The sequence below is a fragment of the Amia ocellicauda genome, chromosome 3, assembly GCF_036373705.1.
Source record: "Amia ocellicauda isolate fAmiCal2 chromosome 3, fAmiCal2.hap1, whole genome shotgun sequence".
NCBI classification, from domain to species: domain Eukaryota; kingdom Metazoa; phylum Chordata; class Actinopteri; order Amiiformes; family Amiidae; genus Amia; species Amia ocellicauda.
This window is the reverse complement of record NC_089852.1, coordinates 46,320,450-46,442,345: the sequence shown is the minus strand read 5'-3', so window position 1 is coordinate 46,442,345 and position 121,896 is coordinate 46,320,450. Positions and strand designations below refer to the sequence as shown.

Below are 121,896 nucleotides of genomic sequence, written 5' to 3'. Positions count from 1 at the left end.
AACACTTTACTTCAAAGGCGATTTGGTGGGTCTTTTCATTTCAACCAGTCTCTCTCCAGCACTTTTGTGAATGTTATGTTGCAGAGACCTCTAATGAATACTCATCAGAGGATTTGGGGATAGAATCACTCTTGGCTGCTAGGGTAGAGTGCATGAAAATATTTAAATAGACCATTGGCAGTCTAGGCTAATTCTGAATTGCAATGCAAAATGGCATTGGCCCAAGTCAGAAAAAAAAGAAGAAAAGAAAAACAACAACAACAAGAAAAGATGCTTGGAGACTCTGAACAGCAGTGGTTTTGTTCAAGACACATTAGAACCTCTTTTCTTATTGACGACACAACCAGATCTTACTCATTTAAATTAGGTTAGCCTTACATGCTAAACACACACACACACACACACACACACACACACACACATAAGTATGGTAATTTTGTCAGACCCTTTCCTAGCACAATTTATTTCTGTGTGAGAATATGTGTATATACACTGATTTTAAAAGAAAAGCTTTGGGGAAATATGATTGGTTCTTCTGCAATCACCCAATCCCCAAGTGCATTGGGCTCAGAGACCAACCAAGGAGCAGTGAGCATACCCTGAACAGCAGTGCAATTAAATTAACACATTGCATGAGGGCTTCATATTTTCCCCTGGTTTGCTTAATTTACCCATAATGAGAAAGTCAATAGACTGATCTGGTGTATTGGTTTCAATGAGCCCCCTTCTAGTACAGGCTAGTTTAACTACCCAAGCTGTCTTTAACCAGGGCATTACTGACTACTGAATTGCTATGGAAATTACATCTGTGCCACCTAACTCTAGGGTGGATCCATACCGTTATATCGAAATATACATTATTATTATTATTATTATTATTATTATTATTATTATTATTATTATTATTATTATTGTAGTAGTAACTGTTGAATAAGAATAGCCTATAGTTCTGAAATATCTTTGGGAGATATTTATTTATTTTATTAGGTTTGGCTTATCTTATAAAAACAGCTCAATTGGAAAAAAAGGGGGGGGGGACCCAAGCACATAAAAACACCGAGAAAACAAATATTACAATATAAATCTTTATTTATTAAGACTCAAAATGAGGAAATGCTTAATTTTCCCGCACCCGACTTTTTGTTTTTAAGTTTTGGAAATGTATATATATATATAAAACCTACATTATAGAACACATGAAATTGTAAGTAGTATGCCAGTATCTGGGGGTGTGCCATTCAGTAACCGAATCCCTATGGATACAGCATTCATGGCTTAGCCCCCCTTTCGCATTTGCCTAAGAGAATGTCTCACAGCAAGTAGTTCAGTCACATTGGATTTCCTGGTTTCACAGGATGAGGTTATCACAAATACCCAGTGGTCCACTTTCCCTGGCCCCTTTCGGACACAAGAGTTCCCGAAGTGCAAAATAAACAGAACAACACAAAAGAAAACTTGAGTTTGGTGACTTGGTCAGCAGCTGGGAGACATGGGCACCTGCGGCTGCCCAAGAACACGGTGTCTCGCCCTGGTGTTGTATTGGATGGTAAGTAGTCTTAAGTGTTGCGAGGAGCAGTTTCTTTTGTGTATTTTTTTAAAGCAAACTCAATAACACCTTAACAGCAAGCTGTGAAATTATTTAAACTTAAAACACGTATGCAGAAGTTGCGCTTTTCTGACGCATCGCATAACACAGATCTAGTGCTAAATAAATTGATCAATTAAGCCTTACAGATTGCAAAAAATAGCAGCTTATTGATATGTCAATTCGGTATTGTGAAATGTGCAAATGTACAAAATGTGGTCAAAAAGTAGTGCATTGATTCTACAGCGACAGGGTGATATAGCCCTATGAACTGTACTTTTAGCGTGCATATTATTATTATTATTATTATTATTATTATTATTATTATTATTATTATTATTATTATTAGTAGTAGTAGTACTAGTAGTTGTAGTATTTATTTCTTAGCAGACTTACAAAATATAAGAGTTAATATGTTAACTTCGTTTCCAGCATATCTATGCACTATTTCTCCAGAATGGGGAATTTAACCTGGGGTACTAGGTGGTAGGTAGGTCCAGGGGGTCGGTGGAGGGTCCATATGGGACATTATTTGATTAAGGGTAACTCCTGAATAACATAATTTATAATCACATATCCAGGTTCTGATGACTGGGAGATTCTATGGAAGCATTCACATTTGTTCTGCTTTTAATTTACTTTACTGCTGATCACAGGTGATTAAAAGTTACTGGTCACCCAATCGCTGCACTGAATGTGATTTGATTTCTGGTGAGCCAGAAGAAGGAGAATGAAAATATCTAACTTTTTTTTACTCCAGTTTTTACAGGACCTGATATAAATGCGTCTGGGGGTGGGTGGACGTGGGTGGTGTTGGGGAGGCCATTTTCTTGAGGATTTGGGGGTCTGGTGGTGCAAGAAGGTTAGGAATCACTGCTCAAGAAGGATATACTGATTTGGGGTAAATAAAATCTTAGTAGATGAGGATGACTTTTATTAATTTCTGTTTAGAGGTGTCTGAAATAAATTAGATTTTTCCCTATTAATTTGGGCATCAAAGCACTCGTACGCTTAAAGCACAAAGAGTTACAGCATCATTGACTTCATACATTTAGTTTTTCTTTATTTGAATTAAAGTAAACATTAGGCCATCCCTCTGGATAAGTAAATATAACACTCTTGCAATTCTGTAGCTCTACTTTCATAAAATGTGTCTTATGCACCACTATAGTGGAAAGGGCCACAGGACATTAATGCCAATAATGAAACAATTGCTATAGTAATTTGGAAAATGTGGCCTTCATGGGGTCCTGACAGCTTACAGAATTCACAATCTTTAAACTAATTTGAGGAGTACTCCATCATTGCCACGTCGTGCTATTATTACAGTCAGTGCAATATCTTACACCACTTGGGCTGTAAACATCTGCAACATGGGATAAAACATATTTCCAGAGATAGTTGCTTTACCTAGGGTTTTATCTGAAATTGAAGCAAACCATTTTGTTCAAGGGCAGCATTAAAAGGATGTAAATTGACTTCAGGCTCAATTAAAGGATTATACACTGAGTGTAAGATCCATCTCAGAATTGAACAGTCTGAAGTTGCCTGATATTTAAACCGAGAAATAAAAAACATCCTTCCCAGCACAGACAGTGACACATCGCATTTGTGTCTACTGCCCGGAAAATATGGAAAGCTATTTAACTTCCATTCCTACAGCAAGTGAACAAAGATAAATTAATTAATCCAAAACACATTTTTTATGGTCAATGACAGAGTGCAGCACAAGATGTCCTCAAGCTGCAAAATCTGTTTTAAAGTGGAGAATTGCCTCGGAAAGACATGCCAGCATATTACAGGCTGAAGGACAAGTCTTCATTATAGAGGAGAACAATGGCAAGTGCCTGGGGATGTGAACAATGTGGCACATTCAAGTTTATGTGGGATGCAGCGATAGAACTGTAAGCAGATACCAGAGCTGCAAAAGAAAGAGTTTTCAATTCAAAGTATACTGTTGCCTTAACAACATACCTGTAACAAAAGTCCCCTGTCTCCCCCATTTTTTTTGGTGTGGGGATTGGTTACGTCTGAAGAATGCATGGTCCTGCTGCTTTCTGTTAATTGCTAAAAATGACAATGCTTCGTTTCTCTATTCCTAAAGCAGAGCTACAAGTTTCACCGACTGTTGCTTCATTGAAGATAGGAACAATATGTGATTAGCAGTTCAGATACAACGTGGCAAGGGAAGGAGTCTTTTTATCTTTATCCCAGGAGGGTTGCAGCTTACAGAAAAGGCTTATAGTTGGAGGATACCATCTATATTTCGGCATTTAAACCTTACCTACAAAGAAAAGAGCCAGCTGCCAGAATACTGAGACATGAAAGGATGGGGACTATGGGCGGCTTTCTATCTTGCTGCACACCTTTTGCACAGGTCGTCCAAAAAATAACAAACGTATAAATGTATTAAGAAAATAAAAAGGTTTAAAATTTCTACTTTAATACGTGTCCTTCATTCTTGTTCACAGGATTTCAATGCTGCAATTGTTCATAGCTCACCATTTCCAAATACCAGTGCCACTCACACTGAGAGCAGGTTCATGAAGTGGTCTTATTCTGCCGTGCTGAAAAGGGAACAACGGTCCTTATTCCCTTTCTCCCCAAAGACTTCAAGTGAAGTCCCCTCACCAGGCCCGGGTATTTCACAAATCCGGAGTAAGCTCTTTAAACAGCTGGCTTTCTCGAAGCCGGTGTATTCTTTTGAACTCGAGGAAGACACAGTTCCAGGTAGGACAGGGTAAAAATGCTATTTTGTTGTATGTTGTGGGCCTTTATATATTAGTTCAACAGATAATGATGAAAGAGTAACTTGATTAACGACGTTCATTAAGTGAGACTTTATTAAGGTTATACCCTCTCAAAATAGCTTTGAAATTCTTCTCACTCACGGTCCCTTTAGAGTTCAAGCTTTTCTAATCAGCTTGTGTGTGTCCTGAGAGATCAGGAAACATAATTGGAAGTTTCATTTGAAGGTTCTTTACATCCAGCATGACGGTTTCAAATTCAGTTACTCTGTATTCTGTGCTTTCACCTCTGTTTGTGTGGTAAAAGCAGCCAATGGCTAAAACGTCACTCCATTTCTTTACCAATATTGGACTCGGTGTTCTAACATTCCACAAACACCACCCTTCACTCAAGACACACAACCCGACTGATCCTGTGATTGTCTGAACTGCATTTTTGTTGTTTCATTGTATCAATTGCTAACCAAAAGCCTCTTAAAGTCTTGACATTGTGTGTGTTTTCAATGCTATACATAATTCTTTACAATCAGCTTATATATAAATATAAATACAAGTGTGTTTATAAAGCCCATGGAATCTGTCCCTTTTCATTCACCGTCACACCATTAACACACCATGCTTAGTTCTGTGAGGTAATATAAAAGATACGTATTGTATTAAACTTTAGGCTCTGGGGAGAATTGGTTTTATTAAACGATACAACATAACAGGCAAACAAACAAAAATAAAGCAATGCCATCAATATAGTAAAATTAAACTAAATCAAATCCTTCTATCCAATTAAAGGGGCATAATCAGTTTTCAGTACCTGGTTTTAAAAAAATGCTGAAAAAAGGTAAAGAAACGGGACACAAGACATTGAAGGTTATTAAACATTTTAAATTTATTTTACTTTGAATAGGAACAACACTGGGGTATGTGGAAGCATCCCACGCTTTGCAAGACAGGCAGATCTCTTACTCCCTGGTGGAGGACGATGGCGATGGCCTGTTCTTGCTGAACCCAGTCTCTGGAGAGGTCACTCTGTCACGAGCCTTGGATTATGAGTCAGAGCAGACTTACATCCTCACGTTGGGAGCTGGATATGGGGAGGCCCAGTTTGCTTGGGTCAGAGTTTATGTCAATGTTCTGGATGTCAATGACAATCCACCTGTCTTCAGCTTTGATGCCTACACTATTTCAGTGCTTGAAGATATCCCAGTGGGGACTTGTATCTTCGGCCTCAATGTCACAGATGCTGATGATGGTTTGTATAAATAATTGTATTTATCTATCTATCTATCTATCTCTCTCTGTGTGTCTCTCTCTCTCTATTTGTCTTTTTTACCCAAAGCATTGAACGTGTTCTCTCTCATGCCCCCATCAGGGTTAAATCTTTGTTTACGTTATTTCCAGCATTGCAGCCAAATAGAATCTATTTCTATTCTAAAATTGCTAGTATTTGGAACTGCTGTGAGAAGGCATTGTTTTTTCTTTCTTTCTCTCGGTCCAGTAGAGGATTATCCTAAATGATTGACAACCCTCTATTCCTCGGTCCTGAATGGCTGCCTAACATTCCTCCATCCCCACACAGCTGCCTAGCAGAGTGTGTCCTACTTACTTTGAGTGAAACCCAGGCCCTCTGTGGGCAACAAATGCTGTCAGGTCCTTGGGAACAAAATGGCTTTGAATACAGATAACCGCTGGAGGTTAATCGGCGTAAAAACGGTGGCAGGTACAAAACTATCAGGTCCAGATGCTTAACCTCTCTAACAAAAGGCGAGGGCAGGCGAGCTGTTTCAAGTACTGGCTTATTAAGTCTTACATCACACATTCCTTTCGGTCCTTCGGAAAAACTCGCAGTCATAGCACGACATAAACAAGGCAAGAATCAGCTGAATGGGAGGGCAATAAATCTTGAGGGCTTCTCTTGAATATTTCAGGAGATTCAGCTGCCAGCGCCCTTGGACGTATATTTTGGTTCTGTTGTTTGAATTTCACAATTTAAAAATAGGGGGATCTTTTAAAAGTAACTTCTGGCTTGTCTTTATCATTAGTCATCTCTTCTTGGCTTTTGCTGGGAGAAGTTAATGATGATTTGTAAGCTTTTGCGACATCTCTTTCCTGTTTTTAAGGTTTACTTCTGCCTTTTGCCTTAAATGTAACATGCCTGAGGTTACAGATGTCGCAGTTTTTAAAATTTGAAGAGCTTGTATAAAATATATTTAGATATATATTGTAAAAGATGGCATATTGCAATTCATTTCATTAAACCAGATGTCCTTTCTTATTTATTTTTTTACAGGTGTGAACGCAGAACTGAACTCGGCAATAATCTCGGGGGATAACGAGGGGAGGTTTGCAGTGGGCTCAAATGGTATAATCTGCCTTCAGAGAGCTTTAGACAGAGAAACAGAGTCTATATATAGTTTGACAATCCAGGTCAGTGACTGTGCTCTGCCTGAAGACACACGACTCACCAGCACCGCTCATATTACAGTATACATAGAAGATGTGAATGACAACGCCCCGTTCTTTACATCGGGTGAAAAGGTTCACGTTCCAGAGAACATGCCGGTCCATTCTGTAGTAACGGTGGTGCACGCTTTAGATGTGGATGCAGGGGCCAACAGTGCTGTTGAATATGTTCTCGAACACATGTCAGGGAACACTTTCAGGATTGATAGCTCAAGTGGTAGGGTCTACCTGCAGAAAGAGCTAGATAGAGAGCAAACCAGTATGTTGACGGTTCTACTCACAGTCCGAGACAAAGGGTCTCCCCAGCTTTCGTCTTCCATGAACCTTTCTGTGTTTATCGATGACGTCAATGATAATGCCCCGATTTTCACCAAGAGCTCTTACAAAGTCACAGTCATGGAAGACGTCCCCAGAGGCTTACCTCTATGTCAGGTTTTTGCTTCCGATGCCGATGGAGGCCCAAATGGACAGATTCGATATTCCATTTACCAGAGTCAGTTTGTCATTGATTCCCTGAGTGGAGACATATCTGTGATGGGCAGTTTGGACCGTGAAAAGCACCCATCTTACACTCTTACTGTCATTGCAATGGACCAAGGAGATGTTCCTAGGTCTGCAACAGCTACTGTCCATGTCCTCCTCACTGACGTCAATGACTTCGTGCCTACGTTCTCCCCGTCGCTGGTGACCGTGCACGTGCTTGAGAACTTGGAGCAGCTGCCTCTGGCAATTGAACAGGTGAAAATACACATGCTCTACAGAGGCTTTCTGGTAGTCTATGATTCTGAGCAAGACCATATATTCTTTTAAAATAAATCAGTTTCTGTAGAAATCGTTAATCATTGGCATCCAAAAGTGAATTAGGGTATTACTATAATATTTTTTAACCATTATGCAGCTCATAGTTAAAAAAACATGCACACATGAAAAACACAGTGTTGAGCTCTATTATAACTGAAAATATACATTTGTGATATAACTTTCTTCATTTTCAGGTATCAGCTATAGATGAAGATCTTGGTGTCAACAGTCAGCTTACATATACCATTACGAGAGGAAATGAAGATGAACTTTTCGCCCTCTCTCCCACTGGCACGCTGAGTGTGTGGCACAGCCTGGACAGAGAATTGAAGGCTCACTATACTTTGGAGGTCATCGCAGTAGATTCAGGTACGCTTTTAATTGAAGGTCAAACAAATACAGAGCGCACTTGTCTCTGCTCAAACTCCTACCTGCTCTGCCTGCATTGTTTTCCATACACCCACACTCAATTGTATCACAAGCTTCCCATCGTGTGACTGTTTAATCATGGAATTAGTAAGCAATTTAGCAAAGACCTTTCAGTTTAAATCTGTTGATTTTCTGAAATGGAGCATGAGGCCAATTACCATTTTATGTGCATATTTACATTAATGCTCTACATTAATGGGATCAGAAAGTCTGATGGAATCAAATAATGAAATAATATATTTAGTTTTTCTGTCATTTTTTAATTTACTTTCATTGATTAAATCAAATATCTGTCCACTGGGGAAAAACACATTACTTTTGAAATAAAAACAAATCTAGCAGAGCTACTGGTTAACCAGCAAAAATCAATACATTTTTAGGAGTGGGTGTTTTTATTTATAATTTTATTTATTTGTTTACTTTAGATCTTGGAAGTAAATGAACTTGGAACTAGGATACTGATAATGGGGAAAAAATATACCAATTCACATATAGTTTGTACTTGACGTATAATCACTAATCATTGATAAAATTGTGCTTCAAGATTATGAGTCTAATTTATATTCATGAACTATGAAATTCATGACAGGTAACACTAGAATGCTCCCCCCTATTCCTTAAGTATTATTTACTTTATATTATACTAATGTACTAATGTATATCCTGTTATTCTTTATTTATTTTCCAGGTCTTCCTTCCTTAACTGGCACTGGAACAGTACTGATAATAGTTGATGACCTGAATGACAACAGGCCATTGTTTCTTAAAAATATCTTCTCGGTTGCTGTGAATGAAGATGCTCGTGTAGGAACATCATGCACCACAATTAATGCCTCTGACCTTGATGAAGGTGTTAACGGGCAAATAAGGTACTGAATTAATCAGCATGGTTCTTATCCCTGCTTTAATTGATTTGTCCATAGAAACATATATAATGAAATGTTATTGTTGCATGTTTAACATGCAGGGGTTACACAAGACTCCCCTGACATCTTGTTTGCAGGCTTTAGGAACTTCATCTGAGTGTTTGCAACACCTTATTTAATTCATGGCAAAATGAGAACAGTCTCTAATAATATTATGATTGATTAATTCAGATCAAAAGAATACAAATGTACCAATAAATTGTACATATTTCAAGGACTATTGAGTTATATAATGAGATAAAAACATTCTATGCTTTGACCTCTACCTCACTACTTTTAAAAACTCTGTGGTAGCTTCGTTCATGCTCATTTTTGTGTTGGTTGGTTTCAGATACTCTTTGCAAGATACAAGTTCATCCTTCTCCATTGATCAGTCATCTGGTGTCATCTTTACTACTGCTGTGTTAGACAGGGAGGCAGTGGGCAAATACACCTTGAAAGTAATAGGGACTGACATGAACACAACCCATCCACTCTCCAGCTCTGCCATAGTCTCAGTAGAGGTACAGGATGTGAATGATCAATGGCCTCAGTTTTTGAATGGCCCATATGTTGCAAATGTTCCAGACACCATAACCTCTGGTGAGTACCTTTTCATGTCTGACGTGACAAGTAAATATACAGTGTGTGTTTGTATAGTTATTTTTAAGTATCTGTGAATTGCACCTCAGGGCAGAGTATCTTAAACCGAGCCCTCCTATAGTGGAGGCTTAATTTAAGCACAAGGGAAGACCAGGTTGTTTATTTACATAATTATTTGGCTAGCTACGAATTTTAAGATGAAACCAAAAATGTTAAGAACTGGTCAGCTTTGTAATTGTCTTATCTGATTTATTGTGTTTTATTGCTTCACAGGTTCAATTGTCTGTGCTGTGAGAGCAGTTGACTTGGATACTGGGATAAATGCACAGCTCACCTTTTCGTTGTTTGGATCTAATTCGGACCAGTTCTCTATTGACCCGATCAGAGGGGTTATTTTTGCTGCTCACACCACCACCGCGCCGAAAGACATGACACTCAGTGTCCGCGTGCGAGACGGTGGGAAGGAGCCGAAGACGGACACCACAACTGTGACTGTGAGATTCCAGAGTGCATCACAAATCCCACGGGTGGCAGCCGCTTCTCATGAGCACCTGCTTTCTGAGGACGTCGCCTTAAACACACAAGTTACCGTGGTGACTGCAGAAAGTGAAAGAAGGGGCCTGGTGGGACCCATCTCATACTACCTTGCAGCCGGCAACTTTGAGGAAGCATTTCAGGTGCATCAGCAGACAGGAATACTGACCGTAAATAACCCACTAGATTATGAGACCAACTCTGAATTCCAGATATGGGTTGAAGCCCGAGATGCTGGCTTGCCACCTTATTCTTCATACATTAAAATTCACATAAGCATCAGTGATGTGAACGATAACGCTCCAGTGTTCACCCGCAGCTCATACAGGTGTGAGGTGTTTGAGAACATGCCAGCCAGCCTGGTGTGTCAGGTGTTAGCTGTTGATTTGGATCGAGGATTTAATGGGGAGGTGCAGTACAGTATCTTAACTGGAGACACGGAGAACACCTTTACGGTAGATGCGGACACTGGGGTCATAAGGACGAGGAAAAGTATCGATCGTGAGAAAACGTGGGTTTACAACCTAACGGTTCAAGCCAGAGACAAAGGGAACAGATTCCACACGGGCACCACACTGGTGGTTGTGACTGTGCTCGACACAAATGACAATGCACCTCGTTTCTCCCAGATCTTTTTCACTGAGATCCCTGAAAACACTCCTGTTGGATTTACAGTCATCCAGATCACATCGACGGACGCAGACATTGGTGTAAATGCTGTTAGCACGTATATGATTGTTAACACGAGTGGTAGCGTTCCTTTCGCCATAGATAATTCCAATGGATATGTAACTGTCATTCGGCCTTTAGACAGAGAGATTAAAGACCACTATGTTGTCAGAGTCAATGCCAACGATTCTGCGTGGAGTGTGAACACAGAAGTCACTATATACATTACTGACATTAATGATAACAGACCTGTTTTTTCTCAGTTGTCATATTCTATCACCATCCCTGAGACCAAAGCTCGAGAAGTATTCATACTGCAAGTTAATGCCAGGGATTCTGACCTTGGGCAAAACGGACAAGTTTTCTACTATATTCAACCACCCAGTGACCTGTTTAAAATAAATGCATCAACCGGGGATGTGCTAACAAAACAGCCCATTTCTCTCCATGAAGTTGGAACTCAAAACCATAGCTTTTTGGTAGTTGCCTCCGACTGTGGTGTTATGCCGAATCTTAGTAACGTTACTGTGAGGGTGAACTTTGTGCAGTACAATTATTTCCCACCAATGTTTCTTCCCTTTCAACCTCTCATCTCCGTGCCATTCAACTTAGACGTTGGAACCAAAGTGATGCAGTTATCAGCCATAGATAAGGATTCAGGAGATTTCAATGGTACTGTAGAATATTTTGTCACAGGGGGAAATGCTTCTCGTTTCTTTAAAGTTGAACAAAATAGTGGATCAGTATTTGTAAATACATCATTAAAGCAAATCTTCAAAGAAATGGCAACACTCCTAGTTACAGCAAAAGACAAGGGTGTTCCACCTCTTTCAACTCACACCTCTGTCAGTTTCCTAATAACAGAAAATAATCACTTTGCTCCACATTTTTCAGCGACACAAGTTACATTTGTAGTGCGTGAAGACCTGCCGGTGGGGTCGGTTATTGGGAAAGTCAAGGCTGAAGACAAAGATCCAGGACCCAATGGAATTTTATACTACTCTATTATTGAAGCAGAAAATGAGGAGAAAATATTTTCAATTGGGCAGAGTACAGGTTTTGTAACATTAATTGCCAGTTTGGACTTCGATAAACAAAAAGTTCACAGTCTTCAGGTCACTGCCAAGGATGATGGATGGATATCTAAAACTGGAAACCTTAATGTCATTGTAGAAGTGCAGGATGTGAATGATAACCCCCCTATCTTTTCTGCCACAGAGTATCTTGTGTCATTGCCTGAGAATTTACCTATTGGCACTACAGTCCTCCAGGTAAAAGCCACTGATATGGATTCAGGGGTAAACTCACAGATAAGTTACTCGCTTCTGAAAGGGGATGTTGATGGGTTTGCTTTGGATTCTCAGAATGGTGTTCTTACCACTCAAGAAGTTTTTGATTTTGAATTGCAACAGAACTATGAAGTAACTGTCAAAGCTTCCAACACAGACAGTCAGGGTCACTTCAGCTTAGCACAAGTTCATATATTAATCACAGACGTTAACGAATACAGGCCTAGATTTAGTAGAAGCCAGTACCACTTCACCGTTTCCGAGAGGGCTCTGGTTGGAACCAAAGTTGGACACGTTTTTGCCAGTGACTCGGATTTGGGTGTGGATGGAGAGGTGTTTTATTTGCTGATTGGCCAAAGTAAGAAGGCGGGATTTGATATTGACAAACGTAGTGGTGACATATTTGTCACAGGTGATTTAAAACAGCATGCCCAGAATCAGGCTGTGTTAAGAATCCTTGCTAAGAACAAGGGTAGCATTACTGGAACTGATGTTGAGGAAACACTTGTTCTTGTCAGTGTAATGGATGCCAATGATCCTCCGACATTTTCTTCTTCAGTGTACCATGTGGACATCAGCGAAGGTACAGCAGTGGGAACATCAGTCGTTAAAGTGAAGGCCGAAGACCAAGATTTCCACTCCAATTGGAATAATTTCTCCTACAGCATCGAAAGTGGAAATCACAACGGCTCCTTCTCTGTTCATCCAGTTACCGGATTTATTTCCATTGTGACTCCGCTAGATAGAGAACAATGGGCCTTTTACAATCTGACAGTCACTGCAATTGATGGTGCACCGATTGCGGGCACAGGGAGCACAAAGGTACTGATTGTGGTGAGTGACATAAATGATAATGCCCCTATCTTAAGCTCTGTGGAAGGTCATGTGAGAGAAAACGAGCCCCATGGTACCATTGTTACCATCATGAATGCTACAGATGCTGATCTTCCTCCAAACCAGGGGCCTTTCACCTACCAGCTCGGCCAATCTGAGGCATCCAGCTATTTCACACTGACATCAGATGGAGTGCTTTCCACCATAAGACCACTAGATCGTGAGGAACACAGAGTCTTCCCCGTGATTGTGGTAATCCAGGATGCTGGGATTCCCCCTCAGTCGGCCACAGCAACAGTTCACATCACAGTGCTGGATGAAAATGACAACCCGCCGATGGTGAGAAACATGTACATTGAAGTCAAGTATTATGGTAGCTCTTTCTCAGGAGGTCTTATTGGGAATGTCAGACCAGAAGACCCCGATGTATCGGATGAGTTTAACTGCAGCCTCAGAATTGGTCCAAGAAACCTATTCAGCTTCCCATCCAACGGGTGTGATCTGTGGTCCTCTCCATATCAGGGAGAGGCTAAATTCAATCTAACCATAGCAGCCAGTGATAACCGCCACATACCTGTCAACAGTAGTGTCTATGTCAATTACAAAGGCTTCACCAATGCCACTATTGATAACTGCATCCTCTTTTATGTCACTTCACCGCAATTTGAGGTGTTCTTGTCTATAAACTATTTGAAGCTTATAAAAGCCTTGGATAGTCTCTTCAATTTACAGGCCTCTAAAATCCATGTGTTTGGAATGAAGCCTTTAGGAAATACAACTCTTCTACTGGCAGCCGTTAAGAATTACAATGGACAGTATATCAGTGGCACAGTGGCGAGTGGCATCTTTACAGATCAGAAAGAACATCTGGAGGCCCAAAGCAACATCAAAATCTCCCTCATCACCAGTGACCCTTGTTTCTCGAACCCTTGCCATCACCAAGGGACTTGCAATAAAAATGTTGATATAAGCCAAGATATTTCCATTCTGGAAAGCTCTACAGTAATATTTGTTTCCCCAAAGCATGTGGAGATATTTAACTGTTCCTGCCTGCCAGGCTACACAGGACTACTGTGCGAGCTGGACATCGATGAGTGTAATGGAGGTCCGTGTGATAATGGGGCTGCTTGTGTGAATTATCCTGGCGGGTTTTCCTGTAACTGCACATCTGGCTACTCGGGACCATTTTGTTCTTCCGATATCAATGAATGCAAAAACATTTCCTGTCACAATGGTGGGACCTGTTTAAATATACGAGGGGGCTTTTACTGTGACTGCAATCTCGGTTATGTGGGTAAATACCAATTTGTTTTTTATTAAATTATGTGATGCTGATTTAAATTGATAGTTTAGTAAGAAGGCAGTTATATCTACAGACAGTTAATGCAATGTAATGAAAACAAATGTAATGAAAGCTTCCTCTTTCTATTTCTGAAATCCACAGGGGAAAGGGTTTTCTAGGAACATAGGAGCATAGGGAATGTAATGAGTGAACTTGAGAAATTAGTTTGACATAAAGACCTTTTAAGCATAAACCTTCAGATATTTTAAGAAAGTTCCCCTTATTCTGAACATTTTATCGCTAAACATTAGGTATTTATTTAAAATGTCAGGATGTCATCACAGGTCGAGCGATATCTTCAAATTCTCGTTGTCAGATTAAACAGTCGTATTCAAGGTCTAACTCTCTTTCGTTGCTTTCAGGTCAATTATGTGAGCACTTAGTGGACCACTGTGCATCATCTTCTTGTCTGCAGGGAACCTGTGTAAATTCACCAACTGGATATACTTGTTCTTGCCCATTTGGTAAGAAACTTTGCCAGTGCACTGATAAAGGATTTGTTTGCTTGTTACTGCAAAGGAGTAATTTTATTTGCATTCTTTGCATATCCTGTTGCAATGTATCCACTTTGATTGTTATGCATCATGGGAGTTCATTTCTACATAGCAAAGAGATATTAATAGTTTAATAGGCAGTTTAGGGGGCACTAACATTTCTCCACACTCTACTGTGTAGTTTTCTGAAGCTGTTACAGCCTGATGATGATAAACTCCCCTGATTGTCATCTACCTTTGATTTTTGAATTTTTCTTTCTGGGATTATGTAGCACGATCTAATCTGATAACAACCAAAGCACAACCAAACAGCAGATAATCAAAAAAGAAAACAACAAAAACCCAATCTGTTCTTTTGAAAGCAATTGATGTGAAAGTCTTTAACATCTCTGTGTGTTTTCCAGGTGTGAGTGGCACTAACTGTGAAGAATACAGCTACGGCTTTGAAGAGCTATCCTATATGGAGTTCCCGCCTTTAGATTCCCAGAATAATGTTCTCTCTTTGGAGCTTGCCACAGTGCAAGAGAACGCCTTGCTTCTTTACAACTACGGTAGCAAAGGGGGTCCGACCAGTGAATTTCTGGCTCTGGAGATAGTGGATAGGAAAGCGAGACTCTCTTATAACCTGGGAAACGGCACTGTGAGGCTGAACACTGAGAAGATCATAGCAGATGGGCACTTTCACACCGTCTCTGCCAGCAGAACAGGGAAAGTGAGTCACTAGCTTGGGGAGTGAGTCTTACTCCTACTCGCACACCATAACTGTAGCCCCACTGAGGATCAACTGACAATGATTGACTTGACTGTGCCATCTAAGACACACATCATCAACTGAATGAGGCTGTTTATGCGTTTGGTAGGTTGCTGCTCTAGAAGTGGACAGCTGTTCCGAAGAGGAGAGCGATGGGTTCTGTTATTCACGGAGCGAAGGAATTGGCGTGGAGAGGTACCATCACAGTTTTAATGAGATGCCTTTATGAAAACAACCTCAGAATTTGTCCTACTGACAGACATAGGGTGGCAACACAAATGTGTAGCTGCATCTTTGAAACCGAGAATTTTGAGCAAACCTCAGCTTGAACATTTTGTGGTTATTAATGCACTGATGAGGACAGCTATATAGTCCAGACAAACCTTTTTCATTGCTGTCGATGCAGATAAGATAGACCCTTGAGTTGTACAACTGAAGTGCAGCGCACATGAAGTAATAAGAAAATCTATCAATGTGAATATATGGACATTCATTTTTAAATGTGCTAAAAAATATTTTGTTTTCCTGGAAACCATCTAAGTTGCCAATATTTTATGAGATATCATAATGCTAGAATTTCCAATAATGTTCAGCTATAGACCACATTCATCTTCTTGTGTTAGTTAAATACAATATTGGCAGTATTGTCTTTGCAAGAACTAATTCAATTTGTATTGGTTGATCGCTGAAAAATTGAAACAATATCTTTCTTTATTTCTTTAATTGGAACCTTTAAAAAAACAGCCTTTAGTGAATGTCACCAGGTCACCAGCTTTGTGTTCTGAAGTACTATTGACCTCTGCTGAAGTCTATTAGATTATTGACTCACAGCTTTGCTTTTTTCAATCATAGGACATTGGATGTGGGCTCCAATAACATGATGTTTGGCGGCATTAAGTCTATCGACCCCATTTTGCTACGGCCAGGTCAAGTCAGGACTGATGACTTTATTGGATGTGTGAAGGATGTCTGGCTAAATGGTGTTCCTTTAAACCCTTTCCGATCCTTGGCAGCTCGCAATGTGCTTGACAGGTACAAGTGTGCCATATCTACTATTCTGCTTAAGAATTCCCACCAGTGAATTAATGCCCTCCGATTAAAGTATTAAAGCACTTGATGTGGACATGAATGAAGCACATTTGATTATTTGTAATGTGTCGGGAGATAAACCGCAATAAGCAGGATGTTAGTTCATTACCTAGTGATTTTACCGTTTCTTGTCAATTACGAGTGCAGAGTACACAATCAATTGCAAGCTTAAAAGCTTTACTCTGCCATTGCTTGTTAGAAGCTGTCAAAGACATCTTGACACTCACTTCTGGGGTAGAAAGTAACACAGTGTGCAATGGCTTAATATTTGTGTACCTGGTGAACAATGGTTTATTGGAGACACTGATTTAATTCAATACAAATAATGAAGAACAAAGTAAAGTCATCTTACTATACTAAATGCAGGACTGCATTGTGGCACTGGTCTCAGTGTTTCCTTTTCAGGGTTTGGAACAGCACAGGGTAGATACAGGGTAGGTTCTCATTTTAATATGGCCTAGGTTGGCAGTATTTCTTCAGTTTCAATGATGTATTCAATATGTTTTAAATAAAGTGCCATGAGATTGAGAAATCGTTTCAGTCTAGGCTCTCCCTTTCCTGAGCTTCTCTTTAGTCAACAATACCCCAATGTTTGTTGCAGTTGTCCACGTAAAGGCCAGCCATGTGGCAGCTACGTGTGTCTCAATGGGGGGACGTGTCACGACCACTGGTCCTTTCATCTTTGTCAATGTCTGGATGGTTTTACTGGAGAAAACTGTGACGCAGGTAAGTGCTTTTCTTTTGAATATATTTAAAATATTGTTGTAGAATGACTCCCAGCTGCATTCATTTAGTAGACATCTTAATGTAGCTGTACTGTAATTCATTAAACACACTCAAGGGAATCTGTCTGGAACTAGAACAAACATTACTGATATGAATGCATTTAGATGATCCATAAAATATTTTCCCTTAAGGAGATGCCTGCTTGTATGAAATGAATGTCTCGTGTGTATGTTTCACTTTACCACCTTAAGGAGGGCAGTGTTACAATCCTTTATGAGTGGATCTCTTGCCAAGTGCTAAACTCAGCATTCTTGTAGCTGGCCTAGTAATTGTCATATTGAATCCCTTTATTGAACAGAGATCTCAGAGGACTCTGCTTTACAGCTTAATGGAGAAGCATTCATTGATTTTGTCATAAAAGAAAGTCACAGAAGAAAACATCAAATGAGAGAGCTGCTCAATGGCAGCAGCAGAGGGGTTGTGAAGGCCCAAGATCCAACAGGCATTGAAATCAAGATGAAGTCCACACTGAAGCAGGGGATGTTGCTCCACATTCAAGGAACTGAAGGCCTCACAACTCTGAAGGTGAATGTTATTTAATTATTGTCAGTAGATGGAATTCCCTGGTACAGCAACATAGATTATGACCAAGCCAGTGTCAATTCAGCCTGGTACCTGAATCATTTTAGACACTCTGTTTAGTCCAAGGAAATGTTATTTTGTTTTGTTGGGGGGGGTTACAGGGGGATTACACATCACATCCACAAAAAGGGTATAATACGCAAAGTATTCTGCTGAAAGTTGATGTAGACCACCATTTATTTTGTGTGGTAGGCTTAAAAACACATTGGTCAATTAATTGGTTTTGTCATGAAAATGTAAGAATTCGGTACTGTCTGAAAGTGCTGCAGAATTGAAGGACAAGGTGGCAAATGTGAATCAAAGTGTCATCCCGTTCTGAGATGATTTTGTTTCTTTTAACTTGCAGATAACAGATGGCAAACTTCATTATGTTTCAGAGGACAGGTCATCTGTATATATGGAATGGATCTTGGAGGAAGCCTTGCTCTCTGATGGCGACTGGCACCTCATTCAACTACATAGAAATGAAGCCTTCACTAACATTTTCTTAGATAAACAACCTATCTTGACTGTAACCAATCATACCCACGACTTCACTGGTATTAATGTGGAAAGGATTTTGCTAGGGGGAATACCACAAGGAGAGATGAGACCTTTGCACAAATCAGGTAAGCAAAATGCAGTATGGGACCTATTCAAAAAACATTTGCCCCATATTAAACTTGCCCCTTTTTTCCCAATAAAAAACAAACAGATATTTGAATAACACCATTCCTCTCAGCACAGATATTGTAATACAATTTTCACAGAGGAATTAAGTACTTTGGCATGCTATAAGGACACTGATACACCTATCTCTGTCCAGTTTCAATTCATTTTGAATTCTGTCATTTCATATCCTTCACATTTTGTTTTCCCGTTATAAATTGTAATCCTATATAATAATCAATATATACACTAATGTATGCCATCAAGAAAGTGTACGGTGTATTAGTGCAGCTTCACCACTTTCAGAAACACACGGCACATTACTAACTCTGATGCCAGTAGCCATTTGCATCGCTTATATATGCATTACAATATTGTATGCTATCTATTATGTGTCTGTTTCTAATTATTTATAAAGACCTTTTTGGTGTAAAGGCTAATAGACAGTGAAAGCTAATAGCAAATGTGCACTTTAAAAAAGCAATAATAATTGGTATTCAACAAAATACCATGTGTTTGTTTTTCAAAATCACCATAATTTCTGCAGTCATAAGAAACCATATTCTGTAGCAGGTATTAAAGTATGCTCTTTGAAAACAATACATCAATGGACAGCCTTCTAGTCCAGCTCTTACAGCAAAATATGGTTTAAACATGATTTGTAGAATCATGATTTATTACAAAAGGGCTGATAATGTAAGTATAACCAATTCCAGTTATTAGCTGCACTTGTTTCTTCCTCCTGTGAATTCACAAATTCCCTGTTAAACAGCCCAGATCTCGAACTCAAAATTTCTAACATTTATATAGCCGTACACTGATAGGGGATTACATTGGTTGTGATGTATTCATATCAGATTTGCTTCTAAAATATTTAGAGGAGCCTCGGGAGTCCACTGAGTCTGTATTGGAAATGGGATTACTTTGCTGATACAACATCTCCAAGGTCCACAGGAGTCAGGGGGGTTCAGTGTTATCCTGTGATCTCCATGCTGATATATTGCACGTGATTTCCCTGTGGCCTTGAAGAGTATGTATTCAACATGCCCTCAGGCAACTGATTTCCCACCAAACAACATGGAAACCAAAATCAAGACAAGGATGATGGCCTTATAAGAATATATTCAAGTGAATTTCTCAGTCGATTCTTAATATTTTGTATCAGCCCGATCACACACACACACACACACCCTCTCAAATGACTTATGATGATGACAGTTATTTTATTTTTAAATATAGAAGTTGGGAAAAACCTAAGGCTATTGCACACAACTGCAAACAGCAAATGTCAGTAAAAGATTAACACAATTGTAATGCATAATTCAATTGTATTAAAAAGTATTTTAAAGTGAAAGGTGATGTGGTGGAGGGATAGACAGAGGCAAAGGATTGGGGAAAAGGGAACAGACAATGCCAGACAAAGACAGACAGACAGACATGCAGAAAACTTTACAAAGTCTGGGGCATTGACTTTCTCCAAATGAGAAAACAGTCCCTGGGATTTAATTAGCTGGCATTGCTAGGTAGCGAAGGATACTCTTGCGTTATTGCTTCTGGATCCAGCTGTTCTTGTAGATTGATAACATAAGAACAAGGGAAGGCTCATATTGACTCATTTTATCAGTTTTATTTCCCTTTGACTTCTATGTATGCTAAATGAAGTGGGTGAAAGATTAAAATGATTTTTCTTCAAAAGAAAAACTGCAATTTACCTGAAGCGGCGACTGTTTCAAGAGTTCACAAATGTGGGTAAAAATGTGTTCCTGCCTGGCAAAAACATTTGTTTTTTCTGTTTCATAGGATTCAGGGGATGTATCGCATATCTCAGATACAATGGGCGCATGTTACCCTTCTCTGGATTTAATGAAGTGGTGGAAGCACGACCCAGTCACCCTTTAGTCCAAGCTGGGTGTGTTTCTGCCAGTCTTTGTGTGACCCCCCTGTGCTCCGAACAGGCAACCCCATCGTCATGCCTGACCCAGCCCTGCATGAATGGAGGCACCTGCAACATCCTTGCTGGGGGCAGCGTGACCTGTAGCTGTGTATTGAATTTCACCGGTGTCCTGTGTGAACTGTGCTCATCCTCGTTCGAGAACCGTGCCGCTTGTCATGAAACGGAAGCCAGAGCGCCTTTGTGGATAACAGCCATTGTGGTCCCGGCCTGTCTGGTGCTGATGTTTTTGGTGATTGTGCTGTTTCGGGCACAGGCTGTGTGTTGCATTAAGCGGAGCCAGGAATCCAAATCGCTGCAAAAAGGAAAACAAGGTGCTGATAACAAAGCTTTTTGTGACGACAGCGCAGATGCGTCTGTGCTGGACGTCCCTGATCGTAAAGATAAACAGCCAGACGTTATCAAGGCAGAGACACAGAGGCACACAACAGAGCACAGCATCAGTACAGGGCAGCCTGGTCTGTACCATGGCCTTATAGACCCTGACCTTGAATACTACGAAATAGAGAGCACCAGTAGTGATATCCTATACGAATCAGATGCTTTTCACCTTAGACACACCCCCAAACACAACTCAACATGCTATGCGATGGGAGCACAGGTTAGAGTGCAGAGGGAGTTGCCCAATCCTGAATCTCAGCAGCTTACTAAAATGTCTGCCAAGGAATGCAAAGAACAAAGTTTCTTCTCGGGGCTGCAAACTTACTCCTCACATCTTGTCCCCGAGGGCACAGGCAATTTAAGACCAGCTGAAAGAGGTGAATTCAGCAAAGTGGATTATGAATCAGGACTAGATTTAGAGCTACCTTTTCTCTCCAAGGCATTAGCAAGGAGGACACATTTACCAGAGGCAATCGGGCCTCCTCTGGGTTTGTCTGTAGAGGAGGTGAAGAAACTGAATGCACCTCAAGCCTCTGTTCCACTACAAGGGCAGTTGAAGGTAAGGTGTCATCCTCCGCAGCGTGTATATGCAGCGCCAGCCAAGATGCCAGAGAGCTCCTCGGAAAGCGAGAGCCACAGCTCCTTTACCTGCTCAGAGTATGAGTACGAGAGGGAGCATTCCTTCACCAACAAGCAGCAGGCTGTCCACAGTGCCCTGGCTGACTACCACATCAGACAGGAAGAGAGCAGAAAGACCTCCAGTCCTGACTATCCATTCACCAGCTATGACGTTGACAGGAGAGTTGACTCTTCTTCTCCTGAAGGGGCTGCTCAGCACTGGGAAAGCTTGCTGAATTTAGGCCTCCACTTTCAGGACTATGCCGCCGTTTTTGAGGACATTGCAAATTTGCCCATTGAATTAGAAAATGTGTACACACTCTGCGCTGACAGAAGGAGTGAGCTGGAAGAAATATTCTGAGATGCAGGCTGTTTCCTGTTTACCCCTGACCCATTTAAATGACTCCTGTGTGCTGCTGAAAAGCACAGAGAGAAGCAGGTATTCTCTTTATTATGCATTAGGTTGATGCTGTTACAATAATTGAGGCCGGTCCTCTCAGGAATGTAATTGCAGATTTTGTAGGAGCCCTGTGTAGAGTTCTTGCAATTACTTTAGTTTTCAGCAGGTGTCACTATTATACAATGGTGAGGGCTTGTAAAAATGTCAGCTCTGAGCAAAACAGTGTAGTATGCATAGACCTGATCAATCCGTTTTCTTTTGTGTTTCTTTTTTTTTTTAAGGGGAAATAAAATGAATATTTAGTTTTGTTTTCAATGACGATTGCTTGGTTGGTTCTTTTGTGTGCCAGAAATGTGAGCTGGAGTAAAACGAGTTACAATGAAATGCCACACTCTGTTGAAATGTGTCACAAAATGGAACCAAGCATCATTCTAGTTTACAGATGCTAGGATATGACACCTTTTCCCATTAGAAAACACCAGACACAGACATTTTCCCCCATACCTGTTATCTGTTACAAAGCATTAGTATAATAGGCAACAATTAATACGCTAGGGAATGACACCCAGTTCTTATTTTAACCTATAATTAAAACATGTCAGTCATGATTAGAATAAGTCTCACCAGTGTTTGTCCACAGATTCTGTTGACCCTCAGAAACATGTGTCATTGTGACCTGCTGTCATCACTGTGGTACAATGAAAGCAATAATTATTGACTGATGCCACTGATTACTGCATGACTCCGCAGTTCCCGGGCCTAGGTCATATAAATACAATAAATGCTGTCTTTACACTAATACATCCGCGGACCAAATTTAAAACCACACCTGATCCAGTTGTGGGTCTTAAGTTACCCTCAATGGCATGTCTGGTGCTGCATTTATCCTTCTTGTTTGAACCACCATAGCAACAAGGCTTAGGACGCCATTTCTTGCCAAATGTGCTTCACTTAAAAAACAACAACCACCAAAAACAGCCTTATCAACACAAGCACCTGTAAGTCAAACCTCATCCTGTATGTCTCTGTATTGGCATGACTAAGGCCGTCAGAGGCTTTTTTGATAATACTGCAGCATCCCCCCCCCCCCACTTTCGGATTCCACTGTGAACGCTGGGGGATCAGATTAACACATGAAACGGACCAAGTCAGCACCAGATAGGAGGAACAAAATGAGACAGAAGGCACATAATGAGATGTATTCCAACTGACGCTGTAATTTTGGGAATACGAATAGTATTAAACTTTGCCTTTAAGCGGCCCCAGAAATATTCTTCAGTGGTCTGATTAAAGACAGGAGAGAAGGCTGTCTTATCAAATTGATGCACAGGGAAAAGATTTTGCAGCAATGAAATGGCACAGCATGTTAAAGGCCTTTGTGCCAAATTCATCAAGCACCATAATACAGCTTTAATCTATCCCAAAACTTCCATTTAAGATTGTTTTATTACATTCTCTTTTCTCAGAGATCTAAATAGTAGGCCTGGTTGTCTTCTAGCCTGCATTGTACATGCTGCTGTAAGGTTGTATTTTCCTTCGTGGTTCAACCCAAGGTTTACATTGTCTGTGTAAAATACTGTGGCTTTAGCTAACCTGTGTCACATTATTTGGGAGGTAAATTGGGAGGTAAAAAATCTTTTCAGAGAGATAACAAGAAAAGTGAGAAGCATGAAACTCTCATTCTTTACTTATCTGCCTAAAGTTTTTGCAGAGTGAGAACACTCCCAAGACAGAAGTAAACTATGCTGGTAAAGATAGGGTATTTATTAAAAGCAAGATACGACACAAGCCTGCAACCTAGAAATCAAATAATAGAAGATAATTCAAGCTCGGCCATGTGGTTTATCACATGGTACTTTCCTGCAGGAAACGAGTACAGCAGACGCAAACTTACCTGCTTTAGTATTGAATAACTTCTGTGCCAGTGTGTGTTTCTGTTACTAGGTTACAGCTGTGGATTGCTGCAGATTAGTTTGGTGCTGGTGATTATATGTTTTTCTTTTCCTTTTTCTTTCTTGTATTATGTCAGTGTTTATTTCCGTGAATTGTTCAAGTTTGGACCAGCCCGAAGATTTCAGCAGCAGGAGGTAAATTCACATTTGTATCTAAGACTTCAGTCAAAATATTGATCTCCCTAGCTTATCACTAGATAAGATGTCTCTTCTGGTACAGAAAACACAGCATTGTTTTTCTTGAAGACTGTTCAAGACCTTTCAAGAACACGTCAAGGAGGCTTATATGGGCCAAAACAGACTTCCTGTGAACTGTACTCCCACAGCCCATAACAACAAACGTGGATTGTCTTTTCTCTCAATGTTATAGTGTCACTATAATAACAATTCAAATAAAGGGGGAGAATCTCTATTATATCAATGGTCAAACAATTGGAGAGTGAATTGTATTGTCTTGGAAGGCTTTTCACTTTTCACTGCCTGCATCAGACATCACACTCTTTTAATCCTAAGGATTATATGTATTGACAAGCAGGGCTGTGTTACCCTGGTTTAGCTATACAAACAGCCACCTCGAGAACAAGGCATCAGATTAAGTCATAAATGATACTTGTTCAGCCTGTCGTGTGTAGACATATGGGCCGTGATACAATTTGTTCTAAAGTTGGGAGGCAGGCTTAGTCATCTTGTACATCTGCTGCTGGCTGTTGAGTCTGACTTATCAGTATGGAACAGGTCCCACAGGAGCCTATTTTTGTCAATGCCCAGGATCATCTGAGGCCGCTAAATCAGCCTATTTTACAAGGCATTGCTTTCCTCCCTTTTAGCTTCTGTCAGACTGGCAGCCTGTGCCATATGCCTCTTGATTGCAGAATGCTTGGCAGACCCAGGGGCTGCTTCGGTGGAAGAATTTCCATTCCAGCCTGAGTTCTGGAGCAGGTTTTCAAGGCTTTAGTTACAGTGTCTTGTTTCCAGGCCTTTTCAGAATGAAAATCGAGTACCTTAATAGAGAAAGTAGGCCCATTCATTCCTGCGACTGTGGTGTACTTGCACATTAGTGCACCAGCTGGTCCTTAAGTGAGTGTCCTGTAATATGGTTACATTTGGCTTTAAAGACGTTTAAGTTATTGATATATATTTGGTTATATTTCTGTAAATAGGTTTACCAGCATAAAATGCCACAGGTGATGCCTCTTATTATATAAACTTAAACCTATAAAAGAACAAAACCAAAATGAGTATATACAGTGGGGGAAAAAAGTATTTGATCCCCTGCTGATTTTGTACGTTTGCCCACTGACAAAGAAATGATCAGTCTATAATTTAATGGTAGGTGTATTTTAACAGTGAGTGACAGAACAACAACAAACAAATCCAGAAAAACACATTTCAAAAAAGTTATAAATTGATTTGCATGTTAATGAGTGAAAAATACTTTTTTCCCTCACTGTATATGCTGCCCAGTTTAAAAAAGGACAATGGAAAAAATTGAAAGAAATGTATATTTGACAGCTTGGTAAATAAACAGTTGTATCAGCTGCATTTTTGTCATTTAATTGTTCACGTGAATCGTTTTATTTTTGAACAATTCTCAATGCTTGCTAAAATGGGGCAGGAAGTGTAGCTTTTATAAACGTATGACAAACTTTGATATGCCCCATTGTGAAACTATCTCTGAAGATATATTTAAAGTTTGTGCATGGAAAACAACCTTGTGAGCAGAGGTAAATGACAACAGCAAATCCCACAGTGATCACATCCGCACAGGTCATAATAAGCTGTTGCTTTAATGTTGAAAGGGAGGTAACTCTTCAGGGAATATGTTTCAAGGTTAAAAATACCAAAACACACAATACAGCACAGAGCACAAGAATATAATCCAGCAGGGTGAAAGAATGCATATTTGAAAGGTAGGAAGGCACTTATAAGAAGTAAATATGAAACCCCCTCCCAAACAACACACAAATATGGCCACAAAAAAAAAGAAGAAACAAAAACAGGAAAAGAGTGTGAAACAAGATGTAATGAAAAAAATGACTAATACTGGCAAGAGTCAGCATTACACCACAGATAGTGGGCAAACAGTACATTCTTTAACACACATCAACTCCAGGAAAACAGTAGACTAAAATAGAAACACGCACCACGCTTGTTTTTGTGAAAACATGGCATTAAGAGCCTCTTTATGCTGGTGTTGATTTCCTCCTACACCTCTTCTCAGAAATGATATTGTTCCAGTCGTGATGTTTTGGAGGGTGATAGGCATTTCACATGAATCCAAATTAATGCAGAGCTAGTATGTTGACAAAACATAAGCTACAGAATGACTCAACAGAGCTTTCTGTGTGTTGAACGCTGCATTGAAGGCAGACAGTGTGAACTGAATTGGGAATCCAAAATCCTAAAAGCAGATGCTCTATTAGTGCATCTAAACAAGTCAAGGATCTGTCTGCCATATGACCGACAGGCTGGCTGGCACTTTTAACCCAAGTAAAGACAGATATTTAGCTCAAGTAAACAAAAACATGAATTTTATACATTTAGACTATATTCAGAAGCAGTGAGTAAACATGTGTTCCGTTTTGTTGATAAGGTGCTAAAGAAGCTAGTAGATAGTAAAAAAATGCCAGTGGAACCTTATTATGACTTTTCTCCATTAATGTTTAGTAACTGATTAAAATATATTGTACATTGTACATGTACATTTTTTATGATTGAGAGAAAGCATTGTTTGCCTCAGAAATGCTACAGAAAGATTGGGACAATAATAGGGGTAATTTTGCAATCTTTATTTTTTTATTTTTTTATAGAACACTTTTGACCGGATTCTAAGGAGTTAAAAAGATGACTTGATCATGCAGATAATTACGACACAGAACATTTAATGAGGCAGGTTAAGGTGCAGGCTTTGATTTGAAGAAGCATTGGAAAACACCAACAAGCAAAGATGGTTCTAGAAAAAAGAAAAAACAACAACTTCAAAAACAAGATCAAGGTCCATTCAAGATTCACTGAAATAATAGCTGCAGTTTAAAACTGTTAATAATTAGCTCAGCACATGGTAGCAATTAAAACGTTGAGTACTTTTATTTCAGTGCCGGATTATAGTAATCTTTCTTCACAAGGTGATTATTATCTTTTCGGTGACACCATTGTTAATGACAAAAATTATACTGTTACATTTCTTTCCCCATATCATATGTTATTCAAAGCTTCAAACACAGCTGGCCATTTGTATACATTACTGCATACGATGTGAAAACATAAGATAAAATGGTTCATTTTGCCCATTATTGCTAGGAAACAAACAGATTCCAAAACTCCATCATGTCACTTATTGAGGGATTTTAATATTTGCAGCTACAGAATGAATTTCTCCCAGACATCATGCTTCCACTGTGCCCTTTTCTTTCCACGTCCACTGTCCATTCAATTCCCCCCACATACCCAGAGGTTGTTCAGTTTCAAAGAGGAACTGGGCCAGACTTTATGATCCCCTTTAGAATTTTAAAGGCCTCAGTCTAATTTCTTTGAAGCTATTTTAGTCAAATGTCTAGTCTCTTTATATTACCCTCCAAACCTCACTATCCTCTAACTGAGCAGTGATTGTCTTTTTCTCCAGACTCTTCCCCTGAGCCTAGTGTCCCTTTGGCAGCGTCAAGGCCTCAAACTAATCAGCTTTCTACATAGCATTTCACCAAAGCATTGTGCAGCTTTGGCATTTGGTGACCAGCACTATTGCATTATATTTGTGTTTGGTTAGCAATGTGGTAACTCAGCTCGTTTGTTGTCTTTTACTGGACAGTGGTCTTGAGTTTTCCACAACGACGACTAGTCAGCCTCAAAAAAAAAGAACTGACCTTGGAAGACTGTGAGAAAGGAACAGGTATTTGGGAAAATGGAACAAATCCACAAGGAAATAAACTAAAATAAATGAAAATACAAAGGGTATTTAGAATATTAATATTAATATTAATATTAGACCATAAAGCAGAAATGTTCTAATTTTCAACTTGCCATAGCACCCAGAGTCTGGGACAGATTAATGTACAAATAATCATATAAATTATTGTTTTTGTTTTGATCAAGAGTAACTTTCTGTAGCAATACCTACTTATAACAACTCTGCTACAGCTGCGTAAAGATCTTGTTTTTTATTCTATAAAATAGAGTTCAGTTGGTCTCCCTTCAAACTGTACCCCACAATGAATAATTATATGTTATGGTGTGATTGTTTGTTATCATGAAACAAAGCCACACAAGTAACGAAACATACATACACACATAAATAAACAAAGAAATAAACCAATACATAAATAAAGGCACTTACAATTACCTTACAGGAAACAGGAAGAGGATTGGAGCTTGTGTATTTACTGACTGTGTTAAAGCCAAGTGGAATTTGCAGGCAACCAGTGCAGTGTGTACATCCAGATTAAGTGATTTACGCAATTCCTTGATTATCAAAGCTGGTCACATGCAAAATATTCCCCTGATAACCACAATCTGCTAGTCAATTATTGTGTACTTAATAAACACATAATCTGTTTCCACCACCATCTCAGCCAGACCTGATGAAGGTCCAACACATTAAAAAAAGGAAAGCATCCCAATGAATTAAATCCTGATGTTCTGCCAGTGACAAAATGTTCTTAGTTTCCTCAACATATTAATTGATGTGCTTAATTATTTATTTTTACCTCACTTTGGTCGCTTTGGCAATTCAATAGTAGATTTCCATGTGGTAATTCATGGTTTTAAAAGCTTTAAATTAATCCATGAAAAGTCTTTGTTTATATAAGTAATGTATGTATGTATTTGTTTCCTTTAGGGAATGTAATATTGTGTTTTATTAGGACTGCAATTTGAGGGAAACAACTAGAACCATAACCTATAGATAAACCTTTTCCAATTTGAATGAGATTGAAAACACAGTTCTCTCTCTATTATGTTACCTCTTAAGACATGGCACATACCTACTTTATATTTGTATAATATCAGCTGGCACATAATATTGTGGAAAGCAGAAAAATATCAGAACAAGATTTACAAATTTATCTTTTTGATAATGTCTCACTGTATGACTTACTATATTTAACAGAAACAGAAAATGGGGAAATAGGACCTACGTGTGGTAGCTTTAAATGCTGTAATTTAACTTCTCATGCTGGGAAATGCTTTTCTGCAAGTCACAGACAATTCAATACATCCTCTTTTTCTTTGTGTGGAATCTGATTTTGTTTTCCACATTGCAAAGCATTTGAGACGGAGCTCTGTGCAATACTTAATAATGTGCAAAATGGATTGTGATATATAAAGGGAAGAAAGAAATTGAGGCTCACCTAGTTTTTACAAAAAATATAGATAAAAAAAGTCTTTGTAGTACAGCTAGTAGTCTTTTGTCACTTTTTGAGGAATCCACATGAAAGCCTGGAGTAATCATTGTAATAAGCTTGCAGCTTAGAAAACAGAAGCTTAGTGATAGAAAATGTGAATGGTAATTTGAGGTAAAACAGTGACATCTCAGATCTTTATTTTTCAGAATATAACGTATACTGAGGCATTGATAAAATGTTTCCTGTGCAAAACTACTCCATACCCTTCTTTATACCAGCAGGAAAGCAAAACGTGCCATACACTCACTAAAGCCCAGGAAAAATCTGCCGAGCCAAATGCAACACATGAACACAACCCTTAAAACCAACACAACACAAACACACACACCAACTAACAATGTTTTAAGATAGCAGAATGATATCTCAAACTATGTGTAATGTTTTTGTGTAACACATTTGCAGCCAATAATAAAGACATTACAATGCACACACACACATTATATATTCAATATAACAGTATAAAGATGCTGAAGAATGCTGGGCTTTACTGATAATGTATTCTGCTATTCTGCATGCACACACACACACACACACACACATATATATATTCAATATAAAACGTTCATATAAATTGCTGGGGCTTCTTAGGTGCGCACCGCTCCCCCGCACCGAGGCCGGACGCAGCCCCGCTCCCCTCCCTGTGACGAGGCCTGTGGATTTACATACCAAATGACATAATGGTCGTTTTTTTTTCTTTTTTTTAACCTAACTATGGTTTCCCCGTGGAGGTTTTTTTGCCTGTGCGCCGCCGCCATGTTTGTTTGAGGCAGGATGACAGCAGGACGGAGCAGAAGAGGGACGCGGATGTAAATGGTGAAATAAATGAGAAACACAGGGTTTTGCAGCGGGATGGCACTGAGGCACCGGGAGCGCCGCCACAGCTAACACACACGGGCCGCTGCGTGCCTCACTAGCAACTTTACTGCTGGGAAACCATTGATTTCCTGGATATTCAAAAAATCGTTTTCTTATGGCGTAAGCACCTTTTTTTTTTTATATTCATTTTTTTAAATACTTTTTTTTTGGGGGGGGTGGGTGGGGGACCTTCCAAACGAATTGAGGATACAGTATTTTCAATTGGGGGGATTGTAGTTTCCAAAGAAGTCGAGCACAATAATGCAGGAAAACATTTCCAGTAGTGATCGTGTACCTCTCTGGCACTGACGGAGGAGTATCAACCGGTCTGATCACTGGCATTTTTGATCAACCTGATTGTCAAGTTGTTGTGCAAGTGTATATTGAAAAAGATAAAGAAAAAAAAACAGATTGACGTTTTCTCCTGGAAGGTCAAGCACGAAAGGATAACAGTCAAAGATGTCAAGCAGTTTCCCAGCTGATATGGTGAGACATGTCCATTTGTTTCTGATGCTGATCCTTTAGCCTTCGCATGTCTATTGCTTTGTATGTCTTTGGTGATCTCAAATATCCACTTTATTTTAGTATATAATACACATCAGCCTAACCGTCGACGATGCGATGCAATGTGATGTCGTATACATTGCAGACAAGATCGAGTTGTTAATAATTGTATCTGAATATAAAACAGTTGTGATGTGAAAATATTATTTTAGGATTGAACAGATCGATCCAGGGAAGTACCTGGATGAGACGGACATGGATCGCATGTCATACTTTCACAAAACAGGTCTTTTTGTGACATTTGGCTCTGGCGCAGCACTTCGCTTCCCTGCTGTTTCTGCTCGGGATTATACTGTCAGGTGATCAATTCATTTCAAGCAAGGTGTGAAATTGATCATTATGAGGGAGATCATTGTTTTTCTCCCCCCACCCCCTTGCCTGCTGGTTTATTTTATTGTATTTGTTGTTTATGGTTTATTTATGTGTGTATGTTTTGTTTCTCTGATTAGCAATCTTTAAAGTGCTGTATGACTACCATGCGAAAGGCGCTATACAGAAGACTGATTGATTGATTGATTGATCGTTGCAGGACGGGTATTGCATTCTGGGTATTGGGACTCGCTACTTTGTGAGGTTCCCACTGACAGCAGACTGGCTGAATCATAATTTAAGACGCAAGGGATCCTTGACACTTACTGCTGCTGCTAACTATCACAGTGACCTTTACACCTCCCCCCCCCCTCTGTTATGTAAGATTGTCTATAGACTCGTGTAATTAATCCCAATTAACTGATGCAAGAAAGAATACATGTGACTGACATGGTATTACAATATAGAAATCGGTACAGACATCTGATTTCCCATCATGGATGTGTTTGTTACTGAGACAAAAAGGTTATTGGCTTAATTCTAACTAGATTTGATAAAATGTTGTAATTTCTCAGACTTGTGTAGTGGGTATATATACTATACACTTTCCACATCTTATTAAATCAGACTTAAATTAAAAGTCATTTATGGACATTTATGGCTCATCTTCTGTGCATTGAATGTGTCATGGCCTCCATCACAATCTGATATGCTGCACCTGTCATAGTCTACCATTAAATATCCAGTGGATTATACATTTGGATCAGTTTGTGAAATGTAGCTGTATTCATTAGTTTTATATTAATGTGCACTTTATTGTTCCTTGCTGTTGGATCGTTTTTTTGGAAATATTACTTCCATTAAAGTGGTCCTACAGATCATTGGAGCTGTGTATATTATGAGTACATAAATGTTAACATTCTACATTATATGTGATGTTCCCAACTGTAGTGTTTTCCCTAAGGTACAGATAAGCCTTAATTAATAAATAACCTGCAATTTATTCAATTTGTCATCTAGGTCTAGGACTTTTCCCTATAAGGGAGTCACAGATTCCACAATTGTAATCCATTGGGGTTTAGTTTATTTTCAGAAGACACTTGCTTCTGATTTATACATAAAAATATGGCCGTTACAAGTATTGATCAGGTAGGTTAAAGCTTTGATTTAGTCTAGGCCCTAGTCTGAGTAGTGTGCCTTAATCACAGTATGCATAATCCCAACATAACCAACCATTGTTTTCATAAACACTTTAACTACTGTGTGAACAGGAGTGGCACCTGTGATATGTTTTGTAACTAGTTATTATTAGCTTCTGATGATTTAATATGCCAATGAAATTCAATTTAATGATGTATTCATAGCATTGATGTTTAATTTTACGGTTTTAAGTCGAAAGTACATACAGAACATGGGATTGAACAGTTTCATTAGTGAGTAATCTTCTTTAATCCAGATAGGTATTTTCACATATGACAGTTGTACTGAAATGCATCAGAAGGCACCCAAAGCACTCTTTTTCGTTGATTCAATTAAGCAGTCACAAATTAAGGCAATAAGTTTGCGTACTGTTCTGCAATATGTATATTACATTGTTATTCCATGAAATTTACTGACATAGGCCTACGTGTGGGTTCACTCTTATACCTTGGTTGTTTATCTTTTGGACATGCTCTGCAATTCATGTCCCCAACGTGGTCACAGTGATCGGCTTATACTGCGCATCTCCTGATCTGTGACCTTAAGATTCCTCAGTCTCCGTTGCTGTTCTGCGGTGACAGAGACAGATTCTGTGGGTGATACTTGATATCTGATGCTTGATGGATATCGCTGTACCTCCTGACATACAACACTGTGCTAGTGTTTCACCCAACGTTTGACATTGATCATTGTTTAGTCACTGGCCCCTTCCAGCTGTCTTGAGTAATAATTTCCTGTATTAAGGGGCTTCCTGCTGCATATTGGCACATGTAAATTAGTTCTTTGGAATTTGTTAATTATGTAGGCCTTTATCTAACTAAGTGAATAGAGTGGAAAACAAATTACTATTGTGAAGTGTGACTTCTGTACTCTCTATTATAAGATTAGAAAATATTACAGTCTAAAAATTAGTAAATGAAAGTGATTAATTGGAAATTATGACACCACCACCAATATCACGTGCTTATTAATTTACCAATACACTTGCAATGGAAGATTTATTCAAACCATATGGCTTCACTATGCTTTGGTATTGTGTAACAGTGCTAAAACTTCAGAGAGGGCTCTGGGATTGAAATTCACACGATAGGTTACAGCCTCAGTATTCTTGGGTGTTTATCTTTGAATTGGCTGGCTAAACAAAATGCATTTTGGAATGTGGCTTTCAAAGGAGGACAGAAGAAAGCAGTGGCTGAACTATTTGCTTGGATGCATCCCAGTCAAAGCAACCCTGGCTTTGCTACTTAAATATTCCTCCTTAGGGCAGGAAAGCAGGCATAGTTTCCTAGCTGACTTTTCTTGCTTTTCTGCCTCATTTCTCATTTTCTGCATGGCTCTCAGGGAGTAATGCATCTCGTAACGAGAGAAAAAGTAATGAGCTTGAAACCAGTACATGAGTTGGATAGGACGGATAACTTGTTGCTTATGCTTAATAAGGATTCCAAAAAGATAATCATCAAACTCTGACCTGGGCAGCTTTTGTCTGAAATTGCTAAAATGCTTGAACCACAGTGGCTTAGGCGTTCACTTTGAATTTAAGTTTCAGGTATTTAAAATAAATATTAAAAAGTCCAGAAATAGAATTGACCATTGCATTTGCCCAACGAAGCCCTCAGCAGGAGGTATATGATTCAATATTAAATATTTAAGTAAGCACATTTTATTAAGGTAAACTGTTTATTTGAATAAACTTCCTTATTTAAGGCAGCAGTTAATAATCTGTTAAGGAGCATAGGTTTCGAAGGTCACTATTTCCCCCCCCCCCCCCCCTTTTTTTAAATCCTTGCTAAAACTGTTGAAAAAGCATTAGAGTTGGAAGCAGGAATCAGAAAGTCAGCACATCAGTGTGGGCTCCCAACAACAGCTGTGTGGGGTTGGACTTTGGGGAAGGGAAGGGTGGCACAGGAATAGACCTAGGCTGCATTGTGAGCATGTATATTTGTTGTCCACATAAATCTGGATTTAGAAAAATAATCAAATGCTAAACCTCATTGACTATATGTTGGTTTATGTCTGTGTACCATTTAAAATCGGGCCCACAGAGTAATTATTTGGCACATAATTGTTAGTTTTTTTTCATTAAGAAAGGCAATCTGTGGCAAAGGCTATGTTGAGTCAGACTGGAATAATATCTCACGGTTTAAAGTGATATTTTACGGTCAACAAGCTAACGCCTTGGAATGCGGCTTAATGGCTTAATATGGCATATATTAACAAATTAAAAAGTAGTTCAGTGCTAACGTGCAATACTTAACGATCTTGGTATGTCTGATGCCAGACACTCTACAAACGTCAATTATTAATGCATTTAAACTTGCTCTTTCACCTGCAAAACAGGCAGTGGAATCCTGTGTCATTCATGATTGTGGAGATCTGATGCTTTCACTTTAATGTCAATAGCTCTACTGCAATGAATACAAATATCAAAGCGGAGGATTGTGCTTCCGGTTGTTTTTGATCTCTCATACATTAGCTATGTACTAGTGGAAACAGGACACTGTAGACTTCTGCAGATTGTCTAGTAAAGATGCTCTTTCACTGGTTACAGTATCACTCCAGTTCTAAGAAATGCTGTTAAAATCTAATTGTTATAGAAAAACAATAACTCAATAGGCCAGAAAAGACTGGTGGTATATGGTACAAAATAGATCTTCCTTTCAGTACAGTTTAATGTATTTTTGACCTAAGGCAAATTTCAGCAGTTTGTTTTCTTTTTGCAAAACAACAACCGCAAAATACAGATTATATTAATAAATGTCTCTGAAATTCTGAAATGTTATTTATTGACCTGAGTATAATCACATTAGTTATTACTTTTATATACTCTAAATAGCCTGTAGCACTTTGACCTCTATAGCAAATGTGTTAAGTTCTTGTTTGGGTGTATAGAAACATTGTCTGTAGTTTTAGTTTAGCACATATGAAGACCTATGAAGGAAGTAGGTTTTCTTTGAGCATTTAAACTTCTCAGTGTTAATGAAAAAAAAAAAAAACTAAATTCAAAAACAAGCTTTAGCTGTAGAGCAACTTTTAGTTCCAGTAAGTTCCAACGTGGGTTTAAAGTTCGGACAACTGATCTATTCCTTTCATTTCTTGTTCTGCTTTTTGTAAAAATCATCATTAGGAGAACCATGAAGATGTCAGATCTCTGTAGATGTGAACTAATTAAAACCAATGTGATTTAGGAAAATACAAACTTGTCCATAGACTCCCTCTGTTCGCATGCAATGCCATACAGTAGGCTACTGTGAATATTTGATTAAACTGTCATGATTTTTTCATTACACTGGCTAAACAATACAAAGCAGTGTACTCTCTTTCTCTGGTTCAAGAAAAACAACATTGCATGATGTGCTTACTCACGTTTGGCATCACTGAATGGTCATTTATATTTAGGTTCTTCTTGCTGCAGTTGTCTGGTAGCATATTTAGAAAGACTTATTTCTATTATTGCTGTGTGGATGTTCAAAGTAAGAAGTGTTTTTAGATCACCGGAAAAATCAGGGTGTATTGGTCCATTTTTTTGTTTTTTACTACATGTATATCAAGGAAATTTATTTTGATGGAACTTTTGCATCACTCTGCCCATTGCTTACCTCCTTGTGTCTACAGATGTCACCACAATAATCCAAAACCAGTAGTGATTTAATAAATGACAGAAGACAAGTATGCTGAGTTCTCATTTCAGTAGTGTGAATTGGTTTGACTTGGAAGAAAACGGGGGTTCACCCCCAGCCACTGCATGGTGACTAAACTCTTCTTGACAGCTACATGATCACTGAACTGTTTTTTGTCTTTTTTGAACAGCATTTCTATTAAAACTCACCAGCTTCAGAACTGCTTCACGGGGAATTCATATTCGAGAAGCCTTTTCCATGTTCAGCTTCAGATTTTAAAGGTGAAAGCTGATAAGCAAGCTAGTTCACTAAAAAGGTGAAAATGAAATGCATGGATATTCAAATGTCTGCCCATGCTTACATGTGTATTTTCTGAACTTCCTTGTTGCAGTATGTTTTAGACGGCATAAATTGTGCCATGTTTTTTCTGTTACAGCTGCTGTTTTTTAGACGTTGGGCCACAAGGTCTGAAAGAGGAAGCAAGGCAGACTTTCACTCAATAAAGGAGTCTTTCAGCTGAACAGGGAACAATTTACAAGAGTTTCTTAAGTCGCTGTGTTCTACAGTGGCACACACATCCCAGACTTAATAATTTCTCATAAAAAAAAAAAAAAGATGAAAGATACTGGACAGTTTTACAAGTTAACTTTTTTTTGTCTTTCAAAATCCATTTTATTCAGTTGTGTATGTGTGTGTGTGTGTATATATATATATATATATATATATATATATATATATATATAGGCTTGCAGAAAGGTGAAGTTAACAATCTTTGAGCATTGTAATGAGCTTTAAGCAAATAATCTTTGCCATTAATACCATTTAATTAAGAATAGTATCTCAGTGATTTCTCTCTAACCATAGGGTTTTTTTGCATAATACTGATGATTGGTTAGCAATGATGTTACACACTTTTGCATATTTTATTACATTAGATGGTAAGGTAGCCTACATATTAGAAACTACAAATGAGGGCTCAATTCAAGGTTTTTGAGCCGGGTAACTAGGATTCACAGCTTTCATCACTTCACAGGCTTAGGATGATTTAAATCGTATATAATATTTTCAGTAGTAACGAGGTCCCTGTGTTGTGTGCTCTTTGGTAGTAGAATTGTTGGTATACCGCAGCTTAAAGAACTTGCAAATGTTGGGATAGAAACGTCAGGGTATGACTTAATTGTTACAATTGTTCATTTCTGTGGTGTTAAGATTAATGTTTGTGTATTTGCTCTATATGGACATCTCCCTAATCCAAAGTGTGGAACTAAAATAGCAAAACTTAAAAATGACTCAACTTTGAATGTTTTCTTAATTACCTGGGACGGTTTCTATGATTTATGGTGAAGTCCTTAGTTAACCGAATAAACATTATTTAAAAAACTAGATCTATTTAAAAAAAAAATTGCACTTGTAAGCACAATAATAATAATAAGACTGTGCCTATGCCTACTACTGTTCATTCCTCTATTTTTACCTCTTAATATTCAAGGACAAAACTTTGACCCATCTGCGAATCGCAAATTAAGAAGTTGTACCCTATCGCGTTTTGATTTATAAATACTATCAAGCAGCTTCTAACAGTAAAGCAAACTGCGATAAGGTACAGATTTGGACTTTGCAATCTGTCCGTAGGTCAAAGTTTTGATTTGGTCTAGCCTATAGTAAACACCACATTCCTTGTTATGTCTGCCTAAACCCAGGCTGGGTGTTTAACTCAGAGTCTAAGCAATTCAGTAGATGGTAGTGCTCTTTACATTAAAGGGTAAACTTAAATTATTATTATTATTATTAGTAGGGTATATAATTATAAGGATTGTCTTTTTGGTAAACCTTCCTAACACGTCTTGTTCCAGGATTAGAGTGATTTTTTGGGAAGCCAACCATATTGGTTTTCAAGGCACTAAATCCCTGTTGGTTTCAGATCCCATCTGGCACACTGAGGATTGGCCCCCTGTGCTGAGCAGAGAGTGTCTGTACAGTTTATAGAAAATGCACGTCTTTATATAGAACCATGAAAGGAACTGAACTCAGAGTGAAGGAGTTACAATGGCTCTTTGCCTTAATCCTCCCTTAAAAGGCTGTGAATCTAGGGGCTCGTAACCCTATAATTCACAAACAAAAATGTAAATTAAGAGAACACAGGACAATACTAATAATGAAAAAGACTAAGCTCTTTAATACAGTGAGCAGTATGTGTGTGCATGCTGCTTTGACCACATTTGCCATGCCTTTTGTTGTGCCGTGAACATTAGCCTAACACTGTTGTTATTGCACCACGGGGAGTCTGGGAACAAAAGCGAAGCAGACTTGTATATTTAACCACTGGAGGTTTACTTGATTGAAAATGAAGCTCATTTACCAACAAAGTCGTATTTCATCCTTAGAAGTACGTGGAATATATTTTCGGAATTAATGAAACAGTGTCGTTTCAGCTTGTCTCGCGGCGATTGTAAAATGTTTAGTGTTATGGCACTCATAAACACTGGATCAGTATTTATTCTTACTGGGATTTCAGACTTGAAATTGGATTCATTAGTTTAAGATAGGGCTGGGCGATATGACATAAAAATAATATCTCAATACCTTTAGAAGTTTGGGCGATACACGATATATATATATATATCGATATTTCTTATTTTTATCCAATCAAGCCACAAAAGTATTTCGTTAATCCTTCAATAAGCAAAAAAAAAAAAAAAAGCAGGCTGTCATGGTAAATATGCAGAATGCAACACATTACAGTGCAAGTGTTGTGTGATTACTATTACGTGTGTTGTTATGGGATATATATGAGCTATATATGTATATACACACACATATACACATAATTTTTAAAATAGCTGGCGGTACAATAGTTTTAATAAATCTTAAATGCGGGTGCCTTATCCCAGGGATTTTATAGAACAATTATCCGGTCAAGGAAGGACAGCAGCTCCCGTCTAAAAACAGTCCATATTCACCGATGTCTCAAAAATTATTTATTAGAGAAAAAGTGAACATCATAATGCTTACGCTTTTCGACTTATCTTCCTCAGAGCACATATATACATATACACAGTATGATTTACTGTCGCATAACCACAATAACACAAGTAAATACAGATTCAGGTAGATTTAGCACAGCCGGGTTTATAGCGGCGCATTAACATCTGCTGGACAGAGACATTTCTCCTCTGACTGTCGCGTCTCGATTCTGCTTACAAGTACAGCACGATGTTAATACAAAATAGCTATAGTAATAGTAATAATACAACTGTTGAACCACTTCACCATCTTAATAAAAAGAAAACGATACTTTCTGCATGTGTTTGCATTGCTTTCCAATTCATTAAAATGCAAACAAACGTTATTATTAATTTTATACAAATGATAATCTAAATTAGCCGGGGTGGGGGGTGCTATCAGATTTAGTTCAGCCCGGCGACGAGAGCGGGGCGGCCCGTGTGCGCTTGCGCATTAAAGTATCTCTTGGTTGTGCTGGTTATTGTGTCAGTTCACTCTCCTCATGTCTCTGTGTTTCTGATGCTCATTTCTTGCCGCATCCGACACGTGTGGAAGAACCGGGGAGACGCAAAGCGTCCTAATGACGAAAAATACTGCCGTAAAGATTGCAATTTGCGACACCATCGATATAAACGATATAGCATAATATTAAACGATAGACGTTTTTCTATCATCATACGATATATATCGTCATATCGCACAGCCCTAGTTTAAGATTTTACTTTATGGAACTTCTAGCTGTACAATACACATGCATTAGAGGTAAGCAGTGACTGTAGTAAAAGCTCTTCAACGGTAAATATCTCTGACAACATGAGTTCTAGGGCATACTCTCTAGACTCATTAATTTATTGGTGGTGGCATTATACCCAAATAGCCTATTTATTTATTTAGGCAATACAGACTAAGATTGTACAGTGTGATCACAAATAACTGATTTTCTGACTAGGGACATTATAGTAAGGTTTGAGTGAATGCCTTGGATACATGTTTTTTTCTTCAATTAATGAGTGAATCACCCTTTGGAAAGAGACCACAATCCAATGTTTGCGATGAAGGCCTCACCCAGTTCCCTGTCCACATACTCTTTGCAGGGCTAATGGAACAAACTTTAGTCCCTCCCATCTCTTTATTGAAAACAAGATCCTTGATCTGCAACAATTCTAGTTTACAACATAATTGTGTGTATTCCTGGTACATTAAAGAACCCATCATCAAATATTAAATAACTTAAGAGGTAATTCATACATACAGCTGATGTGACTGCCTGGACTTTGATTGTAATCTGTATAGCTTCTGCTCTTCCAGACTTCCAAGCATTTCCTGCCTCTTAAATTAGAACGTATCTCACCCTGAGATGAAGACATGACTCAAGCACCCTTACCTTTCCTTAGCTGAATTTTGGTGTAATGGGGAGAACACAAATTGACAATAGATCTGGTATTGGGAGTCTGGAAAAGATGTCAGCCATGGAAAATTGGAAGCACCCTTTTTGTGTGTGTTACACCTGAAACCATCCTTGTTACTAACATGCAGAAATAAAGTGGCCAGAGTTCTGGAGTTGCTTATCAGACGTGGATGTTGTCTACTGCAAACAATGCTGTGATACTGCCTCTGGGATTCCCAGTGTAGCACTGAAAAAGCCAGTGATTAATGTCTGGAGGCTTTGCTTTAGAAGTGTACATGGTCCTTGGACCCCTGACATATGCTAAACCTGAAAAACAGGCATATAGCGTCAGGCACTGGATGAAAGCAATGGTTTCTGATGCCATCTGTTAATTCAAGGGTCGAGAGCATTTCAGTTAGCTGGAGCTCAGCTTTGCTCACAGATGTGTCTCCTTCTCAAACGGCATGCACGGGGCCATTGCCTTGAGGGCAAGTGCCAGCATTTGTGCTCCCTTGCAAAAATACATTCAATAAAATGTAATGACATAAAATAAAATGTGAAAAGGGCTTTTTATCATTGTGGTTACTAATTGCTTTTTACTTCTGCTGAAATCAGATGTATAATTGTCTCAGGTATGGTAAGATAATCAGAGTGGTGTATTGATGTGGGAACTTCAGTGTGTGTGTGTGTGTGTGTGTCCCTCCTCTTTCTGCAATTCCCAGAGCTCCTCCATGCACTAATGTTGTTCCCTCTGGGGGTGTGAACCTACATGCTATGAGTTTGTCAGAATAATCTGAGAGGCGCAAAATTCCCGATGCAATCTATGAGACTAAGAAGGGATTTCTGTTGACTTATTAATGAGGAGCAGACTTGGTTTCCCCTGGTGCCTGACCTCACTGACCCTCTCTTTATTTGTGATGAGTCTGTGTGTGTGTCCCCCCGCTTTCTTTTTTATCTGACACTCAATTTAGATTGAGTGAATTTTGCAGGCCTTTTTTATGGCCTCAGTTTACCTCTCCAGAATTAATTTATGTTGTGGCTTAATCCCACTTTAAGTTCATTGATTTGACCTTAAAAAATGGATCTTCATAAAGAACAAAATTACAAGAATCCCTGAAAAGATGTGAAGCCAGATTCTGTATGCCGAAAGCTGGCAGTACAAACTAGAGCGCTCCAACAACAGAACTGTGTAAGGTGTTTTTCTTCTGTTCAATATGAATGTGACTTGTATTTTATTGCCTTGTCAGCTTTTGTCCATGACTTTAATATTGAGATATTATTCCGCTAGAATGGAAAAACTCCAAGTAATAAACGGAAGCAAAGGTAGGCCTGTTTCTTTTAAAAATTGAATGGACTGTGCCGTCACGGTGCAGAATGTTAAGTACAGAAGCAAGCTGAGTTGGGTACATTTTGTCTGCCGCTTTATACTATAATCTTGGATCCTATTAACAAAGCTGAGAATAATTCACCAGCAATTATAGAGACCTCAGCCATTAAATAAACCTGCACCAAGAGGTTTCTTGAAATACGTAGCCCATATTTTGGTAAAGGTAAAGCTAATAAACAATTATAGTGATACACATTCTTATTAAAAGCAGCTGTGAAAAATCTGCATGCGAGTCTTTAAGGATGTCCGAATAGGGACCATTTAGGGACAATTTAAAACATGCCAAGTTAGTTAAACATGATTTCACTATTTTCCAGCAATTTACTTATATATTTTTTTCTTCTTAAATCCTAAATTGGATAGCTAGAGAATTCCCCAGTTCTCCCTGGTTGCCTGTCAGTTATAGCCTGGAGTGGAAAGGGCAGCTCCATCTCCTAATGCCTGTGTTATCCTTGGGCTGGCTTTGCTGGCCTGTAAAATGCAATGCTTCAGTGCACTAGTGCTCGTGCCATTCATGGTTCAAGCTTGATTTGAGCCCTTTCGTCTGTGCCTTAAGACACACAGGGGCGAGTAGATTCTCTAGCAATGTAACACACATTATGCAACTTTATTACTAGAGTATAGTGATGACTTTGAAATTAATGATGTTTATATCATTATTATATAAGATCCCCTTTTGACTTGACTGTGGAATTTTCCAAGCTTTAGCACCAAATCAGTGTTTGAGGAAGTAAAACAGAGATGGTTCTGAGCTCTGGGGGAATGGACAGTGTTTGCTGAGAAATTTTCTGACATTTTAAAATTGTTAAATTCATCAGTCATTTCTTTTTATCACAAAACCAAAGAGAAACATTTCAACTCAGTTTTTAACTGTCCGTGTTAAGATGCTGAAAGATTTATGTGGCACATTCTAGCTTTGTATGACCTTTGCATTTGGATAAAATCTTAGCATGGCATTCAACATTTTATGAATATGGAATTAAGAACCTGGCGATTGATCACAGATAATGTTCCTCTGGGTTTTAAACGAATAGAAGGTTGAAAGGAAGAAAGTTCACATCACCTTCCCCCACAGTCCATTTGTGAGTGGCCTCTCCCAGAGGCCCTTGTGTGTATCAGCATGTCTTTCTCGAGCACTGATGATAGTGTCTGTATAGCTCTGGCTTCAGGGTGGTTACAGTCGGTTCCCCTTAATGGCTGCAGTACAGTCTGATGGCTAAAAAAAAAGAAAAAAAGAAAGGGGGCAATACTTGTCACTAAAATTCATTGCATTTGTTAGTTGCCAGCCAAATGATAAATCTTATGGGCAGAGCCACTACACAGAAAACAAGAGCCATAAAATATACCATAAACTGCAGTGACTGCTCCACAAAGTGATTTTTATTTTAAAGCTGTTGTATTTTCTCAGTTTTCTTTTTGTGTTGTACTGTATTTAACTGACCCATCAGTGACATTATAATGACAACATTTACTCTGCATTACTAGTGAAATATAGCCTATAGATAACTGACTCAACATAACCAACACATTTCTTGTTTTTGAGAACTTATGAGGTTTCACTTCATTGTCCATTTTCACATAAACAGGGCAGACATTTTTTTCTGATAACAATGAGGCTATAGTAAATGTATGTAAAATACATGTACATTTCATAAATACGTTTATTTCCATGTTGTGCTAGAGGTGTTTGCTATGAGCTACACAATTGTGCCAGGCTGCACTAGCGAGTTAAATGGTAATATTTTAAATATTTACCTCCATTCTCCATATTTAATATTTGTCTCCATTCCTTACTTCCAGAAACTCGTTTGAAAAACTTTTTTGATATATTATAATTTCTACACAAAAAGCCAGTGGGTGTTGGTTATGTGATTTTGTGTCAAATGACAGTTATTTTAAAATTCCCTATATCTGTCCCGCAAGGCTAGAATATAAACGAGAAAAACCAAGTCTCCTCGAGCTCTACTCATTCAGCTGTATCATTTTAACATTAGTGTTATTCCCTAAATGTTGTACCAATGTAGGATTTGTTCATTGGGAATCATCAGGGGCGCCATTCAGCTATTGCTAAGAGTATCTTCCTTCAGCAAATCTGCACGATTGAGGGAGGGATTTTTAAACTCAAAGAGGCACAAACCTTCACCACAGGTTTTCAAATGGAAACAAAGCCCACCTGAATCGGTGCTACCCACAGCCAAGAGACTTAAGACCCTAAAGTTAGCTAAACAGTTTGTGGAAATCATTGCAGAACTTAAAAAGCATGCACTGCGGAGTGAAGTGCAGGTCTGAGTCTTGCAACTTGCAGATGGTAGGTTTATGATCAGGCCATAACGTGCTGATTTTGGCCAGGAGGCATACATTCAGCAGTGTTGAAATAACCTGATTAGTGCCGGTTTTGGTTTGAGTGAAGCAGCCATGACTGGCAACCTCGGTGCAGTTTGCGCATACATTCTTCAATTTCTTCCAGTTTGCACGGAAAAAACAACAGTGCGTTGCTGGTTGCTGTAGCAAAAAGACTTAGCTGACTGGCTGCTTTCTCTGGAAAGATAATCAGTTCCTCAAGGTCATTTCAGGTTTGTGGTGGTGAGAGAACATTTGTTGCAGTTATTCCATAACCAGGGACAATAATTAGACCTACAAAAAAGACTGTATTAACCAAACAAGCAAAACGCAGGAATTCTGATTTATAATCCAATAATAACAACAACAGCAAACGCTCAGATGTTGAAGATGAAGGCAAAAACCGACCCTGATTGTTGAGTTTACTCAATAGAAACAGTGGCATAGTGTAGCTAAAGTGGGCTGGTCTCCAGTTCTAGCAGTCCAGCCCAACTGGCAGACTCCCTGTGTGGTCTCTACATGATTTTAGTTTAAAATTAAGCCAGTTTTAGTTGAGCATTTAATGACATGTTTAGTTTCGTTAGCAATCCCCCAGCACTGCTTTTTCTTTCATCCTCTCCTTTGGGGATAGGCTGGCTAGATAGCTTATTGCATTCTCATATTTCCTTCAGGTTGTTTCATTAATATAAATGTTTGGTTACAAACCAGCTTGGGTCTGGGGAAAATCCAGTTGCAGTTTAATTTTGCTATAGAAGTGAAATGGCAAAGTTAAAGGAGACTGCAATGAGTTTTGAGGTCAAGTTTATATTGTAGCTTTTATTTTTGAGCAACAAATACCATTGGCCATTTTTTATTTAAGTAATGAAAATGAGGTGGACTGCAAACCAAATGTTTTGGTATATCATTGATTAGCTAAATAATTTTTATTGTTGGTGAACATGAAACCGCCAATATTAAACCGAAGTTACACACACTTTTTATGTATTCTAAAATCTACACTGATAAAGGTTAGGCTACAGTGTGAATGAATCATTAGTAACATGCAGGGTACCTCATTGTATCTGATGCTGTGGTTAAAGTACAAAATTACGCATGAATAGAGGGAAATTACCAGAAGACTTGTATGTTAAAGGAGTCAAATTATGACTTTTTAAAAAAAAAATTGGAAGCGGATTTCTTGACAAATATTCAAACCTTGGTGTTCTTATATTATTTGACAACATTGAAAGCCTTTTTAATTGATCTAGCCTACTTTATGATATTAATGCTGTAGTGCAATGTATTTTTTTGTAAGTGTGAAAACAATTTATTAACACGTCGAGAAATTTGAAGGGGGGACCTCACACTTCTTTTCTTTTTTTGGTGCATATTCTTTGTAGATCATACAAAAACAAAGCACTTTTCTTAAATTTTGATGTTAGGTTCACATTTGTGTACTTAATTGTATGTTCTGGGAGAGGTGCCAACTGAAGTCTACTTGACAAAAGATGCAAGTAAAAAATATTTGGAAAAAAACAACAACAACAAAATAAAAATTACAATGATCTTCACAGCCATGTTCCCAGTAGTCTTCTAGGTACGGTAATAGACAGGAAGTCTGAAATTGTGTATCGTTAAGCTAGATTAATTATTGATTAACATGACAACAGAAAGAATTAAGGTTCTCAGTTAATTTCATTTTCATATATTTTCAGACACTATAAATTGAAATAGGCCTGTACTTTTTTTAAATATTGGCTATGAATAAATCAAAACTGCTTCCATAGGGAAGATAAAATCCAAAGCACAAATGTTTTTTTATTTCAGGCTGCCGTATCTTGGTCAATTTGATGTAATTTTCCTTATCAGAGTGCTGGATCCTTATCACTGGGACTGTAACTTCTGAATCGTGTAAATTGTGGTTGCCTGTGCTTTGCTTTACTGCACAAAGCTGTTTTTGTACAGAACATTGCTGCTTTGTCTTTTTATTAAGAATCATGTTGGAGTCAAACAGGATTTTAAGTGTCCTTTGAATGGTAGCACCCACAATAAATACTGCCTTGCCCCACAGGGAGTAGAGTGTCAAACCGCGTTACATCAGCTTTCAACGGTCTCCAACTCTGAATGCTGGGAAACCTTGGCGTTTGTTTGCGGTTTCCAGTGGGAACTAACATGTTATTTAAACGTCTATCCAAAATAATGAGAAATAAATAGTATAGCACCAGTCCCTGCATACCCAACTCTTTTGTGCAAACAGCATGGATGGCCTGATATGGCTAGGGCAGCAGGGAGAAGAGATATTTTTATGCTGCTGCAGGAAATAAATTAGAAACTAGTAATTCAAGAAAAGACACTCTGAAGCTTAAAATAAGAGAGCTGGGAAACTAATTTGATATTGCATAGTGCAGACAACAATATCCAACAATAGCAACAATCTCAAGGGAAGCTGTCCAGAGAGGCTTAGAAATGGGTGGTAGACCTACTATAAGATCACACTATCTCTTTTTTGTTAACCTCCCCCACCGCACACTCTGTATTCTGTATTCTGATATGGTTAGATTGTAAGATTGCCCCTGATGTTCAGGGGCATGTCGATAAAGGATTACTTGAGTACGTTAACACTGGGATCTTGCCCTTTGGAGTTCATCTGTAAATCTTGTGGGAGATTAACTGTACGGATAGGTCCAATACGCCTTAAAGCTTTTCTTTATGTAGACAACCAAAATGAACATTAAGTAATGTGTGTGTGTGTATATATTTCAAAATAATATATAATATAGATGTGCTTGTGTGTTGTGTATAGCCCTTGTTGATCTCCTTCACGGTTCAAGTATGACTGGTCCTGACCACTGTACTCTTCAGATCTGAACCATGTGACTTCTTATGGGGGTTTCTTAAGCATACTGTTAACAGAAACAGTCCACATACAGTTCAAGGACTGAAGCAAGACATTTTAAAAGCTGTGAACAGCATCAATATAGAAACTCTGGCTGCAGTAATGGAGCATTTCCAAACATACCTGTGGAGCATTCTGATTACCCATGGTGCGCATATTGAAAATGTTTTCAAATGACTCCCACTCTCCCAAGACTACTTGGTTCAGAGACATCAAACACAATAATATATGTCGGTAAATACATACAATTAAATCTGGAGTGTTTGTTTGGAAAGAGCACGTATATAACTGCAATGACTGATGCAAACCTGTAAAGAACAGTCCAGAGCAATAATGCCATTCCCTCTAGCAGCACACTTTGTAGTGCAAGAAGGACATCTTGTCCTCTTTCTGGCTTCTTCATAGTTAATCCCATTTTATTTTATGGGGTTCAGATTAGGATTCTGAGGAGGGAATGATTTGTCAATATGCCACTCGTTGAACCACCGTGTTACACTCCCAGCTTTGTTAGTCTCTGTGTGGGTTGATGTATGGGCCCTCACTATAAATTCCATAAATACTTGCTGTAAGCTGTTGTACTGGTGGTCATGGTGACCTTGACACAAAAAACAATTGTATACAATGCATGAACTGGGTTGGGTTGGACTGCATTGAGATTTTACTTTAGAGAATATATAATGTAATATTGAACCCTATAGGTATACGGACGCTACAGCAGTTTTTATACATTTATTTAATGATTTTGGATGCCTTGTCCAGGTAAAAAATTGTTTTATACTGTAATGAATTAGAAGTGAGGACAGATAGCAAGCTGTCCATTCATAATATAATTTATTTATTAGCAGACCCTTTTACCCAGGGCAATTTATAGTTTTCACAAGAAACATTTTCAAATCACTACAAACTGCAGTAGAAAAAAACAGTCCTAAATACAAAATATAATAAGCATACCTGCTAATGCAAGTAAGCAGGACCACGAGGGAGCATAGTTTAATAAAAAGGTTTAAGAGCAAGAGTGCTGAGCAGCCCAGGAGATTAGGCTGCTGTATTAATACTGGTACAGTCTCAACAGAGGTGTCTTGAGTAATCGCTGGAAGGTGGTCAGGGTCTGTGTGGTCCTGACCTCAGTTGGAAGGATGTTCTGCCAGAAGCACGAGAGTGGAAAAGGAGTGGGTTCTGGAGGAAGGGGAGCGGAGAGAGGTTACAGTGAGTCTTCTGTAGCAGGAGGACCGGAGAGGTCTGGAGGGAGTGTAAGGAGAGTCTGTGGGTACCTGGGTGCAGACTGGTCAAGGATAATGGTAGCAAGCCAAGCTGGGATCAGGAGCCGGTGAATAGAGGAGGAGGGTGTGCGAAGTGGGGCTGAGAGAATGCCAGATGAGCTGCAGAGTTCTGGATGAGCTGGAATGGGCAGGTAGCTGATGCAGGCAGGCCAGGAGGAAGTTGCAGTAATCCAGGCGGGACAGAAGCAGGGTCTGGACGAGCAGCCAAGTTGAGTAGTTGGACAGAGTGGCGTCAAGGGTGACTCAAAGATTCTTAGTGGAAGAAAGTATGGTAGCTTCCAGTACGATTGAAAGGGGAGATGAGTAAGAAGAGGGAAAGAAGAAAAATATCAGTTTTGGAGAGGCTAAGCATAAGATGATGTGAGTGCATCCAGGAGGACATGACAGAGAGACATAAAAAGATGTGAGAGAGGATGAGAGAGTCACAGAGGGGAAACAGAGGAAGTACCATCTTCAAAAAATAAAACAAACAACTCAAAATTAAGCATCTTTATTTTGAAGGCTTTATTTTACATTTAAATTATCATAAGCCTTTAACATTCAGTTGGTTGTTTCCTAATTTGCAAGTGTTTTAAATGTTTTTTACTGAGAAAAAAACAAATAAGATTATGTTGCTGAAGTAAGCCTTCTATTTTCATTTTCTTTGAACTGTTTCTGTGTAATTCCACTGTGTCATTGAAACTATAGGTTTAATTTGCCGTCCAAACAGGAGAAGCAAGGTCCCAAAAAAAGACAAACATGTTTTCAAAGGAATCTCGGTCAAGGGTTCTTAAGCATTAAACAGATTATTATTTTTTGTTCTCAGGAAGTGCACAGTCAGATTAACCAGGTCTGTAGTTTCCATTATCATAGGTTTAGCTTGATATGGTTGTGTAATGACACAAATAAGCTGTTCTATAGTTGTAACATGTTGTCTTTTTTGTGTCCATTGTGATCAGTTCATTTTTGCAATAAGTAGCCTATAATTTGTTTTAACTATGAATACCAAACTTCTTTCAGCAGTTTATTTTATCAGATTTTTAGTGACTCTGTCCATGATATTATTATTTTTTTTCTTGTGTAACTGAGATGGTTCAGTTGATCTGGATTTTGGGGGTCTGTGTTAACAACTGCTGTTTTGGTTATGCTTAGATGACTGACCATTTTGCTGTCGAGGCCATGACTTTTGTGGCTGACAAACAGTCTGCAGATGGCTGTGGGAGGAGAAAATGTATCGCAAGTTGCCATGCAGCTGCTGAATAATTAAAACAATGAGTGCCTCATTATTGAACAAAATGAAGAGGTGCAGCACCAAGATAAATGCTAATTGCCCACATTTGCCTTCCATTTTCATAGTACTGATTTGGTTGCAGCTGCAGCGCATGGTTAGTGGTAATCTCTGAACACTCTGCCGTAAGCTGGTTCATCAGAGTATTGTCGATCGAAGAATGATGACTATACATATTTCATGTATGGTTATTGGGTCATGCTGACCTTTCTCTAAGTGTAATTCATTGTGTTGAGCTTTATCCAGTCCTGTGTCTGCCTAGGTCTTTTGTCAATTCTGCTCAGTGACGTCCATACTTAAATACTGAAAGACATAAAAATAAAGTTAAATTCACAGTAGTTTTTTCTATTTATTTTTTATGGGGGGAGCAGATTGTTTTCTTGTCTGCTGACTATGCTTTCTGAAAAATTAGGTGTACATTTCTTGGGTAAAAATATAAAATAGCCCTCAAAATTGAAATATTTTATGGATTACACTTTCTTACCCAAAGACTTGAGTATTCATAACATTAGAATACTTCTGTGGGCAATGGATTACAGATCTTTTTTGAAAGGAAATATTGTATGTTAATAATAGGAAAGAGAATAGGAAGAGAATATGTTCATTGCCACATATATCCTTGCTCAATAGTTGCTATTTCAATGAGTTTCTAAATGCACCCTTTATTCAGCCTTGATCTGTGGTCTGATTTTTCTACAGCATGCTGTGTACTTATGGGGGGAAAAATGATGCAAGAACGTGTCTTCTGTACTGAGGAGAAGAAATCAAGCTGTTTGGTTTCAAGCCAGCTTTATTAGCTGGCACACTCCTGAGCTGCAAAATGGACCATCCGTGTGAATATTTGAAGGTGACTATTAGCTCAGGTCTCTGGATCTTAATTCCATCCATATTTGTTATTAAGGAACCCCATCTCTAGCCTCTTGCCCATGTGACATTTCATTATTCTATTTTTGTTTTTCTGCAGAGAACTCCACAGGATTGGTTGAGTCATGAGTACTTTTGCAAATGTCACTTTTAATGAATTGTGTAATTTATCAAACGTCAGGTTTTTGGAGTTTCCGTTACTGTGAATAGGACGAGATCTTCCAGTATCACTAAAGGGAACAGATCAAAATTACAAATGACACGTTTGTTACTGTAAGTTGAAATGGGAACAAAGTATGAATTAGATTTCCCTGGTTCTGTCTGGCTGCCTGCATCCTTATTTCAGTTTCCTTTGGAAAAAAAAAAAAGACAGCGTTGACTGGAATCTGCTCCCTAGACATTATTGTTGCGACTATATTCACATTGCCACAAATCTGGACTGCCAGTTACTTTGTGTGTGCTATGCCACTCAGTGTGCCAGACAAACATTACAGACTAAACTGTAGACTGAACTTGTTCAAATAACCCTAAATAACAGCCCTACATAATGCACACAAGATGAATTTACAATCATAATTGAATCTGTAAATAATCTTTAGCCTATATGATATGGATCACAAGTTGTCCAGTGGAGGATAAAACTAATTTTGAAATGCAGTATTCATGTGCAGAAAAAAAACAAGATCAATTACCTCAGACTAATGACCTTCGTGGGCAGGGACGAGTTTGGTTCTTGCGTACTAAAAATACTCCTGTGCAAGCTAGCTTTATAGGTGATCGTAGATAGCCTACATTGTTATTGCTCTGTGTGGTGTTTTTGCAGTCACTGTCTGTCTTGTTTCAATCCCACTAGCATTGCAGTTCTGTCCTTAATGCTTTTCACTTACTAATGATTTAAGGAAATGTCAGAGTTTCCCAATAATAATAATAATTTATGATACTAATTACCGATGTAAAAGGTTGTGAATTAAATTCTGGTGACAGCAGCTCTTCAGTTTATTTTATTTCAGTTTTTATATGACTGACATTTGAAACAGTATTCAAACAGATACATAGTATTGGAGAGACAGTTATTCTCCTGAGCTGGATAAAACATCACTGATCCCCCCCCCCCCCCCCCCTTATTTTTTTTTATTAAAGTGGACACATGACTGGCTTAAAGAAAGCAGTGCCTCAAGCATTGTTTCTAATATTGCTCTTTCATCAATTTGCTTTTACGTAAGTCTCTTCATGTAATTCTATTGAATAAATGTCGTGTGAGCTGTCAGCGTTAACTGCAGCAGCCAAAGACGGATGAATCAGTAAAAATACTCCCTTTTCGCCTTACTTTAGAGAAAATGACTGTCAAAAAGGCCCTAATGTGAAACATGAGTTTGTGGTTAATGTTTTAAAAGCGACACTTTGGTCAAACAGCAGGGACAAACATCCCCTTCAGACAAAAGGAAAAAAGAATACTAATTCGTTCCTTGAATTTGTGTGTTATGTACATAATTTCCATAGATTCAGTTATGTTTTTGGTAGAATCTCTTTCACAATTCACTTTGCATCACAAGGTGACCTTTGCCCCTCTCCTTCCTTTCAGACGCTTCTAGTGCTGATGCTTACCATAAGCGTTTGAAGTCTACCAGATACAAGCTATTATGTGCATGGATTATTTATCTGTATTAATTGACTTATTTAAATCAGTAACACTGAGGTTCATGGCTCTCACATTGTGAAACACTGGTACCTCCTGTCGAGTGAAAAAATAAATAAAAAATGCAGTGCTTCAAATCAATTTTAATTACACGTTCACTCTTTTTAATTAAGCTTGTCCTTTAAAATGTGGAAAAAGATTACACTATACAAAACAAGGGCGCACAAGAAAATTTGATGAATACAAAATGTCACATTATTTGTGTGTGTGTAAGTGTCCTTATAGACATTTCATTGCTTTGTAGCCAACCAGGTCACTGAATCTGTTGGCCTTGATTAGTTGAAACCTTTAGATTCACAAGGGAAAATTGTTAGCTATGCATTTATAAAGTTTGTTAAAGCTTACAGTAGCATGTTGTAATTGTTTACAGATTTAGTAATTAACAACACTAAAGAACATGGAATTAACAATTTTAAAAGCACATGTATTCCAGTCATTGCTGGAATGTAAGCATTAAAATTCTTAAGGGAAAAGCTTTATCCCCTAAAATCATATCCTAATGAAATATCTAATAAATTATCCTGGGCTTTAGGTGTGTGTAATATAATGAGGCTACTGCTGAAAATTCTCCAGAGTTTACATTTCAATTTATTTGCACTAGTTTTGTGCGGCAGAACGGTTTCCCGTTTTGAATACTGTATTTTCTTTTTTAATAGAATACATTGTTTCGGTTCTTGGTTTGTGTACACAGTGAAACGATGATTTAATTAATTTTCCTTTAAGCTCTAATTCAAATTCAGTGGCAGAAGATAGACAGTGCTGCATTCCCAATGAGCTAAAGAAAGTGATAAAAACGGGGAGGGCTAGGACTAGCTCAATGATAGACTTTGATGTTAACATCCCCAGTGTTTGTTATTCAGATTTTGTATTCAAACCAATTCAAATACACTTTTAATATAAAATCCTCAGATTTACAGATTCCTGAGCATTTCTTTTGGGATAACCAAGAACACATTGCAATATTTCAATTTGTATAGGAAAGCAATTGACTAATAAAATAGTATGTGTAAAGGTAAAAGTTGTAAAAGACACTGTATCCCATGGGTTCTTCATAAAACAACACACAGCCTAATATGGAAGAAATCTGTTAAAATCTGTTAAATGACACCATTACACAAAATTGTGTGTGTATGTGTATAAAATTGTCGTCTAAATATTTATAGTAATATGCACATTTTTCACTGCTGGCAAATGACTATTCCCATGTTAACACATTGTAATATCCCTTACTATCTTTAAAATATAAGTTCACATAACTTATGGCTGAACCTCTGAAACGGGATCAATTAAACAGAGTGGGTGGTATGAGATGCTTCTCACTGAGTTCTTGCTGGCTAATTTACTCAAGTCTTTTCTTGCCTTTCGTGTACTTATTAATGTGGTTTCAGCCATTCCCCTGGTAATTCTGTCTTTTTTATGTACCTGTGGTAACTAATTTGATAATCCAAACCCACTTAAAAGTCAACTTAGATTTGAGTGGGCTACGTGGAGCTGTGTGAGGCTTGATTGCAAGGTAAAAATGAATTAATAAATGCATACAAAATTATAACATTATGAGCTTCTAACTGTGAAGCCTGGTGAAGTAGAAAGAGATTCTAACTTGTGGCAAGTTAAGGGAAATGATCGGTTTTTAAATTTTTTTGCAATAGGTGGAGGGGAATCAGATTAGGTAAAGAGTCAAACTGCATTTTTGCTTTCGGATTGGGAGGGTTTGAAAGCATTGCAGTAATCTGGTATGATAAGGTGCTTAGGAGGATCTCTGTTTCAATCGACGGGCTAACACCGTTACATCATACGGCTCAAGTGCACCAGCCTACTGCATGTGTTCTTCTGCACCGCCTCCCCTCCAAGCCTGGTTTTTCCCATTTTGTTTTTTGATAGGAACAGAGGAGCTGCTCTTCAGGACACACACATATACACACGCACACAGTTTTGTATTAGAATAAACAACCAACAATATGAACAGAATCGTGTTAAGCAGACAGGCCACTGTCATTGAAGGAATGCTTTGCTTTTAAGGTTGCCTTTCCCATTCTGTTGTAAGGGAGATGAGAATATCATTGTATTTTATATCTATATTGATGTATAGGTATCTAGATTGATTTAGTTTTAATTTTACACTGTGATTGCACACTGTCTATTAATTTTGAAAGAGGTTTTGGTTTTCCTGATTAAAATTTAAAGCCCAGCCTGCATACACCACTTTGCCCCTAAAGAAATGACAGAGCTCTTAATATGTGGTGCATCCTGAAGTCTAATTTAAACGGGTAACACAACAAGTGGTATGCAAATGTAGACTCTTGTTTACCTAGTTGTTAATTGCTAATTGTTAATATATTGCTTTAGTATATTGGATATACAGCTGCATAAGTTTAAACTTTAAATCTCAACCTGAATTGTTTCTTTTCATTTTATGTTAACTGCTAAAAAGGCACAATAGAGCAATGTTCTGTACTTACCTATTGTTAGCAATGTCAAATAAATCTTGACTGGGGTTATTTATGTCCCCATGTCTTATATTACTGTATATAAGGGATTTAGAAACACCAGCTGTTAAAGAATGGTTACCTGCATGATTCAGCACAATTTCAGGGTACAGTCTGTACTGTATTTTTGCACAGTAAGATCACAGCCTCAGCCCTATATTTGCCATGGCAAGTGCTTAATGTGCATTACCTGGATGTGACTGGAACTATTTCGTATCATTTGACCTCTCTGTCAATCATTCTGTCTATCTGACAAGCCATTGATTGGCTTAGGACGCCTAGGACAATAGATGGGAAATAGCAAGAGTTCTCTACATCACACCACAGACTAGTTAATTTCCAGTACTTGTGGCCATAGTTCTGCATGAGAATCAATTCATTGTCAAATAATGTAAATCTGTTTTTTATTTTAATTATACCTTTACACAGCCTTTTTAATGTTATGCGTAGCTCACCCTTGTAACATTAGCAATAAATAATATTCTGCTTAATAGTTCTATAGGTATTTTCGCAGAACTAAATCAAGGCAACTATACCCGTTATAAATCACGTATGAGAATCCAGCAGCAGTTCCTATACCTCTGGTCTTGTGTATAAATGTCACCCCGTGCAGAGAGTTATGGAAAAATTCTTCATTTAACAGTGATGTTACAGGACACTTAAATGTGTAATACCCAACTGCTTCAATCTTTTCCCAGTTGTGTTGTAAACGTTTGTGTTCTGTCATAAATCACCTGTATGTAAGAGGGGCTATTCTGATTTATTTCTAGCCTACACGCATCTAACTGACCTCTCTCTTGTGTCTTACAGATCAACTTGCGGCTCATCCTGGTGAGCGGAAAAACAAAAGAGTTTTTGTTTTCTCCTAATGACTCGGCTGCCGATATTGCCAAACATGTGTACGACAACTGGCCAATGGGTGAGTGGGCTGTTCATAGTCCAAACCGTTTTATGTGCCATTTCAAATGTTCTATTTTTATTTCTTTATTGAGGCAATGTGTGTGACCAGCCAATCACTTCAAAGCTAGAAAAATGTGAGAATGGTGATAGGATGGAAAGGAAGAACAACTTGTTGTATTTCTACCATTACTGGATTTTACAATCACTGGACTTCATGCAGATTTATCCTCACCTTGGACCAAGAAAGATACAAATAATATATAATTAAAGCCAAGAACCATGGAGGGGGTAACAGATTTCAGGTATGGAAGACTGGGTCACATGACCTGGGCAGGAAACAGATACGTATTTTGACTGAAGCAGAAATCCCAATCTTGCACTCTCCAGAACTAAATATGCCACTTATTAGCTTCATTTGTTGCCTCCTGTTTGCTATATAAACTGAGAGGCATTATCCACCTTGGAGGACTTGCATCCCACTCAGATAATTTCTGATTGGCCTGCTGTAGAAATCGCCATTCATCTATTGGTTTCATGCAGCTTTAATCAAGCTTGATGCAGCCAGTGACTTCAAATAAGAACTTCAACTTATATTTTCTTGATTTCTTAAGGAGCCTTAAAGTGTTGACAATTTTTCTGTATCAACTGCACTGACAGGAATATTTAATTAACCTGTGGGCTGAGGACACGACGGGTCTGTTGGGTAACTGAAAGAATACCAGTTTACCAGTCAAGTTATGAGGCTACATCCACCCCAGTTATCAAATCAGTAATATAGTTTATCTATGCTGTTTATTCCAAAAAGGACTCCATATTAAAAAATAATACTAATCCAATATTATATTTTTACATCCTTGAGATTTATTTCAGAAAAAATATCCTACCCCCCCAAAAAACATAGGAATGCATTGCAACTAAATATAGATCTGAGGTAGCATTTGTAGACAATCTCTCTATTACCTTGATATGTATTATATAAAAATAATGTTTATGTAACAAACAAATCTTAAGTAAAAGCATTAGGATATAATAATTGAATAGGCAGATCTGTTCAGATATGCAGATGGCACCCGTATCACGTGTCGCTGGAATCCCTCAGTCCGATTCAACCTGCTCTGCTGGTGCTCGGAGGTCCTCTCTGCCTCTGAGGACTGTATGTGAATGCCCAGCTGCCGGTGACCTTCTGCAGATAATACTAGGGGATAACTTTGATGTGATCTGAGATCTTGTGCAAACGTGGTTATGGCTGATTTTGAGCAGTTGGTGCTACAGCGCTGGAGCAAAATATCTGCTTAGCGCCAAGAGCCAAGTGATCACTTTGGACTATGGATCTCGATAGAGAATGATATCTAAAAGGTTGTTGAAAGTGGTTTCTGTTCTTCCAGTTGCTGCATAAAATATGAACTCCGTGAGCTTGAGATTAAGCACCAGAGGATATCCTCGTGTCTGTGTCTGTAGTTTTGCAAAGTCACCAAAGGCCTGCAGTGACTCTTTTGATTAACTAGCCAATGTGTGATTTAAAGTAGTGGTTTTCAAAGAGGGAAAATCAGTTATGTCAATGAAGAATATGACCCACATTAAAACCCAGGCCTTGCCTGTCCTTCACAGGAAACCTTGTCCAGCTCCTATTTATTTATGTGTTAAATCAGTCTTCAGATCTGTGATTCATTTCACATTAATGTAAGAACAAAGTCCACGTCTGACCACACACTTTCTTCCTGGAGGCCTTCTGAAAACATTCTCAAAGAGCTTTGCTGGTTATAGACCTAATGTTGACCGAACATCTTGGCAGTGGAACAGGGCTTGCTGTGTATACGTGTGCCTGTTACGGTGACGTCAATTCCTTAATCTTGGAAAGAGATTCAATCCCCTGCATCAGGGGACTGGGGTCTGACTGCACACAGTACCGCAGCCCTTAACTTAAATGGAGCTCAGATATAAGCCAGGGATAAGAGCCAATATTCATAGGCAGGGAGCTTGGCCAGGGCCCCCAGTGCACCTGGAGCTGTAGAAATGCATTTAACCTACATGTTTAGGAAGGGAGGGGGAACAAAACAAAACATGAAAAGTTTGAAGTCAGAAGTTAAGGGCTTAATTAGACTTCCGATTATGTTCTGTCCAGTTACCAGCATAACACAATGGCTTTGTGTAAGTAGTTTTTTTGTCTTCATGTATGGATGGCATTGTGTAATATAATCGTGAATCGTCTTTATCCAAAATACAATTGCCGAGAGGGACTGTAGTAACATTTGTAAGATGAAGAACAGTTCTAAAAACAAAACCTAATCCTTCTAGTTGATGCCATGAAGGACACCTTTATCTATTTCACTTGCAATGTTCTGTGTAAAACAAAGCAGGGCTAGTGCGCATATGTAATACAAAGCAGCCTGGAGTAACGCTGCTAAATATGGTATGCGATATAATGACATTATAGTGCTTGCTGTGTTATCGCTGTAGATTGCTACTGTTCAATCGTACCTTTCTCCACAGACTGGGAAGAGGAACAAGTTAGCAGCCCGAATATTTTACGGCTCATCTACCAGGGGAGGTTTCTGCACGGCAACGTGACGCTAGGAGGTATGTATTACTGCTTCCTCCCCTAGAGCAGCTTCCAGAGAAGGAGTTCCCAGTGTGCACTGGCCCTTTTTACAGCACAGAATAAAATCTGCATGGGAACGACTGGTCAACTGGAAGCGTACATGTAACATTCTTCTGATCCTAAGGCCAAAACACATTTATTCATTATTTGTTTATCGTTGCGGAAGCTTAAAGTGATTGCTCTAAGCTGGTGGCAGTGAAGGTACAAGCTATTTGGACTAAGCTCACTAAAAACTGGTTTATGGGTGGTATCTTCTGCCCATTTCTGAGGCACTGCTTTTTTACAATGGCCTGATTGAAGTAATGCAGTGTATTCGCAGTATGATTAGTCATCAGACTAATCTATTTCTTGATACAGAATGAAAAATGTATTTTTTATGGCTGTCCCTACTTTACCAACAATCCTTTTTGTCTAATGTTGCGGAGAGCATTGTTAAATTGTAATTGTGACATTAGTACATTGAATGACTTTTTAATTTCTGACGATATATACATTTCAATGGAAAGAGGAACCTTTTCATTGTGGTCTGGATGAACTTAAAACTTCAATTACAAAATGACAAGGCAGCTAGAAAAGAACATTACAAGCCAAATAAAATGTGCTCAATTTAAAACAGGTTGTGCTGACCCTGTATACTGTAGACAATTGTTTAACAGGTAAAAGCAGGAGAACTACGCAGGCAAACGGTTTCTCTGCAACCTCTTGCTGTTGATGAAAAACAAAATTGTGCAAGTGAATCCTCTTGGGCAGCATCAGCAAGCAAGTAGCTTTTAACAGTAGTTTCACGTTCTGACTGAGAGGAGTTAAAATTGAGACGCACCTCTGAGATATGAATGCTCTTCAAAGATAATTCAGTGTCTAAGAGGCCAGCCAGCTGGCAGGGTAATCAATATATGATATCACAAGGTTGTAGATGTGCAGTACTTTCGCTGCATGTGTGAGACATGTATGGTGTCAGACTGTGTTCAAGAGACAACGTCTTTCATCACTAACCGTGATTTTGACCTGACGATTGAGTGACAGGGGGGTTCGCGGGGGGGGGTTGAACTCCTCAGAGATCCCTTGCCCTGTTGTAATGCTTCATAGCTAAAGAGCTAATGTTAATGTAGAGGTTTTCATCTCATTCATTTTAATGACAAGATCAAAGCTTCCCAAACATCATATGCCAGGAACCCCTTTTAATATAGTCCCACCACATTCCTGCATCACAAGCCCATGTAATGTCTTTTGCAGGAGAAAATACACTTTGGGGAGCAGTTGGTCATTAAGAATCCAGAAGGCTTGGTTTAACAATGGGAAATATGCTGGTAAAACATTTATGATGGCTCCCAGCCCTTAAACTCTCACTGCATATCACTCCTGGCTTCAAGTGCTGACACTTCACTGAGCAGGTGTCAGAATAACCATGTAATTATTTACAATGCAAAACAATAATCCACCAGATGCGAGGAATATCAGCAACCTGATCCGGAGCGGATTAAAGTCCAATAATATTCCAGATGTGGCAGGCATCATGTGTTGGGTGGTTGTGCTCAAGACTCAAACAATTTCATACATGTGGTCAAGCTACCATTTGTGTATTACGTTCTAACACTAAAATGAGACCCCTTTATCTCTTCTTTCTTTCACAGCATTAAAACTTCCGCTTGGCAAAACCACAGTGATGCATTTAGTGGCCAGAGAGACATTACCAGAGCCAAATTCCCAAGGTATGTATAAAAATGTGCAACAGCAGTCATTTTTTTGGACCTATTTATGTTCTCTGTACATAAGTTATTTTATTGTAAGTCTACAAATGAATCTGTGGGTGGTTGTTTATATGAACTGAACTCCTGCTGTGCAGATTCTAAATGCAGAACTGCAGTATAGCTATACTAAATAAATTTACATTTATAGATAAACAGAATATCCATGTTTTGTTATTCTTTCCCAGCTCATCTATATCTATAACGTAAAATACTGAATTCTAAAATGCAAGGCAGGGTCCTGTTGTGAGACAGAAAGGACGTTCAGAATAACGTTTGGAGAAATAAATCGCAAAGCATTATTACAGTGTGAAAAGAAACTGTAAACGCAGTACTCAATATCAAATGCAGAATCCATTTTTTTTTACAATTCCATAGACATGGAGAATCGTTACCTTTCTTATGAAGCTTCTTAAAAAAAAAAAAAAAAACAATAAGAAGAAACAAACATGGTTATAGTAGAATTTAAATAGTGGTTAACCTATCTACACTAACTGTTTCTGTAGTTTTGATAAAATACACATTTGATGGGAAAATGTGGATTTCTATCCTTATTGAACAAAAGTTAAAGTATAGCCATTATTTTCTTGTTCAAAAGCTGTACATCAGATTTGATCTAATCAATTCAGATAGTTTTGATTGCCTGTAAAGTAAACCCAGCGGGGCGCAGTGTGTTTCAGTGCGCTGATTAACTGAACAGGGGATACCAGAGTATTAACGACAGAGATAAACTACCACCTGCCATTAGTAATCAAATGTGATCAGATTTAGCATTGGGTTTGCATTGAATAAACTTGTCTGACTCAAAATCGCTCCATTTAATACTATGGGGGGAGGGGGCAAGAATGCATGGGAAGGCCTTTAGGATAGATCCATCAATAGATGTTTGCCTAAAAGTAAATCCGAATCTGTGGTTACAAACTTCAAAGTCCTCTGTCTAGTGAAGAACTAAAATGCTGTGAACATTCATCCATCTATTTTATGAGCTGCAGTGTTTTGTTTTAGTTTTTTTTTACAAGATCTCTAAACTATTCTCTTCACCTTTTAGGTCAGAGGAACCGTGAAAAGACTGGAGAAAGCAATTGCTGCGTGATCCTGTAAATACATCATTATTTCTGTCAACCACGATGTAATATAGTCTTTCGTCTTTCATGCTGCTGAAATAGACGTACATAATTTTGCTTCAAGGACCCTTAGGAGGCAGTTGGTTTATAACAGCCACCACCACGACAAGAGAAAACCAAAACCAGAAAAGAAAAGAAAAAAAGGAGAAAGGAGATTTAACCAGACCTGGATCATTGCTCAGTGTCATGCATCTCATTTTCTGTTTCAATGCTTATGCCTCCTCCTAAACTGGTTTGCCTCCATAGAATCCTGGAAAAAATAAATAAAGAAAAGAGATTGTGGCATTAACAGAAAAGCAGTTCCCCCAGTGCTGTGTCACTTTGAATACGGGCAGACTGGTTATGCATATTGCACTCTTGGATTGTTACAGTGTGTCTTAATTGTTCATGACAGGAATATATGCATCCATCTCGCTTGAACCAAGCTAGTTTGCACCTGATCTTTTTTGTTAGTGTAGTTAAAGAGTAAGTACTCCAGTTCGGTAATACTGGATGGGGGTGGCGGGTGGAGAAGGGGATTACAATTTCAGTTTTATGCAGTTATTTTTATTTGTACCAGAAACCCCCTTCACCAAACTTTTTCAACGACACAATAAGATCTGATACTGTATGAGTGGGTGGTTGGGGTTTTTCTGTACCCAATAATTCTAGCAGTTCATTTAACCACTAAAATTATGAAATCCTGTTTGGGGACACACTATTTTAAGCGCTATGGCAGACTACACATTGATGTGCCTCTAAAGTCTGGTAACACTCGGCAAGAAGACTGACGACATGATTTTAGATCTCCTGAATGCATTCTTAAACTGCAGATTAGGGAATAATTCTGCCAAGTACCTTGAGTGCATTTCCTAGCCTTAACACGGGAAAGGAAGCTTTTATTAAATGATCGGTTTATTGTTGATAACAGAAAGCCTGCTAAAGAATCCAAGCGGCTTCTTTTCTTCCTATATTTTGTCACTGTATATTGACATAATGAATTTCTCTGCAATCACACACAACTAATTTCATGGCCCGGTGTTGTCCAGCTGCACAGAATGGTTTTAAATGACTCCTAGAGGAAGTGCACATCTCTGCCATAAGATTTTATTAACCTTTTCTTGTATAGTATAACTGTTAATGGTGCTTGCAATCAAAGCCAGAAGGTAAATCATAATGAAGTATACCTTGATGTTATTTTTTTTTATTCCTTTTTTTTTTTTTGCTTATAAAAATAAATTTGCACAACACTGAAGCATGAGCTCTTTCATCTAAACCTGTAAAAAAAAAAAAAATGAAATAAGAAAGTTTTTTTTATATTTTTCCAAGTGGGAATGATATTCTGAACTAAGGTTACGTATGTGTAGAATATATTTAATATGAATCTTATATAGTACATGACTATAGATCTATTGATATACATTGGTGTGTAGTATAGGATATTCTATATAAATAGCTTATTAGCAGTTGGAGCCGTCACAAGATGACAGTATGTCTTGTACCTAATACATGAAACCCTAATCCTTGAATCAAGTTTATGTAATATGTGTATGTTTGTTTTGTTTTCTTTCTTATTTTGTTCTCAACTGCTCATAAATTAATGTAATCAGTTTCCATTTTTCCCCTCTGTGGTTATTGCTTTAATGAAATGCTTTATAATGCAGTACTAGGTCTTAAAGGATATTGTTCATATTGATCAGGATTTAAATCTGTATAGAGCAACGTTTTCAAACTGATTGTAAATAGCACTAATCATTTTATTTTATTTTTTTCTTCAAACTCTATAGAATCCTTCTCTAAACTAAATAAAGACTATTGAAGTGCATTTCTGTTTTGGACGGATTGTTTTCTTGGAGTGTCTGGTGTCATTCTTGCATCTGAAGAAGTAGGAAAACCTTTTCAATGTGTGTCACAGCCCCAGGGCACGGATCGAGGGTGTCTCTCTGCACCAGGGAGGGCCAACTCTGTTTCTGGAGAGCCACTATCCTGCAAGTTTTTTCTCTAAATCGCCAATCCCTGGATATCTGGAACACAGGGATATTTTGCCTAATTAAGACCCACAATTAGACCAAATAAGCAGGATAAAACAAAAACCTGTAGGGCCTGTGGCTCTCCAGGACCAGGCTTGGCCACCCCTGCTCTACACAAATGAGTGTGTGTGTGTGTGTAATAAGAAAACCCATGGTGTGATAACTGATTCACTGAGTTCTGTGTGACGTTCTGCAATCTGGTACTTGCTTTCAACATAAGAAAGCTGGGTGCTCTGAATGGATTTGATTGTATTGTTAAGCTGTGAAATGATCATATCCATACAAAAACAAAGAAAGCACCTTTGAAACTTATATTTACTTCACATTTTATAATTGTCAGCAAGGGTTCCTAATTGTGGTAATAGAGGCCTTCAGTCCAGCAGAATTAGGTAGTTAAGTGCTAAGGTGGAATCAAAACCTTAAAGACATTCTTGAGCAGGAATGAAGACTCCTGACCTAAAAAGCCTTTTCCGTTTATGCTCCCAAAAGGGTGTATTCATCCCCACTTCAGCTTGTGTCACCATTACATCATCAGTTTATGAAGACTTGGAAACCTTTAATGCTGGTCAATTTAGCAGGAAATTAGAGATCATTTAGAACAAACACCTGAACACACTTCAGCCTTCAAGGACCAACTTTCCTTTAATTGAAGAAGCAATGTGCTTAATTAACAAAAAGCTAATGTTTAGAAATGAGTGATTTAGAGGTTTGGCTCTAGGTTTTGAAACTTAGTTTTCTTTTTATTCCGTGGGCAAGGAGTAGTGAGACCAAATCTGAGCAGCTGCTGCACATTATATTCACACAAGGTTGTGTGAGGTTAATTTGTTGAATGAGGATGTCTCTGTGAAATGAATGAGGCCGATAAAATTACGGCAGGGAAATCCCCTATCGTCGGAATCGGGGAGGAAAAAACAAATCGCTCGCAAAGGAATGAGAGCCGAAAAGAGCACAAAAACACTCGGCCTCCTGAGTAAACAGAAAATTGGATCCATTCGGTCAGGAAGCCGACTTCTCATTCCAGCACAAACATTTTATTCGGGGTGTTAAAATCACGAAAGGAACCAGAATAGCCAGCTCTTGATGCAAAACCAACAGCTAAATGGTTCTTTTCACCTTTTTATCTTAACTGCCACATTCAGTCTTTAACGAATTGGTTGTGAATGAATAATGCCTATCTTTTCCCGTGCTAAACTATGTAGACTCTGGCTCTGCATTTTGTTGTAGGTTGGCAACACCACTGTGCTGGTTCACTTTGTTTTGTGTGGACAGTTTGTTTCAGTATTTATGTTACTTTAATCTATAACTGGAATCATCTGCCAAACCACAAAAGGTGAGTTGTTATTGCTATTGTTTATTATTATATTTAATATTTTATGCTCATAATAAAAATTCCACATTTGTTCCCGTTTGTTCTATTGAAGGACATAGAACGAAGACTTACTGGAAAACAGCAGTGGGCCAATATTTACGTTGCTTTTCTAAGCCATTACAGATTAATTAACAGTACAAATAACACCGGAGGCAGGGTGGTGTTCCTAAGGAAACGGCTGGAGAAGGTACTGCTGATACAGGAAACAAGACCTCCTGTAACAATGGCCTGGCTCCACCTATTGATAACGTTCCTCTTTCCGAAGCACGTTGCCTGAACATGCTGCACATGGATAAGTTGCCTGACGCTTGACACATTTGTCATTTCATAACTCCGCTCTGCATTGACCTTTGTGGAAGACAGACAAGAGCTTATTAATTCATGGCAGAAGTTTGGCTTTGCCAGGAATGACCTATTGTGCCCCACTAATCCGCAATGGAAAAAAACAAACAAACAGACAAAAAACTAAGCAATGGGCTAAATGAGCAGGAATTGCATTAAGTTCAGAAATTGCACCCCACTGTAACAGTTCAAGTTTTAGTGAATGATGTAATTATGATGTCAGCGCTGTGAGTCATTTTAAGTCATGGCATGAAGCTGATTGAATTGAATGAACTGAGCTACACTGTGTATGATGAGAGATTTCTACCATGCAAAGACACGCAGAGTGGCACATTCAGGTTGCGTTCTATATTTAGCCAGCTGTATGTTTATGCTCGTCTGTGTGGGCGTGTATTGTTGAAAGCTGGCTTTTAATGTTGAACAAGGACACAACTGGAAGAATCTCATTAAGCTGGTGGATGCCTTTAAGCTAAACACAACTGTGCCTTTCCTTTTCAAGCTGTGAGGGAATGCAGATTTGGCTTCTTAAAATATGTTTATCACCCATGTGCAATATACACTCTGTTGTTGTGTTGATAAAAAAAAAATGTAAATTTAAAGTTGAAGTTAAAATATGTATCTTTTCTGGACACCTGCATCCAATCAGTATATTTTGCACATGCTGTATACTTGATGGGTGCTCTAATATAGTAAAAATAATGACTGCTGCTGACTGAGACCCTCAAAACCATTGTTTGCTTTTTACAACATTAAGGTTCCTGTATTATTTATTCAGCTTCTGATTCACATCTCAGGTTAAGAAAATGAATACAATAAAGACAAATCATGTTATCTATCATGTTCCAGGTGTCGTAGGTGAAATCCTTAGGTTTGATTTGTAAAACATTTAAATTACTCAGAAATGTACACACACTTAGCATCACACAATGGCAAAACCTGTTAACAAATTATATTACATAGGAAAAAACAAAACAAAAATAGATTTAACGGAACTTGGGCACAATTTCTCAATTTTTTCCATTTACTATTGTAACTAATGCTTCATCCACACCCCCCCCCCCAAACAGTCTGTTAAAAACTTTTTTATTTATCCATTTGTTATTATTTGTATTAATTTATTTATTTTTGTGTGTTTGTGTTTGTGTATGCTTGGTACATCCCAACTGATCTTAGTTTGTCCTCGTGCCATCAGTCCGTCTGTCTGTTTGTCTAATTGTCCACCTGTTGATTTAATTGTTTGTTTACCCTATTGGTTGTTTGTCTGGCTGGCTGTCTCCTGGCCGCGGACGGTCTAGGATGGATAGGGAAGGGTCGTAGGGGAGGGTGGGTGGAGGAGGGTGGGGTGGGGTTAGAAGGGGTTATTGGGGGGTAGGGAGGGGTAAACTGTAATTCCTTTTTTTTTTTTTTTTTAAACAAACTGTTAAAGTGATGAAATAAACAGTAAAGTTGTCCTCCCGAGGGGGGGGGGGGGGGTTGGTGGGAAAAAATAAATAACTCAAAAATAACTTTCTAATATTTGCTTTCACATCAGGGGCACACTTTTCAGAGCATAAGTTCACACAAGGCCTTGTGCGTGTGTGTGCCAATCCTGAGCCAACATCACCATCACAAGCATGGCACTTATGGCAACCTTTCATAAATCGGGCTACTTTCTAAAACTGCAATAACTAACAATATACTGGACTGCAGTTTGAACCTGCTTCTAGTATGTTCTTTATTTGCATATTGTCAAATACTTTGGATACCCTCCGTGTCTTATTAAAAGCTGCTGTGATTGTGATACATTCATGTATAATTTACATGGCTGTACCGGGGAGGTGGTATATGTATGACCGTATTTATGGTTATCAGACAGCTTGTCCAGGAATCTCAAAATGAAAACACACACAGACACACAACACGAAAACCAGCAGAACAAAAACTATATGTCTATACTGCGTATTTGGCTCCACCTTGTGGACAGTGCTGATCTCACTGTGGAGAATTTGTTTTGTATCGTTTTGAGTCAAGCAGGTGTATTTGAAAGCATTTTGAAAATTAAAAACATGCGTGAATCGAGGGAAACAAAATCCATTTGCGGTATGGTTTGTGCATTAGATCAGAAATCTGCTATTATGCCAGCTAAACATGAGTAAATCTAACGGATTGAATCCACCATACATTTTGCGAGTTCATGAATGACATCAACATTAACATAGTAAACAAAACAAAAACTATAATATACGTTTTAATATGGACATAATATACAAACATAACACCACACTATTTACAGGAAAAATTATAATATTGGATGGTATTATTGTAATTATTATTATGACATGTAGTATGTGGCAGAAGCGGGTTTATATCTCCCTCTAGTGGCTATATGTATTGTCTCCCCTAACCTAAACTCAATTTCGTCGGCTGTTAATTTTGCAAATACACTACATGCTTGGTAGAGTTTACAGATGTTACGCTTGTGCAGCTTTATATTGGTACCAGGATATCGATCTCTAGTAGGATTTACATTTATCTAAAACAAAAAGTAAGATTTGTCTTGTCACTGAATCAGTTAATCGAGGCTTTCAAAGTAAACAAATATAAAGACTGTTCTGAAATGAACCCTTTTGTGTCAATTTAACTTTTTCAGTTGATTGACCCAAGCAGGCCTCAGAAATCAGACAAGCGTAAATCTAATATTATGGTTTTAAAATGTATTTAGGTGTATGTATAGGCCACTATATATGTATACCACTCTTCCAGATTGATGATATCATGTAAGCAACTTTTAAAACTTGTACTAATCAATTGTGGATGTCAAAAGTCAGTTTGCATGCTCCTTCAGGGTTTAAGGGTGTCCTAACTTCCTGGATTGTGAAAAACTACAAAATCACACTTTTTTTTGTCTTCACTGCAGCAACAGAAGTCATTATTATAGTAATTTATAGCCCTACTCCTTGATAGTAATAGTTTCAATAGACAACAAAGTGTTGCTGTACCCACAGCTGCAGGAAAAACAGACGGAGGTTCATCTCCTTTCCCACAAGAGGAGATTAATGTGCAGTGGAGATTACTTACCAAAATTTAATTTATTTCTTATACATTGGAAAGGTGATTGAGCTGCTGGTACATGGAATTGAGCTTTCATTATAGTGCATGTAAATGTAAAGTAGTGCAATGTAAATTAGTGCAATTAGTGATGTAAATGTTGGATTGCACTGGGAGTTTAAAGTGACCACTGCAAATTGCTACCCTGCTTTTTTAGGAATGACAGATTGTTCACAAACAATCTCCGCTGCGCATTCATCTCCATTGTTGTAGGACAGAAAATAATACAAAAAAAATTCGCAGCCGTGGACACAGCAACCCTGTATGTTGTCTATGGAAACGATAAGTACTATCAAGGAGTAAGAAATACGAATGGAAGACAAATCCAGGGGTTTTGTAGGCCTTGGTTTTTCTCAGGAAGCGATGACACAACGGAAGTGTGCTTATAATCACCGGCTGCGCCACCAGTGAGCCTCTATGATCACTGAACTGTAATTAAAATTACCAGGTGGCATTCAGCGAACTGTAGTTAAACAAAAAACCTGGTGAGACTCACCATAAACATGGTCGACAACATGGCTGCCAATTTTGAAACTTTCAGGTGGGCTGTGGGGAGACCAAATGTAAATATTAGTGGACCCGGAGACTGTAAATCACATGAGAAATGGCAAGCATCAACTCTGCCGATCATATAAATAATACAATTAATAATTTAGTGAAGCATATGATATAACGCTATTTTTAAATTCATTTAAAATACATACTATATATTAAAATCAGGACAAGACAGTAGAAAGTGGTTATTAAAATCATTATATTTCATATCAATATATTTAAATATCAAAATATTTAATTGCAGGATAGAAAAGTATAGTTTTAAGGAGAATTTGAATAAAGGATGTTGTCAAGGAGTGGAGAGTGGAGACCATTGCTAAGTTTTTACATCAGCATACTTGTTAGCTTTTGACATCTGTCAGTATTTGGTAAGTTTTAAATGTAAAGTTTTAAAAGTTGCTTACATGATAAAATCAATCTGGAAGAGTGATATTCATCTTACACTATAGCAAGACTCATAAAGTAGAGTAATTGTGCATGTCACTTTGTATGACAGGTATGTGTCAACTATCAAATGAAACTAGACAACTTGTACTATAATATTCTGCATAGTTGATCATGATTAGACAAACTATATTACAGTACTACCGAGTTGTTTCACAAAAACAAAAATGTGTTTTTTGAAATTATGACCTTTGTCCTCCATTAAAGTCTATGGGAATTTTTTAGATGAATTTTTTATGTTGAAATACCACTCAAATTGAAACTTGTAGAAATTGTTTGGTGAAAATAGCATAAAAAATGGAGGAATAATGTACATTTGAAAGAACCTAGCCTATGCGGAAAAGATTAGAGAATTTGTTAAAAATGCGCAAAAGGGCTATTTCTCCATGGCCACAAGCATGTGGGGCCACTCAAATGAAAGCATACAAACTACAGAATCATGTTGATCATGATTAGACACTATATTGCAACACTAACACCTTTCTCCCCCAGTTAAATAATAGCATAATTATGAATGATAAATTATGACATTTTTTGATTTTATGAAAAATATTTCAATGTAACCTTATTTATTTTATAATTTTACCTTAAAGTACTAGTCAAAATACAACTTTTAAGACAAACTGGATAAAAAGTAAAAGAGTTATGATCATTTATTTACAATTTACTTTTGTTTGAGAATTGTTTTATTGTTCTTACTTTGCAGTGATGTTTCTGGCTATAATAACACCAGAGTTATTAATAGATATATCTCAACCCACCGGTGGGTTGAAAACAATGGGGGTATGTGTAATGGGTTTTTAATGCTGGTGTGCAGTAGACTTCTGATAATGACAGCTTGGTCAGGACCTGTTATGAATGAAAAGATTCAGAAATGACGGACAGTAAAGACAGTTCATGTTGGAATTGATCACCAATTACAGGTAATTGTGTAATTGTGTCATTGTCATTTGAAAAGCAACTTCTTACTGAACATCAACAAAAATGTATCGTTCTTAAAATTAACGTATATATACAGCCATAACATTACGACCACTGACAGGTGAAGTGAATAACACTGATAATCTCCTTATCATGGCACCTGTCAGTGGGTGAGTTATACTGTATTAGGCAGCAAGTGAACATTTTGTCCTCAAAGTTGATGTGTTAGAAGCAGGAAAAATGGGCAAGCCTAAGGATCTGAGCAACTTTGAAAAGGGCCAAATTGTGATGGCTAGACGACTGGGTCAGAGCATCTCCAAAACTGCAGCTCTTGTGGGGTGTTCCCGGTCTGCAGTGGTCAGTACCTATCAAAAGTGGTCCAAGGAAGGAAAAGCGGTGAACCAGCGACAGGGTCATGGGCGGCCAAGGCTCATTGATGCACGTGGGGAGCGAAGGCTGGCCCATGTGGTCCGATCCAACAGACGAGCTACTGTATCTCAAATTGCTGAAAAATTGAATGCTGGTTCTGATAGAAAGGTGTCAGAACACACAGTGCATCGCAGTTTGTTGCGTATGGGGCTGCGTAGCCGCAGACCAGTCAGGGTGCCCATGCTGACCCCTGTTCACTGCCGAAAGCGCATACACAATGGGCACGTGAGCATCAGAACTGGACCACGGAGCAATGGAAGAAGGTGGCCTGGTCTGATGAATCACGAGTTTAAGGTGTTGACTTGGCCTCTAAATTCCCCAGATCTCAATCCAATCGAGCATCTGTGGGATGTGCTAGACAAACAAGTCCGATCCATGGAGGCCCCACCTCGCACCTTACAGGACTTAAAGGATCTGCTGCTAATGTCTTGGTGCCAGATACCACAGCACACCTTCAGAGGTCTAGTGGAGTCCATGCCTCGATGGGTCAGGGCTGTTTTGGTGGCAAAAGGGGGGGACCTACACAATATTAGGCAGGTGGTCATAATGTTATGGCTGATCGGTGTAAAAGCATGTCAATATAGATCAGTCTAAATTCTACATTTCTTCTAATTAGTTAGATATTCCTAATATGGTTTTCAACCTTTTTGCCCCCAAACCTCTTTATCAGGCTGTCTTTGATTTCTTTGGTCTTGAAGCAGTATATCAGTGGGTTCACCATGGCAGGGAGCAGGCTGTAGACCAGGATCAGAACAATGCGGAAATCAGGGCTGATGGTGATGCCCACAACATTTGCCAGGTAAACAAAGCACCTGGGAAGGTAATACAGAGCTATGATGAACAGTTGAGAGCTGCAAGTGGAAAAGGCTTTGTATCTCCTTTCAGAGCTTGTGATCTTCATCACAGAGGTAATGATCTGAATATAAGAACATATTACAAAAAACAGAGGTACCAGCAACACTATCATGGCAATTATGAATGTCCCTAAGCTATATGATGCAATATTTGTACACGCTAGTCTTGTTATTCCAATGTGATCACAGTAACAATGTTTAATAATATTGGGCCCACAGAATGGTAAAAACACTGCTCGAAGGGCAATAATAGCCATGAAAATAATTGCTATCAGCCATGAAAAGGCACACATAACATGGACAGTGGTGTTTTTAACAAGGGCCGGGTATCTGAGAGGGTTACATATTGCAACGTAGCGATCAATGGCCATTACCAATAGAAGAAATGAATTGACGGACCCCAGATAATGGACCAAAAACATCTGAAGGAAACAAGCAGAGAATGAGATAGTTTGAGCATCAAACCAATACCGGGCAATGATTTTGGGCAGAGTAGTGGTACTGAAGGCTAAATCAGCCACTGCAAGGTTACAGAAGATGTAATATGTGGGTTTCTGAAGGCTTTTGTCAACAGCGACTACAACTATAATAATAACATTCCCAGTTATAATTGCTATATAGACAAAAAATAAAAAGGCAGACACAAGTGAATAATACTGGGGCAGAAGTCCAGGAAAGCCCATGATGATAAATTCCTTGATTTGGGTTCCATTTGCTTCTGACATGGCTGTAAACGACAAAAGAGAATGAAGAAGCAGAAGTAACTGTATACTATAACTATATAGTAACAATGTATTCAAAATCTGCATAGACTGATGGAAGCCTAGGAGAGGATTTGAATGTAGTTAATTATTTAGTACACAGAAAGTCTGTTTTTTGTTTTGGAAAATGCTATGTGAAAGAGGAGAAAATATGTCAGGAATTAAATCAATAAATACACACATATATAATAAGTAAAGCAATACATTAATAAAGGCTTATTTCACACCTAACATGGCTTTACATAGTGAGCCCAGCTGTAGATGAAGACAGAGAGAAGCTTGCTCTTACCCTGTTTAGTATGTCAATTTTAAAACCGAGGATGAGGCACTTCAGAGATCGACTGACAAAACTGCGCAGTAGCTGTGGGAGCCAGAATTTAAATGCACCCTTTTCCCCTTGGATTGCATTATTATTATTGGTTTGGACATTTTCTGTATCAACTCTAGAGGCAAAGAGACATCAGAGTATTATAACATGTGACTATGCTTTAATGAAGGATAAAACACTGCATAGAAACAAAAAAAACTCCTCCAATAAAAAAATCATATTATGTCTTGACATGAAAGGATTGCAACCAGCATAAACACATTTTGGGAGATTTGGAATTAAGAAAATAAATAACCCACAAATCAAGCTGTTTTTAATTTGAGACCTGCATTAGCAGATACTAAAAAGTAGCTTGAGAACTTGTTTTATGTGGCATGTGATCTCTGTCTGATAGCTTGGCATCATCATCCTATCACATCACATTCACGGATACAGCTGTTCTAAATGTGAAAGACAGATCTACTACTTGCCTTGTGTTACTAGTACTCGTATTGTTTATTTTGATTTCCCCCTTGCTTCCTTTCCCTTGGCCCTTGACTGTGATCTAACATCTTGTCTGCACTCAGCTTTTACAATCCAGGATGTAAGACCCCATATATTGTATACACTTGTGTAAATTGGAATTTGTTAAATGTATTGTGCTTTGAATTGCATTGTATTATGTAAATTGGAATTTGTAATGTTTTATACCTTGAACTGCACTGTATTTTTGCACTTTGTATTGCACTTATAGTTTGTAAGTCACCCTGGATAAGGACATCTGCCAATAAATAAATAAATACATAAATAATAATAATAATAATAATAATAATAATAATAATAATAATAATAATAATAATAATATTTCACTTATGGCTTTCAGTCTAACCTATTCTGTCCATTATGTTGGTGAAAACATAAGAAAGAAGTGAGAAAGACAGAAAAGCAAAAATGTTGTTTGATTATTTGAATAGAATAAAAACAGAAAAAGAAGCTAGCCCAATTAATATAAAATAAATATCATTTACATTAAAAAAAATCATAAAACAGAAAGCAAAATAACAAAGCGTTAACAGCACCCTCTAGTGGCCCAATTCTTTATTGTCTCAATAATGCACTTTTAGTTCAGTTTATTTTCCTACTGAAGTGGATGACAGTGTTCTATTCAATGCATTTAAGGGCCTTTTTTATGGGCTCAAATTAGCGCCATAAGTATCGCATTCAAAAAAAAAAACATGAGAAAAAATTGATGATCAAAAATAAAAAAATCAAATGCAAAATGTTTTGAATTGTAAACAAAAAAAAAGTATCGTAAGCAAAAAATAAATCTTGAGAGCAAAACTCTGATGTGCTCACTTGCAGTTCCTGTCTTTGCTTGCGATGCTGCAGTTTTTTGCTTTCGCCGCCAGTTTCTTTGCTTTCGATTAATTTTTTTTTGCTTATGAGTTTTGGCGCTGTTTTGTCGTGAGGGTGGGATTTAAAGGGAGGTGTGGATCATGGGTCTCCATTGGTCCAGCAGGTTTGAGACGGTTCTTCCTAACCCAATCAGTGAGCAGGGTGGGCTGGTCTGACAGTCACCTCTCTGCAACACATCTGTCTTCAGCACTGACTGACCCATAGACTGAGTGGTGCAATGACATGGCTTCAGAATTTAATTATAAACAAATCATGCTTTTAATAAAAGTTGTGGACAATCGCTTTCTACATATTACATGTGTTTATTTCATACAGCCTTTATTCACATCTTTATCAATGGCGCCAGTAATTTTGTAGGTGACTGTCCATATATATATAGTGTGCATCTGTGTATGTATGTATGACTTGTATATAGTTCAATCTGTAGGTGGGAGTGCATGTTTTTTTTAATACCTATACCCCGCCATTGTACATAGTTCCTTTGCCAGCAGTTTTGTGGCCCCACGATAGCTATGCTAGCTGTGCTGGTGGCCACTGCTGCTATGTCCAGCAGAAGGCACTTGAGTTGGCTCTTATTTCCCCGCTGTTTATATAGGTCTATTATTATTATTATTAATTGAATTATCCAGCAGTGGCTATCCAGTCTGGTTAGCCCGCTTTGTGTTGAGCACAGGGGCTGCCTGTATCTCCGCAGTTATTCCATCCGCGATTCTTTGCCTTGTGAGGGCTAAACGATGTGGACGGAGCTTAATTAAAGGGGTGTCTCCGGTATGAATTTCATGCTTAACAGCAGGTCCGCGTCTTCAGACTTACTAACAAAACTATCCATGAATTCAGTGAGCACAGTTTCTCTTTTTCTGCAGTATTTCATCCCTCCGCGCTCTGTTTGAACACTGCCTTTATTACCTCTTGCTTAGGATGTGCCAATGCAGAGCTGTTCGGTTTTGCTGGTGCTCAACCATCTGTGATTTCTTTTGATATTTTGAAAATACACTTTAATTTGTGTCACATACGGTGACGGCTCGTTATTACACTGGTTTTGATTTTATGATTATTCATTGTTTCATTTTAAATGTATGTTTTCTTTTTGCACTTTGTGTATTTTTGCTTAAATACTTCATTCACATTTAGTTTTTCACAAATTCCTAATAGTTTTTTGATTTAATCACATGTTTACTTTCACAAACGAGTTTATCCTGTCAGCCCTTGGAACGACCTGGGCACTTATGACTGATTCTTTCCAGCTGCGCCCTGACCCACGTGGGATGATAAAAGACAGGGTTGATTAGTCAAGAGGAGACCCAGAACAGAGAAGGGCGGCAAGAGACAGAGCATCAGAGAAGCAGGGGAGAAGGCGATGGCTCTCTCTGGGCAGGAGAGGGACCGGGGGAATGCTTGAAGTGAGGGCAGGGATGAGAGACGGTGTGAGAGGGGGTGAGTAATCGGCCTTCCGCCCCGGGGCAGAGCGAGTGGAAGAGCGGGTGAGCAGGACATGGGTGCGTGCCCAGATTGCCGTGTGTGCCTGTGGCAGCGCAGGGAAGATAGGCAGCCCCACGAGCTCAAGTTTCCCTGACTGCTTGCTCGGGGGCCCATGGATGGGTGGGAAGGGCCGTGTACCTGGGAGCCGCATGCCCCTGCCTTCTGTACCCCGATACCCCAGCCGAGAGAGCGCACCAGCTGGCAGACAGACCGAGAGAGAGTGCACTGGATGGACTGAGAGAGAGAGCGCACCAGCCGGCAGACGGACCGAGACAGAGAGCGCACTAGCCGGACTAGCTCTAGACCCCTGCCACACACTAAAGGAAGTATTGGACTAATCTGTAGGGCTATTTATGAGAACGAGAGGGATAGGTATGGGATGAGAGCTATCTGTTGGATGAACTTTAACGTGAGTTAAGTGTGCTATGTTTTTATAGATGCTTCTGTCATGTTCTCTCTGGCTGCTATGGGGAAATGCTTAGTTTTAGTTTGGGACATTAGTTTTAGGGTTTTTAGATAGGCTTCAGTTTAGTTATTAAATTGCATTCTCTTTTTGAGGATTTCTCTTGTCCGTAAATGGGGTTTCTGTATTGTTGTGAATTAACTAATCAAATTTTTGTTGGATGTAGGTTTGAGTTCTCTGACTCAGGATAAAAATCCGAGTGGCGTAGTCTGTAGTTAGGGTGTTCCGTGCCAGTACAACCATGGCATGTGACATTTGCTTCTGGTAACTCCAGGGGGAATGCTAGACATTCTGGGAAACGTAGTTCCTCCTTCTCTAAGTCCACAATTGCCCCTGTTTTCCTAAGAATGTTCAAACCTATAATGGCTGCGTCTTGTACCAGAGCAACCCATACTTCATATCTTCACTACAGTCCCGATTTTATTTATTGAACTGATGTAGGTTTCAACAGGGTCCGTATTCCCCACTCAGCTCTCTGTAGGATGTCCGTAATGCTGAATCCTGTGTCAATGAGTGCATGGCAGGGGACCACCTACATTTTCATATGGATGTGAACAAAGTTGTCATTCCCTGTCCTCCCAAGGATGCGTTCCTGACTCCTGACTCTCCCATGGTTCAACGGAGTGGATCTACGGGTTTGCGGTCCCCGTCTTACACAAGCCCCCCCCCATTTCCTGGCATCTTCTTCGAAAGTTCAGTCCGTTGATCAAATTTCTGACAATAAGCCCTCAGATGCCCTTTCTTCCCACAACACCAGCAAACCCAATCTCTCTGGAGTGGCTGAGTGTCCGAGCAGCAACTGTGCGCGGTGACCTCAGGCTCCTCGTCTGATGGTTCTAGGTGATCTGTACCAAAACCCCTGACAGGTCAGTGGGCAGGAGGCCGACTCGGTTTCCCCTCACCCCAAAACATCTTCAACCATCATCACCCGTCCCAGTGCTTCCTCCAGGGAGCTTTTTTCGTCCAGATGTACTTGCTGGCATAACTGTATGGGATTCAGACTCCGTAGGAAACCATTCAGTGCCTCTTGCTTGATGGCCACTATAGGGAGATCTTTATATATTATATGAGCTAAGTAAATCATATCTGCCACAAGTACCCCCAGTCTCTCTCCTTTTGCTCACTCCCTGTGGTTCAGTTGCTCCATTAGCTTCAATTCCAATTCAGGGTTACCAAAGTGTCGGCTCAGTGCGGCAATGAGAGCAGTTCTGTCAGTCCTTTACTCCTGGCACATGTCTTGCAGAGTTTGGGTGGCTGAGCCCTCCAGAACAGCGGCCAGATTGACAGTTTTCTGTTCATTGCTCCAGCAATTTGCCTGGGCTATGATATCAAATTCAATCTGGAATGTTTCCAAGTCTGTTTAGCCATAGACGCACCCGATTTTTATGGCCGGGGACTGAGACTTGGGATACCTATCAACTGGGAGTGTACTCTGCCATCTATAAGGCACTCACAGCAGGGTTTCTCTCACTCTCCAGTGCTCAGGCTGACTGCTGCCATTGGGGGTGTGTGTACTCTGGTGGGCTCAGCTCTGTTTCTCCCCACCTCATTGGTTGAAGTGGCGTCTGCTCCACCCCTCAGGAAAAGGAACAAAACACAACTAAAGTGTAGTCACTGTCAGTCTAGGACTCAACTCAACTTGTCTCTATTGCCAGTTCGTTACAGTAATATACTGAGATAAGTTCTGCACCTGATAAAAACTCACTCATCGTGGCACAGCGTGGCATTTAGAACTCACACACAAAAGGGTTAAGTATAATGTTATAACATTAGCTGTAACAAACTAAACATAAATTAACTGTCATAGCTATTTTGTCACATGTGGATTTTAGATGCAACAGAAATTATTATTTTTTCCATTGTGAGGTTAATATAACTAATCAGTTCTCATTAATACGGGATATGTAAACAAGTTTCCCAGCGTGGTCAGGAAGTGGTGACGTTTCTTTACACCAGGTCATTTGAGCAGTCTTGCCTGTTTGTTTGAAGGTTGTGTGATGCAGGACATTACGGTGCAGTGAGGTAACAGTTTATATTATATATAGGTGTTGGGTAGGGCAAGCTTAGTGTGGCTTGCCATGATTAAATTATATCCTGCAGTAATGTAGGATGAGTTAAACTCCCAGATGGAGGAAGTGTCAGCTGTGTCTTTTATACAATTGTTTTCTTTTGTGAACTGTTTATTGTGGATATGCATGTGACTTGGGGGGGCAGTTAGCGATAGAACGTAGCCTGCCTTAGTAATTGCTCTTTGCTACAGTGAGTGAACATTTTGACATTCTTTGGATTTATTTTGTTTCTGTTTTGTTTATACCTTGTGTTTGCTATCTTTACAGTACACTATAAAAAACTGTTGATTTTATGGTACAAACCTGGCAGTTGGGTTGCCAGTAATATACCATATATACAGTACATCATATTATGATAATATTTTTTTTGTAACCGTCGCTTGTACAGTAAACAAATGTTATCTGTCAAGTCATTTTTACATTTTTAAATGGCAGGGTTGCACAATTCATACTAATTTCTGGGAAAATATAAATTTAATGACACTCAATTACCCATGATCATGCACATTTCACTTGGTAAAACTACAACAGAATAAGACAAAACTAGACAAAACATGTTTTTTATTATTCAACGTTTGGAATACATATATGGAAACATTTTAAACTATCCCACATTTTTCATAAAATACTTTCCATTTTCTTTTTGTTTTTTAAGTGGACAATTCCAGGGTACATTTATAGATTTATAGAAATCATCAGAGCAGGGAATGCATTTTCTTACTCCATGGCTATGTTAGTGATTATGAAACAGAAACTAAATTGAAAAAACATACATTTTCATTTTAGCAGTCTGGAAAATACAAATAATTATGAAAGTTAACTTCTACCACATCTTGGTAAAAATCTGTTCAAGATCAAAAAACTTGTGATAACACTGGGGTTCATGGAGGACTGCTTCCTCGCCTTTTTCTATTTTATGGTCTCTACCAGTGAGGATTGAGTGGAGCTTGGTAGATCTGGTAACACTTTACCAATGGCAATGTCTATGCTGCTTTCATTTCATTGATCCATGCCTGATACTGTAAATATAAACACCATAAGTCAGGGCAGAGTTGGGTTGGTTTTTGTATTTCTTTTTATAGGGCTTGCAATTAGTTTAAGCTGAAATGGATCAAATGGCTATGAAATGGTATGTCAAGTCCAAATACATAGCAGGAGCGCAGTCTTCACACACACACACACACACACACACACACACACACACACACACACACACACACACACACACACACACACACACACACACACACACACACACACACACACACAATTTGTTATTTAACACTTTCAATCACACCTGGCATCAGCCCACACTGTGCAGTGCATGTGAGTCCCGAATACAGACCACCTTTAGGCCATTGTCCTGACAGGGCAAACAACGAGGCTCATACGCATAGTATTGCAGTACAAACAAAATATTGTGGATGTAGTAGTAATAAATATTACCCAATGGCCATAATTGTCTGTATATATGTAGGTTGTCACAGAATCAAACATAATAGTATGTACATTACTGCTGCTGTGTGTCCAAAACAGGTGTGTAGCACCTAGTGCTGTGTAGCCGCCATATCCTTTTGCTTTCCATAAGTAAGCTTGTTTTTATCTTTTGAAAATATATTACACTGCACAAAGGGATGATTTGTTTATTTATTTTACTTAAGCATTGTTATTAAATTCAGTGCATATTTGGATGTCCTATTATTATTATTACTACATTTCTTCCATTTAGTTTGGCTGAATTCGATTAATGATCCACTCAAACTGGATATTATTGAGTTAATTTTCCTTGCATTGTCATACATTTGCTAGGGGTTAACATTTCCTGTACCATGTTATTGAAATGCAATTCTAATGAAGAGAAGCTGTATAAAAGCCTTATTAAATCACCTTATAATTGTTCATTCTCATTTAACTTTGGGAAGATATAAATTATATATGTGTGAACTTTCACGCTGCAAGCACAACTTCCAGGGCAGAACACAGTAGAGGCAGACAAAAGAGCGAAGACATCAGTGACTGGTTTTACTCTCCTCACTCTCTCCTCACAATACAGGGAAAACAATAATTAAAAAAAATAAGATAAAAACACAAATCTGCAGCCCTGGTTACTTCTTCTATCTCTCTCCAACCCACCTTTGACAAACAAAAACTCCTCTTAAATGGTGTAGTGGGGGAAGAAAAACAATGACATTGGCTGCAGGTGCTGTCTAATCCCTCACCCCATTGACGACTCACACCTATAGCCTATCTCCCAGTTCTCTCTTAATTAAGGGAGGCTAATTCCAGGGCCAGTAAAGATCTCTCCCATGGTGTGTGCTGGGTCTGGTCAGCCATCTTCCAGCCCCCCATATGCATGGCCGTATCCACCATTGAGGACACCGAGGTCCGGACCTCGGTATTTGTTTTCCAGGTGTATATTAAGTGATAAAATAATTGCCTAATAATAACTCTTTGGTGCCGCACTGTGCTGGACTCAGAGCCATAGAGATTTCTCTATATGACTATCGACTGTGTCAACACACCGGGCAGAGCAGGCACCGTAATCCCCCGAAGCGTTATGAGGAAACTAGAGAAGTTTACTAGTCGTCTGCTGGTAGTTTATTGCCATGATTCATCCCCACCCAGTCACACATCATCTGACAAATAGCTCCAGTGCGCAGTCGCGCTTCGTTCAAAAGTGGCCGTCCATCATGAGTTAACTAGCTACCAGCTAACATTAACTCCATCCACCCAATGATGGACTGATATTATGATATGCTTTTCTTTCTAATCAGTTTGTGTAGGGTTGAAATGCATGTTAAAATGAGGTACAACCTTATATTTTTATTTTCATTGCAAGCCGGTAACATTTGCAAATAAATATCAATTTACCCTGTGTTCACTTTCTTTACTGACACAGACGAAAATGAAAAGACTATATCAATTAAAGCTCAGCTTTGAGAAGGGAAGCAACAGGGAACAATGAGATGAGACTGAGAGAAAAAGAAAAAGAGAAGATGATGGAGATGAGAGAGGAAGAGCAGGTACTACCCACTGTGCCCAAAATATGATTAACATTATGTTACTGTGCTGTTTAACACAAACAAAAACTGGCCTAATCTCATTCAAACAATGTAGGCTAATTACCACAGAGAAATGTGTTCTTTGGTAATTACAGTGAAGCCTATAGGTTTAAATTATTGGGTACATTATTTTTACTACACTTTGGCAGGAGACACAAGTGAGGAGTCACAAAGAAAGGGACAGGCAGTGTGCTACTGCAGACTGACATGGTTTTAAAGCTATTATTATCCAACATCTTAAAATGCACATATGTCAATCAGGGAAATCAATATTCTTCGCCTCTAGCCGCTAGCAAACTTAGTTTTTGGACCTCTGTATTTTTTTTAACCCTGCATACGGCCATGCCCATAAGCTCACATTATATATACAGCTCTGGAAAAAAATTACAGTTCAGAAATCAATGTTAAGTGGTCTCTTATTTTTTTTCCAGAGCTGTACATATAATTAAAAAAAGAAAAACAAAATCAAATAAATTACAGCACAATTTGGGATCCGAACCCAGAATGCCTGGTTTACAGCACTGTTCCTGAAACACTGTGCTAATGGAGATAAGTATTGGACTGTGAAACCAGTTTTAAATAGCCTACAGCGGCCACAAATAAATGTCTTAATTTGTTGTATATGACGTCACTATTGGAATTTGTCACAAATAAATTAGGAAATAATAAGAAATTAGATGTGTGTGTATGCGTGTGAGTATATATGTATGTTCTATGGGTCTATGATAAGTGAATGCACACATGATTAAATGAGATCATTTGAGGGGGTGAATTGTGTCTGTGTGAGCCCGGTCACCCTGCAGCATCTTCGCCTGTGTCGGGGTTGCTGTTGTTGTGTGTACAGTGCAACATTACTGTCCAAATTATTATTATTATTATTATTATTATTATTATTATTATTATTATTATTATTATTATTGTTATTTCTTAGCAGATGCCCTTATCCAGGACTTACAAAACATATAGGCATTATAAAAGTACAATACAGTCTAAAATTACAGATCAAAACAAAATTACAAGTAAAAAATTACATAAGTGCATTAACAAATATACAGTTAATAAAAGTCCTACATCCTAGATTTGTGAGCTAATAATTGTAGGCAAGATATAGTCATAGTTAATAGCTCTGGGGAAAGGGACATAGGGGCAATCAATAAACAACACGAGTACTAGCAATGACCACGCTGCATGCTACCAACTATGTTTCATATATATGTATTTATGTATGTATGTATTGTAATTCTTTCAAAAAAAAAACAGACAGCCCCATTGCTGACTGTGTGCTGGAATGTCGCTTTCCAGTTGCTATCCCCTGAAATAGTGCTGTGCACGGAGTTAATGCCATGGTTTTTGAAGACTCTGTATAGGAAGGTTGAAGATGGTGTTTTGTGATAATTATATAATGTTTTATATTGATGCATTAGAAATTGTTTGTATACAGACTGAGCAAATTAGCTTTATCTAGCCTAGCAAAACCAACAAAGTGGTTGTTAAAGATGCATCCTATTGAAGTTATTCTCCTGTTTTTGTATGATAAGACAAACGGGTTTGTCCGAATGTATAGCCCATGGTAGCCCGTAGTATCTTTAACTTTAATCTGTGACCCTGTGTTCTCAGTGTGGGAGATAACACATGACACATGGATGAGGTTTTTCAAAGTAAATATTAAATATTAAACTGCCGAGATTAATACTGTCAATCAAAGAATCTGGACACTATGATTATTGATCCAAATCTGGGACAATTCAAATAATAATGGGACATTTGTCCATACCATAATTGCAACAATGATATTAAGAATAAGAATACATTTTATTTACAAGTTATTGCATCATCAAATATTTTACAAACTGGAGTCAGGAATCTGCTGCATATGGAAGTATTGATGTTCATTATTTTTATAATAATACAGATTTCAGAATAACTTCATTGTTTTGAAATTATACTTATGTTTTCATTTCAAGGGAGTACATTTTTACTGCATATTGCCATCAATTTTTTTAATTAGTGGTGGACACATATTACATTCCTTGCCTGGTTTTCAACCTTTTTGACCCTGAGCCTCTTTATCAGGCTGTCTTTGATTTCTTTAGTCTTGAAGCAGTATATCAGTGGGTTCACCATGGCAGGGAGCAGGCTGTAGACCAGGATCAGAACAATGCGGAAATCAGGGCTGATTGTAATATTCACACTGTTTGCCAGGTACACAAAGCACCTGGGAAGGTAATACAGAGCTATGATGAACAGTTGAGAGCTGCAAGTGGAAAAGGCTTTGTATCTCCCTTCAGAGCTTGTGATCTTCGTCACAGAGATAATGATCTGAATATAAGAGAATATGATAAAAAACAGAGGTACCAGCAACACTAACATGGCAATTATAAATGCCACTAAGCTATAAGACACAATATCTGTGCATGCTAGTCTAGTTATTCCAATGTGATCACAGTAACAGTGTTTAATAATATTGGGCCCACAGAATGGCAAGGAGACTGCGCGAAGGACAGAAATAGCTGTAAGAATAATTGCTATCAGCCATGAAAAGGCACACATAACATGGACAGTGGTGTTTTTAACAAGGGCCGGGTATCTGAGAGGGTTACATATTGCAATGTAGCGATCAATGGCCATTACCAATAGAAGAAATGAATTGACGGACCCCAGATAATGGACCAAAAACATCTGAAGGAAACAAGCAGAGAATGGGATAGTTTGAGCATCAAACCAATACCGGGCAATGATTCTGGGCATAGTAGTGGTACTGAAGGCTAAATCAGCCACTGCAAGGTTACAGAAAATGAAATATGTGGGTTTATGAAGGCTTTTGTCAACAGCGACTACAACTATAATAATAACATTCCCAGTTATAATTGCTATATAGACGAGCAATAAAAAGGCAGACACAAGTGAATAATACTGGGGCAGAAGTCCAGGGAAGCCCATGATGATAAATTCCTTGATTTGGGTTCCATTTGCTTCTGACATGGCAAGCTCTTCTGCTGTCCACTGTAAATGACAAAAGTAAGAGAAAGAAGAAGCAGAAGTATATAGTAATGTCTTAACAATCTGCATAGACTAACTCATTCATTATTACATACACAAAAAGTCATTTTTTGTTTTGGCAAATGCTTTGTGAAAGAGAAGAAAATAAATAAATACATATATACATGCATTATAAATAAATAGACATAAATTAAAGCTTATTTCACACCAAACATGGCTTTACACAATCAAATGATGCCAATCTGTAGATGAAGATGGAGAGAAGTGTGCTCTTACCCTGTTTAGTATGTAAAAGCGAGGAGGATGCACTTCAGAAATCAACTTACAAAACTGCACAGTAGCTGTGGGAGCCAGGATTTAAATGCACCCTTTCCCCATTGGATAGCCCTAATTATTGGTTTGGACATTTTCCGTTTAAACTCTAGAGGCACAGAGGCAGAGTATTATAACCTGTGACTATGCTTTAATGAAGGATAAAAAGCTGCATAGAAAAAAGATCGTATGAGACTCCACAAAAATGTATTTCACACTATGTCTTGACATGAAAGGATTGCAACCAGCATAAACATATTGTGGGAGATTTGGAATGAAGGAAAAAAGCTGCTATTAATCTGCGACCTGCATTAGTGAATACAAAAAATATCTTGAAAACTGCCATTGACATGTGATCTTTGTCTGATAGCTTGGCATCATCATTCTATCACATCACATGCATGGGTAAAACAGCTTTTCTAAATGGGAAAGACAGATCTGAAACTCAGTTATCAATATAGTATAGATAAATCCAGGGCTTATTGATTGTGACAGCTGCATGGCATATATATAATATGTATTCCACTTTTGGCCTTTGACCTTATTCTGGCCATTATATTGTTGAAAACTCAATATTAATAACTTTTAATGTATGTATTTAATATACATGAATCTATTTAATATGCATTATGGTTTAGTAGCAGGTCTCTGTAACTGACAGTGTAAGCAGTTTCACAAAACCCAGCTAGATGGCAGCCTTTAAAATCTAGTTGAGAATTTCAAAAGAAGAAAGCAGTGAGAAACTCAAACAACGATAGGTTGTGAATGCAACCCCAGTTATCTGAAAAAAGCAGCACTGCCCAAGGGGGAGGGGTTTCTGTGCACTTCCGTAGGAACCTGATCGAAATGTTACTCTAACAAAGCTGCCATTGGCCACTGCACTCGTCACTCAGAACAGGTCCCTTCCCACTTCCCGTTCTATAAAACATGACGTCAGTGCAGGTTCGTCCTCTTTTTCCTGGAGCTAGGACTCCCACGTGACCTTGCAACCCTTGGGCAGTGCTAATAAGGGAGCCTGCTCCGAGGTGCACCACTAGGGACCTCGACAACACAACTCCAGACAGTAATCTCAGGGGCCCTGTAGGGCTGCTCCCGAACTGTCCAAGAGGAAGGGCAACAGTCACGCTCTACCAGGAACTGTCTAGAATCAGCATATACAAAGCAGCACTACAGAGGTTAACTCTCACGCCCTCCGCTTACAATAGCAAGCTGGCTGCTCTACTAGTGCAGCTATGAGCGAGGCCATATCTACTTGCACAATATCTAGCACGGGCAATCAAGCAACCTGTGTGGCCTCCACGGATTATCATGGCAGTGAACCCCTGATCCCATAGGAACGGGCCACAGACCCAATGAAAAACACAACATAACACATAACCGGCTAGTCAACAGAGTAGCCGAGCTGAACAACAATATACAATATGTACATATCGCATGACAGCAAAACCTTCATGATGTAGTGGAACCGTGACTGCGCCGACAGAAGCAGACAGCGTGCAAGATAGTACAATTTACGCGACCGGAGACCTCCTTGCCTGTTGATATAGGCCAGACATGTCAAAAGTGTGGCCTGCGGGCCATTTGTGGCCCGTGAACAGATTTTCTGTGGCCCGTGAAAAGCTTTCCTCAAGAATGCGAATATGATTTTTAGAGAATGTGTTTTTCTAAATCCGTAATTTTCACTGATTCTGCCGTCAGTGCGCTTCATCTGTGCTTCAACAACATGATATACGGTAATATTAAGTCACATTGATTTCCATTGGTTAGTGGTTTAGCTTTAGTAAAATGCATGTTCATTGGTTATCGCTTCCTATGGATAGGGCTTTTTCACCAAATGACATTGAGTTGTTAAAGGAGGATCGTGAATAATGGCAGTTTTGCTCATTTGTAATTTTGAGTCATTGCTTTAATTAGTATTTCTTGCACAGCAGCTACTACTAGCTAGTCCCCACACACTTTACAACCCTTGCAGGATGCCACCCAAAAGAAAAGCAGATGATGTGCAGAGAAATTTCCAAAAACGATAGACAGATTAATCTTTTTTTGCTGAGTTTGACGGCAAAGCCATATGTCTTATTTGCAAATGCTTCTGTGGCCGCTATGAAAGAGTATAATGCTCGTAGTCATTATGATACAACACACAGAGCTAAGTACTTTGAATTAACAGGCAGGGAATGCACAGAAAAAATTGAGAAAATGACTGAGGCAATTCAGTCACAACGAAGCATTTTCCACAACATGAGAAAAAAGAGCGATAGTGCTGTGGAGGCTAGTTACCTGATTTCCAAAGAGATCGTGTGTGCTGCAAAGCCATTCTCAGAAGGTGATTTTATTAAGAAATGCATGCTAAAAGCAGCCGAGGCTGTGTGCCCGGAAAAGAAGGAGAGTTTTGCAAATATAAGTTTGTCAAGAAATACGGTTGTGGAACGAATAACTGTCATGGCAAAAGACATAAAATCACAACTTCGTGAGAAAGCGGGCGACTTCTGTGCCTTCTCAGTTGCTCTGGACGACAGCACAGATGTAGTCAATACAGCCCAGCTTGCTATTTTTGTCAGAGGGGTTACGCCGGATTTTTACGTTTTTGAGGAACTTTTATCTTTAGCAAGCATGGCTGACACAACCACTGGAAATGACATTTTCCACAAATGAAGCCCTGGAGATGGCTGGGCTGCCATGGGAAAAACTCGCAGGTGTCACCACTGATGGAGCGCCATCAATGACAGGTAGAATAAATGGGCTAACTGGGAGAGTGAGGGAGAGATACAAGGAGCTCAACATAGACGAGCCCATATTCCTGCATTGCATCATCCACCAAGAATCACTGTGTGGAAAGGTAGCCGAATTAGGTAACGTAATGAGCACGTCGTTAAGTGTGTGAATTTCATTCGTAGCCGAGCTTTGCAGTACAGCCAGTTTCGGGCTCTGTTAGCTGAGCTGTCATCACAATATGATGACATACAGTACTTCTCACAAGTGCACTGGTTGAGTCATGGCATAGTTTTGAAGCAGTTCTTTAATTTGCGTCAGGTTATTCAGAATTTCATGAGTGAGAAAGGCAAAGCATTTAAAGAGATTGAAGATCCTCATTGGCTGACCTTGCTTTCCTTGTCGATCTTACTGAGCAAATGAACATTTTAAATAAGAAACTTCAAGGACCTGCCACCAACGCGGCAAGTGTGCATCTTGAGAGACCTGAACCACCACTGCAGCAGCCTCAACTGGAGGAGGCTGAGGGGGAGGGTCTGTGATGCAACCGCTAGGAGGCCCAGCAGCCTCTGGCAAAGGAACACGCTGACATGAGCTCTCAGTCGGAAGAGGAGGAGACATGTACCTATTGAGGCAACTCTCTCTGGCGCCAGTGTGGCGAGCATGGCAACAGAATCCAAGCGCAGTCCAAGGAACTGTACCTGCTGAGATAGGCGTCAGGCGGCTCTTCCCTCGATTGACCCGTAGGCCCAATTCGGAGAGGCGGCCTGGGGGGGCACCTGCCTGCCAGTGGGACGGAGATCAGGTGTGGCCTGCCCAGGCTACCTGCGCTGCTGGGCCTGGGGTGCAACGGGGTAAACCCGGGCCAGCTGCAGGGACTGCTCCCTCTCCTGGAGGGTACGTGTTAGCATCTCCTCCACAGAGGGGCCCGAAGGTGAAGCCCGGCGAGATAGGGGTGTCCATGAGGTGGGACCTGTCTGCCTCAGGAACATATCATGCCTGGGACAGCCACAATGGCTGCCAGGGATCACCCAGTTGCCCCATGACCGTCACCGTCACCAGCTACATGGCCAAATACAGGGCCAGCAGGCTCTAAGTATTTCAGAGGTGGGTCGCTTGTGCTCCTGCCTCATACACCCTCCGGAGCAGCATCTCTGAAGACTTTGTATAGGAAGTTGAAGAAAGTGTTTTGTGATAATTATATAATGTTTTATATTAATACTAGCATTAGAAGTAGTTTGTATACAGACTGAGCAGATTAGATTTAGCAGGACAAGCAAAAGGTCAACAAGGTTGATTTGTTAGAAACTCCTGTCAGTAATAAAAGATCACACAGTGCCGAAATAGCCTACAGCTGTTTGCTGAAAAATTGTTTATGACTTAATCGTTTCTCCAGGAATTGTTTCTGTTAATGAGCAATTGACACTAGGTAAATGACAACCGTGGGATCGCATCTTCCTAGTGCACATCAAAGACAGACATCTGCTTTTTGTATCCATCACCTCTTCATGGGAGGACAGATCGTAAACGGACCCGGACCTGTATCTTCTGATTGGATGAACAGCCATAAGATGTTACATCAGTTTCCTATAAAGCTGCACTCATGTTTGTAAACATTAAGTCCTCACTGAAGGAATTATTCCTGACATGGGGCTTCCGAGCCGGCTTGATTAAAGTTCTATTTGCTTTATCTCCACGACTTCTCCATGGCGGAGTTTACCTGGGGGAAACTCATAAAGCCCGGTTCCGCCGTACCTTGGGTCCTGGCATAAGCCTCCCCTCTCCTAGCTAGGGCGGGGGCTGTTGCTGGATGGTCCCAGGTGGCCCTGAGTTTGTCGAGGAGGTCAGGAAGCAGTGGGAGGGCCCGTGTGGACCGCTGTGAGTGCTGACCTCTCTCGAACCTGCATCGCGGTGGGGCAGGATCAAAGGTCCAGGGAAGCTGGAGACTCTCCACGGCACTCTGAATCACCGCCCAGAACTCCCGCAGGAGCAGGACGGATGTCTTCGCTCAACAGAGGAGGAGGGGTGGATGAGACCAGCTCCTCCTCCATGAGCTCCACCTCAAGCTCTGACTCCTCCTCCCAGGTGGCCTGTCTACTGCTCTCCTCCAGAGATGGAGCAGATAGACTCCGCTCAGACTCCAGCAGTGCGGTGAGAGCCAGCGGTGGAGCATCGTGGTGTTGGGGGGAGGCACCTGTTGCACTGCCTGTGTGGCCAGGAGAGCGCAAACCTGGCCCATCCTGCTGTTTAGAGCATGGATGGCCTCACTGCACTCCCTGTCTGCGGAGCGAGACTTCCATTGGCGACGGCGTGGCGGAGAGGAGGCAAGCGACGACTCAGAAGAGGGGGAGGCAGCCCGTAGGCTTCGCTCTACCGCTCTTCCCTGTCATTCATGTGCACGCGGAGCAAAAGCTCACGCTCTCGAGTCCAGGCAAAATGGCAAAAGAGGACGAACCTGCGCTGACGTCACGTTTTATAGAACAGGAAGTGGAAGGGACCTGTTCTGAGTGACGAGCGAAGGGGCCAATGGCAGTTTTGATAGAGTGACGTTTCGATCGGGTTCCTACGGAAGTGCACAGAAACCCCTCCCCCTTGGGCAGTGCTTCCGACTTGAAAGATAACAACATTTTAGATTTTCTGTCTATTTGAACAGACAAGCTAATTTTGACAAAAACAGAAAAAATAAGCTATCCCAATTAATATAAAATAAATATTATTATTTTTAAAACTAATAAAACAAAAAGCAAATTAACAAAGCATTAACAGCTCCCTCTAGTGGCCCAGTTATTTATTTTCTCATTTTTATTTTGCTAGTAGATACTAGGGGTAGAACGACTACTAACTTTATGTAGTCAAATAGGAAAAAGGAAAAAGTAGTCGAACTAGTCGACTAGTCTGGATTGTAGCACAGAAATATATAACAAATTTCCAGAAAAGGTGGAAACTGAATTACTGTTTGTTCAAATTCAAGAAGCGGCGCTCAAATTCATTACACAACAAGTTCAGTTTTGCAGCGAATCCAGCGCTGGGAATAGTGACGTTTGTGAGAGAGTTAGAGATGGCTTGGCAAGTCAGGAAATGGAAAGGTTTCCTTGCTGCATTTGCTTCTCCCATGAACGTAATTTAAGCTGAAATGTTTTTACACTGTCATACATCTCTGTTATGACCTGTTTACTGCCCTGTAGCTTAATGAAGATGCTCAGTAACATCACATAGAAATGCAAGCTTTCATCCGAGAGCTCGGATATTTGTCTCCCTTTGTTTTGCAGAAAAAGTCTGATTTCTCCCCGTAGCTCAAAACATGTTTTGAGTTCTATGCCCCGACTCAGCTAGCGCACTTCTGTGTGATCAGGCAAATCGCCACATTCAACGTTAAGCTCCTCAAGGAATGCCTGGAATCGGCGGTGATTTAAACCTCTAGCCCTGATCAAATATACAGTTTTTGTTACCGTCTGCATTACACGATCCATATTCAGCACCTTCCCACACAACACTTCCTGGTGTACAATGCAATGATAAATTATCCTGGGACACTGACAATTTTCCTCCTGTAGCTTTTCTTGCATCCGAGCAAGCAGACCTGTTTTTTAACCACACAGCGTTGTGCTCAGACCCACTAATTTCTCCCACGGCAACTTCATTCGGTTCACGCATCTCTCAACTTGCTGAATGATGTAATTTGCTGTGCTGGTGCCATGCATTGCTGCAACATCCAAAAGCTCTTCAGTAAAATTTAGATCTGAATTTACCCCCCAGATAAAAACAGTAACTGGGCTGTGCCCATTATGTCAGTGCTCTCGTCGACAGCAGGGAAGTATGCAATGTAATTACTTGCTTTTTCGGCCCTGGTCTGCAGGTTTTTTTTATCAATTAAAACACAAAGACTTTAAAAGGTTTTAAATACATAACATCACAAACACAGACATACACAGAACTAGTGAGTAGTACAGGCGAGAGGAGCCAGTGAGTATTTCAAACAAACATATTTCTTCCATAAAAATTAAAGCTGCTTTGAAATGCACGGAGACTGGAGAAGAAGAACACTAATGTATAAAATGTGCATCTAATTAAACAAGGTGGACAAGCATGCAGTGTGCTGAGACTGTTACAGTAATATAAAGCATCCATTGTCACCAATGTCCAGAGATCATACGTTTTCGTTTCTGCAGCTGGTTGAACATTGTCATACTGGCACTGGATTGTTTCTAGAAGGTAATGCAGGATGGCATTGTGTACTTGGGTTCAAAAGAATGGCTAACATTCTGAAATCGTTGTGCACGAATTACTGAAACCGGACGTAAATCTTTCACAATGAATGCTATTCGATTTTCTGTCATTTAATGTTTAGGTAGCCTATGTCTTTTATTGGACGCTTTGAAAATCCAAACCTTTTTGACTATATTTTTTAGGTGTCATTTACTGCAGTACCACCATGTTTTCCTCTGCGGTGTGCATGCATACAACGTGCTTTGATTGTATTTAACCACTTTCTGCCAAAGTGTGACACTAAACCAGGGTCGCTTTAGATCGGTGAAATTCTTCAGATCTGTGCAGAACTACAGAAATCTGTGCTTCTATTGATGTTGACATAACATCCGCTACTTTAGCAAATAGTGTGAATGGACATTTCTGGTTAATCGACTACAAGCGCTTAGGTCGACAACAACTGTAATTAATCGACTATTCCACTAGTCGACTTTTTGGTGCTAGCCCTAGTAAATAACACTGTTCTATTAAATGCATTTAAGGGCCCTTTAGTCACACAAATCAGACTGTCAATGAAGCTTTTCACTGTCCTATTTCATGTGAACCATTTTTCATATTTAAACTAGCCCATAACACAACTGTTAATTATCTTTCAAGTCGAGAATATTACCCAAGGGGGGGCTGAGCCATTTACCACAGTATCTCATATGAAACATTTGACTATCAAAGCTGCCTATAGGCTAGTTCACGTGTCTTACAAACGGCCCTTGCTGTTTACACTTTACTGTTTTTATATATCTCCCTGCACAGAATGATTCTTCCTATTTGCCATTTCGTGGCTGCAGCAGTAGATGTGTAAGCTAAATAGGATTGAACGTATCTGTTTCTCGCTCCCTCAGAGCAGCCTTCAGTGCTTGAGCTTGGCTTCGCTGCCTGCATGATAAGAACAGCCTTGGCACTAGGGGTTGGCGATATGAACTGAAATTAATGACACAATATTTTCCACCATTTGGACAATAACAATATGATATGATACACAGAAAAAAAAAAGAAATATGAGCCCTTCAAATAATAAATAACAAAATATTGATTTTAACCTGAAAGGGTGAGGAATTGAACATATGTACCTGAAAGCTTTTTTTTTACTAGCAAATTTTCTCTATTTTCCACATAACACCAGTCATTATAACGTATACATGGGGTGCCACAAGCAGACTATTTAGTCATACTGCAAAGAATCTGTGGAATGTCTGAGCAGTCATGGGCTTAAAAACCCTTTACACTCTGCCATATTTTTCCTGTTATTTTCCTCTTTATTTATTTGTGTGTAGTTCCTTGATAGTTTGTGTCGTATATATTTCTTATATCAAACAAAAGAAAAAAATTCTGGCCTTGTATTATAAAGAGTTAATTGGCTGACCGAGTAAAAATATAAAAATGAGCATATGCAAATTTGCCCTGTACACTAAGACATTGCCAATTTCACAAGCCTGTATAGGCAAATAAGATTTCATTTGAAAGCTCCCAATCCAGTTTCTAAAAAGCCACAACCACATCTGTATATTTGGAGTTTTGATAAAAATACAATTTATTTTGCAGATGATCCTAAAATACTGAGATGGAGTGTAATGGTCATATTCTGCTTCAGATTCTGAAGTCTGCTTACAGGCATGTACCCGAAGTTATGAGGTGAGAAGCGGTGAGATTAAAGAGTTGAAAAATAGACTACAACTGCCATGGGTAACTATAGGATTTAATAAAAGGCTGTTTTGGAATTGATGTAGGACAATAAAAAGTATTCGAGCAAAATCAAAAGAGACATTATGTAGCTACTAAATTGAATGCGTACCGTATCTGTTATGATTTATTAATAGCACTATTGGACTTTTATTAATGTAATTTGTAAGTGAATATGTACTGTTATTGGTTATTTATGCTATTTGTTTTTAGCACAGCTTATGATATATTGTGGCCTTAATTGGTGACTATAGGAGTGATTTCTAACAGAAAACTTGTTGATTACAATTTATTCAGTCTTATTCTGTCCATGATGAATTGTCGCTGATGATGAAAAGCTTGTGTTTATGATGAATGGTGCATGACAAATTGACGGGATACCCATCTGCTCATGTGAACTAATGCTGGGGTCACACTACACGATTTCTACAATCCAATCTGATTTTGTGAACAGTGGGCAGCTCACACTTAACGACTATTTTGCACCGGATTTTTGTCTTTTGCGTCGTGAAGGAGTGCACACTACATGATCGCTTAAGTACAAGGGAACACACACTTCATGACTGATCTGAAATCCATGTTGTGCCGATCTGCGTCACAGCCTCGAAACTCCCCACATCTCGCAGAAACACGCGTGATCCATCCAAAGACAAGGTAAACAAACATGGACGTAGACATTTAAAGGTCATGTTTGTGTAGCACTGCTCCACCAATGGGATTAGTGGATTTCTGCAGATCTGTGCAAAACTGCGGAAAGAACGCGACCACAAGCCGATGTTGCTGTTTGTGTTGTGCGGACAATCACAAAAAGCAGAGAGAAAAGAGGATGTGTGTGAAGACATGGCTGGGGAGGTGAGGGTAATAGCCTGTCTACTCTGTGAGAGCTGGAGGTGAGCAACACACAAGCTATATCCATCCCACAGTATGATCATTGCATTGTAGGGATCGATATCCCTATAATATAACAGATTTGTCGTGAGGGCCAAACCGTCTTAAAATCATGTAGTGTGACCCCAGCATAAATAGCGCAATCATATGAAAACGTGTAGGGCCCGACAGATATTTCTGTAAAAGGATAATATTGGTGCTTCGATATATCGGTATCAGCATACTCTATATTCCTGCACCCACACATTTTCTCAAATTATTGTCTAAATGATTATACCATACATAATACCCATAAAATCCTGAGTCAGACTTCAGACAAAAAATAAATACATATTTATATGGTTTTACAGTCGTTATTCTAATGATTTACCATCGATGTTTGTGCTTTAGTTTTCTGCGGAAGCTTCCGACTCCAGTGATTCTCATGTGAAGCCACGCTGCAGGCTCTGTTGCCCGAACCGGAACCAGAAACCAACCAAGTCTTTGCCGGCAACAGAAGAGTTAAACTGGGAGAAGGAGATTGAGCCGTACGAAGAATTCTTTTAAAGGACTTTATTAAATAAAGAACTTTACAGACTGCGCATGCCCGCCTGTGCCCACCTGATCAGTGGAGTTTTACAGCTGGACAATTGACTAAGTCGACTGTATACGAAAGTGTCAGTCATTTAAATAGTTATTTGAGTCTTAAGAAACTTTGAACGAACAGGGCCCTGCTTCCTCAAAGACTTTGTCTTCAAGTAACTATGGTGGAACCCCTGCTTACAAAGAAGATTTTGTGCACAACCTTGGAGCCTTCAAACCAGTGGAAAATCTGTTTGGAAAAGACTCTACATTCGCGAAACCCCAACTTCCAGGTGCATCGACTGAGTGGAAGTTCTTGGACAAAGCCAAACCGGACTGCCTTTGTTCCAAACCACACGGACCTCGTGCCGTGTGCTGTTATCTGAGCCTGAAGCCAGAGAGGCCTCTCTGCGACAAAGTTCAGATAAGTTTAACAGTTTGGAGTTTGTGATTCATGACATTTCAGAAATCAATTAGAAATGTTAATCTGTGATTCATAACTCTAGAATGTGTAATATCATTTAGTTTTCTTCAATATAAATGTGTGTTGCATTAAACTGTTTTGTTGATAATTTTAGAAATAAAATCTGTCAACGCCGAGAAATATCTTCTCATTCCTGTTTAACTGTTTAGTCTGAAATTGACACAAGTTAATAGACACCAGATTATAGGTGGCACTGCCTATCTTTAATCATTGAATAATTGTCAGTTAAGGGAAATTGTGGTAACAAGTAATGATAGGATCTTTCTCGGCACCTAAACGTAAATGAGACTGATATATATATAACGAGAAGTTACCTGACATAAATACTAACCTGTGTAGTTATTGAATGTCTGACTAACAATACTAATGAGAGACTCACCTTCGTCTAACTAACCGGTATTGTAGTCAATGTGTTTATAACCTTTTTTGTTTAACGATTCGTGTGATATCATATGCGATCCCATGGTCTTTGATTTGGTCACGGAAGTGATTTGTCTTTGATTTGTTGATCTAGAGTTGAATTTTAATTAGTTTTTCCCTTTTGTATAATTAGTGTAGTGCTACATTTAGTCTTTGTTTTTGAATAAATTTGACAATTTATATCTTTGGAATTGGTGTCTGCGTCCAATTATTACAGAAATTGAGTTCTACAAGATTCCAGGATTCGTGATAAGGTGATACTATAAATTAACTTCTTTAATTGAAATGTATAAGTGTACCTTATGCTACAATAGTTTATTTGTGTTAAGCAGAGGCTCCTCGGGTGCTGTTGTTGCCCTGTTGTTACCCACTTTTATATATAGCAGTACTTATTTTGTCAACGAAAACTGATGAAAAATATTAGTCAAATTACCTATTTTCAGTGCTGATAACTGCCTATAAAAACAAAACAGTAAGTGTATGCAAGACCAGTGGAGCCAGGGGAAACTTAGTGGATTGTGGTCACAAACTCCCTGGGAAGTATACAACAAACTTGAAAAAACATCTGAAGGCTCACCCTCCACGATGAACATTTGGAAGAGGATGCAGACCCAAAAGTAGCACCCAAGAGGTGCCAGCCAATGGAACTAAATCCAATGGAACTAAATCCTTATTTTCTCAAAAAAAAAGAGAGCCGCACACTCTTCAAACACTCCAAGATTAAAAACAATACATTTTATTAGGCAGAATAAAGGAAAAAGAAACCCACCAACTTTTCGGCTAGAAAGTCATCAAACATATTCCTTGGTAAGTTTACTGTAATGTTTTACCATGTATGAATTAATGATTGAACAATTTTTTTTTTTAAGGGAATTACCAAAGTGTAGTCAACTGAGTGACACTTAATTCAAAGTTAATTCTTGTGCTTTCGAACATGGTTCGATTAGCAGTTGCTAATGAAAATAATGTATTTTTATGGCTATACATTTGTAAGATTTTTACTAAGAATATATTGATTGAGTTTATTGCTTTAATCTGTTCAAAGTAAGATAAGATTGCATTGTTATTATGAATACTTGTTGATCGTATATGAACCATGGTTTTTCATGGGCTTTGGCTCAGTGGGCCAGCAGGCCCTTACAAAAAATCCTGCAATAAATCCTAGAGGATTCATTCATTCATTCAGATCATTTTCCTTTAGGATTTCCTGCAGGAAGTCATTGTCACACACCTTTTATCTCTTCATCAGGAAAAATCATCACCAACAATTCATTACGGACAATAAGTAACCGACAAACAATTATGATCAACAAGTTTTCTATTAGAAATCACTATTGTGGCCTTACTTGGTGACTATATCATGTGCTAAAAGCAAATAGTGTAAATAATAAAACATATACAGTACATATTCACTTAAAAAATACATGAGTAAAACCTAAATATTACTATTTAATAAATCATAAATAACAGATACTGTAAGTATTCAATTCAGTAGATTCATAAATAAAACCAGGTCACTTACTGTCTCTTTTGATTTAGATTTAATTCTTGTGTCCTACAATGATTCCAAAACAGTCCTTTGTAAAATCCTACAGTTACCCACAGCGACTTCCTACAGAAAACTGACATGCCCAGCACGCATCACTCTTTCGTCATCTTTACATGGTGTGTGACACACAGACTTCAGTCATTGGTCGTATTTGCGTAACGCAGATTTTCCCAGTTCTGCCCTGCTCTACCAGTCGGATCTGGGATTGAGTGGGATTCTGCAGATCTGTGAAGAACTGTGGAAATCTGTGGAACAGAATGTGACCATTGTGCACAGATTCTCTGCAGAAAATTACCATTTAGCCAGTGAATGCTCAGACTTTCTGCAGATTCTGTATAGAATGATTAAAGTCTGTGTGTTGTATCCAATGTAACCTTAATAAGAAACTACGCTGATGGGTGTTCTGTTCTTGTAACTATTATTTTTACAAAAAAATATTTAATTGCCATTTGGCTGGCAGGGCACCACCTAGAGTTTCAATTGAGCACTAGGATGCAAACCTGCAATTCTGGTCCTCAATCATGGGTTCTTATGGAGGGTGATCAGTGCCAAAATTAAGATGAACGTGATTACGAACATGAAGATGATTATGAAGATGAACATGAAGATGGTTATTAACATGATTATTAACATGATTATGTGCACTGAATAGGACAATAAGCGCACTGGCTACAGCCCACTAGTTCTGATTTGACAGATTCCAATATTTTGTCACATTGGAAAAAAAAAAAAAAGAAATACAAGAGACGCTATGAAATGTAGAAGCGCACTGAGAAATGTAAATAGCAAAGAGACAAATGGGAAATAAACATATACATGTTGAAACTAATGAATGTATAAATAAATGTTGAAATAAACAAAGAAATAAATAGATGAATAAATAAATACATACATACCTAAAAAACATCATCCATACATCATAATTCGAACCCACAAAATACCAGTGATGATGAAGATGAAGATGCTGACTGTCCACTTTTACAATGTTGTCATAGAGAGTGGTCGGAAGTCGGAAGTCAGACGCAGAGCAAGGGTGGACAGACGTATTTCAATGGAAGTTAAAACTTAATAGTTTCCATATTGTATTTTGTTTGTTTTTATTCAGGAAAATTTACAGAGACACATCTACTCGTTCATGCGGTATCTATAGACAAAGGGAGGTGTTAAATTAAGTCCTACATTTTAATCTATTTCATTATTTGTAGGCTTTGTACAATGTATTGTGGACCTATAGAACACATACATATACAGATATAGGTAGGCTATATTCATAATGTAATGACTTGGGGGTTCTAGTCACAACGGGGACTCGAACCCTGTTCTCCCATCCTAATGCAGATTTCACCGCACCGCCTTTAGCAAGGCTCCAGAGCGCTGCACTATATACAGTGAGGGAAGCAACTGCACTGCATCAAAGGGACGATGGATGGGGCCATGTACCGTCAAATCTTGGGTGAGAACCTCCTTGCCTCAGCCAGGGCATTGAAAATGGGTCGTGGATGGGTATTCCAGCATGACAATGACCCAAAACACACAGCCAAGGCAACAAAGGAGTGGCTCAAGAAGAAGCACATTAAGGTCCTGGAGTGGCCTAGCCAGTCTCCAGACCTTAATCCCATAGAAAATCTGTGGAGGGAGCTGAAGGTTCGAGTTGCCAAACGTCAGCCTCGAAACCTTAATGACTTGGAGAGGATCTGCAAAGAGGAGTGGGACAAAATCCCTCCTGAGATGTGTGCAAACCTGGTGGCCAACTACAAGAAACGTCTGACCTCTGTGATTGCCAACAAGGGTTTTGCCACCAAGTACTAAGTCGAAGGGGTCAAATACTTATTTCCCTCATTAACATGCAAATCAATTTATAACTTTTTTGAAATGCGTTTTTCTGGATTTTTTTTTTATTCTGTCTCTCACTATTAAAATACACCTACCATTAAAATTATAGACTGATCATTTCTTTGTCAGTGGGCAAACGTACAAAATCAGCAGGGGATCAAGTACTTTTTTCCCTAACTGTAGTGGTTAAGGCGCACAACTGTGAGACTGGTATTTTTTGGGTCCGAATTATGATGTTTTTTAGGTATATATATTTAAAAAATATATATATTTAATTTCATGGAGTTACACGGTTTCAGAGTATGGAGGACTATCCAAACTGAAATTTTAAATAAATACACAGAGAAAATAAATACATGATTAAACAAATACATGGACATTTAGGCCTATCTATTTATTTATTAATCTATTTATTTAAACATTTATTTATACATTCATTAGTTTCAACATGTATATATTTATTTCCCATTTGTCTCTTTGCTATTTACATTTCTCAGTGTGCTTCTACATTTCGTAGCATCTCCTGTATTTATTTATTTTTTAAATGTGACAAAACATTAAAATCTGTCAATCAGAGCTAGTGGGCGGTAGCCAGTGCGCTTATTGTCCTATCCATTGCACATAATTATGTTAATAATCATGTTAATAATCATCTTCAAAATCATGTTAATAATCATCTTCATGTTCATCTTCATATTCATGTTAATAATCATCTTCATGTTCATCTTAATTTTGGCACTGATCACCCTCCATACTTTTCTGCTCTCTGCTACTCACTCTTTCAGTTCTGTGCCCTCGCATCACTTAAACAAGCCTTTTTTTTTAAGGTTTTCGCAGCTGTCGGTAAATATGATCTATCTTTAACAGACAGGAAAATGCTTGGAATGGAATGTGGTGCTCAATGTTCATTAGCTAGGCAATCAGTGTATAATTAATCAAAAAAACTAACTTGTGCAAAACCCAAGAATCAAAGTGTATAAATCACAAATCAAGTGTGAAAACGAAATAAATCAATCAAGCAAGTGTTAAATGTATATAAACAAATACATGTAATAAGTATAAAACCAAGAAAAAACGAATCAGTAAAACCAAGCTAATTAAGCATCAATATACCACGGGTGACTCCAACCAGCGTAAACATATTATTGGAGATTTGGAGTGAAGACAAAGAACCTCACAAATCTAGGAGGCACCAAATGTAAAACAGCGCACACTTTTTTATGAGTGTCTTTTTTCACACATTTAAATTAAATCTTGTGTTTTTTCCACATTTATAAATGTTTTATATTTTATATCAATATTTTATTAAATAAATGCTAAATCTGCATTTCTGAAAAATAAATATTTTTCGTTTGATTAAATATTTAGCAAAATCCTAAATATTGGCTTTGCAAACTAAGCATTTCACTTTGAAATAAATTCTTAGTCTAAATATAAATGTAAAATATAAATGTAATTTTTAAATATAAATATAAATGTAAAATGTAAAAGTTAAATATAAATGTTAAATATTAATATAAATGGTAAATGTGGAGTTTGCAAAATAAATATATAGCTAACATGCAAATACAGTCCCACCCCTCTGGTGCTGGTCAGCCTCTCACAGCAGTGGGGGTGGGGCATGATCCCTGTAAATGGTGGTAGTGTAGTGGAGTGGAGTGACAGCAAGTCCAATATATAATTTCTTCTGTTATTAAGAAAAGAGAGATCCTATCCACATACTGCATTGAATTTTTTGTGTGGAATCAGGTCCATAGATTTATATAAACTTTTATATTTAACATTTATATTTATATTTAGCATTTAAATTTCATATTTACATTGATATTTAACATTTATATTTAGACTAAATATTTATTTAAAAGCTATATATTTATTTTGTGACTCAGACTTAGTAACAATAAATGTTTATTTTTCAAAAATGGAGATTATTTAAAAAAAATGAAATGTTTATGAATGTGGAAAAAACAGCTTAAGTATTTACTAAATGTGGAAAACAACACAAGATTTAAGTTAAATATGTGAAAAAACACACTCAAAAAAAGTGTGCTGCCCCATACAAATCAAGCTACTATTAATTTGAGACCTGCATTAGTGAATACTAAAAAGTATCTTGAGAACTTGCTTTGACATGTTATCTTTGTCTAATAGCTGGGGATCATCATTCTATCACATCACATCCATGGATAAAATCAGCTGTACTAAATGGGAAAGACTTTAAACTCAATTAAACTCATTTATCAATATATGATACACAGTCTAAACCAGGGATTCTTGATTGTGACAAATACTGATGGCACATTTTCTGTTTTCCACTCAGATGGAAATTGATCACATTCACTCTTCACATGTGCAAAAACTATTTATGTACATACTGTATCTCTGCAATAAGATCTTTAGTAAAGACCTTTTTATAAAATGGCCACAGGTGATAGCTCCTGTGTTTGGAGAATAATGGAAACAAACTTGGTAGAGGTAGAGGTAAAGGAAGAGTAAGAGGAGGAAGAGAGGAAGGAACATCATTGGTCAATGCACCATCAGTGAGGGAAATGTCACCTTCTACCCAGCTATAAGCCACAATGGGGTCTTCCACCACTATGCCACCCTTAGGCCATACCACACTCCTTCATTTCCTGATCACCCTATATAACAATATTTTTCAACCACCGCAGATAGTGTCATGGGAGGTGACTGGGCTAATTGTATTATTTTCAGTTTAATTAACTGATTGTGGGTTCTATGGTAATTATTCTGTGTTATTATGTTTCACAATGATGAATGATCACTTTGTCATTTTGATGTTTTTCATTTTTTGTGGTTTCGTGTTGTTTAAGCCTCCAACCCCCTAATGTGACTAATTGTCTGATGTTTTCCCTTCCCCTCACATGCCTGAACCCATTCCATGATTAGGAGAGGAAGGCAGAGCCTAGTGAGAGCGCATACACACAGAGACAAAGACAGGAGAGCTTCGGCACAGGACTTCTGATTAAAAAGTGCATTGAAGCAGAGCCTTGGACTGGGGCTGTTCTCACGGGAGACCAGGCAGGGGGCTCGATCCACTGGACAAGTGATGGAGTGAACCAAAGTTGAGGCAAAACCTATGCGTTAAAGAAACAGGTCTGTAATGAGAGGTTGTAAACAATGAGTGGAGGTGCAACCTGGTGATTTAAAAGGAAGGTGTCATGCTGTCTCTGCTGCTGCTTAAGTTACCAGCAATGGCACTACAACAGTGGCATTAAAAAGGAGACGAGAGGAATTAAAGCTATTTAAAGCCATTAGATGCACTTGTACACCTCCAGTCTTGTGGTTGGGTTGCAATCCCATGGCTGTTTCCAAGTGTTGTGGTGTAGTCCAGTGGGGAGGGCCTAGCAGCACTGGCAGAGTTTCCCTAGAGAGAGAAACCGAGGGGGAGATTGGAAAAACAGGCTGCTCGGGGATTGCCAATTGGTTTGAGTGCCATGACAGACAAGTATGCTTGGGACTGCACCGGGCCAGAGGGGAAGTGAATGCCGTAATGATAATATTTGCTGCTGCTGTTGTCTCTGCCTAAACATTTTTAAGGGAGATTTTAAAGATAGGGATCTTTTTATTTTCTGTTTCTTTTTGTTTCTATTTCTTATGATTAGGGATTTTATTACTGTTTCCACCTCGGTGAACTAACTAATTGTTGAACCTTATTGACTTTTTTGATTTGTACTATGACATTTTTTTGTATGAGCTGTATTTTGTGAAAGAGGGAATACAATAACTGATCATAACTGTGCATTGTGGGAGCTCCGGCATACTTTAACCTGAGTGTGGGGAATCCCTACTGGGAAGATCTGAGGGTCCCCTCCTCATAAGATTATTGGGGGTATTACACCCTTACAGTTTTTTTAAGAGCATATGGGGTAAGAGGGAGACTTTGGGGGCCTACATGCTTAGGTTGTGCGAGCTGTTTTACAGGCGGCAGAGGAGCCAGACAGATCCGCCAAAGAGGACAAGACACTCTGTGACCAGTTTCTGTCTGGACTGCTTTCTGGAGGTCTGCATCTGGAACTGCAGCTGCTAGTGTGTCAGGACTCCAAACTGGACTTTATGGATCTCCTTCAGGAGGCCCAGGCTTTAGAGACTGAGGGCTGGGGAAAAGATAATATGGCTGCGCATGAAGTGGCCACGGCTGCCCTATCCAAAATAGTCCAGTCATTTCGAGCAATTAGAAAACAGTACTCCGGGTTGAACTGCAACAAGAGCTCAAGGACCAGGTCAATGAGCTGGAGAAGACTCTTGTGGAGGAGTTAAGAAAAGGAAAGGAGTCTCCCCAGGAGACCCAAGGCCAGAGACCCAGTGCTTCAGTAGGATGGGAGGAGCAAGGCCGATATTGGCCCCAGGCTTGCCCCCTAGTTTGAGACCAGTCAGTCCATCTGCTGTCATTTGAGTGCCCTGAATTATGGAGGAGAGAGCTGCTGTTAAACTCCTACCCCCATCCACAATAGCGCGTGTGGGTGGGGGGTAGGCACAAGGGGGAGAAGTTGCCACAAAGTCCGCATTGGTGGGGGAGTGTCCAGAGTTAGAGGTGCTCGTGAAAGAGGTAAGTCTGCTTCGTTTATTAGACACTGGGCCCAGGCGTCTTTACTTTCTGAATACTTTTTCCAGAAGCACCTGGGGACTATTGGCCTCAGAAATCAAGAGGAAATCCCATGAACTGGAAGAGGAAAACCCTTAAGGCCACTAATAGACTACATATCCCATATATAGGTTATGTGGTGCTGGACTTTGTGATCAAGGGTGTGAAAGTGCCTAAAAAGGGAGTAGATATTGTTGCTGATGAACATGATTAGTAACAGTTATTTGAGGGACAAGCAGCTGTGTTAAATTTCAAGGGGCAGCTAGGCACAGGGCACAGAAGTTGTGGAATCATGCATTTTCTGTGAGTAGGAGGCTGCTGATGAAGGAGGATTTTGGGTATCAATGAGAGATAGCCTGTTTGACACGCCAACCTCCCCTTGCAAATTCACCCCAAGTGCGAGATCCTGCTTTGGACCCATGTCCCAGAACTCCCTCATCAGATGGAGCACTGTGTGCTGATTGAGGCATTGGAGAAGGAGATGGAGTGGCAAGTGGCCCACACAGTGGCAACAGTCAGGCAAGGGAAGATACCCCTAAGACTCTTGAATCTCTGTGCCTACGCTATCAAGGTTCTTCATTGACAGTTTTTGGCTGCAGTGGGCTGTGTGGATCTCTGGGACTTAGGTGCTGAACATGACCCTGTCCTTTACTATCGTTCACCAGGGTTGGTGGAGAGTGAGGCAAGTCCAGCACAGTTGGCTACAGTGCAGGGAGCAATCAATTGGGCAAAGAAGGGGTAGGGGCTGACACCGGACCAAAAGCGTTTCCTAGTAGACCTGCTGCAGCAATGGAGAAGCGTATTTGCGCACATGATGAGGACTTCAGAAAGATGGATACAGTTTACCATTGCATCTCGATGGGGACAGCCCCACCCTCATATGAATGATATCGCCCGGTGCCTCACACTATGTATTAAGAGCTCTAACACCAGATGAAGGAGCAAGGGGTCATCAGGGAAAGCAGTAGCCTGTGGGCAGCTCTGGTCGTCTTCATAAAGTAGAACAGGTCCTGGCACTTCTGTGTTGACTACCAGAAGTTGAACGCCATGAACCACAAAGACACCTATCCTCTCCCAAGGATTGAGGAGTCCCTTACCAGCTTGACCGGGGCAGAGTGATACTCTCCCCTGGACTAGCTATTGGCTAGAGGAGGTGGACACAAGGGCTAAGGAAAAGACTGCCTTTACGACTCTCTTGAACCTGTTCCAGTTTGAATGTATGCCATTCGGGCTACGTAACGCACCTGCCACCTTCCGAAGCCTGATGCAGCACTACCTTCGGGAGGAGGTGAATAGATAATTGTTAATTTACATGGATAGTTGTGGGCTAGTACAGATGTTTTATTGCAGCCTTCTCCAAAATTGCCGCACCATTACATGTCTTGTTGGTGGGGATTGGCGCTTCGGGACAGAAGACTGCACCTGTAGATTGGACTACTCCATGCCGGGAGCCATTTTGTGGTACCACATAGAGGGGGGAAGCAGCTTTGGGTACAGTACCATGAAGCCACTGGTCATGTGGCCACCGAACCTTGTCAGTACTTCGCAACAGATGTTTTTGGCATGGGATGGGGCACGACTCGAGAAGATGGGTGACCGAGTGCACCCAGTGCAAGTGTGCCAGAACATGGCCGGGGGTGGGGGCTCCCTTGGTCTCTATTGTTACCTCTTACCCACTCGAAGTCTTGACCATGGACCACTTGTCCTTAGGTGGATGTGCTGTGCTGGACGATATTTCCCCCGCTGTCTGGACAGTTTGAACATTGTCTGTGATGTTGACAAACATCTGTGGCCGAACCAAAACAACAGACAAGATTCGTTTTTTGCAACATTTTTTTTATTATGTTATGACTGTTATGATTTAGTTTAAACTGTACTTTGACAGCTTCTTTATCTCTTTTGAACAATATGCATAACATACAGTAATACAATGCAGGCCTATTTTTCTTCCATGGCATATGTCAAATATAATTTACTGTACGCTTGCTTGCAGTATGCTGTTTGACATAAAACTATTTTTGTATTTATGTTCCTTTATTTGAGTACACACAAGCATAATATATTACACTGAAATACACTACTGGTCATAAGTTATAGAACACCCCCATTTTTCAAGTTTTTATTGAAATGTAAGCAGTTCAAGTCCAGTGAATAACCTGAAATGGTACAAAGTTTAGGTTTAGGTTACCAAACACTAAAAAATAATATACATTTCAGAGTTATATACTGTGTTATTACACCCTCTTAAGCATTATTTGGCAGTGTTGCTCCTGTGCATAGAAGTTACACTGTATTCCTACAATGCGCACATTGTTTGAAAGCTTATTCTCTTGCCTACCACCATGTTTCATTCTCAAACACATACGATTTACAGTTTCTGTGTTGCCTGCCGTAATTCAGGGCCTGGGGGTAAACGCATAGTCTGCTCTGGTGGGGGGTGGGCACTTGTATCCTGCACCTGGTGTTTGGAATATAGTGTTCTTTCCAGCAACAACAAGGTTGTGTCTGGTTGGTTTTGCAGTGCCCCCGTGTCCATTAACGTTACCAAGTGGAGACACACTTACAGCGGTGAGCTGTTGTGTGCCCCTGCTGCACATTTCTCTGGTCATGCTTGTGTGCGCTTGGTGATGAGCTTGTTTTGCCCCTGCCATTGTGCCGCTTGTGGCCAACGCACCTTGCCCGCCTGGAGTGGTGATGTCCTCTGCCCTGTCTGTCTGGGCACCAACAGTGGGCGCAAATTGGCTGTGACTTCTGGGTCCGCTATGGTGTGCCCGGAGCCCCAACCTCCCACCGGGTGCCGCCGCATTCACCGCCATGCCCGGCAATCTCCCACTCTGGCGAGTGACGGGGGTGTGGTGGCTCCAAACCTCTGCCTCTCCCCAAGCCCTTCCATCTCCTCCTCCAGACATGCAGCTTTGGAGACAACCGTGCCTCACGCACCTGCTTCTCTGCCTGTGTCTGCTGCACCCCCCGCGGCAGCTGTGTGCCCACGGTGCACACCGCAAGCACATGAGCGGTGGAGCTCACCCATGGGTCACTAGCCCCGTCCCACGCTGCGCTCTCGGTGTCGGAGGTCTGGCTCCACGGACAGAGAGCAAGATGAGGCCATCCTTGCCCTGAATAGCAGGATGGACCACATCTGTGCCCTCCTGTCTGTGTAGGCAGCGCAAATAGTAGCCCACTGACCCCACCCCCCCACGCTCCAGGTTCGAGAGGGAGCACCGGCCATAGCAGCCCACAAGAGCCCTCCCACTGCTGCCAGACCTCCTGGATAACCTGAGAACCACCTGAGATCGTCCGGGAACAGATCCAGGGTGCTGCTGAAGTAGGCCTGGTGGACTTCCCCCGAGTGAACTCCTTCATCACTGTGCTGGTCTCCTTAACCCTGCTGTCAGCAGAGTCACGTGACTTGGCCTGTCCATGTTGCGTGATGGAGACCCTGCTCCGGAGGGCCTATGAGGCTGCAGCCCAAGCAGCCAATATTGCGCCCAATGTTATTATATATTATGTTACCTCCATATCAATATCCTGGAGTTACAAAGCAGTGCTCCTCGAATTCATTTCCTGACAGTCTTATAGGACAGACGTGCTGGTTCGGATTGCTTATATCAACAGGCAAGGAAGTATCCGGTCGCGCAGACTGTACTGTCTAGCACGCCGTCTGCTTCTGTTCTCTTGGGGAAGCCCCCAGGTTACGGAATGGCACCTCCACACTCTTGTGATACAACAACAGTGAAGCCAGTTCGGCAGAGCTGAAATAGATCAGCTGCAGTTTTGGAGATGCTCTGACCCAGTCGTCTAGCCATCACAATTTGGCCCTTGTCAAAGTCGCTCAGATCCTTACACTTGCCTATTTTTCCAGCTTCTAACACATCAAATATTGAGGACAAAATGTTCACTTGCTGCCTAATATATCCCACCCACTGACAGGTGCCATGATAACGAGATTATCAGTGTTATTCACTTCACCTGTCAGTGGTCATAATTTTATGACTGATAGGTGTATATATAACCTGTGTAAACAGCAGGACTGTGGCTCCATTCTAGCTTGTATAGACTGGAGCTCACTGCCGCTGTTCCCAGCTGTTGGCACTCGAGTTGTTCTCGCTGCCTCGCTGTGTAAATTGTTCTTTGGTCAGCAGGTCTGTGGCCCGCTCTGGCTGTGTGCCATAGAGCAAGAGACCGCTGCTGCTGTCCTCAGCAGTAAGAACTTGAGTGTGCTCTTGTGTTCCGCTGTGTACATAGTTCATTTGTCAGCACAGTAGAGCTAATGTTGCCCTGTGTTAGCTTGTCTAATCAGCAGGGATCAACTGCTCCTGTGTTCCACGGGTCGTGCATGAGTTGGTTCCTGCACTCCATGGTGTATATAGTTTGTTTGTATAACATTGTAGAGCTGATGTGGCCTCACTCATAGCTGGGCTAGTGGAGCAATGCACGGTTTTCCTGCACACTGCAATGTTTATGGTTTGATTGTCATGGTAGAGCCTGCTGTTGTCCTGCATTAGCTGTGGCTAATAGGTGACAAAAGCTCCCGTGTTTATATGGTGGTGCATGATCTGCTTCATGCACCCAGCAATGTGTATAGTTGTTATGACAGCACAGTGGAGCTGGCTGCTCTGTACCGTTCAGTGAACATGAATGTTCCTGCTGCCATGCTGTATGTACTATTATGTCCAGCTGTAGCTACTCAGTTGACTAGCCAGCTGTGTGTTATTCAGTGTGTCTGTGGCCCCATTCCTGCAGGATCAGGACTTCACTGCCACGTTAAGGCGCAGAGGGCACACATGTTGCTTGATTGATTAGGCAGTGTTTCCGACTTGAAAGATAACGATAGGTTGCGTATGCAACCCTGTTTATCTGAAAAAGGAAGCACTGCCCAAGGGTTGCAAGGTCACACGGGAGTCCTAGCTCGGGGCCAAGGAGGACGAACCTGCACAGATGTCACATTTTATAGAACAGGAAATGGGAAGGGACCTGTTCTGAGTGACGAGCGCAAGGGCCAATGGCGGAATTGATAGAGTGACATTTTTGATCAGGTTCCTATGGAAGTGCGCAGAAACCCCTCCTCCTTGGGCAGTGTTTCCTTTCTCAGATAACTGGGGTTGCATTCGCAACCTATCGTTTTCCATCTTGACATTTTGAGACGGGTGTGTGTTGCTTCTACCAAAACGTGGATGATCTTTTTTTGATCAGCAGACTGTCTGGTTCCAGAATATGTCATAATTGTCAATATTTTCTGAGATTTTGTATTCTGGAAGGGGGGTGTAAATGCAGGGGGTGGGGTATGAAAACCAAAATTTTCACATCAGAGAATGCTTCACATCATTAGAAACCTGAGAGTGTCAGCTATCATGGGTACCAAACACTTGACAAACAACACAACAGTGAAGAGTACACATGGGACTAAAGAGAAGCACATGGATTTGGTGCCCTTTTAAGGGTACCAGAGGGGTTTGTCAGCTTAAGTTGTTAAATTTTGTTATATAAAATTATTCCATTATTTCCTTTTCATCTCCAATTGTTTATTTGAGTACATTGAGAGACTAAACTGGAAAAATATAAAACTTTTGACAGGAAGTGTAGGTTCTGATATTAGTGTTTAAATATGTCACAATAGTGCAATTGGTTGTTACTAAGTACTATTCATTTGATTGTGTGTGTGTCTCATTTGGATGCAGTTTCATTGTGTATGCTGTGTTACATTTTGCGAGATTTCTGTGGGGTTTTGGGGACACTGTTTTGTGTGTAGAGTTTCTAGTACATGAGGTGTAGTTTCTACAGTGCAAAACTCAATAAAAATATATTGAGAACACAACAAATATTTTGAGGAAGCCAGAAATATTTTGAGAACGCAAACAATATTTTGAGAACACAAAATATTCTAAAACTATTTGTATTGTGTTTTGCACTTTTCAGCAATCTTGTGTTAACAATTGGGAAAAACTGTAATTTTAGTTGATTTAACTTTGCTGCAGTATATGTCAAGACCTACACAATTACTCTCATGAACTGAGAGCCGAGTCTCATACTGAGTTCACAGGTTAAAATGATCTATGACCACTTATTGACTATTTGAACAGACAAGCTGATTTCTACAAAAACAAAAGAGAAGCCAGCTCATTTTAAAAAATATTTAAAATTCAAAGCAAATTAACAAAGCATTAACATCTCCCTCCAGTGGCCCAATATTTTTTTATTCTCCTGCCACTAAAATAGATACCACTGTTCAATGCATTTAATGTTTCCTTTTTCTCACACAATCAGTCTGTCAATGAAGTTACACTTTTCACTGTCCTTTTTAATGTGAACCCTGTATTATTACATTATCTTTAATCTTAGCTTTCCATGACCCTGTGTTCTCAGTGTGGCAGATAATAAACAGAACTTCCCTTGCCATGTGTTCAGGCCTGGCTCACATCATAATAGTGTCTAGAGAGAGAACACATGTATATAGATCCCAATAAAATAAAATCTCTGTTGGTGAATTTAATAACTTTGAACTTTTACTTTTTACTTAAAGTGGCTATACTAAAAGTTTCTTAGGTATATGATGCAATATTTGTCCATGCTAGTCTTGTTATTCCAATGTTAGCTTTACCAAACTAAACAGAAATTTGCCGTCATAGCTGCTTGGTCACGTAAGTATTTTAGATGCTCCAGGATTTTTTCCAATGTTTTTTATTATTATTGTTGTCCTTCCTGATTTACCAGATGTACTATATGATATGACTGTGCTTATCTTTAATCTTAGCTTTCCATGACCCAGTGTTCTCATTGTGGGAGACAATAAACAGAACTTCCCTTCCCTCACATCATAATATTGTCTAGAGAGAGAACACATGTACATTGATCCCAATTAAATCAATTCTCTGTTGTTGAATGTAATCACATCAAAATGTTTACTTCTATAGGAAGCATGAGAGACATCTACTGAGAAAAAAGATTTAGTTCTAGTGTACTTTAACCTCAAGTTGAATTGACATCTCTAAAGATAGAAATAAATGCTTGCCTGAAACAACCAGAAATGAGTGACACATGGATGAGGTACCTAAGTTCAAGAAACAGCTCTCAAAGGTACAAAGGTTTTAAATATTTCAATTCTGTCAATCAAAGAATCTGGACACTGGGATTATTGATACAAATCTGGAACAATTCAGATACTAATGGGACATGTATTCACACAATAATAGCAACAATGATATTAAGAATAAGAATTAATTTGATTTACAATTTACTGCATCATCAAATATAGTATACTTTAAAAATACAGTTCAGCATAAAGATAAGGTACAGAAAGTGCAGACATGTTTATTTTGCAAACTCCAGTAAGAGTCTGGAGTCAAGAAGTATAGTATTATATTTTTTTACTTGATGTTAATAATGTTATAATAATATAGATTTCAGAATAACTTTGTTTTGAAATTATGTTTTCTTTTCAATACAATGGAGTACATTTTTACTGCATATTATTGTATATTATTTAAAATTAGTGGTGGACACATATTACATTCCTTGCCTGGTTTTCAACCTTTTTGACCCTGAGCCTCTTTATCAGGCTGTCTTTGATTTCTTTAGTCTTGAAGCAGTATATCAGTGGGTTCACCATAGGAGGGAGCAGGCTGTAGACCAGGATCAGAACAATGCGGAAATCAGGGCTGATTGTAATATTCACACTGTTTGCCAGGTAAACAAAGCACCTGGGAAGGTAATACAGAGCTATGATGAACAGTTGAGAGCTGCAAGTGGAAAAGGCTTTGTATCTCCCTTCAGAGCTTGTGATCTTCGTCACAGAGATAATGATCTGAATATAAGAGAATATGATGAAAAACAGAGGTACCAGCAACACTGTCATGGCTATACTGAGTGCCCCTAAGCTATATGACACAATATTCGTGCATGCTAATCTTGTTATTCCAATGTGATCACAGTAACATTGCTTAATAATATTGGACCCACAGAATGGTAAAAACATTGCTCGAAGGGCAATAATAGCCATGAAAATAATTGTTATCAGCCATGAAAAGGCACACATAACAAGGACAGTGGTGTTTTTAACAAGGGCTGGGTACCTGAGAGGGTTACATATTGCAACGTAGCGATCAATAGCCATTACCAATAGAAGAAACGAATTGACGGACCCCAGATAATGGACCAAAAACATCTGAAGGAAACAAGCAGAGAATGGGATAGTCTGAGCATCAAACCAATACTGAGCAATGATTCTGGGCAGAGTAGTGGTACTGAAGGCTAAATCAGCCACTGCAAGGTTACAGAAAATGAAATATGTGGGTTTATGAAGGCTTTTGTCAACAGCGACTACAACTATAATAATAACATTCCCAGTTATAATTGCTATATAGACGAGAAATAAAAAGGCAGACACAAGTGAGTAATACTGGGGCAGAAGTCCAGGGAAGCCCATGATGATAAATTCCTTGATTTGGGTTCCATTTGCTTCTGACATGGCAAGCTCTTCTGCTGTCCACTGTAAATGACAAAAGTAAGAGAAAGAAGAAGCAGAAGTATATAGTAATGTCTTAACAATCTGCATAGACTAACTCATTCATTATTACATACACAAAAAGTGATTTTTTTTTTTGGCAAATGCTTTGTGAAAGAGAAGAAAATAAATAAATACATATATACATGCATTATAAATAAATAGACATAAATTAAAGCTTATTTCACACCAAACATGGCTTTACACAATCAAATGATGCCAATCTGTTGATAAAGATGGAGAGAAGCTTGCTCTTACCCTGTTTAGTATGTAAAAGCGAGGAGGATGCACTTCAGAAATCAACTTACAAAACTGCACAGTAGCTGTGGGAGCCAGGATTTAAATGCACCCTTTCCCCATTGGATAGCCCTAATTATTGGTTTGGACATTTTCCGTTTAAACTCTAGAGGCACAGAGGCAGAGTATTATAACCTGTGACTATGCTTTAATGAAGGATAAAAAGCTGCATAGAAAAAAGATCGTATGAGACTCCTTAAAAATGTATTTCACACTATGTCTTGACATGAAAGGATTGCAACCAGCATAAACATATTGTGGGAGATTTGGAATGAAGGAAGAAAGCTGCTATTAATCTGCGACCTGCATTAGTGAATACAAAAAATATCTTGAAAACTGCCATTGACATGTGATCTTTGTCTGATAGCTTGGCATCATCATTCTATCACATCACATGCATGGGTAAAACAGCTTTTCTAAATGGGAAAGACAGATCTGAAACTCAGTTAATGATGAATCTATTTAATATGCATTATGGTTTAGTAGCAGGTCTCTGTAACTGACAGAGTAAGCAGTTTCACAAAACCCAGCTAGATGGCAGCCTTTAAAATCTAGTTTTCAAAAGAAGAAAGCAGTGAGAAGCTCAAACAACGAAAAAAAAGAAAAAAAGCAGCACTACCCAAGGGGGAGGGGTTTATGTGCACTTCTGTAGGAACCTGATCGAAACCTCACTCTAACAAAGCTGCCATTGGCCACTGCACTCATCACTCAGAACAGGTCCCTTCCCACTTCCCGTTCTATAAAACATGACGTCAGCGCAGGTTCGTCCTCTTTTGCCGGGAGCAGAAGTCCCGCGTGACCTTGCAACCCTTGAACAGTGCTGATAAGGGAGCCTGCTCTGAGGTGCACTGCTAGGGGCCTCAACAACACAACTCCAGTCAGTAATCTCAGGGGCCCTGTAGGGCTGCTCCTGAGCTGTCCAAGAGGAAGGACAACAGTCACGCTCTACCGGGAACTGTCTAGAATCAGCATATACAAAGCGGCACTACAGAGGTTAACTCTCACGCCCTCCGCTTACAATAGCAAGCTGGCTGCTCTACTAGTGCAGCTGTGAGTGAGGCCATATCTACTTGCACAACATGTGGCATGGGCAATCAAGCAACCTGTGCGGCCTCCATGCATTATCAGGGCAGTGGACCCCTAATCCCATTTTAACAGGGCCACAGACCCAATGAAAAACACAACATAATACATAGCTGGCTAGTCAACAGAGTAGCCGAGCTGAACAACAATATACAATATCTACATATCGCATGACAGCAAGACCTTCATGATGGAGTGGAACCATGACTGCGCCCACAGAAGCAGACAGCGTGCTAGACAGTACAGTCTGTGTTACCGGAGACCCCCTTACCTGTTGATATAGGCAACCACTGCTGTGTTGTCCGTCTGAACCAGCACATGTCTGTCCTGCAGGACTGGCAGGAAATGAGACAGTCCAAGGAATACTGCTTGTAACTCCAGGACGTTGATATGGAGGGCCCGTGCAGGCTCCGTCCACCTACCACGGACTCCACGTCCGTCACAGACTGCTCCCCAACCTAGCTTGGAGGCATCTGTCATCATAACTGCTTGGTGATAGAGTGGCCCCAGGGGGTCAAATTGTGAGGGCTCCGCCACCAACAGAGCAACTTCCAGCTCACTGGAGTGACTGTGAATCAGCAAGCTTGATCATGGCGAGGATTCATCTTGAGTGACCTGAACCACCATTGCAGAGGCCTCAACTGGAGGAGGCCGAGGGGGAGGGTCTGTGATGCAGCCGCTAGGAGGCATAGCAACCTCTGACAAAGGCACACCCTGACACGAGCTCTCAGTGAGAAGAGGGAGAGACATGTGCGTATTGAGGCAACTTTCTCTGGCGCCAGTGTGGCGAGCATGGCAACAGAATCGAGATGCAGTCCGAAGAACTGTGCCTGCTGAGTTGGCGTCAGGCGGCTCTTCCCTCGATTGACCCGGAGGCCCAATTTGGAGAGACAGCCTAAAATCAGGTTTGTGTGCTTCTGAACCTGCTCCCCCAAGTGAGAACAAACCAGTCAGTCATCTAGATAATTGAGGATGTGGACCCCCTGGCAACACAAGGGGGCCAACATAACACAACGTCCATACACAAAAAGTATGTGGGGCTAGTGACAGGCCGAAGGAGAGAACAGCAAACTTGAAGGCCTCCTCCTACCACGAGCTTCTGTGGGCTGCTGGGGGCCAGGGTGGCGAGCCTGTGGGGGGCGCCTGCCTGCCAGTGTGACGCTGGCGGAGATCGGCAGGTTGGCGGGGCTGTGGCATAGGCTGTGGCCTGGGAGCCGCGATCGGGGGGCCTCTCCGTTGGCGAGCTGCCGCAGGCTGCCTGCGCAGCTGGGCCTGGGGTACTACGGGGTAAACCTGGGCCAGCTGCAGGGACTGCTCCCTCTCCTGGAGGGTGCGTGTTAGCATCTCCTCCACAGACGGGCCGAATGTGAAGCCCGGCGAGACCTGTCCGCCTCAGGAACCCGTTGTGCCTGGGACAGCCAGAGTTGGCGGCGCACCACCACAATGGCTGCCAGGGATTACCCAGTCGCCCTTGCCCCATTACCATCACCGTCACCATCTGGTCTGCCGCGGGGTTGGTGATGCACCATCATGCTCCGGGGATTCTGCCAGCTGGGCAACGTACAGGGCCAGCAGGCTCTCAGTGTTTCAGAGGCGAGCTGCTTGGGCTCCAGCCTCATACGCCCTCCGGAGCAGCGTCTCCGTGACACGACACTGCCTTGTGAGGACCCAGAGACAGGCGTTCCTCCTCCCAGGTGGCCCGTCCACTGCCCTCGTCCTGGGATGGGGCAGACAGACTCCCCTCAGTTTCCACCGGCGTGGTGTGAACCAACAGTGGAGTGTCATGGTGTCGGGGGGGCGGCACCTGTTGCACTGCCTGTGCTGCCTGTGCTGCCTGTGCTGCCTGTGCTGCCTGTGCTGCCTGTGCTGCCTGTGCTGCCTGTGCTGCCTGTGCTGCCTGCGTGGCCAGGAGAGTGCTGATCTGGTACATCCTGCTATTCAAAGCCAGGATTGCCTGATACCACTCCCTGTCCACAGAGCCAGACCTCTGTCGCTGATGGTGCGGTGGGGAGGAGGTGAGGGACGATGCTGAAGAGGGGGAGGGAGTCAAGGGGCCTTGCTCCTCCCATCCTACTGAAGCACTGGGTCTCAGGCCTGGAAAGACTCCTTTCCTTTTCTTAACTCCTCCACAAGAGTCTTCTCCAGCTCATTGACCTGGTCCTTGAGCTCTTGTTGCAGTTCAACCCGGAGTACTGTTTTCTAATTGCTCGAAATGACTGGACTATTTTGGATAGGGCAGCCGTGGCCACTTCATGCGCAGCCATATTATCTTTTCCCCAGCCCTCAGTCTCTAAAGCCTGGGCCTCCTGAAGGAGATCCATAAAGTCCAGTTTGGAGTCCTGACACACTAGCAGCTGCAGTTCCAGATGCAGACCTCCAGAAAGCAGTCCAGACAGAAACTGGTCACAGAGTGTCTTGTCCTCTTTGGCGGATCTGTCTGGCTCCTCTGCCGCCTGTAAAACAGCTCGCACAACCTAAGCATGTAGGCCCCCAAAGTCTCCCTCTTACCCCATATGCTCTTAAAAAAACTGTAAGGGTGTAATACCCCCAATAATCTTATGAGGAGGGGACCCTCAGATCTTCCCAGTAGGGATTCCCCACACTCAGGTTAAAGTATGCCGGAGCTCCCACAATGCACAGTTATGATCAGTTATTGTATTCCCTCTTTCACAAAATACAGCTCATACAAAAAAATGTCATAGTACAAATCAAAAAAGTCAATAAGGTTCAACAATTAGTTAGTTCACCGAGGTGGAAACAGTAATAAAATCCCTAATCATAAGAAATAGAAACAAAAAGAAACAGAAAATAAAAAGATCCCTATCTTTAAAATCTCCCTTAAAAATGTTTAGGCAGAGACAACAGCAGCAGCAAATATTATCATTACGGCATTCACTTCCCCTCTGGCCCGGTGCAGTCCCAGGCATACTTGTCTGTCATGGCACTCAAACCAATTGGCAATCCCCGAGCAGCCTGTTTTTCCAATCTCCCCCTCGGTTTCTCTCTCTAGGGAAACTCTGCCAGTGCTGCTAGGCCCTCCCCACTGGACTACACCACAACACTTGGAAACAGCCATGGGATTGCAACCCAACCACAAGACTGGAGGTGTACAAGTGCATCTAATGGCTTTAAATAGCTTTAATTCCTCTCGTCTCCTTTTTAATGCCACTGTTGTAGTGCCATTGCTGGTAACTTAAGCAGCAGCAGAGACAGCATGACACCTTCCTTTTAAATCACCAGGTTGCACCTCCACTCATTGTTTACAACCTCTCATCACAGACCTGTTTCTTTAACGCATAGGTTTTGCCTCAACTTTGGTTCACTCCATCACTTGTCCAGTGGATCGAGCCCCCTGCCTGGTCTCCCGTGAGAACAGCCCCAGTCCAAGGCTCTGCTTCAATGCACTTTTTAATCAGAAGTCCTGTGCCGAAGCTCTCCTGTCTTTGTCTCTGTGTGTATGCGCTCTCACTAGGCTCTGCCTTCCTCTCCTAATCATGGAATGGGTTCAGGCATGTGAGGGGAAGGGAAAACATCAGACAATTAGTCACATTAGGGGGTTGGAGGCTTAAACAACACGAAACCACAAAAAATGAAAAACATCAAAATGACAAAGTGATCATTCATCATTGTGAAACATAATAACACAGAATAATTACCATAGAACCCACAATCAGTTAATTAAACTGAAAATAATACAATTAGCCCAGTCACCTCCCATGACACTATCTGCGGTGGTTGAAAAATATTGTTATATAGGGTGATCAGGAAATGAAGGAGTGTGGTATGGCCTAAGGGTGGCATAGTGGTGGAAGACCCCATTGTGGCTTATAGCTGGGTAGAAGGTGACATTTCCCTCACTGATGGTGCATTGACCAATGATGTTCCTTCCTCTCTTCCTCCTCTTACTCTTCCTTTACCTCTACCTCTACCAAGTTTGTTTCCATTATTCTCCAAACACAGGAGCTCTCACCTGTGGCCATTTTATAAAAAGGTCTTTACTAAAGATCTTATTGCAGAGATACAGTATGTACATAAATAGTTTTTGCACATGTGAAGAGTGAATGTGATCAATTTCCATCTGAGTGGAAAACAGAAAATGTGCCATCAGTATTTGTCACAATCAAGAATCCCTGGTTTAGACTGTGTATCATATATTGATAAATGAGTTTAATTGAGTTTAAAGTCTTTCCCATTTAGTACAGCTGATTTTATCCATGGATGTGATGTGATAGAATGATGATCCCCAGCTATTAGACAAAGATAACATGTCAAAGCAAGTTCTCAAGATACTTTTTAGTATTCACTAATGCAGGTCTCAAATTAATAGTAGCTTGATTTGTATGGGGGGCCAAATGTAAAACGATAGGTTGCGTATGCAACCCCGGTTATCTGAAAAAGGAAGCACTGCCCAAGGAGGAGGGGTTTCTGCGCACTTCCGCGGGAACCCGATCGAAACGTCACTCTATCAAAGCTGCCATTGGCCCCTGCGCTCGTCACTCAGAACAGGTCCCTTCCCACTTCCTGTTCTATAAAACGTGACGTCTGTGCAGGTTCGTCCTCTTTTGCCGGGAGTCCCGCGCGACCTTGAAACCCTTGGGCAGTGCTTCCTTTTTCAGATAACCGGGGTTGCATATGCAACCTATCGTTATCTTTCAAGTTGGAAGCACTGCCCAAGGGGGAGGAGTTACTGTATAACAAAACCGTCGCAAGGGAGGAGGCAGCGAGCTGATAAGGGAGCCTTCCCCGAGGTGCACCACTAGGGGACCTCGGCAACACAACTCCAGACAGTAACCTCAGGGGCCCCGTAGGGCCGCACCTGAGCCGCCCAGGAGCGAAGTCACGCTCTACCAGGAACTGTCTGCAATCAGCATATACTAAGCGGGGCTACAGAGGTTAACTTTTACGCCCTCCGCTTACAAGAGCAAGGCCGGCTGCTCTACTAGTGCAGCTAGGAGCGAGGCTGTAATCTACTTGCACAATGTCTGGTGCGGGCAATCAAGCACTTGTGTGGCCTCTGCGCAACATCATGGTAGTGGACCCCTGATCCAATAGGAGCGGGGCCACAGACCCAATGAGAAAAATACAATATAATACATAGCTGGCTAGTCAACAGAGTAGCCGAGCTGAACAATACACAATACATATATATCGCGTGACAGCAAGACCTTCATGCTGTCAGCGCACAGCACAAGAGCATCCAACTCAACTAAACAGTACAGAGTCGAAGAGCTCCATTGTGCTGACAATTTAGATTTCGTACAATGAACTATATACACCACGGGGCGCAGGAACGAAGTCATGCGCCGCCCATGGAACACAGGAGCAGTTGACGCCTGCTGGTTAGACCGGCTAACGCAAGGCAACATTAGCTCTACTGTGTTAACAAAGGAACACAGCGAGGCATCGAACTCAAGTGCCGTCAGCTGGGAACAGCGGCAGTAAACTCCATTCTACAATTTTAGAATGGAGCCACAGTCCTTCTGTTTAACACATAATACATATATACACATATATACATCACAGGGTGCAGGAGCTGGCTCATGCGCCACACGTGGAACACAGGAGCAGTTGACACCTGTCGAATAGCGCAGCTAACACAGGACAACTACAGCTCTACCGTGCGAATAAATGAACTATGTACACAGCGGGGCACTGGAGAACTCAAGTGCCCTCCACTGGAGGACAACAGCAGCGGTCCCCTGCTCTATGGCATAATACAGCCAGAGCGGGACACAGACCTGCTCACCAGTATACAGAGTGGGGTACAGGCCAAACGCATGCACCACCGCAACACAAATACAATGAACGAACTATATATAGGTCAGCCTCTTAAGGCAACATGCCTGTAGGCCACACGACAAGCCCCGGGAACACATCGACAGGGCTGTCTGTACATCCAGGAGCAGCTTGCATGGGTGCTTGACTGAAAGGCATAGTCCGGTGGAAGGGAAAGACATGGTTCACTAGCTCCCTCAGGATGCACTTACAGGGGCAGACTGGGAGAGGAAAGGCAGGAGCCAGAGCCTGCAGGCTACTGGGGCTCAACTACAGCCAAAACCGGGTTCCCAATGGAAGGGACCGGTCCCGTCACATCCAACCTGTAGAACTGGGCAAATGTAAACGGCGAGGCCCAAGCTGCAGCCGCACAAATGTCTGCCAAGGGGGCACCTTGAAAAAGGGCCCACGATGTGGCAATGCCTCGAGTTGAGTGGGCCACCAGGTGATCAGGCACTGGGGTCCCGGTGGACTCGTAGACCATGGTAATGGTGTACACAATCCAATGCGAGAGGCGCTGCTTTGAAAGCGCCTGGCCCTGTGTCCGCGCTCCATAAGACACAGACAGTTGGTCTGAGCGCCGAATGTCCTTAGTGCGTTCCAAATAGCACCTGAGGGCCGCACAGGGCAGAGCAGGTGAAGCCGACTCTCTTGCTCTGAAGCGAAGGGAGGAGGATGAAAAGCCATCAACTCAATAGGCCTGTTGACATAGAATGGAGACAGCACTTTCGGGAGGAATGCAGGGTTAGGCTGTAGTGTGACCCTGGAGCCATCTCCCGCAAAACGGACACATGATGGGTGTACGGACAGGGCGTGTAACTCGCTCACGCGTTTTGCAGAGGTGATTGTCAGCAAAAACGCAGTCTTAAATGACACCAGCTTCAGCTCAGCTGAGTTCAGTGGCTCAAATGGGGCTTGGGAAAGTGCGTCCAGCACTTCACTCGGAAGAGGGAGAGACACGTGTGTATTGAAGCAACTCTCTCTGGCGCCAGCGTGGCGAGCATGGCAACGGAATCGAGGCACAGTCCGAGGAACTGTGCCTGCTGAGTTGGCGTCAGGCGGCTCTTCTCTCGATTGACCCGAAGGCCTAATTCTGAGAGGCGGCCTAAAAACAGGTCCGTGTGAATCTGAACCTGCTCCCTCGAGTGAGAACAAACCAGCCAGTCGTCTAGATAATTGAGGACGCGGACCCCCTGGCAACGCAAGGGGGCTAGCACGATGTCCATGCACTTGGAAAAAGTGCCCAGCTGATCCGTGACCAGCTGATCCGCCGCCGCCGCAGGATGGGTGATGTGCCATGTTGCTTCGAGGACTCCGCCAGCTGAGCCAAGTACAAGGCCAGCAGGCTTTCCGTATTTTGGAGGCGAGCCGCTTGGGCTCCAGCCTCATACGCCCTCCGGAGCAGCGTCTCCGTGATGCGACACTGCCTGTTGGGGCAAGGCCAGGTTGTGCGGCTCCGTGGACAGCGGAAGTAGGGAGACGAGCGCGGCATTTACACGGGGAAAATCCACCAAGCTTGCTTCTGCCACGCCCTGGGTCCTGGCATAAGCCTCCCCTCTCCTGGCTAGGGCGAGGGCTGTTGCCGGATGGTCCCAGGTAGCCCTCAGCTCTTCGAGAAGGTCAGGCAGCAGCGGGAGGGCCCGTGTGGGCCGCTGCGCGTGCTGACCCCTCTCGAACCTGGAGCGCGGCGGGGCAGGATCGGAGGGCAACCTTGCTGTTGCCGGACTGAACACTGTGTATACCAAGCACCAGGTGCTGGATACAAGCACCGCGTAGGCCCGTAGGCTTAACCACACCGTGTGTGCCGGGGTTTCCGGGGACACCGGGTGACGCGGAATCCGGGGTCTGCGGGGGCCGAGGGTAGTAGACCACCAGCCATAGCGGGATCTAAAACTGAGGCACGCACGCACGGACCGGGAGGGCTAGCAGTGCTCGTTCTCGACGAACCGAGAGAGCGAGATCTCCTACAGCCGCAGCTGCGGGCTGTAGTGTGGGCGCAAGCCGGCAGAGGTGCACCTCACGCTGGCGAGATCTCTTTCGACACTGCCGCTGCTAGCGCTCCTGCTATGGAGGAAAAAGCCCTGTGGACAAAAAACCAACACAGCAAGCAGTCAGAATATATATAGCACTATATAACCACGACTATTATTTTTAAAAAGGCTCTTCTTGTGAATGAAACTGAAACCGAAAGCGCAGCTGGACCTCCGGTGCGCGGACGGGACAGAATCGGGATTAGCTATCAATAATAACTGAACACACACAAGACAGAGATGATGTGTAGCGAAAACGGTGGTGAACAACACTATGAAGTGAGCCAGCCAGCCGAAATACGCAGTTTGAATGTTTCATTGTGACTCAGCTTACGTTCCTGAGTCAAGCGAAGAGGCAAAAGAGGACGAACCTGCGCAGACGTCACGTTTTATAGAACAGGAAGTGGGAAGGGACCTGTTCTGAGTGATGAGCGCAGGGGCCAATGGCATCTTTGATAGAGTGACGTTTCGATCAGGTTCCCGCGGAAGTGCGCAGAAACCCCTCCCCCATGGGCAGTGCTTCCTTTTTCAGATAACCGGGGTTGCATACGCAACCTATCATTTTACTGATTCGTTTTTTTGGGGGGTTTTATACTTATTACACGTATTTGTTTATATACATTTAACACTTGCTTGTTTGAGTTCTTTATTTTTTACACTTGATTTGTGATTTATACACTTGATTCTTGGGTTTTGCATGAGTTTGTTTTTTTGATTGATTATACACTGATTGCCTAGTTAATGAGTATTGAGCACCACATTCCATTCCAAGCATTTTCCTGTCTTTTAATGATAGATCATATTTACCGACAGCTGCAGAAACCTTTTAAAAAAGGCTTGTTTAAGTGAAGCGAGGGCACAGAACTGAAAGAGTGAGTAGCAGAGAGCAGGAAAGGGAGAAACGAGAGGGCAGAAGGAAAGGAGGCGAATGTGAAACTGAAAATAGGAGCTATAAAAAGATATAAAACCTTATCCCTGTAACAACGCACATTTTTGTACTTTAATTTTACCTTTTGTATGCATTTTTATATCTCCTGGCTGCTGATATTCTTGTTTTATACTGGATTTGAACTTTATTTTTATTCTTAAGAATCCTTTAATCTTTCCATGATCACTGCATGCACTTCTGGGCTGCGTGTTTTAAGACTGCATCTAAGTACACTCAGATACAACACAGACACACACATCACTCTAGCACTGTCTGGAAGCTTTTATTTTTTAGAGTTCGTTTGGATAGTGATTTTTTTTTTTTTCTGGATTGCCTTTTAACTTTTTGGGACAGTTATTAATCTATTTTTGTTAAGCTTGTTTTACAGTTTATCCACTGGAACTCTAAAATTGCCCCATTTCGGTCTCTGTGTTTTGGACTTATACTGTAGACCCAAGGTAAAAGAACCCATGATTGATTTTTTCTATAAGTGAGGACCAGAATTGGAGGTGTGCGTCCTAGTGCTCAATTGAAACACTAGGTGGTGTAGTTGTACAATTGTAGTGGCCCTGCCAGCCAAATGTCAATTCATTATTTTTTTGTAAAAATAATATTTTCAAGAACAGAACACCAATCAGTGTAGTTTCTTATTAAGGTTACATGGGATACG

The 121,896-nt window shown here is 40.2% G+C and overlaps 5 protein-coding genes and 1 long non-coding RNA gene across 7 annotated transcripts; 2 read left to right on the top strand and 4 right to left on the bottom strand.

Annotated features, from left to right (window-relative positions):
• Nucleotides 1-1,489: 1,489 nt before the first annotated feature.
• LOC136747230 (protocadherin Fat 4) lies at nt 1,490-14,247 on the top strand. The gene is made up of 6 exons (XM_066700181.1): nt 1,490-1,546; nt 4,195-4,315; nt 5,234-5,578; nt 6,617-7,527; nt 7,785-7,959; nt 9,801-14,247. The coding sequence occupies exons 1-6, from the start codon at nt 1,490-1,492 to the stop codon at nt 14,171-14,173; spliced, it is 5,982 nt and encodes a 1,993-aa protein (XP_066556278.1). The 3' UTR covers nt 14,174-14,247.
• Nucleotides 14,248-25,615: 11,368 nt separating this feature from the next.
• On the bottom strand, nt 25,616-28,238 carry LOC136746864 (uncharacterized). Its single transcript, XR_010816426.1, has 2 exons — nt 28,178-28,238; nt 25,616-27,771 (listed from the first exon to the last, which is right to left on the bottom strand). It is a non-coding gene; the product is annotated as an uncharacterized LOC136746864 (long non-coding RNA).
• Nucleotides 28,239-29,934: 1,696 nt separating this feature from the next.
• ubl3a (ubiquitin-like 3a) lies at nt 29,935-62,545 on the top strand. Of its 2 annotated transcripts, XM_066699698.1 has the most exons (6): nt 29,935-30,218; nt 50,027-50,174; nt 55,184-55,292; nt 57,764-57,850; nt 59,504-59,581; nt 60,666-62,545. In XM_066699698.1, the coding sequence occupies exons 2-6, from the start codon at nt 50,148-50,150 to the stop codon at nt 60,716-60,718; spliced, it is 354 nt and encodes a 117-aa protein (XP_066555795.1). In that variant the 5' UTR covers nt 29,935-30,218; nt 50,027-50,147; the 3' UTR covers nt 60,719-62,545. The 2 variants fall into 2 exon arrangements, with proteins under 2 accessions (XP_066555795.1, XP_066555794.1); XM_066699697.1 differs by lacking the exons at nt 29,935-30,218; nt 50,027-50,174 and adding an exon at nt 30,270-30,584.
• Nucleotides 62,546-70,513: 7,968 nt separating this feature from the next.
• LOC136747229 (olfactory receptor 2AT4-like) lies at nt 70,514-71,476 on the bottom strand. Its single transcript, XM_066700180.1, has one exon. The coding sequence runs from the start codon at nt 71,474-71,476 to the stop codon at nt 70,514-70,516; it is 963 nt and encodes a 320-aa protein (XP_066556277.1).
• Nucleotides 71,477-82,312: 10,836 nt separating this feature from the next.
• On the bottom strand, nt 82,313-83,290 carry LOC136747228 (olfactory receptor 2AT4-like). Its single transcript, XM_066700179.1, has one exon. The coding sequence runs from the start codon at nt 83,288-83,290 to the stop codon at nt 82,313-82,315; it is 978 nt and encodes a 325-aa protein (XP_066556276.1).
• Nucleotides 83,291-88,251: 4,961 nt separating this feature from the next.
• On the bottom strand, nt 88,252-111,077 carry LOC136747227 (olfactory receptor 2AT4-like). Its single transcript, XM_066700177.1, has 4 exons — nt 110,130-111,077; nt 105,554-105,688; nt 105,288-105,447; nt 88,252-88,535 (listed from the first exon to the last, which is right to left on the bottom strand). The coding sequence occupies exons 1-4, from the start codon at nt 111,075-111,077 to the stop codon at nt 88,252-88,254; spliced, it is 1,527 nt and encodes a 508-aa protein (XP_066556274.1).
• Nucleotides 111,078-121,896: the final 10,819 nt, after the last annotated feature.

Coding starts and splice junctions, on each gene's coding strand:
- LOC136747228 (XM_066700179.1), bottom strand. CDS start 83,290: ATGTCAGAAGCAAATGGAACCCAAATCAAGGAATTTATCATCATGGGC.
- LOC136747230 (XM_066700181.1), top strand. CDS start 1,490: ATGGGCACCTGCGGCTGCCCAAGAACACGGTGTCTCGCCCTGGTGTTG. Junction 5,579..6,616: donor TGTCACAGATGCTGATGATG/GTTTGTATAAAT, acceptor ATTTTTTTACAG/GTGTGAACGCAGAACTGAAC. Junction 7,528..7,784: donor TGCCTCTGGCAATTGAACAG/GTGAAAATACAC, acceptor CTTCATTTTCAG/GTATCAGCTATAGATGAAGA.
- LOC136747229 (XM_066700180.1), bottom strand. CDS start 71,476: ATGTCAGAAGCAAATGGAACCCAAATCAAGGAATTTATCATCATGGGC.
- LOC136747227 (XM_066700177.1), bottom strand. CDS start 111,077: ATGTCAGAAGCAAATGGAACCCAAATCAAGGAATTTATCATCATGGGC. Junction 105,689..110,129: donor TCAAAAAGGTTGAAAACCAG/GCAAGGAATGTA, acceptor CCGTGGAGCCAG/ACCTCCGACACCGAGAGCGC. Junction 105,448..105,553: donor AGACACAGGCAGAGAAGCAG/GTGCGTGAGGCA, acceptor GTCACTCGCCAG/AGTGGGAGATTGCCGGGCAT.
- ubl3a (XM_066699698.1), top strand. CDS start 50,148: ATGGACCATCCGTGTGAATATTTGAAG. Junction 55,293..57,763: donor GTACGACAACTGGCCAATGG/GTGAGTGGGCTG, acceptor CTTTCTCCACAG/ACTGGGAAGAGGAACAAGTT. Junction 59,582..60,665: donor ACCAGAGCCAAATTCCCAAG/GTATGTATAAAA, acceptor TTCACCTTTTAG/GTCAGAGGAACCGTGAAAAG.